This window comes from Oreochromis niloticus, linkage group LG1, assembly GCF_001858045.2.
Source record: "Oreochromis niloticus isolate F11D_XX linkage group LG1, O_niloticus_UMD_NMBU, whole genome shotgun sequence".
NCBI classification, from domain to species: Eukaryota; Metazoa; Chordata; class Actinopteri; order Cichliformes; family Cichlidae; genus Oreochromis; species Oreochromis niloticus.
Genome location: NC_031965.2, coordinates 29,334,301 through 29,478,479, shown reverse-complemented (window position 1 = coordinate 29,478,479; position 144,179 = coordinate 29,334,301). Strand labels below are relative to the sequence as shown.

The following is a 144,179-nucleotide window of genomic DNA, read 5'->3' as shown; positions in this document are numbered from 1 at the left end:
CACCCGTGGGTCCACCTCCCCTGCAGCGGCACTGCAGACCACGCCCCGACACACACATCAAACACATAAAATAAATATTTATGCACTTTCGCATTCACTTTTTGTTTTTTGTTATTTTTACACAGTGTTCTGAATGATGAACAATGGTCTACAGCCAATCTTGTGTATTATTATACAAACTTTGGTTGTAAGATTTAGATAACTATTTAATAAAAGCTAAATATTTTATATGAGAGTAAGAAAGAAAAGTATATCTTTATGTCCACCTTTCTCTGTTAATGCCCTACCTGGCCCCCTGGCAAAAGCTTTGCTAGATCCGCCCCTGCACAGTTACCAGCTGTCAGCTACACAAAAAAGGAGCTTGGTGTTTACAGGGAGTGCAGAATTATTAGGCAAATGAGTATTTTGTCCACATCATCCTCTTCATGCATGTTGTCTTACTCCAAGCTGTATAGGCTCGAAAGCCTACTACCAATTAAGCATATTAGGTGATGTGCATCTCTGTAATGAGAAGGGGTGTGGTCTAATGACATCAACACCCTATATCAGGTGTGCATAATTATTAGGCAACTTCCTTTCCTTTGGCAAAATGGGTCAAAAGAAGGACTTGACAGGCTCAGAAAAGTCAAAAATAGTGAGATATCTTGCAGAGGGATGCAGCAGTCTTAAAATTGCAAAGCTTCTGAAGCGTGATCATCGAACAATCAAGCGTTTCATTCAAAATAGTCAACAGGGTCGCAAGAAGCGTGTGGAAAAACCAAGGCGCAAAATAACTGCCCATGAACTGAGAAAAGTCAAGCGTGCAGCTGCCAAGATGCCACTTGCCACCAGTTTGGCCATATTTCAGAGCTGCAACATCACTGGAGTGCCCAAAAGCACAAGGTGTGCAATACTCAGAGACATGGCCAAGGTAAGAAAGGCTGAAAGACGACCACCACTGAACAAGACACACAAGCTGAAACGTCAAGACTGGGCCAAGAAATATCTCAAGACTGATTTTTCTAAGGTTTTATGGACTGATGAAATGAGAGTGAGTCTTGATGGGCCAGATGGATGGGCCCGTGGCTGGATTGGTAAAGGGCAGAGAGCTCCAGTCCCACTCAGATGCCAGCAAGGTGGAGGTGGAGTACTGGTTTGGGCTGGTATCATCAAAGATGAGCTTGTGGGGCCTTTTCGGGTTGAGGATGGAGTCAAGCTCAACTCACAGTGCTACTGCCAGTTTCTGGAAGACACCTTCTTCAAGCAGTGGTACAGGAAGAAGTCTGCATCCTTCAAGAAAAACATGATTTTCATGCAGGACAATGCTCCATCACACGCGTCCAAGTACTCCACAGCGTGGCTGGCAAGAAAGGGTATAAAAGAAGAAAAACTAATGACATGGCCTCCTTGTTCACCTGATCTGAACCCATTGAGAACCTGTGGTCCATCATCAAATGTGAGATTTACAAGGAGGGAAAACAGTACACCTCTCTGAACAGTGTCTGGGAGGCTGTGGTTGCTGCTGCACGCAATGTTGATGGTGAACAGATCAAAACACTGACAGAATCCATGGATGGCAGGCTTTTGAGTGTCCTTGCAAAGAAAGGTGGCTATATTGGTCGCTGATTTGTTTTGGTTTTGTTTTGAATGTCAGAAATGTATATTTGTGAATGTGGAGATGTTATATTGGTTTCACTGGTAAAAATAAATAATTGAAATGGGTATATATTTGTTTTTGTTAAGTTGCCTAATAATTATGCACAGTAATAGTCACCTGCACACACAGATATCCCCCTAAAATAGCTAAAACTAAAAACTACTTCCAAAAACTTTCAGCTTTGATATTAATGAGTTTTTTGGGTTCATTAGAACATGGTTGTTGTTCAATAATAAAATTATTCCTCAAAAATACAACTTGCCTAATAATTCTGCACTCCCTGTATTTGTCTGTCAAAAATAGTTCATAACTTCCCTTCAACTTATTCATGTCACCTAAAGAGTAAACCTGTTTCTCCATCACCAGTTCAGCTCTGATGATTCAGTAAGGACATCTGCCGTTTTTACAGCTGTAGCTCCAGCAAACATCAGCTGATACCAGAAATTAAAAGCAAATGAATTCTAACAACAGCTGATCAAGCTTAAACGTGCTGCTGTTGTTTTGCGCAATAAACAAACAAGAGAGAAACGCCGATCATTGATCAGTTTCATGACTGAAGTTTCAACAGGCGAGAGAATGACAGGGGAGGCTGTCATAAAGTTCAACATGCGCACACAGCTGTATAGAAACTCCGTCGTGCTAGCTAGAACGCAGTACGAGTTATTGTAAGTGATTGAAAAAGTCAGCACAACGAAAATAAACTACACCTAAACTCGGTTTATATCTGACCGAAATAGAGTGCAGTTCATAACTTCTTACCTGAAATTCAGTTCACCTCACGCTCCTGCCTTCGCTTTCCCTGATCCATGATTGACCACCGCGTTAGCAATCGCCTGCCCGGCCTCGTATGTCTCGTTGGCGGCATGTCCTTTCTGTCACACACCGGTGGATAGCTGCCCTCTGTTGTAGCTCCACCACCAAACAACTCAGTTATTTTTTCCACATCGACCAGCATCATCGGCCCATATAAACGAAAAATAAGTCCAGCTAAGACACAGACCCTTGCCGAGCGATCGGGCGATTAAACAAATTTTAGCCACCTCACTATCAGCCAAGCCTGGGTGGTTTTTCACGAAGGGTCGCTAGCCGCGCTAGCTAGCTAAGCTAGCGGCGCTAGCTAGCTAGCCAGCCGGCTATCAGCAACACGTAAGAGAACTGTTGCTAAATAAACTACACCTAAACTCGGTTTATATCTGACCCAAATAGAGTGCAGGTCATAACTCTTACCTGAAATTCAGTTCACCTCACGCTCCTGCCTTCGCTTTCCCTGATCCACGATTGACCTCCGCGTTAGCAAACACCGGACGATCGGCGGTAGCCTCACCGCCTTGTATGTCTCGTTCGCGGCATGTCCTTTCTGTCACACACCGGTGGATAGCTGCCCTCTGTTGTAGCTCCACCACCAAACAACTCAGTTATTTTTTCCACATCGACCAGCATCATCGGCCCATATAAACGAAAAATAAGTCCAGCTAAGACACAGACCCTTGCCGAGCGATCAGGCGATTAAAAAATTTTAGCCACCTCACTATCAGCCAAGCCTGGGTGGTTTTTCACGAAGGGGCGCTAGCTAGCTAAGCTAGCGGCTAGCTAGCTAGCCGGCTATCAGCAACACTTAGAGAATTGTCGCTAATATGGGATGTCTTGATAAAACGAGCAGATATTTGAAGTTTACACACCTACATTCTCGCCTGAAAATATCTTAAAAGTGTATTTTGTGACCTAGAAACACGAATAAAAGACATATAAAACGAAGTGGTGTCCGCCATTGTTTAACTCGGCAGAGGGGTGCTATGAATTATGGGATATGGAGTTTTGTAACAAGCATACAGATTTTCAGCCGTACTACTCCCGGTATACCACTAGAGAGAGCCAACCCACCACAAATGAAGTCTGTTTCTATGGAAATTGGCCTAAATTTGCACTAAAATCTAATATTTCAAAAACTATAAAAGTCATAAACACCAAAAGTGTATACCATACTAGTCCAGCTCCAGCCGCACAAAATGATCTAACATATGTAACCCTATTGTCAAAACTGTTTGGCAGAGAAGCGCGGGAAAATTTTCACTAAAATATTAATATTTAAAAAACTATAATAGTTATAAACACCAAAAGTCATAGCACACCATTCCTGATCCAGCCGCACAAAATGAGGTAACATATATGAAGCTTGTCTCAAAACTGCGGGCGAGTTTCGCTGCAAAATTTCAGGCGGAAACTGAAGAATAATAATAATAACTAGAAAGCGAAAATTTCAGAAGAAATTTTATGTGTGCCTATGCCGCTGCTAATCACTGTAGTTTGCCATTCATACGGCTACAGAGAGCAAAATCAGAAGAGCAGCCATTCTCCACCATGAACTATGGTAAAAACAAACACCGCTCACGCTTCACAGATGACAGCTTACAGTTTTGTGTAAAGATGAAGTTACTTCGTACAGCGCCGATTTGCAGACGCTGTGCACACAGGTTCATGAGCAGAAGTCCCATTGTACCACGGCAGACCCGACAATGTTTGCATGAACACACTTTGAAGCATTACATTATAGACCACTTTTCACACATGCATTCACTTTTTGTTTTTTGTTATTTTTACACAGTGTTCTGAATTATGAACAATGGTCTACAGCCAATCCTGTGTATTATTACACAAACTTTGGTTGTGAGATTCAGATAACTATTTAATAAAAGCTAAATATTTTATATGAGAGTAAGAAAGAAAAGTATATCTTTGTGTCCACCTTTCTCTGTTAATGCCCTAGCTCCCCCCCCCCCCCTAAAAGCTTTGCTAGATCCGCCCCTGCACAGTTACCAGCTGTCAGCTACACAAAGAAGGAGCTTGGTCTTTGTCTCTCAGAAACAACTCATAACTTCCCTTCAACTCATTCATGTCACCTAAAGTGTAAACCTGTTTCTCCATCACCAGTTCAGCTCTGATGATTCAGTAAGGACATCTCCTGATTTCATCTTCATGCTCCAGCAAACATCAGCTGATACTAGAAATTAAAATCAAAAGAATTCTAACAACAGCTGATCAAGCTTAAACGTGCTGCTGTTGTTTAGCGCGATAAATAAGAGCGAACAGCCGATCATTGATCAGTTTCATGATTGGTTTCAACACTCGAGAGAATGACAGGGGAGGCTTCGTAACGACAGAATAAATCATAATGTTTTCTCTGAATGTGGGACGATTCCGTTTGTACGGCATGGCAACTCTATGAACTAACCCTAATGAATAAAATAAAGTCCAACGTCAGTAACTTAGTGCGCACACAGCTGTATATAAACTCCCGTGGCATTACGATTGTAAAAGGTCAACGAAAATAAATTACACCTAAACTCGGTTTATATCTGACCCAAATAGAGTGCAGTTCATAACTTGTTACCTGAATTCAGTTCACCTCACGCTCCTGCCTTCGGTTTCCACCATCACGGCCCATATAAACATGAAAATAAGTCCAGCTAAAACATACTGTCGGCGAGCGACGGGTGCTGACACGACTTTCACCCGGCTCAATATAAGCCAAGCCTGGGTGCTTTTTCACGAAGGGTCGCTATCGGCGCGAGCTAACTATGCTACGGCGCTAGCTAGCTAGCCAGCTATCAGCAACACATAAGAGAACTGCTGCTAAATAAACTACACCTAAACTCGGTTTATATCTGACCCAAATAGAGTGCGCGACCGGGTGCTGACACGACTTTCACCCGGCTCAATATAAGCCAAGCCTGGGTGCTTTTTCACGAAGGGTCGCTAGCAGCGCGAGCTAACTATGCTACCGGCGCTAGCTAGCTAGCCAGCTATCAGCAACACATAAGAGAACTGCTGCTAAATAAACTACACCTAAACTCGGTTTATATCTGAACCAAATAGACTGCAGTTCATAACTTCTTACCTGAAATTCAGTTCACCTCACGCTCCTGCCTTCGCTTTCCCTGATCCACGATTGACCTCCGCGTTAGCAAACACCGGTCGATCTGCGGTCATGGCATGTCCTTTCTGTCATACACCGGTGGATAGCTGCCCACTGTTGTAGCTCCGCATTATAGCACCACCAAACAACTCAGTTATTTTTTCCACATCCAGCTGTAACTCCGATTCTGTGCGAGCATTTGTGAGAGACCGGGGAGGTGAAAGGAGAGAGAGAGTCCCCTCGCTGTCCATTTGCAGCAGGGTGCTGCAGCTAGGTAGCCGGCTAGCTGTCAGGCAGGACCGAGGTCGTCAGAGCATTGTCGCTAATATGGGATGTCTTGATCAAACAAGCAGATATTTGAAGTTTACACACCTACATTCTCGCCTGAAAATATCTTAAAAGTTTATTTTGTGACCTAGAAACAGTAATAAAAGACATATAAAACGAAGTGGTGGCCGCCATTGTTTAACTCGGCAGAGGTGTGCTATGAATTGTGGGATATTGAGTTTTCCACCAAGCATTACCGTAACTTTTGAATGATTTGCGCAACCTTAAAAATTCCAATGGCTCCTGAAAGCAGCGACGCTGTGCACACCGTTGAAATTGTCATCATTACGGTAATCCAAATAAGGGTAGACAGGCTGTACCACTCCCGGCATACCACTAGAGAGCGCCAACACACCACAAATGAAGTCTGTTTATTTGGCGCCAAAAGATGAATTGGCCTAAATTTGCACTAAAATATTAATATTTAAAAAACTATAAAAGTCATGAACACCAAAAGTCAGGACATAATAGTCCAGCTCCAGCCGCGCAAAATGATGTAACATATGTACCCCTATTGTCTAAACTGTTTGGCAGAGGAGCGCGGGAAAATTTTCAGAAAATATTAATATTTAAAAAACTATAATACTCATAAACACCAAAAGTCATAGCACACCATTCCAGATCCAGCCGCACAAAATGAGGTAACATATATGAAGCTTGTCTCAAAACTGCGGGTCGAGATACGCTGCAAAATTTCAGGCGGAAAAAGGAAAATAATAATAAGAACTAGAAAGCGAAAATTTCAGAAGAAATTTTATGTGTGCCTATGCCGCTGCTAATCTGTGTAGTTTTCCATTCATACGGCTACAGACAGCAAAACTCAGAAGAGCAGCCATTCTCCACCATGAATTATGGTAAAAACAAACACCGCTCACGCCTCACAGATGACAGCTTACAGTTTTGGGTAAAGATGAGGTCACTTTGTACAGCCCCGATTTGCAGACGCTGTGCACACAGGTTCATAAGCAGAAGTCCCTCTGTACCACGGCAGACCCCGACAATGTTTGCACGAACACACTTTGAACCAGTACGTTATGGACCACTTTTCACACATGGTTGGTGTACCCTCCCAGCCAGCTGTAGCTTTTCAACTCACAGCCCGACACACACCCAAAAAACAGCCGAGAGAGCACAGACTACGCCCGAGAGGTGTGACTGCAGATGCCCCTCAGGTGGGTCCACCTCCCCTGCAGCGGCACTGCAGACCACGCCCCGCCACACATATCAAACACGTAAAATAAATATTTATGCACTTTTGCATTCACTTTTTGTTTTTTGTTATTTTTACACAGTGTTCTGAATGATGAACAATGGTCTACAGCCAATCTTGTGTATTATTATACAAACTTTGGTTGTAAGATTCAGATAACTATTTAATAAAAGCTAAATATTTTATACAGGGAGTGCAGAATTATTAGGCAAATGAGTATTTTGTCCACATCATCCTCTTCATGCATGTTGTCTTACTCCAAGCTGTATAGGCTCGAAAGCCTACTACCAATTAAGCATATTAGGTGATGTGCATCTCTGTAATGAGAAGGGGTATGGTCTAATGACATCAACACCCTATATCAGGTGTGCATAATTATTAGGCAACTTCCTTTCCTTTGGCAAAATGGGTCAAAAGAAGGACTTGACAGGCTCAGAAAAGTCAAAAATAGTGAGATATCTTGCAGAGGCATGCAGCAGTCTTAAAATTGCAAAGCTTCTGAAGCGTGATCATCGAACAATCAAGCGTTTCATTCAAAATAGTCAACAGGGTCGCAAGAAGCGTGTGGAAAAACCAAGGCGCAAAATAACTGCCCATGAACTGAGAAAAGTCAAGCGTGCAGCTGCCAAGATGCCACTTGCCACCAGTTTGGCCATATTTCAGAGCTGCAACATCACTGGAGTGCCCAAAAGCACAAGGTGTGCAATACTCAGAGACATGGCCAAGGTAAGAAAGGCTGAAAGACGACCACCACTGAACAAGACACACAAGCTGAAACGTCAAGACTGGGCCAAGAAATATCTCAAGACTGATTTTTCTAAGGTTTTATGGACTGATGAAATGAGAGTGAGTCTTGATGGGCCAGATGGATGGGCCCGTGGCTGGATTGGTAAAGGGCAGAGAGCTCCAGTCCCACTCAGACGCCAGCAAGGTGGAGGTGGAGTACTGGTTTGGGCTGGTATCATCAAAGGTGAGCTTGTGGGGCCTTTTCGGGTTGAGGATGGCGTCAAGCTCAACTCCCAGTCCTACTGCAAGTTTCTGGAAGACACCTTCTTCAAGCAGTGGTACAGGAAGAAGTCTGCATCCTTCAAGAAAAACATGATTTTCATGCAGGACAATGCTCCATCACACGCGTCCAAGTACTCCACAGCGTGGCTGGCAAGAAAGGGTATAAAAGAAGAAAAACTAATGACATGGCCTCCTTGTTCACCTGATCTGAACCCCATTGAGAACCTGTGGTCCATCATCAAATGTGAGATTTACAAGGAGGGAAAACAGTACACCTCTCTGAACAGTGTCTGGGAGGCTGTGGTTGCTGCTGCACGCAATGTTGATGGTGAACAGATCAAAACACTGACAGAATCCATGGATGGCAGGCTTTTGAGTGTCCTTGCAAAGAAAGGTGGCTATATTGGTCGCTGATTTGTTTTTGTTTTGTTTTTGAATGTCAGAAATGTATATTTGTGAATGTGGAGATGTTATATTGGTTTCACTGGTAAAAATAAATAATTGAAATGGGTATATATTTGTTTTTTGTTAAGTTGCCTAATAATTATGCACAGTAATAGTCACCTGCACACACAGATATCCCCCTAAAATAGCTAAAACTAAACACAAACTAAAAACTACTTCCGAAAACATTCAGCTTTGATATTAATGTGTTTTTTGGGTTCATTGAGAACATGGTTGTTGTTCAATAATAAAATTATTCCTCAAAAATACAACTTGCCTAATAATTCTGCACTCCCTGTATGAGAGTAAGAAAGAAAAGTATATCTTTGTGTCCACCTTTCTCTGTTAATGCCCTACCTGGCCCCTGGCAAAAGCTTTGCTAGATCCGCCCCTGCACAGTTACCAGCTGTCAGCTAAATAAAAAAGGAGCTTGGTGTTTATTTCTCTCAGAAACAGTTCATAACTTCCCTTCAACTCATTCATGTCACCTAAAAAAAAGGTAAACCTGTTTCTCCATCACCAGTTCAGCTCTGATGATTCAGTAAGGTCATCTCCTGGTTTCGACCAGCCGCTTCTACAGCTGTGGCTCCAGCAAACATCAGCTGATACTAGAAATTAAAATCAAATGAATTCTAACAACAGCTGATCAAGCTTAAACGTGCTGCTGTTGTTTAGCGCGATAAACAAACAAGAGAGAAAAGCCGATCATTGATCAGTTTCATGACTGAAGTTTGAACAGGCGAGAGAATGACAGGGGAGGCTGTCATAAAGTTCAACATCAGTAACTTAGCGCGCACACAGCTGTATAGAAACTCCATCGTGCTAGCTACCACGCAGTACGAGTTATTATAACTGATTGTAAAAAGTCAGCACAACGAAAATAAACTACACCTAAACTCGGTTTATATCTGACCCAAATAGAGTGCAGGTCATAACTTCTTACCTGAAATTCAGTTCACCTCACGCTCCGACCGGCAGCCGCCTGCTTCTCCTGCCTTCGGTTTCCCTGATCCACGATCTACCACCGGTCGATTGGCGGTCGCCTCGCCGCCTCGTTCCCCGCATGTTCTTTCTGACACACACCGGTGGATAGCTGCCCTCGGTTGTAGCTCCGCGTCAGCGACTACCAAACAACTCAGTTATTTTTTCCACATCGACCAGCATCTGGACAATCCACCGCCTTTCACTGTTTGTACCGTTACTAAAAAAAAACCCTCATCGGCTCATAAAAACGAAAAATAAGTCCAGCTATGACCCTGAGTCAAAAAGACAGCCAGCTCGGGTTAGCTAGCTACCTGTCTAGCTCTTTGCAGGCACCGAAAACATCAGAGCTAATATGGGATGTCTTGGTAACACGAGCAGATATTTGAAGTTTACATCTGGCCAATCCACCACCTTTCACTGTTTATACCGTTACTAAAATGAATAAATAAATAAGTCACACACATACTGTCGGCGAGCGACCGGGTGCTGACACGAGTTTCACCCGCCTCAATATAAGCCAAGCCTGGGTGCTTTTTCACGAAGGGTCGCTAGCGGTGCTAGCTAACTATGCTAGCGGCGCTAGCTAGCTAACTATGCTAGCGGCGCTAGCTAGCTAGCCGGCTATCATCAACACATAAGAGAACTGCTGCTAAATAAACTACACCTAAACTCGGTTTATATCTGACCCAAATAGAGTGCAGGTCATAACTTCTTACCTGAAATTCAGTTCACCTCACGCTCCTGCCTTCGCTTTCCCTGATCCACGATTGACCTCCGCGTTAGCAAACACCGGTCGATCGGCGGTCGCGGCATGTCCTTTCTGTCATACACCGGTGGATAGCTGCCCACTGTTGTAGCTCCGCGTTATAGCACCACCAAACAACTCAGTTATTTTTTCCACATCCAGCTGTAACTCCGATTCTGTGCGAGCATTTGCGAGAGACCGGGGAGGTGAAACGACAGAGAGAGTCCCCTCGCTATCCATTTGCAGCCAAGTGCGGCAGCTAGCTAGGTAGCCGGCTAGCTGTCAGGCAGGACCGACGTCGTCAGAGCACTGTCGCTAAATATGGGATGTCTTGATAAAACAAGCAGATATTTGAAGTTTACACACCTACATTCTCGCCTGAAAATATCTTAAAAGTTTATTTTGTGACCTAGAAACACGAATAAAAGACATATAAAACGAAGTGGTGGCCGCCATTGTTCACTCTGTAGAGGCGTGCTATGAATTGTGGGATATTGAGTTTTCCACCAAGCATTACCGTAACTTTTGAATGATTTGCGCAACCTTAAAAATTCCAATGGCTCCTGAAAGCAGCGACGCTGTGCGCACCGTTGAAATTGTCATCATTACGGTAATCCAAATAAGGGTACACAGGCTGTACCACTCCCGGCATACCACTAGAGAGAGCCAACACACCACAAATGAAGTCTGTTTATTTGGCGCCAAAAGATGAATTGGCCTAAATTTGCACTAAAATATTAATATTTAAAAAACTATAAAAGTCATGAACACCAAAAGTCATGACATAATAGTCCAGCTCCAGCCGCACAAAATGATCTAACATATGTAACCCTAATGTCAAAACTGTTCGGCAGAGGAGCGCGGGAAAATTTTCACTAAAATATTAATATTTAAAAAACTATAAAATTCACAAAGACCAAAAGTCATAGCACACCATTCCAGATCCGGCCGCACAAAATGAGGTAACATATATGAAGCTTGTCTCAAAACTGCGGGGCGAGATTCGCTGCAAAATTTCAGGCGGAAACTGGAGAATAATAATAATAATAATAATAATAAATCCGACGAATAGTAATATGTGTGCCTCTTGTCATAGGCACACATAACTAGAAAGCGAAAATTTCAGAAGAAATTTTATGTGTGCCTATGCCGCTGCTAATCACTGTAGTTTGCCATTCATACGGCTACAGAGAGCAAAACTCAGAAGAGCAGCCATTCTCCACCATGAACTATGGTAAAAACAAACACCGCTCACGCTTCACAGATGACAGCTTACAGTTTTGTGTAAAGATGAAGTTACTTTGTACAGCGCCGATTTGCAGACGCTGTGCACACAGGTTCATGAGCAGAAGTCCCATTGTACCACGGCAGACCCGACAATGTTTGCATGAACACACTTTGAAGCATTACATTATAGACCACTTTTCACACATGCATTCACTTTTTGTTTTTTGTTATTTTTACACAGTGTTCTGAATTATGAACAATGGTCTACAGCAGGGGTGGGCAATTCCAGGCCCCGAGGGCCGGTGTCCTGCAGGTTTTAGATCTCACCTTGGGTCAACACACCTGAATCACATGATTAGTTCGTTATCAGGCCTTTGGAGAACAGGACATGTTGAGGAGCTAATTTAGCCATTTAAATCAGCTGTGTTGGTTCAAGGACACATCTAAAACCTGCAGGGACACCGGCCCTCGGGGCCTGGAATTGCCCACCCCTGGTCTACAGCCAATCCTGTGTATTATTATACAAACTTTGGTTGTGAGATTCAGATAACTATTTAATAAAAGCTAAATATTTTATATGAGAGTAAGAAAGAAAAGTATATCTTTGTGTCCACCTTTCTCTGTTAATGCCCCCCCCTAAAAGCTTTGCTAGATCCGCCCCTGCACAGTTACCAGCTGTCAGCTACACAAAAAAGGAGCTTGGTCTTTGTCTCTCAGAAACAACTCATAACTTCCCTTCAACTCATTCATGTCACCTAAAGTGTAAACCTGTTTCTCCATCACCAGTTCAGCTCTGATGATTCAGTAAGGACATCTCCTGATTTCATCTTCATGCTCCAGCAAACATCAGCTGATACTAGAAATTAAAATCAAAAGAATTCTAACAACAGCTGATCAAGCTTAAACGTGCTGCTGTTGTTTAGCGCGATAAATAAGAGCGAACAGCCGATCATTGATCAGTTTCATGATTGACGTTTCAACACGCGAGAGAATGACAGGGGAGGCTTCGTAACGACAGAATAAATCATAATGTTTTCTCTGAATGTGGGACGATTCCGTTTGTACAGCACGGCAACTCTATGAACTAACCCTAATGAATAAAATAAAGTCCAACGTCAGTAACTTAGTGCGCACACAGCTGTATATAAACTCCCGTGGCATTACGATTGTAAAAGGTCAACGAAAATAAATTACACCTAAACTCGGTTTATATCTGACCCAAATAGAGAGCGACCGGGTGCTGACACGAGTTTCACCCGCCTCAATATACGCCAAGCCTGGGTGCTTTTTCACGAAGGGTTGCTAGCGGCGCGAGCTAACTATGCTAGCGGCGCTAGCTAGCTAGCCGGCTATCAGCAACACATAAGAGAACTGCTGCTAAATAAACTACACCTAAACTCGGTTTATATCTGACCCAAATAGAGAGCGACCGGGTGCTGACACGAGTTTCACCCGCCTCAATATAAGCCAAGCCTGGGTGCTTTTTCACCAAGGGTTGCTAGCGGCGCTAGCTAACTATGCTAGCGGCGCTAGCTAGCTAGCCGGCTATCAGCAACACATAAGAGAACTGCTGCTAAATAAACTACACCTAAACTCGGTTTATATCTGACCCAAATAGAGTGCAGGTCATAACTTCTTACCTGAAATTCAGTTCACCTCACGCTCCTGCCTTCGCTTTCCCTGATCCACGATTGACCTCCGCGTTAGCAAACACCGGTCGATCGGCGGTAGCCTCACCGCCTTTTATGTCTCGTTCGCGGCATGTCCTTTCTGTCACACACCGGTGGATAGCTGCCCTCTGTTGTAGCTCCACCACCAAACAACTCAGTTATTTTTTCCACATCGACATCAGCTGATACTAGAAATTAGAAGCAAATGAATTCTAACAACAGCTGATCAAGCTTAAACGTGCAGCTGTTGTTTAGGCGATAAACAAACAAGAGCGAAAAGCCGATCATTGATCAGTTTCATGATTGAAGTTGCAACAGGCAGAGAATGACAGGGGAGGCTTCGTAACGACAGAATAAATCGTAATATTTTCTGTGAATGTGGCACGATTCCGTTTGTACGGCAACTCTACGAACTAACCATTATGAATAAAATAAAGTCCAACGTCAGTAACTTAGCGCGCACACAGCTGTATATAAACTCCCGTCGTGCTAGCTAGCGAGAGAGAGAGAGTCCCCTCGCTATCCATTTGCAGCCAAGTGCGGCAGCTAGCTAGGTAGCCGGCTAGCTGTCAGGCAGGACCGACGTCGTCAGAGCACTGTCGCTAAATATGGGATGTCTTGATAAAACAAGCAGATATTTGAAGTTTACACACCTACATTCTCGCCTGAAAATATCTTAAAAGCTTATTTTGGGACCTAGAAACACGAATAAAAGACATATAAAACGAAGTGGTGGCCGCCATTGTTCACTCTGTAGAGGCGTGCTATGAATTGTGGGATATTGAGTTTTCCACCAAGCATTACCGTAACTTTTGAATGATTTGCGCAACCTTAAAAATTCCAATGGCTCCTGAAAGCAGCGACGCTGTGCGCACCGTTGAAATTGTCATCATTACGGTAATCCAAATAAGGGTAGACAGGCTGTACCACTCCCGGCATACCACTAGAGAGAGCCAACACACCACAAATGAAGTCTGTTTATTTGGCGCCAAAAGATGAATTGGCCCAAATTTGCACTAAAATCTAAATATTTCAAAAACTATAAAAGTTATAAACACCAAAAGTCAGACCATACTAGTCCAGCTTCAGCCGCACAAAATGATGTAACATATGTAACCCTATTGTCAAAGCTGTTTGGCAGAGGAGCGCGGGAAAATTTTCACTAAAATATTAATATTTAAAAAACTATAAAATTCATAAACACCAAAAGTCATAGCACACCATTCCAGATCCAGCCGCACAAAATGAGGTAACATATATGAAGCTTGTCTCAAAACTGCGGGTCGAGATACACTGCAAAATTTCAGGCGGAAAAAGGAAAATAATAATAATAATAAGAATAATAAATCCGAGGAATAGTAATATGTGTGCCTCTTGGCATAGGCACACATAATAATAAATCCGAGGAATAGTAATATGTGTGCCTCCTGGCATAGGCACACATAACTAGAAAGGGAAAATTTCAGAAGAAATTTTATGTGTGCCTATGCCGCTGGTAATCAGTGTAGTTTGCCATTCATACAGCTACAGAGAGCAAAACTCAGCAGAGCAGCCATTCTCCACCATGAATTATGATAAAAACAAACACCGCTCGCGCCTCACAGATGACAGCTTACAGTTTTGGGTAAAGATGAAGTGACTTTGTACAGCCCCGATTTGCAGACGCTGTGCACACAGGTTCATGAGCAGAAGTCCCATTGTACCACGGCAGACCCAACAATGTTTGCATGAACACGCTTTGAAGCATTATGTTATGGACCACTTTTCACACATGGTTGGTGTACCCACACAGGCAGCTGTAGCTTTTCAACTCATAGCCCAACACACACCCAAAAAACAGCCAAGAGAGCACAGACTTTACACCCGTGGGTCCACCTCCCCTGCAGCGGCACTGCAGACCACGCCCCGACACACACATCAAACACATAAAATAAATATATATGCACTTTTGCATTCACTTTTTGTTTTTTGTTATTTTTACACAGTGTTCTGAATGATGAACAATGGTCTACAGCCAACCTTGTGTATTATTATACAAACTTTGGTTGTAAGATTCGGATAAGCATTTAATAAAAGCTAAATATTTTATATGAGAGTAAGAAAGAAAAGTATATCTTTATGTCCACCTTTCTCTGTTAATGCCCTAGCTCCCCCCCCCCTAAAAGCTTTGCTAGATCCGCCCCTGCACAGTTACCAGCTGTCAGCTACACAAAAAAGGAGCTTGGTCTTTGTCTCTCAGAAACAACTCATAACTTCCCTTCAACTCATTCATGTCACCTAAAGTGTAAACCTGTTTCTCCATCACCAGTTCAGCTCTGATGATTCAGTAAGGACATCTCCTGATTTCATCTTCATGCTCCAGCAAACATCAGCTGATACTAGAAATTAAAATCAAAAGAATTCTAACAACAGCTGATCAAGCTTAAACGTGCTGCTGTTGTTTAGCGCGATAAATAAGAGCGAACAGCCGATCATTGATCAGTTTCATGATTGACGTTTCAACACGCGAGAGAATGACAGGGGAGGCTTCGTAACGACAGAATAAATCATAATGTTTTCTCTGAATGTGGGACGATTCCGTTTGTACGGCACGGCAACTCTATGAACTAACCCTAATGAATAAAATAAAGTCCAACGTCAGTAACTTAGTACGCACACAGCTGTATATAAACTCCCGTGGCATTACGATTGTAAAAGGTCAACGAAAATAAATTACACCTAAACTCGGTTTATATCTGACCCAAATAAAGAGCGACCGGGTGCTGACACGAGTTTCACCCGCCTCAATATAAGCCAAGCCTGGGTGCTTTTTCACGAAGGGTTGCTAGCGGCGCGAGCTAACTATGCTAGCGGCGCTAGCTAGCTAGCCGGCTATCAGCAACACATAAGAGAACTGCTGCTAAATAAACTACACCTAAACTCGGTTTATATCTGACCCAAATAGAGAGCGACCGGGTGCTGACACGAGTTTCACCCGCCTCAATATAAGCCAAGCCTGGGTGCTTTTTCACGAAGGGTTGCTAGCGGCGCGAGCTAACTATGCTAGCGGCGCTAGCTAGCTAGCCGGCTATCAGCAACACATAAGAGAACTGCTGCTAAATAAACTACACCTAAACTCGGTTTATATCTGACCCAAATAGAGTGCAGTTCATAACTTCTTACCTGAAATTCAGTTCACCTCACGCTCCTGCCTTCGCTTTCCCTGATCCATGATTGACCACCGCGTTAGCAATCGCCTGCCCGGCCTCATATGTCTCGTTGGCGGCATGTCCTTTCTGTCACACACCGGTGGGTAGCTGCCCTCTGTTGTAGCTCCACCACCAAACAACTCAGTTATTTTTTCCACATCCAGCTGTAACTCCGATTCTATGCGAGCATTTGCGAGAGACCAGGGAGGTGAAACGACAGAGAGAGTCCCCTCGCTATCCATTTGCAGCCAAGTGCGGCAGCTAGCTAGGTAGCCAGCTAGGTAGCCGGCTAGCTGTCAGGCAGGACCGACGTAGTCAGAGCACTGTCGCTAAATATGGGATGTCTTGATAAAACAAGCAGATATTTGAAGTTTACACACCTACATTCTCGCCTGAAAATATCTTAAAAGCTTATTTTGTGACCTAGAAACACGAATAAAAGACATATAAAACGAAGTGGTGGCCGCCATTGTTCACTCTGTAGAGGCGTGCTATGAATTGTGGGATATTGAGTTTTCCACCAAGCATTACCGTAACTTTTGAATGATTTGCGCAACCTTAAAAATTCCAAGGGCTCCTGAAAGCAGCGACGCTGTGCGCACCGTTGAAATTGTCATCATTACGGTAATCCAAATAAGGGTACACAGGCTGTACCACTCCCGGCATACCACTAGAGAGAGCCAACACACCACAAATGAAGTCTGTTTATTTGGCGCCAAAAGATGAATTGGCCTAAATTTGCACTAAAATATTAATATTTAAAAAACTATAAAAGTTATAAACACCAAAAGTCATAAAATAATAGTCCAGCTCCAGCCGCACAAAATGATCTAACATATGTAACCCTAATGTCAAAACTGTTTGGCAGAGGAGCGCGGGAAAATTTTCACTAAAATATTAATATTTAAAAAACTATAAAATTCATAAACACCAAAAGTCATAGCACACCATTCCAGATCCGGCCGCACAAAATGAGGTAACATATATGAAGCTTGTCTCAAAACTGCGAGGCGAGATTCGCTGCAAAATTTCAGGCGGAAACTGGAGAATAATAATAACTAGAAAGCGAAAATTTCTGAAGAAATTTTATGTGTGCCTATGCCGCTGCTAATCTGTGTAGTTTGCCATTCTTACGGCTGCTTAGGGCAAAACTCAGAAGAGCAGCCATTCTCCACCATGAACTATGGTAAAAACAACACCGCTCACACTTCACAGATGACAGCTTACAGTTTTGTGTAAAGATGAAGTTGCTTTGTACAGCCCCGATTTGCAGACGCTGTGCACAGAGGTTCATGAGCAGAAGTCCCCATTGTAGCACGGCAGACCCGACAATGTTTGCATGAACACGTTTTGAAGCATTACGTTATGGACCACTTTTCACACATGGTTGGTGTACCCACACAACCGGCTGTAGCTTTTCAACTTACACACACCCAAAAAACAGCCGAGAGAGCACAGACAACGCCCGAGAGGCGTGATTGCAGATGCCGCTCAGGTGGGTCCACCTCCCCTGCAGCGGCACTGCAGACCACGCCCCGCCACACACATCAAACACATAAAATAAATATTTATGCACTTTCGCATTCACTTTTTGTCTTTTATTATTTTTACACAGTGTTCTGAATGATGAGCAATGGTCTACAGCCAATCTTGTGTATTATTATACAAACTTTGGTTGTAAGATTCAGATAACTATTTAATAAAAGCTAAATATTTTATATGAGAGTAAGAAAGAAAAGTATATCTTTGTGTCCACCTTTCTCTGTTAATGGCCTACCTGGCCCCTGGCAAAAGCTTTGCTAGATCCGCCCCTGCACAGTTACCAGCTGTCAGCTACACAAAAAAAGGAGCTTGCTGTTTACAGGGAGTGCAGAATTATTAGGCAAATGAGTATTTTGTCCACATCATCCTCTTCATGCATGTTGTCTTACTCCAAGCTGTATAGGCTCAAAAGCCTACTACCAATTAAGCATATTAGGTGATGTGCATCTCTGTAATGAGAAGGGGTGTGGTCTAATGACATCAACACCCTATATCAGGTGTGCATAACTATTAGGCAACTTCCTTTCCTTTGGCAAAATGGGTCAAAAGAAGGACTTGACAGGCTCAGAAAAGTCAAAAATAGTGAGATATCTTGCAGAGGGATGCAGCAGTCTTAAAATTGCAAAGCTTCTGAAGCGTGATCATCGAACAATCAAGCGTTTCATTCAAAATAGTCAACAGGGTCGCAAGAAGCGTGTGGAAAAACCAAGGCGCAAAATAACTGCCCATGAACTGAGAAAAGTCAAGCGTGCAGCTGCCAAGATGCCACTTGCCACCAGTTTGGCCATATTTCAGAGCTGCAACATCACTGGAGTGCCCAAAAGCACAAGGTGTGCAATACTCAGAGACACGGCCAAGGTAAGAAAGGCTGAAAGACGACCACCACTGAACAAGACACACAAGCTGAAACGTCAAGACTGGGCCAAGAAATATCTCAAGACTGATTTTTCTAAGGTTTTATGGACTGATGAAATGAGAGTGAGTCTTGATGGGCCAGATGGATGGGCCCGTGGCTGGATTGGTAAAAGGCAGAGAGCTCCAGTCCCACTCAGACGCCAGCAAGGTGGAGGTGGAGTACTGGTTTGGGCTGGTATCATCAAAGATGAGCTTGTGGGGCCTTTTCGGGTTGAGGACGGAGTCAAGCTCAACTCCCAGTCCTACTGCCAGTTTCTGGAAGACACCTTCTTCAAGCAGTGGTACAGGAAGAAGTCTGCATCCTTCAAGAAAAACATGATTTTCATGCAGGACAATGCTCCATCACACGCATCCAAGTACTCCACAGCGTGGCTGGCAAGAAAGGGTATAAAAGAAGAAAAACTAATGACATGGCCTCCTTGTGCACCTGATCTGAACCCCATTGAGAACCTGTGGTCCATCATCAAATGTGAGATTTACAAGGAGGGAAAACAGTACACCTCTCTGAACAGTGTCTGGGAGGCTGTGGTTGCTGCTGCACGCAATGTTGATGGTGAACAGATCAAAACACTGACAGAATCCATGGATGGCAGGCTTTTGAGTGTCCTTGCAAAGAAAGGTGGCTATATTGGTCGCTGATTTGTTTTTGTTTTGTTTTTGAATGTCAGAAATGTATATTTGTGAATGTGGAGATGTTATATTGGTTTCACTGGTAAAAATAAATAATTGAAATGGGTATATATTTGTTTTTTGTTAAGTTGCCTAATAATTATGCACAGTAATAGTCACCTGCACACACAGATATCCCCCTAAAATAGCTCAAACTAAAAACTACTTCCAAAAACATTCAGCTTTGATATTAATGAGTTTTTTGGGTTCATTGAGAACATGGTTGTTGTTCAATAATAAAATTATTCCTCAAAAATACAACTTGCCTAATAATTCTGCACTCCCTGTATGAGAGTAAGAAAGAAAAGTATATCTTTGTGTCCACCTTTCTCTGTTAATGCCCTACCTGGCCCCCTGGCAAAAGCTTTGCTAGATCCGCCCCTGCACAGTTACCAGCTGTCAGCTACACAAAAAAATGAGCTTGGTGTTTGTCTCAGAAACAGTTCATAACTTCCCTTCAACTCATTCATGTCACCTAAGGGTAAACCTGTTTCTCCATCACCTGTTCAGCTCTGATGATTCAGTAAGGATATCTGGTTTGGAACAGCCGTTTTTACAGCTGTGGCTGCAGCAAACATCAGCTGATACTAGAAATTAAAAGCAAATGAATTCTAACAACAGCTGATCAAGCTTAAACGTGCTGCTGTTGTTTAGCGCGATAAACAAACAAGAGAGAAAAGCCGATCATTGATCAGTTTCATGACTGAAGTTTCAACAGGCGAGAGAATGACAGGGGAGGCTTCGTAACGACAGAATAAATCGTAATATTTTCTCTGAATGTGGCACGATTCCGTTTGTACGGCAACTCTACGAACTAACCATTATGAATAAAATAAAGTCCAACGTCAGTAACTTAGCGCGCACACAGCTGTATATAAACTCCCGTCGCGCTAGCTAGCACGCAGTACGATTGTAAAAAGTCAGCACAACGAAAATAAACTACACCTAAACTCTGTTTATATCTGACCCAAATAGAGTGCAGTTCATAACTTCTTACCTGAAATTCAGTTCACCTCACGCTCCTGCCTTCGCTTTCCCTGATCCATGATTGACCACCGCGTTAGCAATCGCCTGCCCGGCCTCATATGTCTCGTTGGCGGCATGTCCTTTCTGTCACACACCGGTGGATAGCTGCCCTCTGTTGTAGCTCCACCACCAAACAACTCAGTTATTTTTTCCACATCGACCAGCATCATCGGCCCATATAAACGAAAAATAAGTCCAGCTAAGACACAGACCCTTGCCGAGCGATCGGGCGATTAAACAAATTTTAGCCACCTCACTATCAGCCAAGCCTGGGTGGTTTTTCACGAAGGGTCGCTAGCCGCGCTAGCTAGCTAAGCTAGCGGCGCTAGCTAGCTAGCCAGCCGGCTATCAGCAACACGTAAGAGAACTGTTGCTAAATAAACTACACCTAAACTCGGTTTATATCTGACCCAAATAGAGTGCAGGTCATAACTTCTTACCTGAAATTCAGTTCACCTCACGCTCCTGCCTTCGCTTTCCTTGATCCACGATTGACCTCCGCGTTAGCAAACACCGGACGATCGGCGGTAGCCTCACCGCCTTGTATGTCTCGTTCGCGGCATGTCCTTTCTGTCACACACCGGTGGATAGCTGCCCTCTGTTGTAGCTCCACCACCAAACAACTCAGTTATTTTTTCCACATCGACCAGCATCATCGGCCCATATAAACGAAAAATAAGTCCAGCTAAGACACAGACCCTTGCCGAGCGATCAGGCGATTAAAGAAATTTTAGCCACCTCACTGTCAGCCAAGCCTGGGTGGTTTTTCACGAAGGGGCGCTAGCTAGCTAAGCTAGCGGCGCTAGCTAGCTAGCCGGCTATCAGCAACACTTAAGAGAATTGTCGCTAATATGGGATGTCTTGATAAAACGAGCAGATATTTGAAGTTTACACACCTACATTCTCGCCTGAAAATATCTTAAAAGTGTATTTTGTGACCTAGAAACACGAATAAAAGACATATAAAACGAAGTGGTGTCCGCCATTGTTTAACTCGGCAGAGGGGTGCTATGAATTATGGGATATGGAGTTTTGTAACAAGCATACAGATTTTCAGCCGTACTACTCCCGGTATACCACTAGAGAGAGCCAACCCACCACAAATAAAGTCTGTTTCTATGGAAATTGGCCTAAATTTGCACTAAAATCTAAATATTTCAAAAACTATAAAAGTCATAAACACCAAAAGTGTGTACCATACTAGTCCAGCTCCAGCCGCACAAAATGATCTAACATATGTAACCCTATTTTCAAAACTGTTTGGCAGAGAAGCGCGGGAAAATTTTCACTAAAATATTAATATTTAAAAAACTATAATAGTTATAAACACCAAAAGTCATAGCACACCATTCCTGATCCAGCCGCACAAAATGAGGTAACATATATGAAGCTTGTCTCAAAACTGCGGGGCGAGTTTCGCTGCAAAATTTCAGGCGGAAACTGAAGAATAATAATAATAATAATAAATCCGACGAATAGTAATATGTGTGCCTCTTGTCATAGGCACACATAACTAGAAAGCGAAAATTTCAGAAGAAATTTTATGTGTGCCTATGCCGCTGCTAATCACTGTAGTTTGCCATTCATACGGCTACAGAGAGCAAAATTCAGAAGAGCAGCCATTCTCCACCATGAACTATGGTAAAAACAAACACCGCTCACGCTTCACAGATGACAGCTTACAGTTTTGTGTAAAGATGAAGTTACTTCGTACAGCGCCGATTTGCAGACGCTGTGCACACAGGTTCATTAGCAGAAGTCCCATTGCACCACGGCAGACCCGACAATGTTTTTCATGAACACACTTTGAAGCATTACATTATAGACCACTTTTCACACATGCATTCACTTTTTGTTTTTTGTTATTTTTACACAGTGTTCTGAATTATGAACAATGGTCTACAGCCAATCCTGTGTATTATTATACAAACTTTGGTTGTGAGATTCAGATAACTATTTAATAAAAGCTAAATATTTTATATGAGAGTAAGAAAGAAAAGTATATCTTTGTGTCCACCTTTCTCTGTTAATGCCCTAGCTCCCCCTAAAAGCTTTGCTAGATCCGCCCCTGCACAGTTACCAGCTGTCAGCTACACAAAGAAGGAGCTTGGTCTTTGTCTCTCAGAAACAACTCATAACTTCCCTTCAACTCATTCATGTCACCTAAAGTGTAAACCTGTTTCTCCATCACCAGTTCAGCTCTGATGATTCAGTAAGGACATCTCCTGATTTCATCTTCATGCTCCAGCAAACATCAGCTGATACTAGAAATTAAAATCAAAAGAATTCTAACAACAGCTGATCAAGCTTAAACGTGCTGCTGTTGTTTAGCGCGATAAATAAGAGCGAACAGCCGATCGTTGATCAGTTTCATGATTGACGTTTCAACACTCGAGAGAATGACAGGGGAGGCTTCGTAACGACAGAATAAATCATAATGTTTTCTCTGAATGTGGGACGATTCCGTTTGTACTGCATGGCAACTCTATGAACTAACCCTAATGAATAAAATAAAGTCCAACGTCAGTAACTTAGTGCGCACACAGCTGTATATAAACTCCTGTGGCATTACGATTGTAAAAGGTCAACGAAAATAAATTACACCTAAACTCGGTTTATATCTGACCCAAATAGAGTGCAGTTCATAACTTGTTACCTGAAATTCAGTTCACCTCACGCTCCTGCCTTCGGTTTCCACCATCAACGGCCCATATAAACATGAAAAATAAGTCCAGCTAAAACACATACTGTCGGCGAGCGACCGGGTGCTGACACGACTTTCACCCGGCTCAATATAAGCCAAGCCTGGGTGCTTTTTCACGAAGGGTCGCTATCGGCGCGAGCTAACTATGCTACCGGCGCTAGCTAGCTAGCCAGCTATCAGCAACACATAAGAGAACTGCTGCTAAATAAACTACACCTAAACTCGGTTTATATCTGACCCAAATAGAGTGCGCGACCGGGTGCTGACACGACTTTCACCCGGCTCAATATAAGCCAAGCCTGGGTGCTTTTTCACGAAGGGTCGCTAGCAGCGCGAGCTAACTATGCTACCGGCGCTAGCTAGCTAGCCAGCTATCAGCAACACATAAGAGAACTGCTGCTAAATAAACTACACCTAAACTCGGTTTATATCTGAACCAAATAGACTGCAGTTCATAACTTCTTACCTGAAATTCAGTTCACCTCACGCTCCTGCCTTCGCTTTCCCTGATCCACGATTGACCTCCGCGTTAGCAAACACCGGTCGATCTGCGGTCATGGCATGTCCTTTCTGTCATACACCGGTGGATAGCTGCCCACTGTTGTAGCTCCGCATTATAGCACCACCAAACAACTCAGTTATTTTTTCCACATCCAGCTGTAACTCCGATTCTGTGCGAGCATTTGCGAGAGACCGGGGAGGTGAAAGGAGAGAGAGAGTCCCCTCGCTGTCCATTTGCAGCAGGGTGCGGCAGCTAGGTAGCCGGCTAGCTGTCAGGCAGGACCGAGGTCGTCAGAGCATTGTCGCTAATATGGGATGTCTTGATAAAACAAGCAGATATTTGAAGTTTACACACCTACATTCTCGCCTGAAAATATCTTAAAAGTTGATTTTGTGACCTAGAAACAGTAATAAAAGACATATAAAACGAAGTGGTGGCCGCCATTGTTTAACTCGGCAGAGGTGTGCTATGAATTGTGGGATATTGAGTTTTCCACCAAGCATTACCGTAACTTTTGAATGATTTGCGCAACCTTAAAAATTCCAATGGCTCCTGAAAGCAGCGACGCTGTGCGCACCGTTGAAATTGTCATCATTATGGTAATCCAAATAAGGGTAGACAGGCTGTACCACTCCCGGCATACCACTAGAGAGCGCCAACACACCACAAATGAAGTCTGTTTATTTGGCGCCAAAAGATGAATTGGCCTAAATTTGCACTAAAATATTAATATTTAAAAAACTATAAAAGTCATGAACACCAAAAGTCAGGACATAATAGTCCAGCTCCAGCCGCGCAAAATGATGTAACATATGTACCCCTATTGTCTAAACTGTTTGGCAGAGGAGCGCGGGAAAATTTTCAGAAAAATATTAATATTTAAAAAACTATAATACTCATAAACACCAAAAGTCATAGCACACCATTCCAGATCCAGCCGCACAAAATGAGGTAACATATATGAAGCTTGTCTCAAAACTGCGGGTCGAGATACGCTGCAAAATTTCAGGCGGAAAAAGGAAAATAATAATAATAAGAATAATAAATCCGAGGAATAGTAATATGTGTGCCTCCTGGCATAGGCACACATAATAACTAGAAAGCGAAAATTTCAGAAGAAATTTTATGTGTGCCTATGCCGCTGCTAATCACTGTAGTTGCCATTCATACGGCTACAGACAGCAAAACTCAGAAGAGCAGCCATTCTCCACCATGAACTATGGTAAAAACAAACACCGCTCACGCTTCACAGATGACAGCTTACAGTTTTGTGTAAAGATGAAGTTACTTCGTACAGCGCCGATTTGCAGACGCTGTGCACACAGGTTCATGAGCAGAAGTCCCATTGTACCACGGCAGACCCGACAATGTTTGCATGAACACGCTTTGAAGCATTACATTATAGACCACTTTTCACACATGCATTCACTTTTTGTTTTTTGTTATTTCTACACAGTGTTCTGAATTATGAACAATGGTCTACAGCCAATCTTGTGTATTATTATACAAACTTTGGTTGTGAGATTCAGATAACTATTTAATAAAAGCTAAATATTTTATATGAGAGTAAGAAAGAAAAGTATATCTTTATGTCCACCTTTCTCTGTTAATGCCCTACCTGGCCCCCTGGCAAAAGCTTTGCTAGATCCGCCCCTGCACAGTTACCAGCTGTCAGCTACACAAAAAAAGGAGCTTGGTGTTTACAGGGAGTGCAGAATTATTAGGCAAATGAGTATTTTGTCCACATCATCCTCTTCATGCATGTTGTCTTACTCCAAGCTGTATAGGCTCGAAAGCCTACTACCAATTAAGCATATTAGGTGATGTGCATCTCTGTAATGAGAAGGGGTGTGGTCTAATGACATCAACACCCTATATCAGGTGTGCATAATTATTAGGCAACCTCCTTTCCTTTGGCAAAATGGGTCAAAAGAAGGACTTGACAGGCTCAGAAAAGTCAAAAATAGTGAGATATCTTGCAGAGGGATGCAGCAGTCTTAAAATTGCAAAGCTTCTGAAGCGTGATCATCGAACAATCAAGCGTTTCATTCAAAATAGTCAACAGGGTCGCAAGAAGCGTGTGGAAAAACCAAGGCGCAAAATAACTGCCCATGAACTGAGAAAAGTCAAGCGTGCAGCTGCCAAGATGCCACTTGCCACCAGTTTGGCCATATTTCAGAGCTGCAACATCACTGGAGTGCCCAAAAGCACAAGGTGTGCAATACTCAGAGACACGGCCAAGGTAAGAAAGGCTGAAAGACGACCACCACTGAACAAGACACACAAGCTGAAACGTCAAGACTGGGCCAAGAAATATCTCAAGACTGATTTTTCTAAGGTTTTATGGACTGATGAAATGAGAGTGAGTCTTGATGGGCCAGATGGATGGGCCCGTGGCTGGATTGGTAAAGGGCAGAGAGCTCCAGTCCCACTCAGACGCCAGCAAGGTGGAGGTGGAGTACTGGTTTGGGCTGGTATCATCAAAGATGAGCTTGTGGGGCCTTTTCGGGTTGAGGATGGAGTCAAGCTCAACTCCCAGTCCTACTGCCAGTTTCTGGAAGACACCTTCTTCAAGCAGTGGTACAGGAAGAAGTCTGCATCCTTCAAGAAAAACATGATTTTCATGCAGGACAATGCTCCATCACACGCGTCCAAGTACTCCACAGCGTGGCTGGCAAGAAAGGGTATAAAAGAAGGAAAACTAATGACATGGCCTCCTTGTTCACCTGATCTGAACCCCATTGAGAACCTGTGGTCCATCATCAAATGTGAGATTTACAAGGAGGGAAAACAGTACACCTCTCTGAACAGTGTCTGGGAGGCTGTGGTTGCTGCTGCACGCAATGTTGATGGTGAACAGATCAAAACACTGACAGAATCCATGGATGGCAGGCTTTTGAGCGTCCTTGCAAAGAAAGGTGGCTATATTGGTCGCTGATTTGTTTTTGTTTTGTTTTTGAATGTCAGAAATGTATATTTGTGAATGTGGAGATGTTATATTGGTTTCACTGGTAAAAATAAATAATTGAAATGGGTATATATTTGTTTTTGTTAAGTTGCCTAATAATTATGCACAGTAATAGTCACCTGCACACACAGATATCCCCTAAAATAGCTAAAACTAAACACAAACTAAAAACTACTTCCAAAAACATTCAGCTTTGATATTAATGTGTTTTTTGGGTTCATTGAGAACATGGTTGTTGTTCAATAATAAAATTATTCCTCAAAAATACAACTTGCCTAATAATTCTGCACTCCCTGTATGAGAGTAAGAAATAAAAGTATATCTTTGTGTCCACCTTTCTCTGTTAATGCCCTACCTGGCCCCCTGGCAAAAGCTTTGCTAGATCCGCCCCTGCACAGTTACCAGCTGTCAGCTAAATAAAAAAAGGAGCTTGGTGTTTATTTCTCTCAGAAACAGTTCATAACTTCCCTTCAACTCATTCATGTCACCTAAAAAAAGGTAAACCTGTTTCTCCATCACCAGTTCAGCTCTGATGATTCAGTAAGGTCATCTCCTGGTTTCGACCAGCCGCTTCTACAGCTGTGGCTCCAGCAAACATCAGCTGATACTAGAAATTAAAATCAAATGAATTCTAACAACAGCTGATCAAGCTTAAACGTGCTGCTGTTGTTTAGCGCGATAAACAAACAAGAGAGAAAAGCCGATCATTGATCAGTTTCATGACTGAAGTTTGAACAGGCGAGAGAATGACAGGGGAGGCTGTCATAAACTCCATCGTGCTAGCTACCACGCAGTACGAGTTATTATAACTGATTGTAAAAAGTCAGCACAACAAAAATAAACTACACCTAAACTCGGTTTATATCTGACCCAAATAGAGTGCAGGTCATAACTTCTTACCTGAAATTCAGTTCACCTCACGCTCCGACCGGCAGCCGCCTGCTTCTCCTGCCTTCGGTTTCCCTGATCCACGATCTACCACCGGTCGATCGGCGGTCGCCTCGCCGCCTCGTTCCCCGCATGTTCTTTCTGACACACACCGGTGGATAGCTGCCCTCGGTCGTAGCTCCGCGTCAGCGACTACCAAACAACTCAGTTATTTTTTCCACATCGACCAGCATCTGGACAATCCACCGCCTTTCACTGTTTGTACCGTTACTAAAAAAAACCCCTCATCGGCTCATAAAAACGAAAAATAAGTCCAGCTATGACCCTGAGTCAAAAGACAGCCAGCTCGGGTTAGCTAGCTACCTGTCTAGCTCTTTGCAGGCACCGAAAACATCAGAGCTAATATGGGATGTCTTGGTAACACGAGCAGATATTTGAAGTTTACATCTGGCCAATCCACCACCTTTCACTGTTTATACCGTTACTAAAATGAATAAATAAATAAATCATCGGTCCATATAAACGAAAAATAAGTCCAGCTAAAACACATACTGTCGGCGAGCGACCGGGTGCTGACACGAGTTTCACCCGCCTCAATATAAGCCAAGCCTGGGTGCTTTTCACGAAGGGTCGCTAGCGGTGCTAGCTAACTATGCTAGCGGCACTAGCTAGCTAGCCGGCTATCAGCAACACATAAGAGAACTGCTGCTAAATAAACTACACCTAAACTCTGTTTATATCTGACCCAAATAGAGTGCAGTCATAACTTCTTACCTGAAATTCAGTTCACCTCACGCTCCTGCCTTCGCTTTCCCTGATCCACGATTGACCTCCGCGTTAGCAATCGCCTGCCCGGCCTCATATGTCTCGTTGGCGGCATGTCCTTTCTGTCACACACCGGTGGGTAGCTGCCCTCTGTTGTAGCTCCACCACCAAACAACTCAGTTATTTTTTCCACATCCAGCTGTAACTCCGATTCTATGCGAGCATTTGCGAGAGACCAGGGAGGTGAAACGACAGAGAGAGTCCCCTCGCTATCCATTTGCAGCCAAGTGCGGCAGCTAGCTAGGTAGCCAGCTAGGTAGCCGGCTAGCTGTCAGGCAGGACCGACGTAGTCAGAGCACTGTCGCTAAATATGGGATGTCTTGATAAAACAAGCAGATATTTGAAGTTTACACACCTACATTCTCGCCTGAAAATATCTTAAAAGCTTATTTTGTGACCTAGAAACACGAATAAAAGACATATAAAACGAAGTGGTGGCCGCCATTGTTCACTCTGTAGAGGTGTGCTATGAATTGTGGGATATTGAGTTTTCCACCAAGCATTACCGTAACTTTTGAATGATTTGCGCAACCTTAAAAATTCCAATGGCTCCTGAAAGCAGCGACGCTGTGCGCACCGTTGAAATTGTCATCATTACGGTAATCCAAATAAGGGTACACAGGCTGTACCACTCCCGGCATACCACTAGAGAGAGCCAACACACCACAAATGAAGTCTGTTTATTTGGCGCCAAAAGATGAATTGGCCTAAATTTGCACTAAAATATTAATATTAAAAAACTATAAAAGTCATGAACACCAAAAGTCATGACATAATAGTCCAGCTCCAGCCGCACAAAATGATCTAACATATGTAACCCTAATGTCAAAACTGTTCGGCAGAGGAGCGCGGGAAAATTTTCACTAAAATATTAATATTTAAAAAACTATAACATTCACAAAGACCAAAAGTCATAGCACACCATTCCAGATCCGGCCGCACAAAATGAGGTAACATATATGAAGCTTGTCTCAAAACTGCGGGGCGAGATTCGCTGCAAAATTTCAGGCGGAAACTGGAGAATAATAATAATAACTAGAAAGCGAAAATTTCAGAAGAAATTTTATGTGTGCCTATGCCGCTGCTAATCACTGTAGTTGCCATTCATACGGCTACAGAGAGCAAAACTCAGAAGAGCAGCCATTCTCCACCATGAACTATGGTAAAAACAAACACCGCTCACGCTTCACAGATGACAGCTTACAGTTTTGTGTAAAGATGAAGTTACTTCGTACAGCGCCGATTTGCAGACGCTGTGCACACAGGTTCATGAGCAGAAGTCCCATTGTACCACGGCAGATCCGACAATGTTTGCATGAACACGCTTTGAAGCATTACATTATGGACCACTTTTCACACATGCATTCACTTTTTGTTTTTGTTATTTTACACAGTGTTCTGAATGATGAACAATGGTCTACAGCCAATCTTGTGTATTATTATACAAACTTTGGTTGTAAGATTCAGATAAGTATTTAATAAAAGCTAAATATTTATATGAGAGTAAGAAAGGAAAGTATATCTTTGTGTCCACCTTTCTCTGTTAATGCCCTACCTGGCCCCTGGCAAAAGCTTTGCTAGATCCGCCCCTGCACAGTTACCAGCTGTCAGCTACACAAAAAAAGGAGCTTGGTGTTTACAGGGAGTGCAGAATTATTAGGCAAATGAGTATTTTGTCCACATCATCCTCTTCATGCATGTTGTCTTACTCCAAGCTGTATAGGCTCGAAAGCCTACTACCAATTAAGCATATTAGGTGATGTGCATCTCTGTAATGAGAAGGGGTGTGGTCTAATGACATCAACACCCTATATCAGGTGTGCATAATTATTAGGCAACCTCCTTTCCTTTGGCAAAATGGGTCAAAAGAAGGACTTGACAGGCTCAGAAAAGTCAAAAATAGTGAGATATCTTGCAGAGGGATGCAGCAGTCTTAAAATTGCAAAGCTTCTGAAGCGTGATCATCGAACAATCAAGCGTTTCATTCAAAATAGTCAACAGGGTCGCAAGAAGCGTGTGGAAAACCAAGGCGCAAAATAACTGCCCATGAACTGAGAAAAGTCAAGCGTGCAGCTGCCAAGATGCCACTTGCCACCAGTTTGGCCATATTTCAGAGCTGCAGCATCACTGGAGTGCCCAAAAGCACAAGGTGTGCAATACTCAGAGACATGGCCAAGGTAAGAAAGGCTGAAAGACGACCACCACTGAACAAGACACACAAGCTGAAACGTCAAGACTGGGCCAAGAAATATCTCAAGACTGATTTTTCTAAGGTTTTATGGACTGATGAAATGAGAGTGAGTCTTGATGGGCCAGATGGATGGGCCCGTGGCTGGATTGGTAAAGGGCAGAGAGCTCCAGTCCGACTCAGACGCCAGCAAGGTGGAGGTGGAGTACTGGTTTGGGCCGGTATCATCAAAGATGAGCTTGTGGGGCCTTTTCGGGTTGAGGATGGAGTCAAGCTCAACTCCCAGTCCTACTGCCAGTTTCTGGAAGACACCTTCTTCAAGCAGTGGTACAGGAAGAAGTCTGCATCCTTCAAGAAAAACATGATTTTCATGCAGGACAATGCTCCATCACACGCGTCCAAGTACTCCACAGCGTGGCTGGCAAGAAAGGGTATAAAAGAAGAAAAACTAATGACATGGCCTCCTTGTTCACCTGATCTGAACCCCATTGAGAACCTGTGGTCCATCATCAAATGTGAGATTTACAAGGAGGGAAAACAGTACACCTCTCTGAACAGTGTCTGGGAGGCTGTGGTTGCTGCTGCACGCAATGTTGATGGTGAACAGATCAAAACACTGACAGAATCCATGGATGGCAGGCTTTTGAGTGTCCTTGCAAAGAAAGGTGGCTATATTGGTCGCTGATTTGTTTTGGTTTTGTTTTGAATGTCAGAAATGTATATTTGTGAATGTGGAGATGTTATATTGGTTTCGCTGGTAAAAATAAATAATTGAAATGGGTATATATTTGTTTTTTGTTAAGTTGCCTAATAATTATGCACAGTAATAGTCACCTGCACACACAGATATCCCCTAAAATAGCTAAAACTAAAACTACTTCCAAAAACTTTCAGCTTTGATATTAATGAGTTTTTTGGGTTCATTGAGAACATGGTTGTTGTTCAATAATAAAATTATTCCTCAAAAATACAACTTGCCTAATAATTCTGCACTCCCTGTATGAGAGTAAGAAAGAAAAGTATATCTTTGTGTCCACCTTTCTCTGTTAATGCCCTACCTGGCCCCCTGGCAAAAGCTTTGCTAGATCCGCCCCTGCACAGTTACCAGCTGTCAGCTACACAAAAAAATGAGCTTGGTGTTTGTCTCTCAGAAACAGTTCATAACTTCCCTTCAACTCATTCATGTCACCTAAGGGTAAACCTGTTTCTCCATCACCTGTTCAGCTCTGATGATTCAGTAAGGATATCTGGTTTGGAACAGCCGTTTTTACAGCTGTGGCTGCAAACACCAGCTGATACTAGAAATTAAAAGCAAATGAATTCTAACAACAGCTGATCAAGCTTAAACGTGCTGCTGTTGTTTAGCGCGATAAACAAACAAGAGAGAAAAGCCGATCATTGATCAGTTTCATGACTGAAGTTTCAACAGGCGAGAGAATGACAGGGGAGGCTTCGTAACGACAGAATAAATCGTAATATTTTCTCTGAATGTGGCACGATTCCGTTTGTACGGCAACTCTACGAACTAACCATTATGAATAAAATAAAGTCCAACGTCAGTAACTTAGCGCGCACACAGCTGTATATAAACTCCCGTCGTGCTAGCTAGCACGCAGTACGATTGTAAAAAGTCAGCACAACGAAAATAAACTACACCTAAACTCTGTTTATATCTGACCCAAATAGAGTGCAGTTCATAACTTCTTACCTGAAATTCAGTTCACCTCACGCTCCTGCCTTCGCTTTCCCTGATCCATGATTGACCACCGCGTTAGCAATCGCCTGCCCGGCCTCATATGTCTCGTTGGCGGCATGTCCTTTCTGTCACACCGGTGGATAGCTGCCCTCTGTTGTAGCTCCACCACCAAACAACTCAGTTATTTTTTCCACATCGACCAGCATCATCAGCCCATATAAACGAAAAATAAGTCCAGCTAAGACACAGACCCTTGCCGAGCGATCGGGCGATTAAACAAATTTTAGCCACCTCACTATCAGCCAAGCCTGGGTGGTTTTTCACGAAGGGTCGCTAGCCGCGTAGCTAGCTAAGCTAGCGGCGCTAGCTAGCTAGCCAGCCGGCTATCAGCAACACGTAAGAGAACTGTTGCTAAATAAACTACACCTAAACTCGGTTTATATCTGACCCAAATAGAGTGCAGGTCATAACTTCTTACCTGAAATTCAGTTCACCTCACGCTCCTGCCTTCGCTTTCCCTGATCCATGATTGACCACCGCGTTAGCAATCGCCTGCCCGGCCTCATATGTCTCGTTGGCGGCATGTCCTTTCTGTCACACACCGGTGGATAGCTGCCCTCTGTTGTAGCTCCACCACCAAACAACTCAGTTATTTTTTCCACATCGACCAGCATCATCGGCCCATATAAACGAAAAATAAGTCCAGCTAAGACACAGACCCTTGCCGAGCGATCGGGCGATTAAACAAATTTTAGCCACCTCACTATCAGCCAAGCCTGGGTGGTTTTTCACGAAGGGTCGCTAGCCGCGCTAGCTAGCTAAGCTAGCGGCGCTAGCTAACTAGCCAGCCGGCTATCAGCAACACGTAAGAGAACTGTTGCTAAATAAACTACACCTAAACTCGGTTTATATCTGACCCAAATAGAGTGCAGGTCATAACTTCTTACCTGAAATTCAGTTCACCTCACGCTCCTGCCTTCGCTTTCCCTGATCCACGATTGACCTCCGCGTTAGCAAACACGGACGATCGGCGGTAGCCTCACCGCCTTGTATGTCTCGTTCGCGGCATGTCCTTTCTGTCACACACCGGTGGATAGCTGCCCTCTGTTGTAGCTCCACCACCAAACAACTCAGTTATTTTTTCCACATCGACCAGCATCATCGGCCCATATAAACGAAAAATAAGTCCAGCTAAGACACAGACCCTTGCCGAGTGATCAGGCGATTAAATAAATTTAGCCACCTCACTATCAGCCAAGCCTGGGTGGTTTTTCACGAAGGGGCGCTAGCTAGCTAAGCTAGCGGCGCTAGCTAGCTAGCCGGCTATCAGCAACACTTAGGAGAATTGTCGCTAATATGGGATGTCTTGATAAAACGAGCAGATATTTGAAGTTTACACACCTACATTCTCGCCTGAAAATATCTTAAAAGTGTATTTTGTGACCTAGAAACACGAATAAAAGACATATAAACGAAGTGGTGTCCGCCATTGTTTAACTCGGAAGAGGGGTGCTATGAATTATGGGATATGGAGTTTTGTAACAAGCATACAGATTTTCAGCCGTACTACTCCCGGTATACCACTAGAGAGAGCCAACCCACCACAAATAAAGTCTGTTTCTATGGAAATTGGCCTAAATTTGCACTAAAATCTAAATATTTCAAAAAGTATAAAAGTCATAAACACCAAAAGTGTATACCATACTAGTCCAGCTCCAGCCGCACAAAATGATCTAACATATGTAACCCTATTTCAAAACTGTTTGGCAGAGAAGCGCGGGAAATTTTCACTAAAATATTAATATTTAAAAAACTATAATAGTTATAACACCAAAAGTCATAGCACACCATTCCTGATCCAGCCGCACAAATGAGTAACATATATGAAGCTTGTCTCAAAACTGCGGGGCGAGTTTCGCTGCAAAATTTCAGGCGGAAACTGAAGAATAATAATAATAATAATAAATCCGACGAATAGTAATATGTGTGCCTCTTGTCATAGGCACACATAATAATAATAAATCCGACGAATAGTAATATGTGTGCCTCTTGGCATAGGCACACATAATAATAAATCCGACGAATAGTAATATGTGTGCCTCTTGTCATAGGCACACATAATAATTGGGTTTTTTTCTTAGATTTTTTGTGTCAGAGCATAATAAAAATAATCTGGTTTTGTCTTGTAAAAATCTGAATTTTGTTTTGAGCTTTTTCTGTCTTCTCTGTCTCCAGGAGTAGCCAGGGCTTCATGCACATGAAGCTGTCACGGACCAAGGAGAACAAGTACATCCTGGGCCAGAACAGCTGCCCTTTCGACAGCGTGCCTGAGATCATCCATTTCTACTCCAGCCGCAAGCTGCCCATCAAGGGTGCTGAACATATGTCCCTGCTCTACCCTGTAGCCATCAGGACACTATAGTGCTCCAGGTCTCCTGCAGGCATCTGCTTTGCAGTACTTTGGGCCAACCTGTGGCTCGCTGTTTCCTGTCCCTCTGGAAAGAGTCCACTAGGCTCAGGGGAAGATGAACAGTGGCATCCTAAACTGCTGATCTTGACTCACCTCACTGGCCAACAGATTCCAGACCTGTTTGAAGGCCCTCTGCTTACTATCTCATACATACAGACTCAGATTTGCAGAAGTTTATTATTTTATTTTATGTTATTTTATTTTATTTATGATAGACATCTGCTTAGTAGATCAGACTGACTATCTACAGAACATCATTTCACTGACTGTTGAGCTGATTACCCATAGCACTTAAGACGTAAATAAAAAGAAAGGTACAACTTAACGTTTGTCACTGGGATTTACCTTTCAGCATAAACTGTTGTACCCTGTGTCCTGTGAGTGCACAAAATGACGATTATGTATGAAATGTTTGTTTGAGTATCTCATTCGGTTAGGCTCTGTTGCTACTGTAATCATATTGCAAAGGGGATTTGAAGATTATAAGACCTCTGTAAGGGAAGCAACATTTATGATGCATGTCGAGTGATATTGTCCACGTGTGCCTCATACAGTGGCCGGGATATTAAATAAACTGGCTGTGTGTGAATGGAGCGTCCCCAGCTGCGTGGAACAACAAGCCTGTGAGCTGTGCAGACTGATCTCTCTATCTTGTCATAGTGCATGTTGTCTGCTATCCATCATTGAGTGGGTGTATCACACCAGTGACAGTGTAAGTACCGTGGTGTTGAGACAGGCAGGAGAGCATGATGGATGGGTCAACCCATCTGACACAGTACATTTGGCTGAGGCTAAGACCAGAGCCTGTCCAAATGGACCAAATTATCCCCACTACCCCTGCTTAGAATGGCTTTGCATCGGGAGAATGAAATATGCTTGTATTGTCTACCTCAGAAAATCAATTTCATTCGCCCATGTGCAGATCAATAGGTACAATGGGATTGCAGACATCGATCTGCTCTCTCTTCGACATTCCCAATTCCCTTAAAGAATGCATCATTAGTTTTAGGAATATGCTTTTTTTGTATACAATTAATCTGAGATTTTTTTATGAAACACAAGCAGTTTTTGGTTTTTTGTTTTTTCAGATCAGCAACTGTATGTATAGTCACTATATAATACTGTGCAACGTCAGTAAGAAATGTTTGGTTAATGCCTTATAAAATGCATGGGTCAAATCAGTCCGCTAGATCAGTTGATTTCTAATTCTGCTTTTAACAATTGTTCTGTGACTGTAATTTATTCTGGGGTGATTATTACTGATGTGTTACTCCTTTGTGATTGGCCCGTTGCCCCCAACCCCCACCCTCATCGTTCTGTGCCAACGTGATCGTGTTTTATGGGACTACTCCAGCCTCTTTTGCTGTGGTGCTTTAGCATTTTTGTTGTTTCCAGTTCTGCTAAATGCAAGTTTGCCTCGGTGGCCTCACTCTGGGACACGAGTCACTGCGTCTCCTGACCAACAGGATTGTCAAACCTCGTGTGAGAGACGATAGCATACCCGTCTGCACACACATCGATCAGTCCAGCGTGTCCAAACCAGATAATCACCTACCTTCAACCTGTCATGCTTCCACTTTTCATTAAAATCTCCAGATGTCTGTACTATGTGTAAGCTTGAGTATGCATGTGTCAAACAGGTCTGTGTGTGCAGTATTTGTATGCACATGAGAATGTGTGCACACACTCAGAATTGCAGTTGTTTTCTTCTTCTTCTTCTTCTTTTTTTTTTTCTTTTAACCCTGCTGGCCCTGGTGACAGGTACAGCTCAAACCTCTTAGGTTGTCACCTCTTTTTTTTTTTTTTTTTTTTTTTTTTTTTTTTTTTACCCCCAATGGCTTACTGTTATTTTTTTTTTATTATTTGTTTGTTGTTGTTTTTTTACCCCCTTCTTCCTTTATTCTTTCATTAAGCAGATTGGATTTTAACAACTCAAAGTAATGACATGCTTGCTTCTAATGTTACTGACAAATTACAAGCCTAAGGAGCCGATTTTCCAACAGTAGTTGCATCGAGAAGTGATTTTAATAAGGCTGCCTGATGCATGTGTGACCAAACTTCTTCTTCATTGGTAAACTTTAACACTTTTTATGAGCTGAAAAAGTCATTGGTTTAATGAGCAATTTAAAAAAAAGTTGGGGGGGGGAGGCTTTAGTCCTACCTAAAAGTTACAGACACTAAGAGTTAGAAACTGGCTTATGTGAGCATGACCACTCTGTATAAAGCCAAATTAAGTTTTGGCTTTGACACTATCTCTGCTGTGTCCTATGCAACTATAAACTACAGTCATTGAAGGGAAAATGTCAGGTGTGTGCCTCCTACAAATGTTAATGACAAATGTGATGGTACAAGATGTCTGCCAGGAAGAAATTTAATCACTAGAGTGGCATTAGTAAAAAATAAACTGCAGAATGTGGTATGTATTTAGAGGTATATTTTGCTGGTGCATTAAGTGAAGAGACAGGTGTCGTTATGGCATGAGGGTGTCTCATCATGGCACTGCAGCTTTATCGAGGAATAGTGCATTGTTGAAGTGGACCTATGTGCTTCTCGAGAGAAGATATCCAAATAGGAAATGCAAATTTAAAATTAACTGTGTGTGTGTTGAATTCTTTATGTTGCGAATGTTCACTACTTAAGAGATCAAATGTTGAAAGTAGCTCTTTATTTAGTTACTGCTGCTGATGAGTGTTACCCTACTATAGGAAAGATCCTGCGTATGATGGCAGCACTGTCTAGAGAGAGGCCTTAGCTTTGGAGAGTAAGAAGATGGAAAGATGTAGAAGAAGAATAAAGGAGACAGAGGAGAGGGCGTTCTCGAAAAAAGGGGTGATGCAGTCAGCAGACGCTCTCTTTACGTTTGTGTATCTATTTATGAGAACCAGAAAGAACCCTTTCTCTTCCCTCGGAAGTGTCTTAAAGCTTGTGTGTGTTGGTGTACGTACACACACAATGTGCATGCTTGAAGCAGTGTTTGTTGAATGAGTGAGTGTGTGTGCGCGCATGTGTGTGCACTGGTGTAAGCAGCCATCAGCCACAGACTTGCCCTGAGACTTTACTGTGGTAAAGTGGAAACTTTGAGTTTTCTTTGTGTACATTTTCGTGCCATGTATGTATGCACTACTTCAACATATCTCTGTACAGTCCCTCATGGCCAAATGTATATATTGAATGTATTGTATGGGGACATAGAGGCATCAAGGTTCAAAATAAATACAAAATAAATACATTTCAAAAATAAAGTTGGGTGTGATTTGACATTCCCTGTTTTACACTGACTCAGTGCAATAAAGCAAACGCATAATTATTTGGTAAAAGGAGGGAGGAAAAAAAACCCTTTTCAGAATCTCAGCCATGACCAGTTACCATGGTGAGGCCCTTCAATAAACAGTGAAGAGCGACCATTGTTTGAGTCAAGGACAGAATGCTGAAGCTATTATCAAGCCAGTACTGCAAACCCTTGTTGTTCTTTATTGATCCACTTTGTTGCACAGTCCCGTAATATATTTTTCACTCTGTTCTTCATTCCAGTACGATTATCTTGACTTGTCTTTGAAGTTTAATTGGCAGCGTTTCCTACATTTAGTTTCCCTGTTCCCTTTAATCACATCTTTCGGCCTTTATTGTATATCAGAATTATATGTAAGGTTTAGTCATCCTTCCTAGATTTAACAGAGTGTGAATAATACATAATTTTTTAGCATTTGAAAAAAAGGCTCAAGTGACAGATTGAGCAGCTATTTCTTGGCCAACTGTTAATTTTCCCTGGTGATGGTTTTATTCATAGGTCTGTAAAATTTCCTAAAACAACTGCTGGGAAGAAAAAAAATCAATGCCATTAATTTGTTTAGTGTGACAACAAAGGATTAAGTTGGGTTTTTTTGTTTGTTTGTTTGTTTGTTTTTTACTTTTCTAAAAATTGTACTTCCTGTAAATGGATAACAGCTGCACTGTTTTCTGTTCGTTCTTCACTTTTCAACCAGACAGTTCACCATGGCACTATCATATGCCGAGTCCAGCTGTTGAAGGTAATTGGAACAGTGAAATTCAAAATCCCTTACCATAAAATCACTTCAAGGACTGCATTGTGACAGCATAAATGGTTTTCTTTTTTCAGAGAACATTTTGGCCATAATACAACTTGCAGGCATTTAGGAAACGCACAGACACTGGGTTGATGTATGAAAACGCTGAACTTTCACAGCCATTTGATAGTATCTGTAATGCGTACACTCAAAGCTTGGTTTTTCAGTCACTTACAGAAAGACATTTGCAGCTACTGCCTCGCCTATCTATTCAAAAGCCATAACTTTAGGTTGGTTTAAATCAAATTGTTCTGTGTATTTTTTTTTTTTTCAACAATTTCTCAGCAGAACTATAAAATGAAAAACGACCGTGAACATTGTCAGTTTACATTTCGTTGATTTTCTCGTACCTAACACAAATTAATCCGACTCACAACTTCAGTCAAAATAAGACAAGGAAAACTGAACTTGTTTTTAACCACTTACCCAGCTTAGGTTCAAGAAGGGAACTGGAGCTTATCCCAGCTGCCACAGAGAGAGAGATGGGGAAAACCCTCAACAGGTTGCCAGTCCATCACAGAGCTAACACAGAGAGACAGACAATCTCACACTCTCACATCCACGCCTAAAGCCAATTTAGAATCACCAGTAAAACTGAAATGCACGTCTTTGGATTGTTGGAGCAAGCTTTGTACCCTTAGACACTCCCCTCAGTAGTTTTTCTAGGATATTTGCCCTTTTCTTTGCTTCAGCTCTGCTCTCCTTAAGAGAAGCTCCGTGAAGGGTTAAAGCACCCTGGATGAAATGCATCAAAGAACCTTTTGTGGGCAAAAAAGTGTGCCGCAAAAGAAGGCTAACGAATAAAAGCATGGCTTGAAAGCAATGAATGGGCCACAAGGGGATAAAATGGCCTCGTGTCCATCAGAAGCTCATTTCATATTCTGCTCAGTCACGATGGGCAGAAAGCAATCTCAGGTAACAGACCTTATGTTAATAACATGTGAGTTGCCTCCTTTCAGAAAAACAAAAGTGCATGGAAGCCATTATACCAGCCCTATCCTATCCTCCTGCAACAGCATGTCAGAGGATTTCATCAAGAGAATAGTGTTGGTGATGTTCTGCTTGTCTGTGAAGCTGCTTGATTAGACAAGCTTCTACACCATTTCAAAAGGCCTGGCATTAATGATTTCTATTGGCCTAATATATTGCCCTTAATGACACGCTCCAGAACCTTGCTCATTACCTGAATCCCAGGTCATTGTGGAAATAATTGGGCAGATTTGTGCCAGCTTCAAAGCTCAGGGCCTGATTCATTAAAAAGGACCCTTTTCCAACTGTTTAAGGCAGACATTCAGTAATACTCATTGGATAGTTTTAATAGATATCTTTCACTAAATATGAAAGTTTTCTACATGTCCTAGTTTACGTGATTAAAAGAAGTTATTATGCGTGAGAATCTCTCAAATGTCAAATACTTTTCCACTAAACAGTTGTCTTCTACATTGGTTAGGGTTTTTTTTAAAACAAACATTTATTAGAACTTATATTTTGCTTTTGTTTTATTTTTTACTGCAGTTCTTGTAGAGTAGCTTTTATAGTGATAATTCAGCACATGCCACAAAATAAAAGCCTTTCCTCTACACTTGGTTTGTGGGCATTTTATTTTGAAATGTATCTTACTTCAAAGGACAGAATGTGATGTCAAGTCAAGTCAAGTCAAGTCAAGTTGGCTTTATTGTCACTTCAACCATATACAGTTTGTACACAGTGAAGCGAAACAACGTTCCTCCAGGGCCAAGGTGCTACATGCAACATAAATTTACAACATAAATTAACAGAAAAACACTAAACTAGCTAACTAGAGACAGGACAGACTGACCTAACATAAATTACAACATAAATTAACAAAAAAACTATCTAACTAAAACTAACTATCTAACTAGGCAGGTAGTGCAGGAACAGTAAACATAAAAATATTGTGCAAAAAGAGCATTTACAGGTTGATGTGTAAGTCCAGTCTCAATGCTTTGAGGTAGTTGAGTTGAGCTGAGTGATAGTGTGTGTGTGTGTGTGTGTGTGTGTGTGTGTGTGTGTGTGTGTGTGTGTGTGTTTGTGTGTGTGTGTTTGTGTTTGTGTTTATCAGTCCAGTCCCTTTTTGTTGAGGAGACGGATGGCTTGTGGAAAGAAGCTGTTGCACAGTCTGGATGTGTGTGCCCGAATGCTTCGGTACCTTTTTCCAGATGGCAGGAGTGTGAAGAGTGTGTGAGAGGGGTGTGTCCAATCAGCCACAATGCTGGTGGCTTTGTGAATGCAGCGTGTGTTGTAGATGTCCTTAATAGAGGGGAGAGAGACCCCGATGATCTTCTCTGCTGTTCCCACTATCCGCTGTAGGGTCTTGCGGTCTGATATGGCACAGTTCCCAAACCAGGCAGTGATACAGCCGCTCAGGATGCTCTCGATAGTTCCTCTATAGAAGGTGGTCAGGATCGGTGGTGGAAGCTGGGCCTTTCTCAGTCTTCTCAGAAAGAAGAGACGCTGTTGGGCTTTCTTGTGCAGGAAGCTGGTGTTAAGGGACCAGCCGAGGTCCTTCTCGAGGTGGACGCCCAGGAATTTGGTGCTGTCGACGATCTCCACAAAGGAGCCGTTGATGCTCAGCGGTGAATGGTCGCCTCGTGTCCTCCTAAAGTCAACAACCATCTCTTTTGTCTTGTCAACATTCAGAGACAGGTTGTTGTCTTTACACCAGTCCGTTAGCCTCTGCACTTCCTCTCTGTACGCTGACTCGTCGTTCTTGCTAATGAGACCCACCACGGTCGTGTCATCAGCGAACTTAATGATGTGATTTGAACTGTGTGTTGCTACACAGTCATGAGTCAGCAGTGTGAACAGCAGAGGACTGAGCACACAGCCTTGTGGGGCCCCAGTGCTCAATGTGGTGGTGCTGGAGGTGCAGTTCCCGATCTGTACTGACTGAGGCCTTCCGGTCAGAAAGTCCAGGATCCAGTTGCAGAGGGAGGTGTTCAGGCCCAACAGGCTCAGCTTTCCGATCAGTTGTTGGGGGATGATCGTGTTGAATGCTGAGCTGAAATCTATGTACAGCATTCGAACGTGTGTGTCCTTCTTGTCCAAGTGTGTGAGGGCAAGATAGAGTGCAGTGGAGATGGCGTCGTCCGTTGAGCGGTTATGGCGGTACACAAATTGCAGTGGGTCCAGTGAGGGGGGCAGCAGAGTCTTGATGTGTCTCATGACGAGCCGCTCGAAGCACTTCATGATGGTGGGTGTAAGTGCAACAGGACGGTAGTCGTTGAGACAGGACACAGAAGACTTCTTGGGCACGGGGACGATGGTGGTGGCCTTGAAGCACGTGGGAACGACGGCACTGCTCAGAGAGATGTTGAAGATGTCGGTGAGAACATCTGCCAGCTGTTCAGCACATTCTCTGAGCACTCTGCCTGGGATGTTGTCTGGTCCAGCAGCTTTACATGGGTTGACTCTGCATAGAGTTTTCCTCACCTCAGCTGTAGTGAGACACAGCACCTGGTCGTTCGGAGGAGGGGTGGACTTCCTCGCCGCCACGTCGTTCTGCCTGTCGAACCGAGCGTAGAAGTTGTTCAGTGCATCTGGGAGGGAGCCGTCACCATCACAGGCAGGTGATGTCGTCCTGTAGTTAGTGATGGCTTGTAAGCCCTGCCACATGCGCCGTGTGTCGCCGCTGTCCTTGAAGTGGTAGTGGATTCTATGGGTGTGTGCACGCTTCGCCTCTCTGATGGCCCGAGAAAGTTCGGCCCTAGCTCTACTAAGCGCCACCTTATCTCCCGCTTTGAAGGCAGAGTCTCGGGTCCTCAGAAGTGCACGCACTTCCGCAGTAATCCACGGTTTCTGGTTGGGTCGTGAGATGATGGTCTTGGAGACAGTGACGTCATCGGTGCACTTGTTGATGTAGCTGGACACTGATGACGTGTACTCCTCCAAGTCAGTGAAGTCGCCGTAAGTTGCAGCCTCCCTGAACATGTTCCAGTCAGTGCTCTCAAAACAGTCCTGAAGAGCAGAGGTGGCTCCTGCTGGCCAGGTTTTCACCTGCTTCAGAACCGGTTTTGATCGCCTGACGAGTGGTCTGTATGCTGGAATTAGCATAACAGAGATGTGATCTGAGTAGCCAAGGTGGGGGCGGGGCTCTGCCCGATATGCGCCGGGGATGTTTGTGTAAACAAGATCCAGCGTGTTTTCCCCTCTCGTCAGTGTGATGTCATACATTCTGCCAGAGCAAGTCATAAATAGGGGAGAAATTCAGCCAACTTTAGTGAGTTCTGCAAGAAGCACAACACAATGACTGAAGCACAAAAGGAAATTGATGTGAAACCCAAGGTAAAAGAGGGGCAAACACAGAAAAGAGTGCTTGAGGAGCCAAGAAGAGCATATACTCGGGCAAGTGCTCGTATTAAAGAGATAATTAAAGACATCACGGAGCAGCTGAAGGAGGACTCTAATAATAACCCAAATAACAATCAAGCACTCGTCAAACTGGATAAGCTGATCTTTACCATGCAGCAACAAATCATCCACACTACCACAGATCAGTGTGTGGAGTCTGCCACTGAAACCACAGAGGCATCACACACAGAGTCTGTAGGCCTAAAGTCTTCTAGGGAGGCTGAATTGGAGGTCCAGTGTAGGAATCAAAATGAGCAGATAGAGGTGCTCCAGAAACAGCTCCTGGCATGTCAAAATCAACTCCAAGAACAGGTAGTTAAACATAGCCAGGACCAGGAGACACTCAAAATGGAAATCAGACACCTGAAATCCCAGCTCTGCTCCAACAATGCCATTCTTCAGGAGCCTCTGGAAGAAAAAGAGACCGGAGAACAAGAACGGGAAGATAAAGAGGACTCCCTGCCACAGACCTCAATGTCTGCAGGAGAAAACGACACCATTAGCATTTTAACCTAATTGGTTAAAATGCTAATGCTTGGTTACCGGTCAAGGGACTCTTGACCGGTAAGAGGTGAGTAGTCACATCTCAAACAGTTCTTTGCACCACATTTCCCTCTACACCTTGCACACATTTGCGTTAGTTCTCCTTAATTGCAGACCTTATTTGTTCGCAATAACAACTCTTTTCTCTACACATACCACCACATTTCTAGGTGTGGAGCAGATGTGCAGGACCTGGAACAATGGTAAGTTATAGTTATAAAAGAAATAATACTAGGTAGGGGAGTCCTCTTCCTTACAATACAACTAAATTGTCAGTGAACATTTAAACGCCACCTGGTCGCGACAGATGGCCACCCCTTCCTGCGCCCGGTTCAGGTTTCCTCCCATTAAAGGGGGGTTTTTCCTCCCCGCTGTCGCCAAGTGCTTGCTCATAGGGGATTTGGGGGCTTTTAAAAAAAAGTTCACTCGCATCAAATTTAGGACTCAACAAATATGTTTTAAATGGATGATTCCTCATCAAATGAGGAATCATCTATTTAAAACATATTTGCGAGTCACATTTAGTTGTATATAATTATGATTTCTTAAGATTTCAATTAATAAATTTTTTTTTAAAAAGAATATTGGAAAAAACAGATGTCTCATTGTTTCATATAGATTTCAAATAACATACCATTTGATGTCAACATATATTTGTTACATTTGCAGTGCTCGTGGTCTTATGTTCTTATGATTCTGCTCATTTTATGAGTATATCCTTCTGCCTTGCTTCACATATTTACTGCTGCTTGGCTAGCTTTAGTCATGCCAGCATCAGCACAGGTAGAAACAGGTATCCATCAGAGATATCACATGTAGCTTGTGTTTATGTTCAGAGTATTACAGTCCTGGGCAGGTGGCCCAGTGTCTTGATTTTGTATTGTTGTTTGTTAGTCTGTTTTTTCTTTTGGTTCATGGTTTATGACTACTGGTGTCACGGACCCAGCTCTGGAGGACTCGGGATCCGTGAGCAGTGTGGACTGTTATTATTATTATTATTATTATTATTATTATTATCATTTGGTGTATGTGTGTGCACTGTTCCGCTGTCTGGGGGGTTTGTTCCATGTGTCTATGTATAGGGAGGTGTGTGTGTGTGTGTGTGCGTGCGTGCGTGGTTGTGGCTGTGGCCAGGAGGCCGGGCTACAGGCACCGTCAGGCCTGTGGATGACTGGCCACGCCCAAGGAGGATTCCACACACCTGCAGCGGATCAGCGTCGGCGGAGGGAGTTACTTGGTGTGGTGAAGCGTGCATCGACGCGGGATCATTGCATGAGACTCCACGTTAGTCTTCCGCTTAGTAAAGTCAGTGTGTGTATGCCCGCAGTTGTAAAGTGTCCTGACGGCTGCTTCTGTTGTTTCCCCAGGAGAAGTGTGGAGCCCCAGACAGCAGCCAGCACGAGGAGTGCTGAGACACGGGAGCGGAGAGCACAAAGCCACTGACTTTTTAGGGAAAGACACGACAGGGGAGTGAAGGGAGAGCACGGGGATTTATTGTTATTTTCCACTTTAGTATTTCGAAGAAAACATTATGGACGTGTAATTTTATTAATAATTTCTAGACAAAAACAATGAAAACGCTGTAAAGAAAATAACGCTTGAAGACAGAGTGTATTCTTTATGCTGGGCATACACTGTGCGTTTTTTTTCAGTCGCGTTATTCAGCTTCTGCTCAAACTGTACGATTGACTCGCAGGGGTTATAAGTTCGCAGGTCACGATGCAGGGTCTCACACTATACGCCCCGATGCTCTGATGCGACCTGAGTGCTCACACTGTGCGTCCATAAAATGAAGGTTATAACCAATGTTCCCTCTAAGCTGCGCAATTGCGCACTGTTGGCACGGTCTCTGCGCAGAGAAAATCTGCGTTGCGCACACAAAAAAAATTCTAACCTGAATTGAAATTAAAGTAAATATGTGCCGACACCGGTGTTTTAGCTAGCAAAGCGTGGCTGATGTGGAGTTAAGCCACGTTAATGACAACGTGTACAACCATTGGAGATGTGAGCAGGACAGACGGAACAATTGACGGAAAAAGTGTGGACTTTATACCAGTTTTTAAATTGTGTTGATAGGCCACGTAAAACCAGAGTTATGATAAAAAAAAATATGTAATGTTTGGTTTTCTTCCTGAATACTATCGTTGTTTATATTTACTGCGGGAAGAAAGGGTAAAAACGGCGTTTTATACGGAAAACGCTCGAAAGCACTCTCCGCCTGTGAGCAAAGACGAAACCAAAACACCCCACACCCTTTCCCATTGGTCGCAAAATGTACCATGTCGACCAATCAAAACATGGCATTTAGTTGTTAAGAAACGGGGGGAAGTTTTAGGAGTGACGGCGGTGTTTTGAGATGTGAGAGATTTGCGACGTTTAGCGCAAATCTTGTGTAGTTAGTGTGTGGTGTAGTCAATAGTTTTGTTGTGTGTGTCAGAACAATGAGGCGGCTGCTGAATGTTACAGGTGTTACAGCAGTGATACATCTCCTGTTGTCAGGCCTGCAGGTATCAGGCTGTTGTTCTCCTTTATCTGATAGTGGACAGAAATTAATTTTTGGAGTGGCACAAATAATTTGTGTGGCATCAGATTTGATGCAGAACAGCTGATTGTTCTGTAAGTATTTTGAAATGTTTGTTTAAAAAACCGCCTTGGCAGCATTTTTAGGTAAACAGCTGCAAAAAAACTTGTTTGCAAAACTCAGTTACTTTTTTGAAGAAGTAACTATATAATTAATTGCCCAACATTGGTCATTATATACTGTATTTTGCAGACAGAGAGTTACAGGACTCTCTCACAGACCACAGACTCATAATACAAGTCAGAGTTTTATTTTAAAAAAGAAAAAAAAAGAAAGAAAGTTGTTTTCAAAATTGGAGTTCAAGTAATTTTTACTTCCAATAGTGTTAACATACTACACAGGTCATGAACAAGATTTTTTTTTTTTTAAACTTTCATTGTAACTGGGCTAAAGCAGTTAATTAAAAGTAGTCTAATAGAAATGTAAATGCTGTAATTTTATTTTATTTTTTTAATTTTAATTTTAATAAACCATGTAACTTGGATGGATTCAATGCTGGCGTGACCACAGTGCACATGTCTAATGTCGCTCACAGTGATCCAAGGGATCGCTCAGGGAGTTTGTGTGTTCGCTCAGACACATGAAAAATTAGAGGGAACATTGGTTATAACAGAAAATCTGTCGCTCGCTCTCCCTCTCTGTCTTTCACTCACACTGACACGCACACCACCACCATCAACTTTGCTAAATTGCTAATGAAAAACATTGATCAGGCAGCTGTGATTGAGCAGCAGTGTAAATCCAACTATTTTCACGGTTATTGTGGTCGTGATAATTTTGTGAGGCCACATCGAAAAGGCTCGGATGAGCTTTCCAAAGTTCTACAAGTGCCTCCATCGCTTGTGTCCAGATCACACGCTGCACTGCTATGCTACTCCGTCTTTTTCACCGACATTTATGTGTTTGCGCGTGCGCAGTGTGAGCGGCTGCGGTGACACCCTCACGACGGTCGGGAGGATTTCAAGCGATTGATGATCGGGAGCTGGTCGTGAGGTGTTAATTGCTTCTCGTTACCCCATGTATACTACACGATGCACGACGCACGATGAAGGCCAAACTCGGGCCGATCACCAAAACGGTCGCACGACTCAAAAATCGGCTCAAAATGGGCCAAAAATCGCACAGTGTAAGCCCAGCATTAGTTAGAAATGAAAAACACACTGTGTATAGCAGCTGACCTATCGGATGTGATACTAACACATTATTTATCGTCAGATGATCCTGGCAACTCAACCGTTGTTCCCTCGATTCATTACGCATTTCTGCATTATCGCATTTCTGGACTGAATGCCATACTGCAGGCATTCCTTAAACTTTAAGAATCTATTTTCCACACACGTTTGGGACGCTGCATTTAGATAAGTAAATAAAACCATTGAGATAAATTCACCTGGAAATAAAAACAAAAAAATATATTATTTATAATCAGTTTCTTAAGGAGTTTTCATTTAAATTATGTTATCCCCTTAGCAAGTGTGGGGTGTGCGCATGTGCGAATGTGAACCTTTGACGCATCAAAGAGAACTCTCTTTGATGCGTCACAGATAAGATAATTCGCAGAGGGCATATAGGGACCCTAAACTCACTAGGATTGTGGGTGAACTTTCGGCGACTTTTGAGATTAGTTGGAGAACAAGAAAACCAAGAAACCCTTTATATTTAAATTATGAAACCATCGGCAAGAGATATATTTGACCGATCACAGCCAGCTGATGAAACAACAGCCAAGGAAGAGCGGCACCGGCTGTTTGCTTGCATTATATTGGTCAGAGTCTTGAGGAAATGTAAAGCTCTCCACAGCTCCACTAAAGACGAGCATGCCACCCACACTAAAGTGCTGCTAGACCAGACAATGGAGGGCCTCAGCATCCCAAAGAGCGCAGATGTATCAAAAAAGCTCGTCAAACAGATCAGCAGGGCTGTCCTCAGTGACCTTCAAAAGGCACTGACTGCTGAGAAGCTGAAAAACATACTTACTACACCAGATCCAGCTGTGGATATAATAATTGTCAAGGCTTTGCAGTTCTGTATGAAGGAAATCCTCGAGCGGGTTGCAAGGAAGCCAAGGAGTTTTTGGCGTGACGATACCATCAAATTCCTAATATTTGCTGCTGGAATTGCATGTGCCTTTGTTTTGCTGGCAATCTTCCTCTGACAACAGAGCGTCACAGCTGCAGATGGAAGTTTGCAACAGGTGACTTTGGTTTTTTTCCTTTTCTTCTCGTCTACCTTCTCCTTAATGGTAGAGCTTATTTGCTCGCAATAACAACTCTTTTCTCTACACATACCACCACATTTCTATGTGTGGAGCAGATGTGCAGGACCTGGAACAACGGTAAGTTGTAGTTATAAAAGAAAATACTAGGTAGGGGAGTCCTCTTCCTTACAATACAACTAAATTGTCAGTGAACATTTAAACGCCACCTGGTCGCGACAGATGGCCACCCCTTCCTGGGCCCGGTTCTGTCGGAGGTTTCCTCCCATTAAAGGGGGGTTTTTCCTCCCCGCTGTCGCCAAGTGCTTGCTCATAGGGGATTTGGTGGCTTTTTAAAAAAAAGTTCACTGGCATCAAATTTAGGACTCAGCAAATATGTAAATATTTGAGGAATCATCCATTTACATATTTGCGAGTCACATTTAGTTGTATATAATTATGATTTCTGGGACACAAAGTCAGACTAATTTGGACAATTAATAAAAGAAGATTTAATAAAGAATATTTGAAAAAAATAGATGTCTCATTGTTTCATAATTTCTAATAACATACCATTTGATGTCAACATTGTTACATTTGCAGTGCTCGTGGTCTTATAGTCTTATGATTCTGTTCATTTTATGAGTATATCCTTCTGCCTTGCTTCACATATTTACTGCTGCTTGGCTAGCTTTAGTCATGCCAGCATCAGCACAGGTAGAAACAGGTACCCATCAGAGATATCACATGTAGCTTGTGTTTATGTTCAGAGTGACATCTGATTTAAAAGCAGGGAGCAAAGGACACTGAGATGTTTAGATGTTTTCTGACTGAATGTCAGCTTTCAAAAGTTCTGCACTTTTGTTTTCAAGTGAAAAATTCTCATTTTCAGCTCATTCAACCTTTTTAACTTAACCTTCAGCATTTTTTTGAGGCAACAATTTTGCATAGTCTTTTAAGTTCTGTACACTTAAAAAACCGAATTAGATCTTACAACGCAACAGCTACAGTCGCCCTGGGGAACTCGAGCAAAGGCAACCATCAGGGGCTAGCTGGGTCTGCACTGATTGGTCCAGTGGTTTGTAGAAACTTCCTCCCTTTTTTTCATCACAGCCGTCCTGTGCTGGATGAGGCAGACATCATGTCAGAAAAATCAGGAAGACTGAAGTTCATTGTAGGAATCAAACAGGACCTAGCAGCTCTCTCAGAGGGAAGACTTTGTTTTTCTCTCTTATGAGTTAAACATAAAAACTGACAAAGAAAGAACAATACAGTATCCACATCTGCACCAAAGACTAACACAGACTTTTATCTGATTTAGTGCTCAGCTCAGATAAAATAATTATTGTGGATGATTTTAACATTCGTGTAGATGCTAAAAATGACACCCTCGACACAGCATTGCATCTGTTATTAGACTCAATTGGCTTCTCTCAAAATGTAAAAGAACCCACCCACCGCTTTATTCACACTCTAGATCTTGTGGTATATGTATATATACATATATACATATGGTATAGAAACTGAACATTTAACCCTTTCACGCATAGTGGTCACTACAGTGGACAGCTATTCAAAGGCTGTTTTCTTGTGTTTGTGTCAGTGTTGATGGGTATATTTGCACATAAACCACTACATTCGACTCTAATGTGTCACTCCATACACATCAGTTGTCCACCTCGGTGGATATGTGAAAAGTTTTTTGAAAAGTACGTTTAAAAAAAATGAAGAGTTCAAAAATCTTTTTTCATGCCTAAAGATGAATGAAAATACTTAAGAAAAAAATCCTGATTGAGGTTGTCATAATTCATGCATGAAACAGTGTTTCCTGAAAACCCTCTCCTGTCTGATCATTTCCTGATAACATTTTAATTATCAATAATTGATTACACAGCAGTAAGGAGTTGATTTCATCAAAGTAGATGTCTTTCTGAAAGTGCTGTAACTAAGTTTAAGAATATAATCCAGTCACTGTTATCATCGTCAATGCCCTGTACCAACACAGAGCAGAGCAGCTACCTGAACACTACTCCCACAGAAGTCGATTATCTTGTTAATAATTTTGCCTCCTCACTACAGGGAGTGCAGAATTATTAGGCAAGTTGTATTTTTGAGGAATAATTTTATTATTGAACAACAACCATGTTCTCAATGAACCCAAAAACTCATTAATGTCAAAGCTGAATGTTTTTGGAAGTAGTTTTTAGTTTTAGCTATTTTAGGGGGATATCTGTGTGTGCAGGTGACTATTACTGTGCATAATTATTAGGCAACTTAACAAAAAACAAATATATACCCATTTCAATTATTTATTTTTACCAGTGAAACCAATATAACATCTCCACATTCACAAATATACATTTCTGACATTCAAAAACAAAACAAAAACAAATCAGCGACCAATATAGCCACCTTTCTTTGCAAGGACACTCAAAAGCCTGCCATCCATGGATTCTGTCAGTGTTTTGATCTGTTCACCATCAACATTGCGTGCAGCAGCAACCACAGCCTCCCAGACACTGTTCAGAGAGGTGTACTGTTTTCCCTCCTTGTAAAGCTCACATTTGATGATGGACCACAGGTTCTCAATGGGGTTCAGATCAGGTGAACAAGGAGGCCATGTCATTAGTTTTTCTTCTTCTATACCCTTTCTTGCCAGCCACGCTGTGGAGTACTTGGACGCGTGTGATGGAGCATTGTCCTGCATGAAAATCATGTTTTTCTTGAAGGATGCAGACTTCTTCCTGTACCACTGCTTGAAGAAGGTGTCTTCCAGAAACTGGCAGTAGGACTGGGAGTTGAGCTTGACTCCATCCTCAACCCGAAAAGGCCCCACAAGCTCATCTTTGATGATACCAGCTCAAACCAGTACTCCACCTCCACCTTGCTGGCGTCTGAGTCGGACTGGAGCTCTCTGCCCTTTACCAATCCAGCCACGGGCCCATCCATCTGGTCCATCAAGACTCACTCTCATTTCATCAGTCCATAAAACCTTAGAAAAATCAGTCTTGAGATATTTCTTGGCCCAGTCTTGACGTTTCAGCTTGTGTGTCTTGTTCAGTAGTGGTCGTCTTTCAGCCTTTCTTACCTTGGCCATGTCTCTGAGTATTGCACACCTTGTGCTTTTGGGCACTCCAGTGATGTTGCAGCTCTGAAATATGGCCAAACTGGTGGCAAGTGGCATCTTGGCAGCTGCACGCTTGACTTTTCTCAGTTCATGGGCAGTTATTTTGCGCCTTGGTTTTTCCACACGCTTCTTGCGACCCTGTTGACTATTTTGAATGAAACGCTTGATTGTTCGATGATCACGCTTCAGAAGCTTTGCAATTTTAAGACTGCTGCATCCCTCTGCAAGATATCTCACTATTTTTGACTTTTCTGAGCCTGTCAAGTCCTTCTTTTGACCCATTTTGCCAAAGGAAAGGAAGTTGCCTAATAATTATGCACACCTGATATAGGGTGTTGATGTCATTAGACCACACCCCTTCTCATTACAGACATGCACATCACCTAATATGCTTAATTGGTAGTAGGCTTTCGAACCTATACAGCTTGGAGTAAGACAACATGCATGAAGAGGATGATGTGGACAAAATACTCATTTGCCTAATAATTCTGCACTCCCTGTACGTACGACACTGGATGCTGTAGCTCCTGGGAAAAATAGAGCCTGAAATCAGAAGTACTTGACTCCCTGGTATAATTCTCAGACACGCAGCCATTGCATAGTGTTGGACTGATGCCAACACAAACCAGGTCCCTGACAACAAGAAAACAGCAGTTGTTGTGCACGGTATGTTGGGGTCAACATATAACATGTGAGTCAAGCGCTTCACACATGAACTCAATAACTCTTTGATTAAATATGACTTAAAAAAAATACTGTCAGGGAGGCATAGAGGACGCTGGTGTTTAATGAAAAAAATTGGGTTTTATCGACCCCAAAATATGAAAGAAACGGAAAATTCAGTTTATTCACAGTATATTTTCTGTATCATTAACTAATATTTTCAGGTAATAGAAAAATGGAAAGTTCTGTTTATATTACCATTTCCAAGCACTTCTTTTTACTGTAACTCGTTAAATGTACTTCTTTATATCCGCCATTTCCTGTCCTTGCTCAGAAGTCTTAAAAATATCTGATTTATCAAAGCTATTCAAAAGCTCTATCATCTAGGGTTGTAGTGCACTGAAGGCAAAGCCCAGTAAATAGGGCTATATTGAACTACAAAAACACAGGTAAACAGTCCAAAAAATGACAGTGTGTCTGTTCCTCACACTTGCTGGTTTCATGTGAAAATGCTTTAATACCATATCAAAATGTAATTTTTGTACAATTTAACAAGAATGAATTTGTTTAACTTTTGGGGGGAATAGTCAGATCTTATATATTTATTATACTCATAAAACACAGTCGACAGGTGCCAACAGTCTCTATAGTGTTTTATAATTTCAGGCAGGGTGCTAAGGGATTACACATAGTCAATACTACTCTCACAGCTGCCAACAAAAGGGACTTAAATATGGTGTGTAATAACATGTTTTCCATACCGTATGTGTGGCAGCATTTCGCACACCATCGAGCATCTCCATGACAACTTCTCATAGTGCCATTTGCCACAGTAAACTGTTCAGAATAGTATGGAAGCTGTGCTTTAGATACAGTAGTATGCACTCAAAACACCACTATATATAATATGAACTGAATTTATTCTGCAGCTCAAGCACCAAAAAGCCACATCTACTCTGCTGGCTTCAAATTAAACAATTCTTTCTGAAAGACTGAAACTGTCTCCTTTTTAATATGCAAGAAAGGCAATGGCACTTTTATTCACCATTGTTCTTTTGAACCTGTGACACTGTTTCCTTCAGCACAATAGAAATGCTTTATTTTTAAAATACCCTTGGAGGCAGTTGGAGGTGGAAATTGCCCGCAGGTGTGCATGCATATAAAATGGTAATGGGGACAGACAGACACAAAGCGCTGTTTGGGTGCTGTGCTCATGAAAGGCCAATCCACTGATTGAGCTGTCACATTCACAGATGCCGTAATAAAACTAAGCAGGGCAATTACTGTAGATGGAGAACGGTAGGTAGCAGAAGAAGAGGGGGTGGAAGGGTGTATGTGTGTGCGTGTTTAGGGGGGGTTAACAATATGTCCTCCCCTTAAATACCCCAACGGGAGACAACAAAACAAAGCAAATGTATCCGTCTGTAATAATGCTGGGGGGGGGACTCAACTAATGTAACAATTCTCCAACAAGCACAGGAACATCAGAGAATGCTAATAAAGCTTTCACCTTATCTGTGCAACTTTCTCTTTTATGCTGATGTCTGTCTAGGCGCATTGTGCTCCTTTGAAAGAAATGAAGGCACACAACTTCAAACACAAACCATTTACCAAGAAATGTTCAGCAAAAAACTGATCAAACCCAAGACTTTAAATTAACAGGGGGGGAAAGGGCAGCAAGTGTGCTAAGATGATAATCAGGCAACTCTCCACAGATCTAAACTACTGCACTGCCATCTAGTGTACACAAAGGGGAATTGCATATGCAGGGAGGATAATGTAAATGTAGAATAAGTGTTATGTGTATTATATGGAACTTCTGGAGCTGAAATAAAAAAAGATTTTATTTAACACATTTATGTCAAACAACAACTTGAAAATGGGTCTTTTATAAAGGTTGTGTGGGAAATGTTAAAAATCTACATTGGGCCATATGCTCAAGTTATTAGGCAGAAAAGAAACTTATGGGAAGTTAAACCAAATAAAAAATTGTTAATTTTAGCCGTCATTAAATTAAATCAACACTTAAACCCAACGAGAACTCTATTAATGATGGTATATATGGCAGTAAAGAAAATATAGCCAATACCTTTTTAAATAAACTTTGAGTTGTTTTTATCTTTAAGGTTTTAATACAACAAACAACAAACTATAAATCTGGCATGGACAATGCTTAAATGGTAATTATGAACAGGTTTATTAGAAGACTCATCAATAAGAAACAAAATGGCCTGTGGAGATGAGCTGAATCGCTTCTGTTCTGTATTGGGAAACGTTAAGAAATCCTTACACTGTCACTCATAATTTGCTCCATTGTTTCTGGGCAGCAGGGTGACCAGCTTTTTTAAGCTCTCTTATCTATAAAAGGCTGTCCGTGGGGCATGGGCTCAGAGTCCTTGGCCTCCGGCAAATATGAGCTCGAGGGCAGCCTGGATGTCACCATCTGTGGCCTGTAGCGCCCTCAGCATCAGCTCCTCATCCTGGATCCCCATATCTCTGAGCTGCTGCATCTGGGACTGCCAGCGGCCCTAGCAAAACAAAAACATGTTCAAGGCCTAATCTTTTATCCACACATAGCCCTGTCTAAACAAGCCTGCAGCTGGACTACATACCTAAGCCAATACCCAATGAGGACAATGGCAGTTATATTATTATTTTCTCCATAAACTGAACACATGTGGGATTTATTCAGTTAGTTCACCTGCAGAGCAGACATGTTGGTGGCTTGCAGAGCTTGCTGTAGTGCTTGGCTGAAAAGATCGTTACTGACTGGTGTCCCTGCTGGCATGGGGGCTATGCCACTGGAGGGGTCCGACTTAATCAAAGACAGGATGAGGAAAAAAAAAAAACAAGCAATGATGTAGGGAGTGTTAGGAATAATGCTTTTGCATTTTTTTTTAATGTGTAACATTATAATCTCAAGTAAATTCTGCATAAATTTACTGTTTTAAAGATTTATGCATGTTTTTGAATATCTATCTCAAAATGGAAATAACCCTCACTTGGCTTGACGTTGTCGGGGTGACAGCGCTGCTATCAGGAGTGCTAGCAAGGGCCAGTGCAGTTGCCAGCTCACTCTGTGTAATAGGTCTCGGTCCTGTTGCTCCACTATGGCTCAGGGACACTGGACGCATTCCCGCCGAGACTCCGCCTCTGTTAGAAGGGCCTGCTGGGCTACTCTGTCACACATATTTAGGCACACCAAGTGATGTTATGGCTATTAACAACATTAAACATCACACGGCATCAGTGTTTCTATACATGATCTTTGCAGTTTGGTATTGACTTACAGACTGGAATTCATCCTCATCATCTGACATGCCCTCAAACATGAAGCCTCCTTCCAAGAAACACAAAAAGATTTGTCTGATAAATAACCTGGACATTCACTTAAAAGAAACACGCACAATATTATTAAAAGGAAGAAAAAGCACAATGAATTTTAGAGGATTTCGCAGTTGGAACTACTTTATCAATATGCTCCTCCTTCAGTTCAGTTTTATTGCTTACCCGGCATATCACTGTATGAACTGGCTGATACATTGCGAGAAGAGCTGGCACTGGACTGAGCGGGCATACTGCCTGCCACAGAATGCAGGACCAGGATAATGGCGTTGACAAGGGCCGGATGTGAACTGATTAACCTATGAGAGACAGACAACCATCCAACGCACTGTACATGAATATTACGCGTCATAACAGAGCTGAAATCAGAGGAAAGCCATACTCACCCATCCAGCATGTTGGGGTCTGTAAACTGTACAAAGAGATCTTTATCCTGGAGCACTCCTGAGTGTGGATTTAAGGAAATTGTTACTATTTGCATGGTACAACAAAACCAACTTAAAGATGTTCAAGAAACTCAGAATGACCTTACCTAGAGCAACTGGATCTGACCTGAGTCCAGGTGTGGCTACAATAATCTGATCCAGAGACTCTTTATTTGTCAGCATTTTATAGACCTATGAGAGGGGAAAAGACAATGAATATAGTTGCAAAAGAAGAAGTGGCAATGTAGCAGCAGTTACAGTAAGAGCTGTAGTAGTTACTAGTGTTTTCTTACGATAACAAATGCAACTTCTGCCTCTCTGTTAGGGTTAGCTTTGTTTCTTTGATCGCAAACTCCTCGGAGACCATCAAGAGTTAAGTAACCAAACTTGGCACAAGGCTACATCTTAGGACCCTCGAGTTTATAATCTATATCAGATATGATAAGATCATCCTGTTGCCTAGCAACCAACTAGCAAGCTAAAATGACTAATTTGTAGTATTATTCATGATATATTATGATGCCATCAAGTGTTTTGGCAGGCACCAAGCAATGAGCTAAAATAACCTGTTTTTAGCCACATGAAAGCATCTTATTGTTTTAATTTCATGCCAGTAACATCTCATTTATAGCCTCAAAAGTTGAATTATACATGTCTAGCAACCACTTAGCAATTGGCTAAAATGACCCATTTTTAGCATATAAACAACATCTATTAACCTGATTTTTTTTGTTTCACTTTTCTCGTGGCAATGCAGTATATCAGTCTGCCAAAAGTACAAAGAGGCCAAGCACTACTGTAGCATGGGCAAGTACTAGTTGTTCAAATACATTATATATAATGTAAATGACAAGTTGAGGATGATAGCAATGATGTTTGAGGGCCATAACACAGCACCCAAAGCATGTGAACTAACAAGTACCTCTGATTATATACATCTACAGGACCTGCTGTATCATCTGACCTGACTTTTATGAGCTACACTATACGGACCAAAGAACTGGGGCACACACTTCATAACTCTTTACCCCCTGAAAGGTTACTAGAAGTAACCCTTAAACTTGTTTTTCTGAAGTGAATGGTTTCTGCCATATGTCAGGCCTGCTTAAAGAACAAGATTACTGGGTTTGGTCTCTGCCTGTGCAGCCTGGAAAAACCCAGAAACAATTCCAATGGATGTCAAACAACATCTCTCTTTTTTTTAAAGATTTATTCTGGGGTGTCAAAACTCATCATTAAGGGGGTACAGGGAGGTCATCAAATGTTGTCTTTATGGGGGAAAGATTTAATAATTGAATAAGGTGCACCTGGAGCTCCAGTAGACCAGGGCCAAGCAGCTCCTGTAATGCATATGTGGCACACTTGTTTTGTTCATATAGTGCACTATGAATAGTAGTGACTTATTTATACCAGTTTATGTAGAATCCACATAGTCCAATCGTTTTTTAAGCCAACATGCTGTAATGTTGCTGAGGTTGAATGCTGCAAAAGCTGCAACAGTTAAACTCATTTATGTTTAAAGCAGCTCCTAGTGGCCTGGGGTCTGTTTATTCATAGCTCTGACATGCAACTAGGGTGATGCAATCAGAGGTAAACACCACTGAACAAAGATGTGACATCATCCAAAGGACAGTGGAGAAGATTCCAGCTGCTTGCGCCAAACTATCTCATGGTCAAGGACAAACGCTTATTTGTTTACTTATTTATGTATTTATTTTAGTTTAAGGCATGACCAAAATAAAATTGAGTGCCTGTGTCAAATAACTTTATGCAAGCTGTGAAGCCACATGGTCTAAAAAAAAAAAAAAAGAGCTAAGGCATATGGCCAATGAATTATGAATGATTTTTTTTCCATTCTTACAGCTGATTCATGTTTTCACTTGATAACTATTCCCTTATCTCAACACAAAACAACATTTCTTAACTGGAACTACACTGCTGTCTGTTCAAGGCATGTAATCACTGTAAAAAAGAAGCAGCTGTGAAACCACCAGCTGAGTGGTTCATATTTAGGGCCAACTGTTTTACGCACACTTGTCATTAATGAAAGAGTACCATGTCTTTCAAAAACAGAAAATGTCAACACTTGTGTACTTTTCTCTGAAAGATGAACTGCCTTGTCTAATGGCAGGGCTCTGGAAAGTAAAGCAGCTAATGATAGCTTCAGGACAATACATGAAACTCAAAGTGACCTTCAGTGGTCCCATTCTACTGCATGTGTCTGTTAGAGGTGCTGAAATGAGTTTCTTATTCCGGTACTTTACTTCAAATAGAGTTAACACATCATGGACTAACACTGGAAAACCAATGTTAATTTATAACTTCATTAACTAATCTAATATATTGTACATAACAGCACCCACCCCTAGCTGAAACAGCAGCTTGTTTACACATTTCCCTAACAAGCAAAAGACCTCTGGTTCTTCTTTTCTCAAACAAAATGTAGATATTAGCCAGTTTGGTATTAATAAAATTTGATATTAGCCAAAATGGTTGTTGTGGAGAGAGAGAAATCTCATAAGAAGTGAATGAAAGATCAAGTTCTTTTTAACACTCACTAAAATTAGCTGAATACCTAAGCAGCTCAGTTACCGTGAGTGTGTTTCCTCTACTCACTGAGTCCCTGTAGGCAGAGCTGAGAGAATGAAGAGCAGCATGAAACACCCTGAACTCCCTTGCTGCAGTTACCCTGTTTACAGGCTCTGGAAAATACAAACACACATTCAGATTCACAAGTTCAATGTCATTTACAGCTTAAACACAGTTTTAAGCTTAAATGATGCATACACACAGACCTGGACTACTCTCTGGCTCTGGCCATGTCTTTTTGAGGATGTGTAAGGTGGATCCTGGTTGAATCCCACAGGCATCCAGTGTAAGGTCATCTTTAAGTTTCCGGCCACAGTGGATGAACTCTGGTTAACACACAGAAGAGAGTGGTGAGATTTTCACACAGAGACATGCACAGATTTCACTGACAGCTAACGGATGATGGTGACGTACCTATTAGCTCAGGGTCTGGGATGGAGTCTGGGAACTGAGCTGCAACAAGCTGTTTCAGGGTGGCGACCCTGTATCCTCCAGGTGGAACATCACCTGGCATCATCTCCGGGAAGTGGAAGATGGATTTGGGCTGATCAACCAGCTTCAAAGACAGATTCCATTCTGACGAGGCCATCTCTTCCTGTTTATTAACCCTACACACCTGCAATTAGTCCACAGAACACAAGCTTAACACGGTGGGGTAGACCACAACATATACCCTGTTAGCTAACAGTATAATATTACAGCTTCACTCTGCTTCAGTGTGAAGATACGGCAGGTCTTTTTGACACAAAATAAACCTTAGACCCATGATCCACAGGAGGAACTCACGTCAAAATGCGCTATTACCTGACGATTACCTTTTCTACGAGGTTGTAATGAATCACGTTACCACTCAACCCGGTTAGCTGCCTAGCGTTTGCTCACGAAGCATGCCGATTTTCTAAATTAAACTTTTCATGCCGTTTAGTTTGGGTGATTTAAAAAAAATCTTTAAAAATAACTGAGTCTTACAGAACTAAGAATAAAACTAAAACTCTATATGAACAACTGCACACTCACCCTTTCTTTGTTGACACTGAATCCACTTCCTGGTTTTAGTCACGTGTCTAAGTTGCGTTTACGTCCACTGTCCAAACAAAGGAGCTTTCACTTTTCTGTAATATTCATAGATAGATATATTTTCGAAGATTTGTGATGACTCCTTAACACACACACACACACACACACACACACGCGCGCGCGTATAAATAAAATCATTATTGGAATGGGAAATAAATGGAAAATAAATGTTAATCCAACTTAGCTTTCGGTCAGACTGTTACATCAGCATCTCTATCCCATGGCATCTGAGGGAATACGCTAATTCTAATCTCACAATTAGCGTATTCCCACATAGAATGAGTTTCATATCCTACCTGTCCAAGATGGAATCAGTCCAAAATTTCCCAGCCCCCAACTGATAAACCTTTTGTAACCCACTTTTTTCAAACTACCTTGATCGCTGTAGTGGGGATTCACTTAATACCAAAATGGGCTTTCATGCTCTGAAATCAGTATTCAGAGAATTGGCATCACTTTACTGATATGGAGATTAATAATGATAGAGATTATTAATGAATTTGTGTTAATAGCTGTGGATAGATTATATTTTATATTATATTTTCTTTGTTTTCTGATGATGCTGACTTAACTATATTGGACTGACTATGTGTGTTAAAGTGCATACAGTATATACTGCACTGAATGGTTAATTAGTCCACTTTTACATGCAGAATTGAAAGAAGGTTTTACACAGAAACAAGTAAAAATCTGAATATTGTTTACAGATGTGAGGAAAGTGTTTTGAGAGCCTTGCTGAGGGAACTGGTAGTGTTACTAATTGGAATAAACAATCATGCAAATATTCTAATATAAGGAAGTATTAATATGTAAATTCATAGGTCACTATCTATGTCTGTTGCATAAAGCAGATTAATAATGACATTCTTTCATATCACAAAATCAACATCAACAAAGCAAATAAAACAACATCTCACAAAACAGGGATGGGCTATGGGCTATTATCACAAAGGTAAACAATACTATGAATAATAGATTACAATAAAGAGCCAATTATTTTCTATAAATCTTGATTTGATTGGTTAACATGTGCTACAATATGTAAAAGACTAGTCTGAATTACCAATAAACCGCTAGACAAGTGTAAGTGGCCACTTTGAATGAGCAATAAGTGCCCTTGGGTAGCTAATCAATTACTTTAGATGAGCAATTAACGAGTAAACATTTGTGAAAACCATAATTGACAGGAAATATGTCAGCCTGTTTCGCTGTAGCTGTACCTATCCATTACTAATCTGTCACTTAAGGAAAAGGAAGGGAGAAAGAAAATTTTAACATGCTTTTTAAAGTTCATAAAATCAGGATTGTATTATAATGCAAATCAAATTTTGGGGAATAACTGAAAAAAAAGTCCTACTGCTACTACTACCATTAAATTATACACTTCTGTAATCGCCTCGTTCTCACCAGTTCTGCAATCAATGATAGACTTTATCACAAAATTATACCCTTTATACAAAAAAAATCAACCTTTATGTATTATGTTGTGCATTGCTTGTATTTGCTGCTAATATCCTACCAAATGACAACGTGCACAACTATCGACACATTCTCAGCTTTCTTTCACTCCAGTTTCCCTCGTTGTTTAGCAGCTCTGTAGGTGTCTGTGTGGGTCTGGCCTCTATAGAAGTTTCTTTCTGTCTTATTTTGCTAGTTCTTTCTAGAGTTTTGTGTTTAGGTTTGCTTACACTCCTGTCTCATTGTCTTTATTTTTTATCATCTGTGTGTACTCTGCTTTGTCGACTTCTCTTGGTTACCCTTATGTATATTAAAGTCTACTGTCTTCTCCTCAGCCTTTATCACCATGCCTGTTCATCCTTCTAGTGTGTTTCCCAGTCTTATTCTTGCATGTTTGTGGACTTTTTCCATTTTTGAATTGGATCCAAACAACAAACAAAACATTATCTTTAGTAGCGAATGAGATCCATTCACTACTAAAGGTGTGTTTTGTGTGTGTTTACTTTGCCTGCCTTCTCAGTGTGCATCTAGGCCCTAATTTCAAGCTTTGTGACAAATAATTTTGTTTTCTCCTGAGGGGTATACTATAAATGTAGTTCAACACAACCAAGCTTTCTTTGCCTTAGCTGGCTCGACAAAATTTAAAACCCAGTTGGATACGATGGGTATCATGACAGCGGTTATCAACTTTCTCAGTTAAGCTAGGCTTTTTGCTTCAGGCTCTGTGCTTGCTCACAAGAAAAAGTGCCTTTAATGGGTTGTATAACTCTTCTTTCACACAAAATGATCATTATGAGTGCTGACTGCTCCAATAAGAGACATTAGCAGATGATGATGATAAAATTGTGATGAAAAATCAATAAAGAACATCTAAAATATAACAGTAAAATGCAACCCTGTTGCAAATGAGACAAAAGATTAATACTGAAGAAAATAGTTTATCTTGGGCTTTAACAATTTCACAATTTACATGAAGAGTGGTAAACATTTTAATCCCAGTTAAAAATATTTTTTATCACTGAGCGCACTCTCAGTACCACTATTTATTTTTAAGGTTACAGCTGCACATTAGTGCTCTGAAATGTCAAACTTTAATCAATTTAAAGGTTAATTTTTACCATCCCATAGCCCGCTAAAGAAGACGTGGAAATCACTTTAGTTTTGTCAGCAGATCAAAGTGAAATGAATTTGCCAAGCCATTAATATCACTTTGTAGCACACTCCTGTTATTGTTTTGTTTTCTATAGAATGTTGTGTTTTATGAAGTACAGCAATACTGTATGTGGAAAGAAAAGTCTATGACTGCATGTGGGGGAAAAAAGTGTGCCAAATAATGCTTAATTTATGGCACCATGATTGTGTCCATTTCCATATGTATTTGGCTATGGAGAAGGGTTTTCAATCAACCTAAAAGTGCTCCAGTGCAGTCCTCCAGAATCCCAACTGCAGATTGCTGGATGTGGGTAGTGCTGTGTATTGGTCGAATGCTGACCTGTTCCCAGAACTGGGAAAAGAAAAAGAAGAAAACAGCAGAATCCACCAAGAATGGAAGAAGCACAAAAAACCCATATAAGATATTACAAAAAATTGAACATTGTATGAACATTGCAGACAGTGGCTGCAGTGGACAGTTTCCATTATTTTTATTTAGTTTTTGTCTCTGTAAGAGTATCATACTTTTGACACAACCCCTATCTGACAACAGACACTGTTTGTAGCTCTTCACAGACTGCCACAGACGCCCAGCGCACTACCACTGCTGAACCATAATTTCCTACTTAGGCGGCACATGGATGGTGCCAGTGTGTGTGTGGCTTTTTTCAATGGCGTTGTTTTGAAATTACAACCAAATTGCAAGCATCCAAAAATGATTTACAATAATTTGTGTTATCTCCGGGTGAAAACAAAAACTTGCCAAGCACAACACAATTTATTCTTTCGTTATTTGTGTGTGTGTGTGTTTTATTCTATTAATTTATTAACCTATTAATTAAAAAATTGTAAATTTTTACCACATTAGGGCCACCATACCTTTTAGGACCATACGATAGCGATTGGCTAATAATATATAAATAAATACATACATAAAGAAAAAAAAAGTTGTTTAGGTTTTCTGAACACACTCGGACTTGGAAGTACTCAGTCAAACTATGTATTTATCCTGAAATACTGTAACGTGGCAAGAAAAGTCGATGAGTTCGCGGAAAAAAGGTACGACGACTAAATGGTTAACTGGGGGATGGGGGTCAGCATGACATCACTGCTGGACGAAGCAGCAAGGAGTGGTTTCTGTGAAGAGCTCCCCGTCCCAAATCAATGGAACATACCCAAACACTCAGGAAAAACGCCCTCTAGTTTTATCCAGCGTCAAAACAAAGTGTTATAGCCGTGCTTTGCTCTAAGAGGAATGAACTGCTCTGGAAAATCACACCGCCAGCGCTGAACAGAGAAAAGAGTCGCCTCCGCTGGAGGGTTGGTGGTTTTCAAGTTTCTCCCTCTTGTCATGGTAAGCATTTATACATAGTGTTTGGGGGCAAAAGCACCAGCTAACCGGGATGTTTTGTTTGTATCATAGTGAAAAAGCCAACGGTAAACTTGGGTTATTTTAAAAGAAGAGCAACAGCTGGGGAGAAGGGAAACTCCACGAAGTCGGGCCAGGGAGGCGCTATGGCTGAATTACACAGGCTTAGTCTGCTCTGTTCACCGGGTCTAGAGACACGTCTAGTACAGATGTTTGTAGCTTACCTTTTAAACAAGTCGTAGGCCTACTAAGCTAGATAGTATACTCTATCAAAAATGGAGCTAAAAAGCTAATATTTATGAATTAAACGGACTGCGCCCTCGTTTGATAGAAAGTGAGCATTGCATTTAACGGTAGTTCCATATAAAGTAACATTCATAAAGAAGCTGGTTACTACTGCAATATCTTCCCCCAGTTTCCTCATACTTTCTTTCTTTGTGTTTTTGATTGAGCTGTGGTGATGGAGGCCCGTGTTATATCAGTGTTACTAGATTCAAACAAACTGCATGTGGGGTAAATAATACCCTGGTAGTACTAAAAAGTTCTACCAGACTGATAATTTGATATATCTAACCCAAAAAAATCAAACAAACAAGCTATGCAGGCTAAAGGTTTGAATATTAAGAACACATATACTTTATTTACTTTGAATACAGTTTAACACCCCTGTTATAAATTTAAATAAAGGCTAAAGTTTTTTTGTGTGAGGTCTCTTTACAGTCATATATTTCCTCCATTAACTGTTAAAACTGTTAACTGCTGTTTCAGCTGCTGTTCTGCTTCAGTACAGATCTCTTATGTGTTTTTTATGAGACTTGTATGTGTTTACCTTTGTAAACTAGAACCAAATCAGACAAACCAAATCTCAATATGTGGGGGATAAAAATAAGATAAAAATGCTTGCATGCATAAAGTGGCAAACCAGGTTATCCTAGATTACATTGGTCGCCAATCTGTACTCTAAAACAGATTAGGGCTTCATATTTCTACCATAGAAAGACAAGACTTTCTCCTAATTTTTGCTTCTTAATGCAAAACTTGAAGGATAAGTTTTTCTCTAGAGTGAACTTCTTGGATGTCACAGCAGGACGACAGTCAGGAAAGTGAGGTTGCAAGTCGGCATTTTTGCTCTTTAGAGAAAACAAGCTAAGAAGGTTGGAAGCCACAGGAATGGTGCAAAGAGGATGTTGCCTGCCGTCATCCTGCAATTGTCACTTGATTGTGCAGCTGCGCTTAGCAGGCAGGTAGATCTACCCGTGGGATGCAGGAGGATGTAGAATTTATCATTCAGGATATTTCTCTATAAAAACTGATCACTGAAAAAAAAGCGAAGAGGTGGCTACGGGATGAGCTTATTTCATCTTTTTTACAGGTGCCCTACCTTTTTTTAGTTCTTGTTTTGTTTTGTGAGAAATTATGACACTTCAAAGGTTATACTGGTATTTCTTCCCCGTGCCAATCCACATGCAGCATATATCAAGAATGCCGTAAGATAAAAGTTACACTAAACTTTGCAGATTACCAAGAGCCAATTGTTGATTCATACAGATGTATACACTTTTTTTTTTAACTTATCAGGACACCCCTGCCTCATAGCAGTCACTAAATTACATGTTGAACACTAGTATGAGACTCAAGGTGGCGCTGTAGTGAAAACTGTAAATTCGGCATTTAGTAGTAAAAGTCAAACTTTTATACAGCTCCTTAGCCATTAGCCCTTTTTTTAAGTTTATGAAGATATGCTTTTCAGTTTGATGAGCGAATTATATATTATATTATACTTTTATTAAGTTATGGTGTTGATGATTTGACTAAAGGAATCCAGTAATTCCTAAGAGGACTCAGTAAAATCTAGCTACTGCCTCTATATAAATTTCAGGCCCTCACTTTTTGTCTTTAAGGTTAAAAAAATGTCAGTATTGTGAGTGAGGTGAATGATGGTCCAGATGATTTGAGGAGCTTGATAAAGATGCCTTATGCCAGAAAGGTGAGTCAAGATTTAATATCTTGGATTCAAGAGTATAGTAGTAGTAGGAGTAGTAGTAGTAGCAAAGAAAGAGGACCACTATAACTGAGATTACTTGAAAGAATAGAGTGATGGTACAATGAGCAGGGCAAAATTGTTCATCTTAATGTTCTGTGACATCTCAAGAATCATTTCCCTTTCCCCTGACCTCAATAAGAACTTTAATAGTCCTTAACATATAGTGTCAAAATGATATAAAAGGGCAATTATGACTCAAAAGCTTACAACTAATCACTAAGAGAAATTTGAGCCTTTTTTCACTGTCAAGCAAGCTTTTGAACCACTTTCTTTTTTTTCATTTATATAGTCTTATGACAGTGCTGTCAATTAACTACTATAATACCATGAAAATATTTAAATGTCAAAATCTGAATAAAAAGCTGGCAGTACTTTTTATATATTGATGTAAGATGGTGATGGATAATATTCAACTGCAACTTCCTACAGTTAAGCTTTATTATATTCTTATATATAGGTTGTGACAAGCAAGTTTAGTTAACTTAAATCTTAAATTGAAAAAGGAAAGAAACAAAAGCTGCTAAGGGGTCAGCAATGTGACTCATTCAGTAAATCTGTTTGATGGCTTCCTGATGTCTGGGCTGCACAGACTGAGTCAGACTGTGGTTTGGTGTGTTGGCAGACTACACTTCATGCTACCATTAGGAATATATTTAGGTAAATCTGGAAAAATGCTGGCTACAATACACATCTGCTCTTTTATTCAATGAATATTTGTTCTCATTGTTGAGTCTCGCTGCTGTGAAGAATTCAGTGCCTCTAAGGTTAGAGAAATTCACATTGTGATACAGAAAGTCTGAAGTGGAGAGCAGAGCTGTTGTGGAAAATGCAATGAAACAGCACTCCGGCCCACATCCTCTCTGCTGAAGCCATAAATGAAAACTCATGGAAAAAGCTTTGGCTAAGCCATGAGGTGGAGCTACATGATGAAATGATTCATAGCACTAAAACAAAACATTTGATCCATCAGCTGTTTTCCTATTTTGAGATGTGTTTGCACATGCAAACATAACACAAAGTTTCCAGAACTTGTAGATTTGTATGATCCACCAGAAACTTTTATCACTTGTGGTGAGTGGTAGGGCGTTGCCCAGCTTACAGTCATACCTGGATGTTCAGGGTTTTAATCAAAGCAGTGAATCACACTCAGTGATTGCTGTAAATCCTGGATAATCTTCATTCATGTGGTATAAAAGAAAAAAACAAAGCCCTGAGCTAATTTTCTGTATTTTCAAAGAAGTTGCATCAATGTAGGACTACCCGGATGTGGCAAAAACAATGATGATTATTTTGGTCAGTAATTATCTAGATTATTTAAATACACCAACATTAACTTTAAAAGGTGTCTTTTTACAAGTGATTTATTTGGTCTTTAAAAACTTTGGAGTGAACTTTTAATGAAAAAAGCAATGGATACTGTGGGAAACAGGGTCATTTGGCCCCTGCCAGCCCACAGTCTCTACTGGGATGTCAGCGGGTGCAGAAAGGGGCAACAAAAGGCAGATTCGCATTGCTCAGGAGAGCTACACGATAGTCAGAGAGAAAGAGATGGAGAGCTGAGGTCAACAACTGATGCCGTGGTCGTACGCCTCCAAAACCAGACCAAATGAGAGACCATGGGAGACGAAAGCAGCTGCAGGCAACCATTAAGGATCCCTCCACAGTTTCACCTACAGAGGCCTTTTAAAACTTTTGCTCCTTCTACCTAGATGTTTTTAACTTGAAGCACTGGGACTTATCTACAGAATGTACAGTTGTGGTTAGAAGTTTACGTATACTTATCATGGCCAGACATTTTTAACGATGTAAGTAATTAAAGATGCATGCTGTGCAATCATTTCACTCTGGAAAAAGAATTGGTTCAACAAAATCATTAAAAGCCCCAAATAACCCTTATATTCATGCCCATGATAAGCACATGTAAACTTCTGACCACAACTATATATGAAAAGTTCAGTTTTCCTTGTCCAATTAAGTTATTTTAAAAAAAAAAATAATTGACCATTTTTTGTTATTAACATTGTTAACATATGTCAGAATTACTTAATGCATGTAGTATTATAATCCACAAAATACCAGTTTTCTTTCTGCTTTAATAGCCAAAATATTGTTTGTTTATCTCAAGAAAACATTACCTAGAGATTGTGTGTACAATAGTTGCAAAATGTAACAAAAAATGTAACAAAGTGGTGCTTTCTAACATCTGTGTGTTTGTGTGTTTTTTACACTGTTAACCACTAATTCATATTCTGTGGTTGTATCACAGTGACTTTCTTTCTTTGGAAAAAACAATAGAGTTTTCAGTTTTATCCAAGATGCAGAATCAGGGTTTTGTCTCAGCAAATACAGATACAAATAACGACCTCTACCAATCTAGCTGAGATAAGTATCTTATAAATATTTCATGCATGGGAGAGTGGAGGTAGACAAGGAGGAGATAGTTTTGTCTGGCTGTACTTACTCCTCACGAAGTGTTTCCCTCTGGGGAGTGGAGAGAATGATTTGGCTGTTTCCTGTCAACTTTGAAAGTCCCCATTTGTCATCACAGCTTTACTCGCTGTGAAAAGAAAGAAGCTTTCAGCAGGCAAGAGAAAGGACTGTCGTAGTCACCTTCACATGTAAGTTAGTTTGTCAGTAAAGTTTGTACATGACAAAATTAATTTGAGACTTTCATATAGCATATATTGTCTTCTCATCTCAAATTCTCTTCACTTGGGGGAACAAGCTAAAACACATTAGTATAAGGCAACCCGTCTGGTTTCAGTAACCCTCCAATCAACTCATCACCTTATGTTGCTATATTGTTGTGTCCTTGTTATAAAAATCTCGGGGCTCCTCATATGTCTGTTTTCTTGTCCGCAGATCTGTGTCTGAAGAAGTTGACCTGCACTTTGAATCCATCCTGAAAGACCATGCTGTCCCTCCTGCTGTCCGCAGTGCTTGCTGTCCAAGCGATGGGTGGGTGTTGCTGCTCCCTCTGCCCTGCTATTAGATTCGAGTCACTGCGGTGGGAAATGCCACCGCTTGTTAAACAATACACCCTGCAGGGCCTATTAGTCTTTTTACTTCAAAATCTTCACTGGGAAAAAACAACCTTTCAAATGAGGCTACTCCCAAAAAATAATGTGCCAATAGTTTGAAAGTTATAAACTGTCCCTGTTTAAACCCACATCAACTGAAATGAGTTGTCAGAGAGCAAATTCCTATTTAAACAGATGTCTGGCTGAATGAGAAAAGAGATATTTTTCACAGTAATTTTTTTGAGTTTAGTTTTTAAAGGGTTACAACTTCATCATATGAGGGTGTTTTGTATTTTCTTTATAATTCAGCTTGTAAAAGAGAACAGCTTTGACCTTTTCCACGTATGTGAGGAGTGGTGAGATCTCTGGGCATAGGTAAGGTGCGCTGTGAAAAATGCTAGAAGTTGAGTTTTCCTGCCTTGACTCAAGAAGGGTGATGAGGAAGTCATCGTATTATATTTATAACACTGGGAAGCAGGGTGCTGGTGGTTGATGTTGCAACTGAGGATGCATGACTCGCATGCTCAAAAGTTTCACTTCAGTAGAAATTGCTCAAAGAAAACTTGTCATCATAAAAAAGAAACAAATAGCCTGGGCTGACGTGATGGCGTCTCATGACAGTAAATAAAAGAAGGGAACGGCATATGCCGAAAGAAGTATCAACAGTGCATATAGTTCAGCATCAGCCCTTTCTCAGTTGGTGTGTGGCTGATGCCATGTAAATTTAAATCTCATATTGAGTGCCATTATTCTATATTAATATATAGCCTGAAGAAGAAGGACAAAATCAGATTGCAAATCCTCAAAGTTCACAAAGAACTTTTATCATCCAAAATGCCATCATTTAAAGAGCTTTTTTTGCCTTTTCTGCTCTCTGGTTGAGCTGACACAACCTCCTATCGGCCATCAGTGGCACATTTCAATCTTGACTCAGTGGACCTAAGTGTCTTCAGTGGTTCATTAGGGACCTATTCTCTCCCAGCACAAATGGGCCTGCGGCCTGCTCATTACTGGCTATGTAGCATCCACTGCCTAACTCGCTTCCCTCAGTGGGAGGGAAGAGGAGGAGGAGGTGTCGGGGACTGATGGAGCTCTTTAACTCACGGGTAATGGGCTATATTGTAGCTCACACAATGATTCACTTTCTGCTAACTGGAGCACTAAGTGAATTAGTTGGAGTCTAGTTTGATACTATAGTCTGCCTATGTAACACCATATCATATTACAAAAGTCTCATATTTTGTGGACATTATTTAAATTATTATTAAAACCACTTCCTGTAGCTTTAGAGAGCTTCTGCTGGCACACACAGAAACCTAAAGATTTGTGCATTTGACTGAGCATCCATGTATTTATATGTGTGGACGGCTGTGCTGATATGATCCAGGGTCTCTGAGGTCTCTAACTCCCTCGCTGGGATTACTTGCTGTAATCTTTGTTGTACTCAGCCATGTCATTTCTTGATAATTCCTGCAAGTTCCCATATCAGCAGACGTGATTTTACTTTGTGGCCTTTGCCAAAACACTTTGTGAGAATGGTATGTTTGGGGGTAAAAAAAAGAAAAAAAAATGAGGCACATGACAGCACTGTCATCCCAGCATAGTAACATTGTCTCTGTAGCTCCCAGCTGTATCCTGACTCAGGAGTCAGATGATGGATTATTCTCAGTAAAATCTCTCCCTGATGTTACTCATACAGCACTGCACAGCTGTTGCCTCCAGAGCTAGGAAGAGCCTTGTCTGTAGGTGGATGTTGTTTTTCTCTATTTAGGAAGCAGGAGAGAGGAAAGATTGCCACCCTGCTCAGAAGTGGCTTTGACCCCTGACCTTACATGTTACTTAGCCCAGATGATTTTTTTTTTTATCACGCTCATTATAACGTATTGTGGTTACAGGTGTCTGCAAGATGCAAAAAAATTGCAGATCCGTGTACAGTAATGCCTGAGCCACAACAGTTAGCTGAGTACAGTAACAGTCTTGGCTTGCAGCACACAGCAGTGTCAGCCAGTTGCAGAGCTAACAGGAGGCTGTCTAGCTAATTGCTTGTTGTTGTCATACTCTGTGTTCAGTTAGCACAGCCACTAGGCTGCCAGAGCTCGCTGTGGGCAGCTCTTAGAAACCAAACAATGAAAGAGAATTGCATCCATGCAAATGTAGAATTGAAAACCAGACACGATTTTTACTCTCAGTGATGGGAGCTGTAAGGTAATTCAAATTAACTAGCATAATTGGATAGATTGCATCTAGTAAAGTAGTCGCCAGGCACAGATTATGGCAAGGCCCCAGAGCGTGAAAATAGCCCGCTCATGCCTTCATCTCTAGTGTACTTTTTAAAGGTCTGCTAACTATGAATACCCTCTTCCTTCCCTCCTTTTCTCTTCACAGCAATTGATTCTGCAGAGAGGGGACACTTTAGCCTGTGCACAAATTCAATTTAGGGTTATTACCCTGTATCAGTGATGTTTTTGCTAATTTGATTGTGTCCAGTAAAGTATCCTTTTAAAAACAATCGAGGACAGGCTCAACAAAGATTGGTTTCGCTGCAGTGCATACATAATGACGAGTCTCTGTTGGCTTGCCTCTGTCTCACTGTTTCCCAGCTCTTCTTTTCTTACAGTGCACTTATTGAAACAGAGTGCATTACCCAACAAGCACCTCATGATTATTTCAACAAGTCTTAAAAATGCTGGCTTGTGGATCGTTAAAAAATTGATACAGGTAATATGCAGAGATTGCAGTTCTGGAGGGGAAGAGAGGCCTGAAGCCATATGTGGGCCTGCTGTGTGTCTAGTAGGCTTTGATGAATGTGTTGAACGGATGCTGATCTGTGCTTGGGAAGTGTCACAGCTACTACTGGCTTGCTGCGAAAGCATCCCAGCAGCTAACAGAGGGAGACCCCTGCTTGCCTGGTGTTGTGTCTGACACACGGCAGTGGTGACGTCAGGTGCTGTGGGGATAAAACTCTGCCTCTCTGTCTTTTGTCGTGATGTGTCGGGTTGTTTCATGTTCAACTCCAACAACAAACACACATTAAACTGAATTTGCATACATGATCTGCATTGTTTAGTTAAATTTTTTGGTCTGAAAAAACCCAACCTCAATTGTGAGATATGTACAAGAAACTTCTTCAGTACCCCTTCTTTGGTAGATGTTGCACATTACTACGGCAAAATCTACTTCATAGTACATTTTGAGGTCTCATTGCAATTATTGTTTTGTTGTAGGAGCCAATTTTGAGTTTCAGGTTCTTGGCTGACTGCGTGACATTTGAATCCCTTTCAGATACCTCGGAGTCACAAATATTTGAAATCATAGCCTTCCGCTGTGTTGGATTAATTTTCAGCTTCTTCAGTCACTGTTGGCGTTACTAAAACATTTGAAGAGTATGAGAAATTATCAGCTCTAGATTCGTCATCAAATAACAGTTCTTACTAACAATTTGTGACCTAGTGGAGCATTAACAAGTAAATGAATTAATTTTTCAACTTTTGTAACTGGAAACAAACTGCAGCACTTATTTTTGTTAGGCTTTAAATATTAGAAATCATGTTCACTTTACTAATATCTGACCCCATGACCCTACTGCTACCTTCAGGCGCTCCCATGTACACCATCTCTTCAATTGTTTTTCTGTCTCCTGTTCATCAAAGGTTCTCTGTCCCTCCAGCTTGTAAGCCAGAGGCTTGCCTTTATCTGCCCACTGTTCTTTAGCCAACACCATCTGACTGCCGAAGTCTGTTAACGAGTTATTGACGGGATATGAGATGACATACTTCTATGAAGAAAGAAAGGCAGAAAAAACACAGGTAGAGAACAAGTAAGAGATGAATGAGAAAAGGGAAAATAAAGCAATGATAAGTCCTGTTGTGATTTATGACATTTTTGAGAATGAGCTCTCAGTCCTCGGTGATTCCTATCCATATCATATTTACTATGCACATGCTCCCATCACTCAGTTAATGTTTTCCAAATGCATTTTTTTCAAATAGGAGTGTTATGGGCATGCACATCTGCTCTGACACCATGAAATCAAAAGCTAGTGTTCCCCTCAGACTTATACAGGGATTGGTAATATCATAAGAGTAATCGGTATGAAAGGGCTCGCAGATCCTTTGAGCAAAATCCTTTGATGTTCAGGTAGAGCGTAATGTGTAGAATAGAAATGTGCTGAGCTGCAGTTACATTCATCAGCAGAGGGGGGCACTGTTGTAAAAGCATTTTTCTCCTGCGTCTCTCCCTGCCCAACCAAAACCCACTGTCGGTGCAGTCTGTTAGTATTGCACCTTACGTACCGGTTTGCTTTGCTGTGTCAATATTGCCCCAGCAATTTCCCCTCCAGTGCTTGTGCTTGATGTTCCTTATGTATTAAATCATATTAGCACTTGTTGTATCATGTTTCAGCAGGGCTGTACCTTTTAAACATGCACTTACTGTGTTAAACACTCATTGTACAAATAGCTCCATTCCCTGTTATTGAATTGATGCCATTATTAGCTTTATGAAGTGGGACCGAATGGAATGAAATTAACTCTAATTGGAGCAAAGACACAAATGATTGACAAAAATGATTATTGAACTGAGTGTTAAAATATTTTTTTTGTAGTGGATATTGATGATAAAGACTGGAGGTATCTTTGTAGATGACTGCAGAAACTCCTGATTTGAATAATGACGTGTACATGCCTGTGGTGTGTGCTTGTGTGTGTGTGTGTGTGTGTGTGTGTGTGTGTGTGCGTGTCAAGGACAGTGCAAGGGGCCCAGGTAGTGATGTAGCACTGTGTATACATGTGTGTGCGTGTTTGTGTCTGTGGCTGATGGAACCTCTCTGCTCCAGAGCAACTTTGTAACAGTGTCTCCATTGTAGTGTCAGGGTACCTCGTGTCCAAATCCTCTGACAGTGTGATGCTGTGGAGCTGTCAGCAGTCATACAGGTGTGGAATATCAATGTGCTGTCTGGCCTTTGGGTGTCTGTTTCTGCATGAAGTTGTGTCTCTGTCTGTATATGTGTATATGTCAGTAGGATTGTGTTTATAGACCTGGATTTTGTTTAAAATTGCATTCATACAGATAACACTGAGGCATTTCATCAATACTAACACTTTATGTAGCCTTTCCCTTTTCCAACAAAGCATAGTAGTGATCTACTGCAATATACACATTTGTACAGCACTTGTTACTGCTACTGCACAATACTGTTTGTGCAAAACCTTTCAGCTCTTGTTGTTGAATCACTGCAAGACAGCAGGAATGACATAACCATCATTTTTTTTAAATCTTGTAGTAACATCCATGCAGAACTGAGCTTTTTTGGCATCAGCACAGTTTGTTTTTCCAAGCATCTTTTTCCAGAAGGGATCAGATTTTGCAACGATCAACAGTTTGATTAAACTTAGGACCACTGGAACACGCTGTGACTCCGAGAAGGCTAGAGATTAAAGCTAGGTGGCATGGAGGCTGAGCAGGTGGCTCATATGCCGTAAGGCTGTTGCAGATGCCTGGGTTTGAATCTGCCAAGAGCCATTTTCTGCGTGTCTTTCCTCTGTTCTCTCTCTAAGCTTTCTGGTCATAATAAAAGCTAAAACACCCCAAAAATACTTAAAGCTGATCAAAAGAGTGAATGCAACCTTTGAGATAAAGTGTATTATTGCTATTGGAAACTTTTCTCAAATTTTCACTAATAAATTAGTTTAATTTAAGTGTCAAACATTCTTCCATTTGTAGATTTGAAATATAGTTGTAAAGAGATAGATTTCATGTCAGTTAGATTACAGTTGTGATGTGATTTACAGCAGGTAATAACAATCAACAACAATGCAAGATGAGAATGTGTTATTGTCCAGGTCTTCATCTGTACTTTAGTATGTTCCAGAAAGAACATATGGTAGTATCTTGTCCCTTGCACTCTTGCTCTACTTAAATTTTTGTTTACCTCTGTTTGTTGGAAAAGGCTTGGTTTTTATTTTAATTCTGCAGTACTATGATCTAGCAGCAGAAAACTAATGGATGCTTCGCTTTAGACCAATAACCACTACCTAACTTCCCTCTTCTTCCTTCTCCCTGGTTGTATTCTATATTGGTGCATGCTTGTCTGCAGCAGGATATTCTTCTCATTTTTGCACCTTTTTAAACTGTCCTTGTCCCACACACATGTCCAAGCTCATTTGTAAGTCTGTCTTATCCTTTTCTCTCCTGCTGTATAGTGTATATGCATGGTCCTGTTTGCAGCTGAATGTGCTTGCACATTTTAGCCATTTGTTGACTCACTTTTGGAGCTGTGGGATAAAAAACTTGATGTTGAAATGAGTAAATTGCATGACGCATGTGAGTGAGTGACAGGAGGAAAGTGATGATAGGACATCTTTCCAGTTTATTTAATATATTTGGTTTTGAAAGTTTTACTTAAAATATTGTAAATTGTCTCTAATACAACTTATTTTGTCTGCTGTTTGGGCTGGACAGCTTGTCAGAGTACAAAGCTGCCAAAAGTATAAAGCTAACTCAAGCTCAATGGCACTATACTTTCCCTTCTTTCATATATGATATATAAAACTGGTAGTATAAATTGCACATAGTCAGTTTTTTATTCACTCTATACAAGGAGTAAGGAGTATTTTCTGGTTTCACCAATGTCACAGCAGACTCTGTTACTATATCAGTGCCCTGGAAACATGGCTTTCCAATACTAGTTACTGATTCCACCATTTAAGTATAGTTGGTTAAGAGGCTCTGATTTGTTTCTTCTTGTCTAATCTTCATATAGCTGTTTATTTCTAACATGAATCATTTAATCCAGATGTTGTTTGTACAGTTACATATACAGAAATACTTAAGTACATCAAGGTTAAAAATAATTTGTTGAAAATTACACAAACTCCGCGATTGATTTTGTTTAACTGTAAATCCAGCGCATAACATAACACAATAATTGAGGTGTGCACATCGGACTTGCTGAAATGAAAGCCTATCGTAATAACTAGATTGACTGTTGAAGGCCTACAGTCACAGCTCGGTAATCCAATGCGAACACATACTGCATCTGTAAATGCATGTGGGTGAACACATGCACACTCACCTGTCGGTATCTGTCAGTTTGATGCGAGGCATCTGTGGGTTTTATTTACCAACAGCCTCTTGCTTTACCCTGTGAGCAGCCCCAGTCTAACAGTTCAGATTCACCTTTGCTGTCTTCTTGCATATCACACTGTCTCTCAGTCTCACAGTCAGCCTCCAAGCTCATCTCATGTGCCTAGTGAGCATGCTGTTCACTATATGAAAAACTCTGGGTAGAAGAAAACCCAGTAGCACCCATACCTTGCATGTCTCAGGAAAGCAGGATGGAAGGAGGTGTTGATAGTGACAAGGTAGTCGGTAGTCTTGAAAGTAGAGTGGAGAGCAGTGTGAAGATCACTTGCAGCCTTTTCTAGCCAACCCTGTGCCTTGCTGCTAAGCGGGGCCCGTTGCCAGTGCTCGCAAAGGCTGTAATGAGTTTATTTCATGTCGGCTGTGAAAGTGCCCGTCTCTGTCTCGCAGGCACTCAAACAGAGCTGAGACCCATAAACACAAAGTGCAGTGTGTAAATCCCCACAGCCTGACATCTCCCAGCCTGCCCTCTATGGCTTCTGAGCATCTCTTTATCGAGAGAGAGAAGGGAGAGGTGAGATCCTCACTTACCCTCTGAGAAGACATGAATAGCCTGGAGACAATGTGCAGGGCAGCTTCCTCATGGAAGACCACAAGCACTGCAGTCTTTATCTTCTCCTGCTTATGCTTGTCTCTGCTCAGAAAGCGTGTTTTTTCGTGTCGGTAGCAGACCTCTGCGGAAACATATCAAAAAGTCAACTGTTGTACAGAAGTTGATGTTTGTTGTGCAGCAGTGTTCCAAAAAGGTACAGCATGCTAGTGTAAAGTTGCATTCTCTTGGGGATGTTGTCTTTATGCTATATGAGTTGATTTCATTTAATGCATACAGCTTTATAAACCAAAGATTATGTAGGCACAGGTGAATAAAAAAACAAAACAAAACAACAATTCTGTGCTTTTGTATATGTTTTACATGCATTGCTGCCATTATATTCTAAATGATTTTTTTAGAGGGCAATCCAATATCTCTTTTTTCGTATTTAAATACATGTTGCCGTTCTGCTGTTTGCACTTAAACATATAAATGATTTTGGTTGTAAACAGTAGCAGATCAAAAACCGCGTGTGCTCATTCGCTTTGGCTTGTGGTGCTTCACCTCTGACGAATAGGACATCAGATGTGCGTTTTCCATGACGTCAGCCGGCCTAGCTTGCCCTCCTCTCCTGTCCAATCCCCTCCCCTTGATGCAATGCAAAATGCCCCCCTTGTGTTCTCTTTCCAAATCCAAGTCGGTGTCTCTACACAAGGTCCCTGTGTAGAGCTGTGTCCTCGCAGGGCCTTGGAGTGAGTGGTAGGTCACTGCTTAAAGAAGCAGTGAATGAAAGAGGTGGGAAGAGGTGGAGATGTAGAATGAGAGAGGGGAGTTTCTATCTCTCTCTCTTCTCTGACATGGCTCTGGTCCGGGTTGAGGGATTAGTGTGTGAGGCTCCACCACAGCCTCTTCCTTGGCTTGTTTCCAGATATTATCTTTAAGCGTGAGCTCAACGCCAGCCTCTCTTTCTTATTCCCCTCTTCCCTTCCCCCTTCGTGTACGAACTCAGTGGTGTGAGTCATCCCAGGCTGCTTGGGGAGTGATTTAATTGCTCTCTCTCCTCCTCCTTCAACATGCATGTCTCGTAGAGGCCGTCACTGACCCTCTACTTATACAAAAAATACCATCAACCTGTTCATCGCCACAAAGGTTGGACTGTCTTCTAAGACAGTGCCGATACACACTCTAGAAATTTGCTCAGTTATCCCCATTGGTGGTGACAGAATGCCGCCTGTTTCTGCCATGCTTTGGTGTGATAACTCTTCTGTATTGTGTAGCCCTGCCGAGTGAATGTGTGCACAGCATAGGGAGATAGAAAACACCCACAACAACAGTAGAGCTTTTGTAATCACAGAAAAAAAGCTTTCTGCCATTTTCACCTTGAGGATAAGAGAATTGTTGTGACTGGCACTTTGTTGGTGCAGACACTCTGAGGTGATACCAACTCATTAACCTATGACACAGATATGATGGTCTTCTGTAAGAGAAACAGTTTTGTGCTTTTGTTTTTATGTCTACAGTTACTGTTTTTGCTTCATGCAGCGTGTCCTTCACTATAACTTTTATACTTAGGTAAAAACAATGAATACTGCATTGTGTTTTCATTCTTAGCCATTTATATGCCATTGTATTCTGCATACAAGAGATTCTACTGGCATAAATCGCGGCTTTTTTCCTGTCCTCATCTGCACTTCAGAGGTAATCCAGTAGGTGGCACTGTTCCTGCAGAGGAGCAGGGTATTGGGGGGTGTAATGTGGAGGCCACCTTGCTGGGATTGGCTGAATGTGATTGAAAATAGGTCTGCCTTGACTTAGCAATATCCATCCATATATGAACCCTCTCAGATGAAAGACTTGTTTGTTGTTAATAGGCAAAGTAATTACTGCACCTCTGCAGCAGTCAAATATCCTTCATAGCAAAGTGATTCAACATTGACATTGGCTGTGAGATAGACAGAGCTCAAAACGGGGTGCCGAGGCTAAAATGACGCTGTGATTATAACAATTAGAGAGCCTGAGCATAGAGTGTATTGCTCCAGGGGCCGACTGGCTTTTTTCTCTCCTGTGATGCTGATGAGTGTCTCAGAGTTGTATAACAGCAGACAGGGATCAATGGAGAATGCTGACTCTTGAGAATACCATGGATGTACTTTAGACTGCCTGCAATGGCTACTAATCCACAATGATTATGCAGTGTACTCTTTGCGCTTGGCCTAGTCTAGACAGACAAAATGCATACGCACAGATGCACAGTCACTTTTTAGTCTCCGAAAACACACGTGCAATAGTTTTTCTGCATTTATCTTCCACCGCTATCACCACCAAAGTCTTTTTAGATTTAACTAACGATGAACCTAAAGCTATACAGATGTTGTTGCTTCCGTTGCCTGAGTTTCAGCACACTGAGCCATCGCCAGGAGGCAAGGCCTATAGGAACACAAAGTCCTAATGCTTACCTCCAGATCTCCACTCTTCATCCCCCTCTTCCCTTCATCCCGTCTCGCCTTTTCTATGCTACTGTGCTGCACAAAGTGGATGTTTCAGTCACAGCATACATTTCAAAATGCAGCATTGATTTCATTTTCAAAGACATTCACATTTGAGTAGGTGTCAGTCTTTCACATTTGAACACTGAATTAATACTGTGATTCAGTGAATACTTTATGTTTATACTACACATGAGCCAAATAGTCATTAATAATACTATTTATTGTTTATTTTAGGCTAGCCAAGGGACAAAGAGATGATGCTTGGCATGCATGATTGGCATAGTAAAGCCTTCTGACTACAGATGTCTGCTGGAAAAATGTCTAAAAGTATATTTAATAAATTAATTATTTTCTGTTGCTGACAGAATACAACATTTCTTTACAATACTGCTATTTTTTCCCAGTGTTTTCTTGTTATTTATACTCATGTAATACTTGTTCTTTCTTATAGCTGTGTTGGAACTGAATGTCCCAGAGCAGCCAGTTGTGGCGTTGCACTCCAGTGATGTGGTACTCAACTGCTCCTTTAACCACACCAACCCCTTCAACCTGTCCGATCTGAGTGTCTTCTGGCAGTTGACAGACACACAACGCAGTGTGCATAGGTACTTGGAGGGACACGACCAGCTGGCAGACCAGGCAGAGAGATTCGCCAACCGTACCAGACTGTTTCCCAACCAGCTGGGCCTGGGCAATGCTTCACTCCTACTAAGCAGGGTGGTGGTGGCTGATGAAGGCAGCTATACCTGCTTTGTGAGGGTGAAGGACTTTGGCAGCGCTGCTTTGCTGCTGCAGGTGGCTGGTAAGTCAAGCTGTGATGTCTGTGACACATTAAAATGCAAAAAATGTGAAAAGTGTTTTTCAAGATCGATAAATGCTATATTGTACATTCGTGGGGTAATGGAATCATAATTTCCGTAGGGATTAATGAAGTATTCTCATTCTGATTCTCGAATTAGGCTAAAGAAATAGAGTTGCACATTTTTATGAATTCACCTTGATCTAGTATCACTAATAATAATAATAATAGTGAGTGTAACTTTTGTACAATTAACTTCTTTGGGATAAATTCCTTTCTCAAGATGTAAACAGTTTCCTCTGGGCTGTTAAGCAGTGATTTTGGTCAAGCATTGATTCTGCTCTCTTTCATGGTCATTATCTGATGACATTGATTATTGGCCGTTGTTATGGTCAATCAGCCATCGCTAACATCTTCTCTTCTGGGTAACTACACATCCCACTTTCACAGCAGGGATTCTTCTTTTTATTTGTAGTGGTACTTTGTGCCTTTCATCCCTTCTCACATTTCTGTATCTGTTGTGAGTTTGTTTCTGTTTTAAGCATCAGGCAGTGCTAATGAATATGTTTCATATGTATTCATTTTTCTTTTTTTCCCTCTGCCGGGGAAAGGGACAGCACTGCCTCCAACGGTGACAAATTGGTTTCATTTTATGCATTAGAATGATAGGTATTCTATTTTTAGCCAGCATTTAAAGTAACACTGCAGATTTCCTTCAGCTGTGCCGAAAGAAAATGAATGGAACTCTCAACGGAAATCTGTCAGTCAAATGGACAGCTGGGGAAGTTAGTGTGTGCCACACTATATCCGTCTTTGTATTGAGTCCACTTTTCAAAAAGCAGCACAAACTTATTTCATCTCGCCCTCAGCTCCACCCCATTGTTTGTTGTGCAATGATTGGTTCTGGGAATACAGCAGCCTCTTTCTTCGCCACCTCTGTACTCATGCTTCAGCTCAAGGGATTGGAAAAGCGTGATTCTAGCCGAGGCTGACGAGTCACCCCTCACCTCCACCCCTCTACACTCTTTTCTGTGCCATAGGCTGAGTCGTCCCAAATCTCTCAGCATGGCAGTTTTCTCCCAGGCCTCCTCCTCACTGCTTGCACTATATTTTTCTTTCTGGGAGTGGCTCAGTGCTTTGGGTCTCCAGAGAGAGTGGCGTTAGAGTGTAGAGATGCAGCATCAGGATGTGCCGCAGATGCTGTCTGTGGGATCTTAAGCACTGTGTTATGCTAAGCTCCCTTAATATAATTAAGAATTTAATGGGAATCATGTCAAACAGTTCCCAGGGTGACACTCACTGCAGAGAATCTAAAACTAGTGAATTCAGTATGACTCTGCTGCTCTCTTATCCCTATTCTCACCTGTCTTTACTCACCCTATTCCTCTTTTTTTCTTCACTCCCTCCTTCAGTCCTAACCCATCTCTTATCTTTCTTTGTGTGCACTTTTTTTTTTTCCAGCACCCTATTCCAAGCCCGTGGTAACTTTAGAGCCTCAATCCAACTTGCGGCCAGGTGATGAGGTTGCCCTGACTTGTGTGTCCTATGGTGGTTATCCTGAGGGCGATGTCATATGGCAGGACGCGGGCGGGCGCAACCTGACAGAGAATATCACCACTTCAGTTGTGGCCAATGAAGAAGGGCTGTTTACTGTGACCAGTGTAATAACAGTGGTGCTGGAGCCCAACAGTACCTACAGCTGCCGACTGATCAACCCAATACTTGGAGAGGAGGGCTACATCTCCGTTACAGTCACAGGTGGGATTTATAAAAGTTTTCTAATTCATGTGGAGAGCGAACAAGCATATTCTCGTTGGTTTCCAACGTTTTTTAACGTTACCAGCTTACACTGCATTTTTTTGTTCATTCATAAATATGTAGCATTTCTTATTAAAGTCTTGTAAGCTTTTGTTAATCAGTCAATGAGTTGAATTTTCTGCTGTGGATGCGTAACTTTTTTTCTTCCTTTCTAAGTCACAGTAATGATATAAAGAAATGAATGAGAAATAATGAAATGTCCAATTATGGTCCAATAAGCATAACCTATCAGTTCTTGTGCATTGTTAAATTAGATCAGTGAGTTATTATTTCCCTAAGCATAGTCAAATAGCTATTCAGCAGATAATGAAAGAATGTGCAGTAAGAAGCAATTGGCCTCCCAGCAGCTGTCTGCAGGAAGCATTTGCTAACCAGGGATCAGGGTGATGTGCTGTCCTCTCTTTCATTGTTTTATGTAATCTTTAGCAATATGTGTGACAGTACCTGTATGACAGGTCTAACAGTCTCCTACACCCACCCACCACCACCTACCATCCATGTCCCCCCTGCGCTGCTGGTGTATTCTGTGTGTTAAGTGCAAGGAGAGTACCGTGTAAGGTGGGCCAAGGCTGGGTCTCTAATGGGAGCAGCACTGTGTGAAATGGCTCATAAATAAGTAGAGGTGGCCTGAGCCTGCTCTCTGGGCTGAAGCTGGTGCTGGAGCTTGGGTTGTTGAGGCGGAGGTCGAGGCAGAGGTCAGGGAGTGCTGCTCCACTGGGCTGGGAAATGACTGTGCTGTCTGGAAACAGGATGGCCGATTGGCAGGACTGGATGGCTGAGGGAAGGTGGCCTTTCTAACAATTTGGTTGGCCTCTTTTAAAACAGCACAGATAACCAGTCAGAAGTACCATTGGGGGAGTAGAAAGGTATTAAAAACACGGTGTGAATGAAATACGACTGAAGTGAAATAAAGTAATTGTTAAAATAGTCTGTGGTGGCTATTACCCTTCTCCATTTGCTGGATTGATGGACTATTTCTGGTTTTGCTGAGATAGATATAATAGTGTTATTTTCTTTCACGTCAATTTTTTCGCTCTTCTGTTTCCTCTCTACAAACAAAACTCTCCCATTTTGAAAAATGTTGATGAAGCCTTCTGGGCTAGTGATTTAAAAGGTCATGCAGTTGTTTTTTGTTTTTTTTCTAGGAGAGGCAAGTCAATACCACAACAATATTTATCTTATTTGTTTGCATAGCTTTTATTAGTAATGCAGCCTGTACATGGTAATCCAGACATTTAAACGTTACAGATTTGTTCCCTGATGATAAAGCTATTCTTATATATTATTCCACGGTCTTGGTTTTTTCCCAAACTAAACATCAAAGAAAACCCGTGTCAAGAAACCCAATCAAAGAAGACAACCAAAACCAAAATAGTCCAAAAACGTGTCTGGCGTTGAAACTTGTTGAAAGGGAGACAACAAAAGAAGCAAATCCACAAATAAACTAGGGGAACCCTTAATTAAAGCAGTGGTGATTGCAATTTTCAGCAACTGGGTGCACATGAATAAGAGTAATTTCTCAGTAGGAGCGGCAGCACAGCTTGATGATGGCCCAAGTTGTAAGTAAACACACAGAAGATTTATAGTATTTTGTGTGTCACGATACAAGGGGGCTTGTTTGAAATGAAAATGTATTTGCATTTGTTTACAACAGCTGGTGTGTACTTAACAGTTTGTGTAATTAATTCTGACCTAGCAGAACTCTTCTGCTGGAGTAGCAGAGTGTGCCGAGCTTGAGTTGATATTGCGAACGCGCTTGCTGTATACACTCAGGAACAGCACACCACACTTAGGCAGGGATGAATCCTATTATAAGAATAGGTGAAATCTGCTTAAAATTCTAAATGGACTATGAATGTGAAAAAAAGGAGTAAGAATTGAGAAAGTAAAGAGGGAGCGTGAGAGAGAGATGAGAAGAGGTAAAGTGTGAACAAGCATGTTCAAATTTCACACTCTCCCCAATCTTTGATTGAAAAATTACAATAGTAATACAAATCTCCCCCAGGCAGAACACAAGTTTGACAAGGTTAATTTTGAGAAAATGAACCCTTTACCCAAACTGAGCCAAGCACTATGTAGTCTGGCATGAGCTACATGTTGAGAGTCTGTGTAAAGTGTTCCTTAACACATACTCATATGTCTTTTCCTGTTAGTACTATTTAAACTTCTGTACCATAAACATACTAACTTCCAACAAAGCATTCACAGCATATGCAGATATTATCAGACATCTCTGAGACAGGTGTTTTAGCAATGCCCTGCAGAGTGTTGGTCAGCTTTTAATCTGAGGTCCTGGAGTAGAGGATGTTTTTTGTGTTGCTGGGATATTGATAAATTTGCAGAGTGAAGCACAGATTAGGTGTGGGGAGACCCACAGGAATAGTTGCTATTAATGAACAGTTGAATGATGGAAAGGCGCCGCCTCTGTCCTCAAATGAACCATTGCCTATTTGTTTGCCTGGACTGTGCGCCTGGGCACAAACCTCTCTCCCTTCCCCCTTCTCTTTTCTTGATGCCGTTCACTGTCTCACACTTGCAACCTATTCTGACCACTTTGTTCTTGTCAAAAACAATAATGTTTTGGGGATCAGCAGTTTGTGTCCTATCATTTTTTTCTGATTTCCAGATCCTTTTCTGAATGTAGAGCTTTAGCAGTGTATCCCATCTTCTGGAGCTGTGTGATTGCTGCAGTGTGTTGTCTGATGGCGGGGTTTCAGGACTGTCACTGAACACCCCCTCCAGCACCACCCCCACTCCGTCTGCTTGCTCTCTCAATGTGAAAGGCACCATTTCCCCGGCATTGCTCTGCTGGCACAGCATTTACAGTGAAAAGTGTGCCGATGGAGATCGAGTGAGGAAAGGAAGGAGATAGAGAGATGATGTAGGGAGATAGAGGGAGCAAGGGAGGCAGAGTTAGGAGGGGTATGAAGTAGATGACAGAAAGTAAGATGGAAACAACAATGTTTGCTGAGCCCAGAGCTGTGGCATTTATGACCTGACGCGCTGGAGATTCGCAGCGAGACTCACAGATGGAATGTGAGGCCATCCCACCTAGCACGGAAAATCTCCTGCTGGATTTTAGTATCTTTACACAATTTTCTAGGTTTCATTGGGTAGCAGAGTTAGTTAAAGGTTAGCACTGTTGTTTTGTACACTGCCTGAACAATCATTGAGAAATTGACTATTTTTAACCTCATCATTTCTTTAAAATATATATTTTCCAACTCTTAATATTTTAGTCATGATTGGGTCTTTTTCAGATTTAATTCAGTAAGTACCCTTATTTGTGTAAAGAGGAATGGAGCAGCCTCTAAGGTGATTACCACCTTATGTTAAGACTTCCATGATCATTAGGCAGCTTCACCGGTTCAACTAAAATTGCCTCAAAACCAGCACCCTACTACATTATTGTGAAAATGTTGGTGTGACCCTAAAAAAATCAAAAGTTTTGCTGTGGAGCAAAAGTCTTAAAGAAAAACCCTTTTCTAGAATGTCCTCTGTCGAGTGGTCAGAGACACTGTGAAGTGCTTTGTAGAACCTAGCTAAGGAAGTTAGGTAAAAGGGCAATTTACAGTATCTTATAGTTATCTTATACTGATCCGTGTAGGGTAATTCTTTATTGGTATTTAAATAATCCTTAATATTAGGAGCAGTTAGTCCCTGGGGTTCACAGCTTGGTACTTGATCACTTTGATGAAAGACCTAGTGTGGCTTTGATGGTAGGAGAAACTCAATTCCTCTGTGGTTCCTTCAGAGCTCAAGAGAAAACCTACACAAGCACAGCGAACATTTTAACTTCTCTGCCCTGACAGGGGTGGAAACCCAGAATCTTCTTGGTGTGAGACAATGTGCTGATGGCACAAATGGTTGGGATTGGCTTTGTTTGTGTGTGTTTTGCTTGCTTTGCATCTATCACACTATCTTCTTGCTTGTAAGCAGTACATGACATTTTTTACCATGCATGACCCCTAACTCTAACTAATACTAACCGTCCTTAAATCTCTTTCAGCTCATAATATCTAAAGGATTGCTCAACTCATTTGGCTTTATGAAAGACTCTTATGCAAATACATGCCTGATGGTGAGCATTAATGTTTATACCTTAACAGTTTCTTTCTGAGAGTCTTTTCTGAGCAGCCCATTCTAAATGTACACCACAAACTTTTGCCTGCGGTGTATCCCCAAGGATATTGTTTGTTACTGTATAATTGTGAAACAAATGCATTCATATTCAACCTTCGCTGGGTAAATCAAGGTTAAAAAATATTTTTAATTGCTATACAAACATTGACCTTTGTCAGGCAGACAGATTCTAACACAGGTGCTAATGGTAAGTGGGGTTTGTGAAAATATTCTGTATTCACTCCAGTTAGAAGTATTATTTTACATCATTAGATGTGTGCCAGCTTGCTTCTTACAACTTTTTTCAGACTGTGTCATTATGTTTTCAAAGCTTAATCTTGACATCATATTGCCATCTAAATAGCCACCTGCCAGACTCATTCAACCCATAAAACACCCAGCTCTCTGCTGTTTCTAAGACTTTCAATGACTGTTTTCTCAGAATGTTGTCATATACGTTATTTTTTTTCCTCCTAGAATCACTGAAGAAAAAATTGTGCAGCAGTTTGAAACATTAATGTATCGTAAATTGAAGTAAAAGCATTGCTGTACTCCAGTTGCCAAAGGGCTAAACAGAAAGATGCAGTATCTGCTGCTTTAAAGTTTCTCTCATTAGAGTAACTGTTGTGGTGAAATGTAGTAATTGCAATTATTCATGACATATTTTACAAGCATGTTTGCGTCTTACTTCAGTAGGATCTCTTATCAAAAGCTCTGTCCGTCAACATTGGGGGAATATTTCGCCCCAAATCAAGGTTTTGCTTCTAGATTCCACAACAAACCACTGTGCTGGCCCTTGTTCTCTGTTGAACAAAGTCTAATTTAAATGCAATTAACAGAGCCGTCAGAGAAACAGAAAAAAACCAGTATAAATGAATCTGTTGTCAGCAGAGCAGCAAGCAAGCAAGTTTCTCGACTGTATTAATTAGTGTCCAGTGCACAAACAGGCCTTCTTCCTCTTGCTGAATGTATGCTCTGTCTTATCTGCAGCCCAGCTAGGGAAAACAACCCAATAGACAGATGAAGTAATGTAGGCAATCTAAAATAAATTCAGGTAGGCAGCAATGCACCATTGTAAGCACATTAATTCCTATCAGGATTATTAACTCCAGGCCACTTGCTGCTGTCAGTGCTCTAAGACGTCCTCTTCTGGGCCTTCAGTATAGGAAATTTTATCCCTGTATTATGGCCCAGGCAATGTTATTTGTCATGGTCCCAGTACTGTTAGCAGCTCTGAGGGATTGTTGGGTTATATTCCGTTGTGGGCAGTTGCTGGTCTGTGTGGTTTTGCAAAGCTTTTGGCATTGTCAGGTTGTCAGAATGTTTTTCTTTGCTACAATTAAAAGCAACACTGAAATACAGTCAAGTTTCTGAGCTTTTGGACAATGACACATTTGTTGTAATTGTGACTCTGGTCATCACCACAACTGATGTGAAATGAAGCAGTCGAGATGATATTACAGTCACCCATTTTTACATTTTTCATAGGCTGAAAAATAATTGGAAACTTGACTGATATGCAGTACCATGGCCATGTGTGACCTAACTTTTTGTTATTTAATGACAAATTAAGGAAATAAACTGGTGTGAAATTAATTCCAATTGTTCAATTTACCTTTGATAGGGCTTTCTAGAAACTCTCAGTATGTTGACCAGAGAGGTGCTACAAAAAAAACCTGTCATTATGGTGAAAAGAAAACAGACCAATTTAGAGAGATGGCAAAAACTTTAGGAGAGGCCAAATCAACAATTTGGCACAGTCTTAAAAAAGAAGAAATACTCTTTTCTATTTGATCAAGAAATACCCCTTTACAGACAAGCAAGGACGCTTGTTTAGGCATATCATTGTCAAGTCCACAAACAGTGCATTCATGAATGTAATGAGGGTTTACCTATCAGTGGTAGCACTCAAGAACAGAAAGTAGACTTTTCTAGTAAACATCCAAAAGGATTCTTTAGACAGATGAAGCCAAGATGAACTTGTACCACCGTGCTCACATGAGAATATCATGGGGATGGGAAGGAAGCATTCATAATTCAGAACATATCAAATCACCTATCAAACATGGTAAAGGCAGACTTGGCTTTGTATGTCAGTAAATGTAAACGGCTCAGCTGTGTTAACTGTTGATAGAAGCTGAAGGATTTTTGCTTCTTTGGTTAAATGCTACAAAGCTAATAGAACAGCACTTCATTATGTATATTACTTCACTTTTTATAGTGGTGATATAGAAAGGCAAAATTCTGAAAATTGTAAGCTGTCCAAAAAACTTAGGACCCTGGCTAGAGCATTTCTTACTACATAGGGAGTTTTTCCTCTCTTTTATGTTCAGTATTTTATCTTCTAAGAACAGTTTCTGTCTATGTGCATTTACACACAGACTACATTAGTGAATGAATGTGTCTAGTTTCTACAAGAGTACACTTCTCAGTTTTTATTTTGGTCTTCTGTATTTAATCAAAACGGGGCCCAGCTTTGGCATAGTACCAACACAGTATGATGTTAGCCTCTGCTGCCTTCCCACAAAGAGGAGGTTGACGTCTTTATGTCTGTTCCCAGCCTGGTGGAAACCTGTCTCTCTGTGTCTACCCTCACTTTTCTTTTCAGGACACTGTATTTATGATGGTAGTAAACACACAAAAGTCCTCTTTTGTTATTGATCGATTTCATTGTGATTCGGACTCATAGCATGGACTATCATTGGGACCAGTCGGGCCCTGCAGTGTACATTTCACACAGCTCCCTGTAAATCCTGTAAGAGGGATTGGTTTCGGGAGGTCTGGCATCTGTCTTGGCTTCACGATATGAAATCATATTAGTTTCAGCTTTTTAGAGTTGCTAGGAGAATAACCACCAACGAATGACTGGGCACACCTTCAAAGTTTGGTTATTTAATTATTCAGCCCATTTATTTGATGTTTAAACTCTGCACCTGATAACACTATGAATTATTGTCCTGGAAAGGATGTTTGCAACCTCAGTAAATTGCTTTGTTCTGCGCATGCAAGCAGTCCAAATTAGTGCCTGGCAACACACAAAAACCATTGTCTAGCGCTATAATGTGTTTTCAATTAGGAGTCGTTGAGAGATTTAGCTTATTCTCGGGATAGGTGACTCTTTTCTTCAATAGCTCTAGAGAGCAGTAATTGATTGCCAAGTGTGAAATGGAAGTTAAGAATGGACTGAGTGTGGCTGTGTCCCAAAGGAGAGTGGTTTTGAGCAAGCATAGTGCTGGACTCGCTCACCTCTCTTTGTACTGACAGCTCGACTTGAAAATACGTAAGCGCCCGCTGACTCACTGCATGAAAAGAAACGCACCTATTACAGAGCCCTTTATTTCAACCCCTAGTGTCAAATATCACAGTAATAACTGTGATTAAGCCATGCTGTGGCCGTGCTCCTTATGATACCAGTTTGAATGGACAGTAGTTCAGCATGACTTACATCCCCTTCACGTTGCATTAATATCTTCCTGCTGGCTTGGAGTTTGTAGCCACGCCTGTCTCCCTATTGCCTGACAACTTGCAGCTCATTACAGACAAACTGTCCACAAGGAAGCAAACTCGCTCCACTTACCTTATTAATATTGTCAACTGTGTTTAATTTCATCACTTGGCCTTCTCATGTGTGATGCCGCAGTAAGTGCAACTCTTTGTCAGTGGCAGAGACAGCTCAGTGACCCACACCACAAGAGTCTGTCATATCTATAATGTATCTGTCTCCACACTTTCAGTCAGTGACTCTCCCGGAATAAGAGTGATGCTATTTGTTGGGTTATTTTCCAGATGTGGCTGTTAGAAGGGTTAAGTGAATCCAAACAGGGTTTGGATCGTTCACTGTACTACGAGTGTGTTGTGGAACCAGGAACTTCCAAGCCATGTCCAAAGGTAGCAAAATCCACTTACAACTAAAATATTATTTGATAGTTATTTAACTTTAAAAGTGATTTTCTGATTGGACAGAGCTAGGATAAGGCTTTGTACAAAGATAATGAGAATGGCCAAAACTGCAGCCATATCTGATTTTTATTTTACAGTTCAGATATGAGAGTGGTGTCTAGGCAAGATTAATTTGATACATCTAAGCTATCTGTATCATAACAATAGTAATATACATTACTGTAAAAATTTGGAATGCCAAAGTTTTCAAGTTTTTCATTTGATTTAATTTGGCTTGTGAAATGAAAAAACAAAAACAAAATAAAGAAGCACTGCATACGTTTTCAGTGTACTATGTTTATAAAAAATAATTAAACAAAACTCTAGCACCCTGTTTTGCTTACTACTGGTACAGCTAATTCATCATGTTCCAGTCCATCCAACTGTGGGCAACTTCTCATTTTCTCATATACAGTTAGAGGCTTAAGCTTTTGGACAGTTACATTTTCTTTTTCTCTGTCCACCACCACATGTCAAAAACATGGTTTTTGATGGTAGCCCTTAGAGGTAAAATGCATTGCAAATTGAGGAAAAACCAGCAAATGCAAAAAGTGCTGCAAAAAACACAGTGAGAGTTGAATAAAACACAACTGAAATAGAAAAATGCACAGCACAAGCTAAAAAAAAGACAATTACAAAAGAAATTGGAAGTGCTGCTGGGGACACGATAAAATCACAGAATAGCTGCGAAAGTGACAAGCTAACAGTAAACAGCTAATTCAAATGTGTATCTACAGTATAGTATAAATCATATGATCAAAACACAGCACTGATGAAACCTCTGCTTCTTTTAAGCGTGTCTCAGTTAAATCCATGCATGTTTTGGTTTCTTTCACAAATGCACCCGGTCCATCACGTTATTGTGTCCCTAGAAACATTTCCAATTTGTTTTGTGATTATTATTATTATCATTATTATCTTTTGTGTCTTTTATCTATTTATGTTGTGTTTTATGTGTTTTTGTAGCATTTTTCTCATTGCTGGCACTTTCTTAAGTTGCAGTTAATTTGGCCTCTCAGGGCCACTGTAGATTTAATAGAGTTACAGCCATTTACTTTATTTCAAGCAGTTCAAAGAATACTAATGCATTAACTGTTTGTTAATTATAACCATTTTTATATATTTCATATTTATATATTGCAGCTCAAAAGTAATTTTGACAAATTAACATCATTTTGTATACAAGGATTTACCACTAAATAAAAAGTTTCTGTCAGTCAGTGACTGCCTGAAACCTGCAACCCATGGCCGTCACCAAATGCTGCAACACTTAAATAAAATTAACTCCAGATCTTTTATGTGCCTCATTTGTGATGAAAAAACAGGTCTTACCTGGCCATGATGTGATTTTCCAATTATTTTTGAGCCTTTTGTATATTTATAAAACATACAGACCTTGCAACATGTATGTTGGAACAACTGAGTTGTTTCCTAAGTGTGTATTTAGTTTGTGATTATTTTGCCCATAAATCTGATGAAGGTCAAATGGACAGAAACACAATTTAATAAATATATAAATATATACACCAGCAGTAACTGAGACATTTTTTTATGACGTTTTCTTTCATTAACTCACCTGTATCACATTCAGTTGTGCAGAGATTTTGTATCAGTGATATTACATTTCATATTATAGGATGTTGTTTATATACCTGCTAAAATACATTACAAGCAGGCTGATGACTGATGTCCTTGGAATTCTTTATTCCGCCAATTCTGTGTAAAGTTATTTGACATAAAGTGATGACACTGTTGACCAGATAATGTAAATGTTTATAGGTATGAAATATGTGCTGCTTCACCAACTATGACTTACTTCCAGAGATGAAAGTAAGTGTGTCCTGTTTTGTATTGTGAACCATGAGAAGAATTAGTGCCGGTACTCCAAAGCAGGAAAAGAAGCTGTCAAGGTTACAGAGTAAAATAGGATTCAAGTTGTAATCCCGAACATTGTAAACCTGCCACTGATTCTTCAACAGTGTCTTAAAATGTTTTCCCTGTATTTGCTTGTTATTTATCATGTGCTTCAAAGCAAGGGACAGACAACCTCAAAGACGACAGCAGTGTGCTTTGTAATGGATTCAAATATGATTTTTTAAAAAGGGGAAAACAAAGGACAAACTCATTTTAACATTTGCTTCAAGGTCTTTCTGTCGTTTAGGTGCAGTGATGGTGGGAGCCTTGTTCACTGAGTTCACTGATGGTTACATCCATTTGGTTTGCAGATATAATCTGTCAAGTAGCACGACTAATAGATAAGAAACTAATGTGTTCCTGTTGCGATTGTGCTTCTGAATAACATGATGCAATTTTTTTTTAAATTAATTTTTTATTTTGTTTTGTTTTGTTTTGGGTTTTTTTTTGCATAAATTGTCTGTGTGTAGACCGTCAATGATGATTGTATTTGCTGCTGGCTGTTCAACAAATTGCCTAAAGAGGGTTAAAAAGATTATCTTGACCTTGACCTATAAAGATGTATTCTGTAACTGAAAAAAGAAGAATACAATCAAAAACTAAGTCCTGGTAGAAGTAATCATCATCCATTCTGTAGTACATGTGCCATCAAACCAGGTATACAGAATACATTGGATGCACTGACACATTACCAACCTCATATAGTAGTTGTGACTCAATCCTTTCTCAAGGTTTTTGCACATCCCTGGGCAATTTATATATGAAGGTTCACCTGTAATTATAATTAAGCCCTAGTGTAAGTGAATCTTGTCAGACTGTTTGAAAACTTGCACCTATGGTTCTCAAGACATTCATTGTTCTACAGAAAGAACATTGTCTCAAAGTCATGCCCCAACTGAGTTTGTTTTTATTTATTAAGAAAATGCTTGCTTAGCATAGCTGCTGTTTATAGCAGTGACCTGGTTCACATAGTCACACCTGGGAATGACCAGTGTTCTCATATGCCAGTAACTGAGCTGGGATGAGCTTTAGGAGATAATACAGTGCTCAAGGACAGTTAAACATACTTCTGTGTTTTCTAACTTTTAAAAAATGATCAAAACTTATTTATTCATTATTTATTCACAAAACTGTTTATTCATTTTCATTTTTTCTTTCATCATTGTCACCCTTTTCCTTGTCTTCTTTTCTATCTGTTGATAGAAAAAAGGGATTCATTGACATGTTAATTATGATCCGTCAGTGTCAGATTTAATCTGGTTTGACTCTGACTTTTTCAGAACTTACTTCAGTTGTTCTGTGCCCCCAGTGTAGATATTCTAAGGTGAATGAGAGAATAATTGTCCTCATTTGTGCATAAGAAGGCATTGTTTAGTTATAATATATTCGTTTTGTGGAAAGGCCACCCTTGTGGGACATTAGTATGAACATATTGTCCCTGACTCGTTTCTCAGCCAGAGGCTGAGCATTTTCTCAGGCTAAATAACTTAGCTACACACAAGTTGTGAGACTGTGATTAGCTAAATTCCACTGAGAGAGACAGATTTACAGAGCCATTTTTTCAGTCTGTCCAAGATACCGTATTTTAAAAGTGCTGGAAAGAGACAAAGTATATTTAAGCAATAAGCCATGAGAAGCTGAACTTGACAGTGATTTTGGAACAGCTTAAAGGCATTGTTAGAGACTCTTCTAAAAGAACTGTCAAAGCAAAGCCTGGAGTAGCTTTTTGCTTTTGTCAAATGACTGCAGTAAAGAAAGAATGTAAGTGTGCCAAAATGTTATATTTTAATGTAATTTTAGTCATAAATAATGACACTCTTACCAATGTGAGTGCCGACTTTTGGCTACAAAGTATTTTACAAGAACTTCAAACACAGTCAATAAAAAGCAAATGAAGGGACTGTTTTATGATTTAGACTCAATAAATGGCTAGATTTTCTAAGACGAACTATATTGATTTAGAAGAGCCCTTAATGGACATGGTGAAGCTGTTTTACTGTTTAACAGCCTAAAATATTTGAATTGTTTTCTTTTAATCATTTCCTGCCAGCTTCCACACTGCTATTATTATTTATTATTTAAGCTATTTATTGCTGAGTTATTGCATAAATGCCAGTGTGAAGCAAATGTATGTTTATAATGCAAGGTAAGTTAAAGGAAAGAACTACGCACTAAATAATATGGACCTATTCGTGTTTGGCTTGAGACCAGGTGTCCTTTTTAACCCTCAGACATAAACGGCTGGCGAGGTATTATCATCACCCTGGTGGTATGGCGGGCGAGTGTCATGAACATCCAAGACTGTGAATGCGATAACTCGCAAACAAAGCGACACAGGATTTTGAAAGCTACTAAAACTCTTGGACAATCTCAGTGACCTTGAACCTCTGACCTTGACCAAGGTCGGGTTTTCTGAAAATCTTGTGAATGTGATAACTCATGAAACAAGTTGCCATAGGTCATAGGTGCATGTGTAATAATCTCAAACAAGTTTAAATCCCAGTGACGTCAAGGTCAAAGGTCGAGTTTGACAAAAATCACAGAGGAAATTTTAAATTTATAGGTGATTATTATGAAGCTGAATGTGCAACTGAGCAACGGGAAGATGCGCAGCAAAGGACCTGGGCTGCATTCAAACTCTCTGTAATAGCATTACACAGAGGCCACGTGCTCCCTCCAAGACTGGGTGTCCTCTTTGCTGTCTGCTTTAACTAGTGGATGTTGAATAAATAAATATGTTGTTGTTCCTTTGGGGACACATGGGTTTAAAAAAAATGTTAATGTTTAAAATGTGCCTTGATAGAATTCCTGAAATATGACAAAGTATCCCTCATAGCACCAGTGGTGTCATATATGTAGTACTCAGTAGCTAAATCTGACCTTTGACTTGCCTAAAAGCAACAACATTTGTTATATTTTTTCTAAACTAGGTAAAATGTAGTTTAATCACTGAAGGAATTTTGGTTGTTTTCATGAGATAAATGAATAACACAAATAAGCTGACCTGCATCAGCATCCGAGTCCAGCCTAGCTCGAGTGCTTTGAGAATATTCATCTGTCTCTTCAGTAACCACCAAAGACTGCAGCAGAGGAAAATGAGAAATGCTGTTTTATAATGAGAGCCCTAGGCAGAGACATACAGAGACATGTCTTTAAAAAAATCTATCATTATATATTCTCCTAGTAATACTGCAGTGGGAGAAGCATACTAAGAAGTTGTGCTCTTTGAAGAGGTCCAGGCAGTGCTTTAATGTTTTGGATAGAGCTTACGTTGCTTTGTGATACAGGGTTAAGCTTACATCCTGTCATTTTTTATTCAGAGATGTTGTCATGTAAGCAGAAACCGTTCCTGTTGGTTTGAACTATGGCTTTGTTTCATCATAAACAAACATTGATACTTTAAAATCTCTGCCTTACTTTTTCAAAGTCTAACCAGAGGATGCTAGACAGAATCAATGATGACTGAGTGAAAGTTTTCCAAGTGATAAAGCATTTTTTTTTCTTTCTTTTTTAGAACTTGAGCACACTAGATACAGGATGTAGTGTTCTACAGCTTCTTAACAGTCTAAAGAGACGAAAATCAAATGTGAAAAACTATTACAAAACTAGTGCAGCTACTGGGTATGTTTCTGGCATGAACACTTCGAATGGATGGTTCAATAAGTGTCATGTTGAAGTTCATATACTGAATTATATTTCTCTCCCACTTTGCACTATACTGATGCAACACAGGAGTTGTTTCAGCAATAGGTGTGCACTTTACAGAGTGTCTGCAGAGGGTTTCAGGCTGCAGCTTGTTCTCGGAGCAGTGAGCCGCAGGAATGAGCATCAGGAATCTGGAAATATGGCTCATCCACCGTGGAACTTTGACATTTCAGTATTTTGAAATGGAATATTTAATTTTTGTCTATGTGTCACGTATTATGCGCGCAGACGTTCTTGTTATGGTTCCATCTGTTCACTTAATCATCGCTTTAAGTGTTTTGTTTTTTTTTCCAGTGTATATAAATATACAGAGAAAAACATTTCAAGCAAGTTATGTATGCTTAAAGCTGCAGTAAAACATGTTTTCATAGTTACAGTGGATTAAATTTAATTATTGGAAAAGGTACTGTTACGGCCGGTCTAGGAAACCCGACCGCAACAGGAAGAGTGATCCATCCCCTGCTCGACCCCAAGCAGCACATCACACCATAATTAAAACATGAAATAGTTTATTTACAAACACGAAACGAAAAATGGGTTCAAAGGAGTCACTCGGGCTTCGGGGTGGACCCACGCCAAAATAACAAACAAAAGGGGAAACTAACTCAGAGGAGCGATTGCTTACCTAGCCCCAAAGAAACATCACTTACCTCCCTGACTAACTAAACATGAGAAAACTGTGCCCGACTGAAAAGGCGATCCACCCCTACTTCCTCCTGGACCAGCAAAGCAACACAGGGCATGTCGCAGCCCCAGCCGGTTGGGGTAAAACCGAGGATGGATAATTGCCGTCCTCAACCGCGCCGTCTTATACTCCGCCTCCAGAGCAGCATCCAGTCCTGGTGTACCATCTTCGGGATCCACCACTCCTGGAGGTGCACCTGCACACTCACATTTGCATGTCATAAACCCAACCCACAACGGCAGCCGTAACAGGTACCATGTGATAAGAAGGCATGTTTGATTTGGTTTTATGGTCTGTTTTAGCTTAACGTCATAACTGCCATTAAAATTTTAGCTGGTGTTTTTAAAAAAAGAAAAAAAGTAGCTCATTCTGATGTGTCCTAAAACGCCATTTACAAAACATAAAATATTCATAAAATATCCCTAAAAATGTAATGTAATTTTTTTTTAACTTTTTCAATTCCTTATTCATATAATTAAAAATCGTACAAAGAAAACATGTTGATTTTTATCACTTTTCAAACTACGTATAGTCATTTGGATTTCATTTTAAACAGAGTTTATTATAATCTTAATTGTAGTCATAATTCTTCTTGTATATCAGGCACACAAGCATAAAAAAAGAGAGGCTTATACATTTTCAGAGGCTTGAAAGTAATCGGACAAGCTAACATAATTTTAAATATGATTGTTTTTAATACTTGGATGAAAATCCTCTACAGTTAGTGACTGCCTGTAGTATATAAACATAAACACAAACAAATGCTGCGTTTCCTCCCTTGGGATACTCTGCCAGGTCTTTTCTGCAGATGCCTTCAGTTTCTGTTTGTTTGCCAGTCTCTCTGGCTTCATCTTATCTTCAGTAACTAAAGCGTACCCTTTGTTGGGTTGAGATCAGGTGACTTGGCTGATGAAGAATGTGGCATTTCTTTGCTTTGAGAAACTCTTGAGTTGTTTTTGCAGTATGCTTTGGGTTGTTATCTATTTGTGCTGTGAAACACTGTGCAGAGAGAATATGTTCATCCTCCTACTTCTATCAGCATTCACATCATCATCAAACGCTACCGATTTGGTTTCACTGGTGGCCATGTATGCCCATGCCTTAGATTTGCTTCCACTATGTTTGATAGTTCTATTAAACATGCTGGTAGCTTTTCCTTTCCTCCTTCATACTTTCTGCTTCCCATTGTTTTGGTATAACCCTACTTTGTTGTAGACCCTCTGCATATCAGTTCAAAAATACATACCTCCAACAAAGTGCTCTTGACTTGGCTAGATGTTTTGAATGGATTTTTCTAAACAAAAGAAAGAATCTGCAGTCATACTCTATAGTTGTCTTTTGTGGCCTTTTTGTATCAGTGAGCTGGCCGGTGCATTCATTGTTTTTAAGAATGTACCAAAGTGACGATTCGGCCAGTCACTTTTTGTTCTCTCTCAGATTTATTTTCATTTTTCAGCCTAATGATGACATCCTTCACTTGCATTAACATCTCTTTGTGCTTCATATTAAGAAAGCCAGTTAACAGCTACCAAATGCAAGTTCAGCACTTGGACTCAACCTCAAAACCTTTATTTGCTTGATTTGTCATGAAATAAGGAGGGAATTGGTCTCACGTGTCAGTTAACTGCCCAAATAATTTTTGTTAAATCCCTTGAAGTAAAGCTCAATGCCTGAACCTCAAACACATCTTGATCGTTTGATTTAAATGTACTGTTGTGGGTGTACAGAGGCAAAATTTAATAAACCTTTCCACTGACCAATGATTAATGGACCTAACTGTATAATGTAAGTGGCTACAGCTTGTTGACCTGCCACTATATGGCTAAAAGAATAATATTGCTACCAAAGGAACAAGATTCAGCTCTGGTTTCTCTTAGTGTTTCAAACATGTTTGTGCTTGTTTTTTTGTATTTTTGTAAACGTAGCTTTTCTAATATTCCATTATCAACCAACCAGATACGCTGCTTTGGTGCCGATAGTTGTCACTAGTGATTATCTCCTACACATCCTCACCATCTTCAGAGACAGTGATTGTTTTATAGCTAATTAAAAATTTAGACAAGACAACATTGTAACCTGATTATTGCACTGCCACTCAGGGGCTGAATCGTGAAGATGGCCTTGTGAAGAAATGAACCCCCCCCCCCCAAAAAAAAAGAAAAAAAAAAAGAAATCAATAGTCCACTCTGCCTCCAACATCTTAATGCCACTCTCAGAGGAGAGGGATGTGCGGAAGTGATGGACTCTCTGTCAGTTACTAGACATCAGAGGAGTTTTTAATTGAGGCCCCAGTGGGGCAGAGAGGGAGACAGGAAAAGCCGAGAAGAGCGTTAGCCTGGCCCGTGTTAGATGACGTGGGAAGGCCGTTTGTGAGACAGTGTTCACACGCTTTTGTTCCTCTCCCATGCTAAGGCTGCACAGTATATTACAGTTTTATTATAGTACAGCACTGTGCAAAAGTCTTGACCCCCCTCTCATTTCTTTGCTCTCAAGGGCATTGGCTGCTTTTTCACTGATTTTTAGTCCAGTCCTTGAACTTGACCATTTTCAAAGGAATTTGTTTTTGTTTGTTCGTTAAAGGACTTAATGATCCATAGGGTAATTGTTCAAGCATACAAAATGCACCTAACTTAACACTGTTATGTTTACACACAACGGATAACAAAAACTTATTTTAAATTATATTTCTAGGAACTTTGTTACTAAGAGCATGTCGAAAAAACACATCATTTGTTCCCATTTTCAAAGTTAAATCTACCAAAATGCCAAAGATAACTCAGTTTGATAGACATAAAGTAGTATTAATGAGGTAATCCCTTAAGAACTGTTAGCTGCAAACTAGGTAAATCTAGCCACTTTTCACTTGATCCATCTACTTTATGCTGAAGCATCATCCGAAATGGTCTCGGTGGAAAGATTGCTGTCAAGAATCGGTCAGGAGAGAGGCAAAACAATGAGTGCCTACAGCCATTTGTATGACATGGTGCAGGGGCTGTGACAGTTCAGGGCTGATTTTTGTGTTTGGGATTTTATTAAAATTGATAAAAACTGCCATTAAATTTTTGTTCAACTTTGCAATAGCATGTGGAAAACATCTAATTGGCGACGACATCATGTTTCAGTGTGACAGTGATCTCAAACATTCAAACTGCAGTAAAAGCATATCTGGACAGAAAAACACACAATGGAGCGCTGTCATAGATTGGCCTCCCCAGAACCTGAACCTCAACATATTGAAGCAGCTGTGGTCTCTGTGCAAACATAAGATGTTTGCACAGAACTGTATACCTTTTTAATAGTTCATATTTTTAATTGAATAGGTTTCAAATGCAGTGTAGACAATGTGCACAGAATTGATTGTATCAATTTATTAGCTAAAGTTTAACTTATCATCACATTAAACGTTGTTCTAGTTTACAGTAGTTGTGGAGGTTAGCTCCATGCTGGTTAAAAGCTCATCGCATCCTGTAGCCAACAGTGTGTGTGTGTGTGTGTGTGTATATCCATGCAGTGTGCTTCACAAAACCTCTGGTTTGGGATTTCATTTTGGGCAAAAGGCTTGCAAGTGTGTTTCATGTACCATGAATCCTGTTTTTTCACCATGTCCTTCCATGGCTGACTTGTCTTATCATTAGGACAGGGACTCGGCCAGCAGTGTCTTGTGCCTTGTGGTTTTTCTTTTTACACCAGTGCAAGGGTTGTTCATGTCACAGCTGGGTCACATTCTCAAACATCCCTCACACTTGCTGACATGCTACCTCATGGTTTGCGTCTCTCTATTAAGCCGTCTGAATCCGTTTCTTCACCCACCATTTTCTTTGCATACAAATGTTCATTTGTTTTAGTGTAAAATGGAAGTGTATGCTTACTGGTTAACATCCAGTAAGCCATTTAAGATGCTCACTGTGCTCTTTGATGTGACATTTAAATTCCATTCTGTACCAGAACAAATAAGTGTATCCAAATCCACATCAGATTGTATCTTTACCGGTCTGAAGTTTATTCTGGTTATACTGCGCACCTCTACCCCAGGCCATTGTTTATATATGCCAGCACAGAGCTATTACACATACTCGCACCTCTCTGTCTGTAACGTACCCTCTGCCTTACTAACACGACAGCCGTGCAGTTGGCTCTGAGCTGTATATTCAGTTAATTAGCCACTCTACTGGGTATGGGATTACCTTCAGCTGTAAAGATGAGAAAATTCACGCTAACCTTGCCCCTGGCATATCTGAGCAAGACTTGAAATCATTTCTTTGTAAATACCTGTGACTTAGTTTCCCCATGCTTTTCCCATCAGACAGTTCAGTAACATTCATTGTACTTTTGGTTATGTGTACTGTGGTAAAACTCAAAAAAATTCTAACAGTTATGAATCTACCTTTTTCCCCTTTTGTTTATATGTTATTGCCATTTTTTAAAATCCATGTCACATTGCTCTGTGCTTAGAGTTGTTTGTTATGGGGTTTTTTACTTAAAAAAACAATACAGCAAATACAATGTTGCCAAGATGTTGACCAAGTTCATTTTGATTCTTTGGCTAACCTTGTTTCCCACACAACCCACAGATGGTATAAAACATGGATATCGCTTCTGGGTCAGAAAAATGAAGCCAGTTCAGCCAAAAGATTTTCATTCTGTCTGAAGGCCACCAGATGGCAATAGCTATGGTTGCAAAGAGACTTTTTGCATTATAGAAGTCTTTCAGAAAACAGCTTTCTGCAAACACTTTGGTCCTGAGTTTATGGGTTACTCACTCTTTCTCGGTCACAATGAATAAAAATGTTAAGCATTTTTAATAAGTCTGTCTCACACTATGCTTCAAATTGAATGGTTTTATGTGCACTGGCTAATAAGTTGTCTGCCAAAACCTATTAGCCAATCAGCATGCAGATTTACAGTCAGAGCCCCCTCTTCGTTACCAGGTCCACCTTTTTGCAACCGAGATGTTGATACAGAATTGTTTGAGGCTTCAAAACATGACTTCAGAAACCAATGGGTCATGTTACAGTTGCTATATCCATCTTTTATACTCTGCATTCAGTTCAGTTTTATTTATATAGCACCAAATCACAGCAAGTTGCTGCAAGGCACCTTATATTGTAAGGTAAAAACGCCACCTATATTAATACAGAGAAAACCCCAACAATCAGACAACCCCCCATGAGCAAGCACTTGGTGACAGTAGGAAGGAAAAATTCCCTTTTAACAGGAAGAAATCTCTGGCAGAACCAGGCTGAGGGAGGGGCAGCCATCTGCTGTGGCAAGTAGGGGGCGAGGGGAGGGAGATGAGACAAAAGACACACTGTGGAAATGCAGAGTGGTGTATAAACACAAAGAGAGGGGAAAAAGGTGAATTCATACTATTAATTTAGTTTTTCATTCATACTGCTACACTGACTTGTTTCATATGCAAAAGCTGCGATCATCCAAATCCATCTCTGGCTCTGACCTGCCAAATGAAACTCAAGTGCACTCCATCTCCATGTCTCATTGTAACCTCTCTGTGCTGTGCGACTGTTGAGTGGCAGGGAATATTCACCTGTGGATCAATCAGATTAAAGTCTGACTCATTTTATGAGGGAGGTAACCTTAGCACACCATCTCATCATTCTAAATCCATAGCACTGCATTATAGGCAGACTACCTCCGCACTTTGAGCCAACCTTCCACTGGAGAAAGGTCAGAAGCAGCCTGACATGTCTGAGAGATAGCTTACGAGTTGAGAGTAGACTAATACCACAGAGTTCATTGTGATTCAAGCCCAGTCCAGCATTCACGCAGTCACAGCCTCAGTCTCTGCTTGCTTATGAAGCAAAAACTAATTCATCCAATTGTTTTTTCACCTACTCAGGTCACTTGGTCACTCCCCCGCTTACCCCCATCGCTTCAACCTTCACTGACTCACTAACTCATCCACCTTGCTCTCCTGCATACTTTCCACTACTTTCTGCACCACCACCAGATGGCTTTTATAGTTCTCCTGCTGAGAAAAAAAAGAGGGCTGTTAGAATCTTTATTCCTATAAATGCAGAGCCATTATTTTGTTTTAATGTGCACGTCTGCACATCATACACTCCTGCTTGCCTCAAACCCATAGCGTCAGGGGAAGGGCAATAATGTCAGACAAATTGTGTAAGTAAATGGGCGCTAGGTCGTCCTAGAGATGAGCACATTGCCTCTCTGCATGCCAATATGACAGTGAGGTAGCATCTCACTGAAAAGCTATTTATTGAAATGCAAAAAAGAGCAAAGGCTCCGAGCGAAGATGCTGACAGGACAAAAACCTGTCGCCATCCATCTCAGTTTGCCAAGTTTTCCCTCTACAAGTCAGCTCCTTGTCCTCTCTTGGTGAGGAGAGGTGTTCCTAGAAATATTGCAAGAACAGCTGGTGTGCCTGTGCGGTCACAAGATTTTCAAGCTGGGGCTGAATGGGGAGGGTTCTGGGGTTTTGATGGACACCTTCGAGGTTGATAATAAAGGCTCATAATTGAAACTGAAGCTGAAACAAATTCAAAGTCATTCGTTCAATGTAATCCTAATATTCATGCTCATGTTTTTCATTCTGGTTAATCCGTGTCCTCTGACACTGAGGCCATCTTTCCATTAGCACAGTTGTTATTGTTTCTGCCAATCTTTTCTTCCGTGGTCAGGTTGTGTTACGCAGAAAGTGCATGAAAAAAGTTGAAATCATCAATGCCTGTGCATCTATTTGCACTTTCTGAGGTAGTGTATGTATATTAATCACTTCACTAGTTTACGGTGAGCATGATTTAATTCTGAGCTCCTGTTTTGTCTCATTGAGTTTTATATCTCATTCACTTTACTTTGTCTTCCCTCTCTTACTGTATTGTCAGAATAAATGTCTTTATCTCTACCTTATGACTCATTGTTAGAAAGCTATATAAGCCTGTTTCTAGTACTGGGCTTAGCTGTGCCTCTGTGGTCTCCAGGGCTGTATAGGCCCTCTAGCAGGGCTGGGCTCTGCTGCTGCTCAACCCTTGGGCTAGCCCCTAGTCCAGCTTGCTTTTCTGTGATCAACTCTCCTCTGTAACAGGTGCCCTTTCTCTCTACCTCCATCTTCACAACCAGCCAGGAAAAGGCCAAGTTGTTCATCCTGACAATGAAAGAAAAACCTAATTGACTCTTCCTCTCCTCTTCCTCATCCGTCCAGCTTGTCTACAATGAGCCTTGAGGCTCTTTTTAGCCTGAAGCCATCCTTCCGTCAAGAGACATTATTCTCCTTTGGTCACAGCTTAAGAGGCAAGGTGTCTTCTAGGAAGGTAAAACTGGGGTGACAGTTGGAGAGAAAGCAGCTTTGATCTCGACCGCCTTCACGTTGCAGAACCAAGATGACAGGCAAGGGAGTCTTAGGAGCACTTTATTCCACCAGAGGTGCTGGAGAGAAAACACTCAGGCTTGTAAAAATGCCTGCAAATCTTGGCTCTCACATTTACTGAAGCCCAAACAATACCTAAGCTGGGCCCTTGCGAGTCCTCTATAGTGTCTTCTAGAGACTAAGGGAGCCTCTTTTCTCCCTGGCGTTGCGCCCTATGTTAGAGGCTCCATATGGAGGTGGTATTTTATCATTCTCTTACCTGCCCCCATTAAATATCTATTTTTATCTTAGTAGGCTCCTGTGGTCTTCTACAGTCCACAAAACACCTACGGTGATGCACCCCCTTGTATAATAAGTATTACTTCAGGATAAGCCCTGGGTTAGGTGTGGTTGTTATAACATATAAAAATACTGCAAAAATTGATTGATGGTATAATTGTAGCAGCCTTCCATTATGGGGCTTTTTTTGAGAAATTTGATTGTGCTCATAAAAAATCTGCAAGGAAACAACATAGTGTGTTATATCCATGTGCAGCGTAATAGAAAATGACCACTTTATAGCTTCTGCACCTGCCTTATATTTTACATATATATAGCTTCACACCAACACTTTGAGTAAAGTCACAACATAATCAGTAAGCTATGATATTGCACTGGTGTCACTACTACCATGTCCTCACAATCTGTTTATCAGTAATGTACACAAAATATGTGATCTCTACATGAGCTGTGGATTATGTCCCTTCCTAGTGGCCACATCACAAGACCGAAATATCTAATAAACGAGTAACCAGAGGCTGCTGGTTTGGAATCACATCCCGCAAGCAAGGAAAATTCCTCAGAATTCAAACTGAGATTTCTGTTGATCTTCTTTCATATATGAGGTATGCTCAATGTCATTTTTGGAAGACTAAATATTATTTCAGGATAAAATGTATTACTGTTACGCAAGACCAAATTCATAAATGCTGTAAAGTTTAAATACGCTAAAAGTATCTAGATTGTTACTATGCTTCCAGTCCTTTATGTGCCAATATGACAACAAAAAAAGATCTACTCTGTAGATAACATGATTTTATGTGTGCTCACAGTGCACATGATATTCATTTCATGTTTACTTACAACACTTTGTGTTGGCATCAGCAAACGTGGAAGGATAATAAATACAGACAAGGAACCCTGATGAGAGTTTGGCATTTAGGTCTGTTATTATCATTGTCTGTCTCTATCAAATCAAATCAGCTTAATGTTAGGCACACATTACACTTCCAACAGTGTTGAGTACAAAGTTGGCTTGAAATTTATAATTGATTCTTCTAACAGACAACTTTTGAAGTGTGTATTCTGATTAGTGCTACACATTAACAGCATTGAGAAAATGCCAAGTGTATCCGTTAAGTTTGTCCTCTGTCTGCAGGCTCCAGGTAATGTGACAGTGCAGCCCAGAGCACTCCATCCTTACCCTTGCACAGAGGGAGTAGGGAAAAAGGGGAAAGAGAGGATAGGTAAACAGAGCCATTAGAGACAAATCTATTTCTGAAGAAAACAAAATCACATCATCAAACAAGAGAAAAAGAAAAATATGATCCTGCAGCCCTTTGGGCCCCAGCGTTGCAATGATAGCCGACTATGGCATTTGTCTTTATCAGCCTGCCTTGAGGGAGGAAAAGCATGGTGGGGAAGGTATGAGAATAAAAAGAGAATGAGAGACCATGGAAACAAAGAGCACTGCACTTTCTTTACTCACCACAAAAAGCTAGACACATTTGTTACCTTTTTTTGCAATCACAACACGTGAACAGCTCTTGTACGATTAGTTCTTTCATACATGTGTTCGTTCCTGGTACGAAGTGGCTTTTGGATGGTCATTCTTTAAATATAGCAGAGCGAAGGGCTCAGTGGACAGCGGTCCACAGCATCATCACTCATGGCTAGCCTGGGGAGGCTTACACAGCTTCATCATAATGACAAGATTGACTTTCCAGATTTTATCCTTTCTCTGACATTTCGCTCTTTATTCTGCTCTGCAGTTGCAGCACCAAGGAGTCTTTATAATGCCTTTTGTATTGAGAGACACTCTCGAAATGGATATAAACAGCTAAACAGGCCATGGCAACCTTAAAATTACAGTATAATCTTAACATATGTTTTTGTATGCAATTCTGCTCCCTTAATTTAGAAATATATCAAAGCGTGAATCTTTTTAAATTTTTTTTAACATCGAGCAGAAATAACAAGGCCAGGCTTATGGATCTGTGAGGTTGTAAGTGCAGCAGTGCACTGTGTTAGCATGCTAATATGTTTACAGTGAAGATGAATAGTCATTTTGCAGGGGGGTTTTGTCAATAAAACAAAATTTTGTACAAAGTGAGAATTTGATGTGATTGTGGCATTCAGGGAAGAGTTCAAGGATGAATAGGTATACAGACTTTTAAAGAGATCCCTCCAGTTATTGTTGTAAAACGTCAACTGGCCTCCTTCCTGAAGTCATTAGGAGTAATTTTTGTGCAATAAATGCTACACCAATCCATCTAATAATATGGTAAGCCAGCAAACTGGCCAAATAATGTTGCCATATCAAATAAATGTATTTTTTAATATCAAGTACACTTGTTTTACAGGATCATGTTTTTTTTGTTTTGTTTTGTTTTGGTGTTTACTTTTTTTAATGGATTTCCTTCGGAGATTAAATGCTGGTATTAGCCTTCCATTTTGGCTGGTTTATATTTTAGCTTGGCTGTCTTCATTCTGATGCCAAGTCTTTACAGATGCTTCATCATTGCGTTTGTCCAATGCCAGTCATTTTTCAGCATTTGTTTTCTTTCTTTCTTTTTTTTAGCCCAGAGTGGGCATTCTCTGAAGGAGGCTTGTTTGTGCTACAGCCAGGCTCGCAGCTATTTAGTGGCTCTGCTGTTTCCTTCTCCCTCTGTTCAGTTTGAATACCCCAGGGAAATTTGGCTGTGTCTGATATCTTTTTTTTGTCCCGTTGACCAGTTTTTTATTTGTCCTCATCAGTTTCCAGTTAGCCAGGATACTGTCACCAATTTTGATGGATAATTTCTGCAAAGTGAGGTGAAGTGAAAGCATTTTATGGTTAGAAACCTGTATTTAACATATGGGCATATGTATAGCAAAAAAACAAACATGAACTAAATTTTGACAACTACAATTGAGAATCTTCTGGCTTGTTGTACATCTCAAAACTCAGAACTAGTCATTGACTGGGTACATCAGGAAGTTATAGAGTATTAAAATCATCAAAACTTGTCACATCTGACCAATGTGTAGCAGAAGGTAGGGAGTGGGATAGTTAGTGCCAGCAACCTCTGAAAGCTGTTTGAAACGACAACACAGTCTTGTGTGACTGGTAAACTATGTGCCATCTGGACTCAATTGAAAGGCTCAAGTGTCTTAATTGGACAGTAGTAAAGAAGCTCTTACTGTTCACATCAAGCAAATTTTCCCACTAATATCTATTTTCTCTGACAGTCCCAGTGTTTCTGAAAGTCAAACCTAATATGGAGTCAAAGTGACAGTGTTGATGATGTTGGCAATAATCATCATCTGTGTCATCATGTTTTGCTTTAGTACTTCTGCAGGCTTGGTAATTCAGATTCTTTATGGCAAGAAACTCTAACAGCAAAATTGTCAAATAGCACGATAATGGTGATGGATACAGCAGTGACAGTTGCACTCTTATTTTAGCACTGCAAGAGTGAATAATGAGGCTCTTTCTCCCACTGCCCTTTCTGCTTCAGGTCAGAACATTGCGTTCCCTCCGGTGGCTCTGTGGGTAACTGTTGGCCTGGCTGTATGTCTGCTGGTGCTGCTCATTGCCCTGGCTGCTGTCTGCCGCAGGAAGATCAAGGAGAGCTGCGAGGAGGCCAAGAGAGAAGGTGGGGGAAATGGAGAGGTGGCTGTGCACATGCAACACCAGTGTATATTCTCACATTTCATGGGTGATGACCTCTTGAAATTCTGTGTTGAGTCCTCAAGGTTGGATAAAAGAATGTTTTAGGGCTGCCTTGCTTTCATTAGGAAATATGAAATATTAATCTTAGAGCAGTGGCAGCTTTTATCCCCCACAAAAAATAAAATAAAGTCATGATATTATGTCCTCTATTTTGATATTTTAGTTTTTGGACCATGTTTGCCTACTACATACATAATCCAAGGGCTTACTGAATAATGGATGTTAACCAGTGGTGCTCTCAAGCATTTTCAAGCCTTCTCAGGGCCTTCATTAAAATGTTGGATGATTCATTAAACTCTTCACATATTGGCCCAGTGGATGATGCAGTACTCCAATGTGTCGCCTAGATCACGTGGGAGGCACAATGAGAGTGAGGGAGATAGAGGAGAAAGCAGAGATGAGATGTTAACTGCTCAAGGAACTGTGAGAATCCAGAGGGAGTTCTGGTTAATGCATATAGGCAGGATCTCGGATGGTGGGACACATATCTTCAGCTGAGAGGAACATCATTACTAGGCTCTGGTAATTAGCGTTGCGGAATAGCCAAGGATCGCCGCAAGTGCACAGAGAAAAAGTTTTGAAATGAGATAGATAGTGCAAAGCCACCAGCTCTGCTGTAATGAGATCTGCTCAGAGTGGAGGAGACATTTAAATAAAGGTCAGCCAGTGTCTGCACCAAGGCCCAGAGGTTTAAAAATAAATATGGAAGTGACACAGACTCAGAGGAAAGAGTAAATAGCTCCATGGAACATATGAAATCAAATGAAATGGAAAGAGAAAAATATAATGCAGTTCCTCCCACGGGCAAAGGCCTCCTAGGGGTTGTGGGACCCTTTTCTTCAGTGGGCTGGAAGATGATCTGCTTGTCTCGCCTGCAGCCCTACCACTGAAGGCGGGATTGATTATGTGGTCATCCACTGCCCACCTTATTAAAATGTATTTTTCCAAGCACCGATCTGAAAAGTGGGAATGCTGACTTATTCACATATCATGCAAAGTTTTATACTCCTGATAAAGTGATACTCTGTGAATACAGATGTTGAGTGGCTTAAAATAGGATTGGTATGCATATATCCAGAGCTGTGGGGAGAATAGGAAGCAGGGATGTGCAACTTAATTGTGGTTGTCTTATCTTTTAATGGTATTCCCGGATATGGTCAGATTGAAGTTGACACTCCTTTTCACTGTGTCTGGGTATCGAGGGTGGAAGGGTCAGTAAAAGTGGAGAAGTGAGCAAGTCATTTTTCTTCCCTGTCATAATGTATGTGGGGCACTAGAATATGTATCATAACAGAGCTGAGCTGCTTGTGGTATTGCAGCTGGAAGTGAAAGCTCCCTTCCAGAGGCAGAGTTGCCTCAATGCCAGCACGGCTCGGTCCTCTCCCATATTGTATTTTTCATTCATGCTTCTCTTTGGCCTTCTTTACATAATTACAATGACTATGTGTCTGAGATATGCTAGCAGGGGCCACTGATCCATTTCTCTAAAGCTTAGTTTACATTCACATAAGCGTGTGATTTAATCAAGCCTACACTTGGGATCATCTGTAAGGGACACGGGACAGAGCTCCCCCGTGTGAGAGATGAAAGTCAGAAGGGAGTCAGTGTTTTCCCTGTGGGGCTGTAGCACAGTGGTGCACATGTTTTACTGGGGTTAACGGTTAGGCACAAAAAACAGGAATACCCCATGCCAAAAAGCTTTCAAGCTTTTGAAATAACAAAATTATTTTGTTCCAGTTCTATGTAAAAAGCACATTAAAACGGGCGTTCATCTCTTACCAAAATACTAGCAAAATGGTTATTTTTTTAAATGGGGGAAATAGCTTGATTTTTGTCATCCAGCACTCATTTTCAAAGGGAGATTTAAAACCTTACCAGCACAAAACGCAGCTGCCATTAAGTCTTGTGTGTTTTAATATGCACAAAGGGTTTATAAGAATAAGCCTCTGCTGCTTCTAGGGTCCAAGAATGAATTAATTAAGCCACTAATGAGTGTATTTATAGTACTATAGGTTTCTAACTGTGGCCTTTCTCTTTTGCTTACATGTGAATCATTCATGATGGCACAGCAGTATTTAAAGAAATTCAGAAGCACAGGGACAGATGGCAGGTTGAAGAGGAACATTAACATTCTACTAGCTTCAATGAACAGCAATCTCTGTCCCCTGACTCTTTCTACTTTTATGTGTTTTCGGCCAGCTTTTGCACTTAAGCCATAACCGCCCTCTTTGTTACCCCCACGCATTTGGAATACAGCCAGTAGGGGTATAAAATTGTAACATTCAGTGTCCAAGGGAGACAGTTTTCACCCCTTCTCTGTGGTTGGCCTCGTCTTCACCTTGACGTTAAGGTGGCTTTTAAACGGACCTTACCCTCCTATCAAAGTCTTGTCCCTCAAGGTATTTCCACTGCTTCCATTTTTTAGGACTGGTCAAACTTGGAGGTGCTGAATAAAGACATGAATTTAAACAGGCTCATGTGGTAACATTATGGATTATATTGCTTTTTCAGTTTAAAGTTGCTAAAACATGTCTGCTGATGGCACTAAACCCTTCCCAAAATCTTCAACTCAACTTTAAGCCAAAACCTGGTCCGACTAACGAAAATATGTGATAATATATGACACACGTGTCAATGAGTGTTATACGTTTCCAAATACATCATAACGCAGTGGAGGATAAACTGAGGAATATGGTGTGGGAAGACTTAGATACAGGCTGTTTGAATCTGGAAACTCAACACGTTCTGCTGCTGTAATAATACGGATTTTGCTTAATTTCCCTAGAGGATTATAGTCCCTGCTGTCAGAGTCCAGGAAAATCAGGCAAATGTGCTGGAATATAAACATCTGAATTGTGTTTCCTTGACATTTAGTTTTGTTCAACCAGCAGTTTAATCTCATGTATCACACGCTAAAGAGTGGATCTTGAGTCTGATTGCAGCGAGAATGGTGTCACAGAATGCATATCTGGTGCTCGGATGCTCTGTCCCAGGCTATTTTTAGCCTGTGTGTGTGTGTGTGTGTGTGTGTGTGTGTGTGTGTGTGTGTGTGTGTGTGTGTGTGTGTGTACACGTATGCCACATGTGTATAAAGTGTGACAGTCATCACTGGGCTCCCTAACTCCGTTGACAGTGGTTTTCAGAGAGCCCACAGCTAAAGCCTAATGTGATTACTGTCTTTGTGAGAGAGCTGGATAGGAGGTTAAGGGGTAGATATGACTCTTTGTGTGTGTGTCTGTGTGTGTGCGTGCGCGCGCGTGCGTGTGATGTAGTGGGGGTACTATTGTTTGGAGCGTCATCGTCATATAGCTCTGTCATCACAGCGTGTCCTTTGAGCTGGGAAGGATCAGCTCACCACAGGCTTATGATGAAGTGACTACATTGTGTGCCTGCCTTTGTACTGTTGCTTCCACTGATAATGGCTCCTCTGTCTTCCCACAGCTGAAGAAGCCAAGGTGCTGGAAGAAGAAGAGGAGTCAAAGACAGGTCAGCCAAATACACACCTGGTCAAGTTTCAGCTTTTCAAATGGTCAGAGAAGAGATGTGGTTGAAAATAGGTTTTTTTTAAGCTTGACATCTTTTAGCTTGTATCACAATGTTAAATATGTTTAAATACTTTAAATGTAATCATGCATGCATACAGGAAAACACTGTCAGTACCAGGCAAGGTAACGAATTAGTTCTGTATTAATTGGATTAGTCAACCCAGCCAAGCTGGTAAACAAGGCAATCAATTCTTTACAAATGCAACACTTTGGATAGCTGGTTTGATCTAGAAGTGTATGTTTTTCTGACATATGGGTTTCTTTACTTACAGTGCAGAGCTTTCAAGTTGCAAAAATATTAAATAATGCAAAAATCCCCCACAGTTTAGTCTAGCTTCTTTAACAAGAAGTGCAGGTGTCAGGTTTGTAGGGACTCAACAGAACAAGTAACTGAATGTTAAGTTTGTTTACTGAAGTGTGAGTGAGCGCTGATGAAGCATGAGTGCGTGTGAGAAACGAGACCGGCTCCAAGCATCAGATCCATTCAACACAGCAACCCGGTGGCATAACTCTTCCACTATGTGTGTACGTCTGTGTGTGTGTGTGTGTGTGTGTGTAAGTGTTTGAGGCAGGGAGAGGGAGACGGGCACACTAATTTAGTGATGCCAACAAGCTGTTTTACATTATACATTCCCCCCAAAGCTACAGCTATAAAAGTAAAATTTATCTTGTCTGTAAATTTAATGGTAACAAGTTCCACAAGTTTCAAGTTTCTCAAAATGCCAACAATAGTGCTGCCGTGTCCTGCATTTAAATTATCCTTTTTATCAAGGCAAATTGATTTTGCAATTGAATCCTGGCTGAAATGTGTTGGGCATATTGTTGTCACTTGAAGTAAGTTGCCTTGAATTTTATGATGTCTAGCAAAATAAATACACACTTCTAGCACTCTCCACGCCACTATTTCTTTAAATGTATCCAATGGGCCAATAGCCTAAAGACGTTTACTTATTATTTAGAATTTTTCATGGAATAGAAGCTGGTCAGAGTTGTACCATCTACACACACACTAGCAGTTCTTTTGGGTAGTACTACGGCAGAGAAAGATGCATGCTAATATGATAATAACATGCTTGCAATTGAAATGCTAATCAGCTTGCAAGCGGACGTGTCAAAAGAATAAAAAACATAAACTTCTTGCACTTGTTTAAATAAGCTGCTCTGAGGTCTTCTTTTCCAGTTGAACATTATCTTACGCTGCCATTTACCAAATACAAACAGTTACTGTTTACCACTATAGAATCACACACACACCTTGCTTTCACAAGTCTAGAGAAAACATGCATTTGTGTGTTTTACGACTTTACCACATTGCGTCATAAAGCAAAAGATTACAAATGTAAAACAGCTGTATAGAAATTTGTTTGGTTGTTGGCTCATTTTCATTGGTAATTATTTCCTGTTGTCATTAGTCACCCAAGACAGGCTCATCAGTGTTGTTTCAAAGTGATTGCCAGATTAGCTGATGATCTGACTGAAATGTGAGAGTTTTCAGTCAGAATTTCTGCCCTCAAATCTTCACATAGATTGGCCTCAGCACTACTGCTGGTAGATATGTTGTTGGAGCTGAAGCCAGAAGTAGTCATGCATTTCTCTATTATTGTTTACAGTCCATCACAGGTGGCGCAGGCACTTCAGAGCACCCGTGTACTCTGAAACTCATGTCACATTCTTTAGCTGCGAACACCATCGACTCAGTTCACCTTTTACTGAAAATGTGAATAGTGTGTTCTTGCACAGCACTGACGCTAATATACTAAAAATGTCACAATGTAGCTGTGTGGATTGTAGTGTGGAGGTGGAGGACTCAAATGCAGAACAAGGCAGAATAGGAAGGTCAAGCTTTATCGAGGTTTATCAAAATTAGAAACATGACACAGAAAATCAAAACAAAGCCAAAAACTGAAGAGCTGGGAGGTACCAGGAAATACAAGGGATAAACGGCAGGACAACGCACACTAACGCAGGAATGATTTTACAAACTGGGTCGACACATACCACGAAGGCTGCGGTGTTGCGATAAAAGGAGTTTCCAGATACTACATAAATTAGCACAGATTTCCGGCAGAAGCCTAAATTAAGCTTACGGGTTACACAGAAGGATTAAACAGATGCTATGACATAGGACACGGGGAGGACTGAGTCCCTGTACTATAACGCAAGGTCAACAAATTCAGGGTATCTTTACATTATCCAAATGTACTTATGCTAACGGGGTGCAGTCGGGGTAAGCGGTCACGCGAAGCTAGCTATTAACTTGATTGACTCGATAATTCAACTTAATTATTTTATTGCTGAGTGGGCTCTCTATGTTACTGTTTATTTCTAAGATGACATCTGCACATTAGAGCGTTCAAACTTTAAACGGGATACATTTAAACATTAAAGATTACTATCCCTAAGTAAGGAAATGTGGAAATCACTTTAATTTAAATACAGATCAAAATAAAATGAATTTCAAACGGGGATTCTTGGTGTGTGTTCTGTGTTCTAGTAGGTGCAACTCCAGCAGTTTAAAAGAGATTTAGCAGCAGATTAACATAAAGTAGAACAGAATTTATACATTTTCTAAATCTTCAAATTGTATAAACTATTCCTGATATTCACAAATGATGCTCATGAGGGAAATGCAAAAACATTAGATGCTTTTAAAAAAAAACTTTAGAAGTTTCTCCTTCTGCTCACCCCGCAGAGGTCCAAGGGATCTTCCAGGAATGGTGACGCTATTTTCTGGAGAACTGATAGGTCAGTAGGCGGTTACCATGGCAACATACCATGGTAACTAAAGGTCAGCATACTGGAATACCAATGAAAATAGGATTCAAAACGCAGGATCACAAAAAATAAAATCATTAACTATTAAGTAAAAACCTAAAACTTATAAAAAGATCAAATTAGAAATTCAAAACTTCAGACAATAGAAATTCTTATGAAAACTCAAATATATTAACTAACAATGCAGGACAGTAAGCACCAATCAAAACCAGAAACAGTGACAAAAATTAGACAATTAAAAAAAAGACGTGCATATTTGCAATGTAACACTGTGTGTCCACAGAATTTTTTCTTTTTTCTTTTTTTGCACTCACTGCTTTCCATACAAATCATGTAAAGTTCAGCACTGACAGCAGTGAACATCCAGAGCGGCACAAGAGTCATTTTCTACTATTTCTAGAGACCACTGTGACATGGTTGTTGCTGGGAAGACACTTTTTTTTCTTTCCTCCTTGTGTTGAGGATCTTCACTGTCTTAGTTTAGCATATTAGCATGTTATGTTAATATTTGCTCATTAGCAGTAAATGTAAAGTACAGTTGAAGTTAGAGTCTCAGAAGTGGGAAGAAGTAGTGGCACAAACACTGTAAAACTTCAGACTTGTTTACATGTCGTGTTAATTAGTAAACTTTCGAGATGTACCATCACATTGAACCAGAGCTGCAGGTTTCTTCAGTATTTGTACTTGCCTTTTCTAGTGTGCAAGTGAACGGAAAAAAAATACTGTCATGTTTGCCTTTTTTTCCCTTGATTAGAGTGGTGTGATATTTTGCTTAGTATTAATATGACCTTCTGAGTTCAGAATTAATTTTGCCATTAGCAAGCAGAGCAAGTTTCTTCTGGCTGCCTAGCCTCAGTAACTACCCCTCACAGCCCTGAGCAGTTCTCCCTCAAGCGTTAATGTCATTAGAGTTATTCATTTGACTCCTTCTTTATTCTGATTGAATTATTTAGCCTTTCTGTGAACACCCAAGTCTAATACCATGTGATTTTAATAAGCTGAGAGGTGAAGGAGAGTCTTTGAGTGAAGAGGGACAATGGCTTTTATTCTCTACTGCCTCTCTCATGAATGTTTCAGAGATCTGTGCAGCCAGGAGCAGGGTCAGCCATCCCGCAACTAGCGAGACTTAATAGCTCAGCTTTAGCTAAAGGGCCTGAGTAAAGGATAGCAGAGCTGAGAGACTGTAGTATGCATGCATGTATTGCAGTGACAAGAGCACAACTTGAGGCCACCCTTGGTCTTACTCCTTCTCGTCATCGTCTGCACACCTGGTTGATCCAGGTGGACATTGTGGGCGGTGAGCTTGTGAAGTCAAGCTAATGGCTCTGTCTTCAGAGATAGCTCTCTAAGCAATCCAGACAGCCAGCTTTGTTTTGCCATCTGGCTCCAATTGCGCTGACAAAGGCAGAGGTTCTTGCATGAGACAAAGGAGCTGAAATGAGGCCCACTTTAATAAACCCAGGATGATGGGGAGCCACGTTTGTGTGTTATCTTAATGAGCTGTCCAAAGGAAAGCGCGCCTCCCCTTTCAAAGCCAGCCTGATTGGAACAATAACCAGCGATAACTAGAGACCTGGACTCATTCATTTGCAGTGGGATAGAATCCCTTTGTTGCCTTTACAGCAGAGGCAAATAATGTTTAACAAACAGTGGAGCTCAAATTCTGGATGTATTTCTAGGGGCTAAAGCCAGCAGCAACCTTTTCACACACAAACACACAGTCAGAAGCAAAGGAACACACCCACAGCACACAGATAGAAGCAGTGGTTTACACCAGTGCCCATTCACATGCAGATACGTGCAGTCCATACAGTTCTTGCTGCCTTCATCCCTTACCTCCGCTCTGAAATGTGTTCAGTAATCTGAGCATGATGTGCTATTTAGAGAAGGCCGCAGTCATGCAAGTGCAACTCCTCCTGTCAGAAGCTGACTTCAGTTTGTGTGCACTACCCTGTCTCCATAAGCCTGGACTCTAAGGAGTCAGGCCTTAGCAACAAGGCCCTGAAAGAAAGTGGCAGTCAGTGACCCAGTTCTTTCACGGACAAAGAATCATTGGAAAATAACAATTTGACATACTCCTTTAAAAGGAAACAGAATTTGAAAAACGGTTTTATTGACCCCTTTTAACTGAGGCAAGGTTCTGTGAAGGTGTAAGGTTAGGGAATAGCAAGCCCTGTAAAGGTGATGACAGAGGGAAGTCCCACCATCTTTTCTCACTCACTCTTCTCTTAGCAACTTTTTAAGACCACCACTGAAAGAAGAATGACAGTTACTGAACTCATGTTAAAGATTCAATCCCAGCACTTTGTCACCTTAGATATTGTGATAATTTGAAACAGCTGACTAAGGCTACAAGATGGTGACTCCAAACAGAAACAAGGACAGCCATGCTTTATGGATTACCTTAACGTCTTGTCTATTGAGTAAGCAAGTAGTTTTTAATCAATCTTAATTTGCAATGTAAAAAATTAGATAACCGCAACCAGTAATAGTTTTTTGATTGGTTGTTTTTTGGGGCGGATAAAAAAAAAAATTAGGTGTTCTTATTTGTGTGGATTTTCTTACCCACATGGTTTGATGCTGTTCTGTTGAGCTGCTCTCTGTGATATTAACCGACCAGCAAAATTAGCAAGACACCAACAAGAGGTTTAGTGGAAGGCTAGTTGCAAGAAAATATTGATGTAAACAAAAATAAATATTTTAGGTGTTTTCTGAGATATGGGCTTTTCAGTGTTTTATGTGGAAGTAAGAGATCTGCTGGGCCTCACTAGTTTTGCCAGTTTGTGTATTGTGACACAATAATTGTGATGGTCTAAATTAATAAGCCCAAACCAGAACTGCATATTGCGGTGGGGTGGGGGGGGGCTTTGGAATTGACTTCTTGGACCACATGGCATTACAAGTCGAAGCCTTATTTAAAAGTTGCACACAGTTTCCTTATAACATAACCCACTTTGACAGACCTGCAGGCCGCTAACATACCATTTCACATTGCTGCAGTTCAGATTGAGAAGGCCTTGGAAGGTAGCCTCAGGCAGCTCTGCTTGACATGCCCTCCCTTTTCATTGGCACCAGAATCTCCACCACTGAGCTCTCCCAACGGTCACACATTACTGAGTAAAGATATGTAAATAGAACATTCATGTTGCCTTCATTATTAGATGTGGGTCACTGAATGTCTTCAAGAGCGCTAATTAAAAGAGCTCCCTGCACACCACTGCTTAGTAGTTGCGCACAATTATACAAGTACGGCATTCATGTTCTTTGCTGTTTCAGCAACATACAGTAACCTACATGTTTACAGTTGTGTTTTCAGCAAGGGTAAACCCTGAGGCAGCTTTTCAGGGTTAAAGGCCAAGTAACACTGATTTGATGATAATGGGATTATAAACCTCACACCACATGAATCATGTAGTCATCATATCACATATAATCTTCTAATTATATACAAATGGTTGCTTTATTTCCTGTATGCTTCCTCATTATTTTATATATTCAGTACACGTAAGTTGAAAAAATCAGCATTTACAGAAGTGAATTGCAGGTTGTTTGACTTTAGAAATTCATCAAGAATGCGTTGCACAACAAACAACTTCTGCAGTGTCTTAGAGGTTATCTGTTGGTCTGTAAGGAAAAGGCCACCTGAACATTGTCAGAAGAGTAAGAGAGAACAGCTCCTAAATCATTCGGAATAATGAGCGTTGTCACAGTTAATAAAAGCAGCCAAACTGCTCACTGTTGTGCATCACAAAAACAGATCCTTAGTTCCACGGCTTAGATAAATGTAACAGTACATGTAAGTAAGAGTTTATGTTTTTGGTTTTTGTGAAAGAAAAAAACTGCTTTAGGAGTGACAGCAATCTTCTTCTTTTTTTTCTGGGATGAATCCCCCTGTACAAGTGTCATTTACATCCTCCTGCCATACCCACCCACCTTATACCAATCCCTCTTCTGTCATGTAATCTGCGTTCTTCTGACAGCACAGCCAAGACCCAGTGGGAGAGTGCCTATCCATCTCACTACCCCAATCTGCCTCCCCTGTTTGGTTCCACATGAGCACTCAGCTGCTGTGACTAATTAAATAAAGCGCTGTGCCCTCTGCTTCCTGTTAGCCATGGCAAGGTTGGTGCACAAAGATGGAGCAGGGGGGTGCTACCAAAGAAGGGAACAGGATAACAACTACTAAGCCTATGATAATGCTTTGTTCTATAAGACAGTGGACAAGAAAGTAACTAAAGTGACCACTGTACAGTTGTCATACAGTTGTTTCATATTTTGAGCAGAATTGTTAACTGTTTCCTTCTCTTACCTTCAGGAATGATATCACTGAAAAGCTAAGGTCGAGCGAATAAAGGTGAGTATATGTGTCTTTAAGTAGATCTGCTTTTTTATGTGTTGCTCAGTTGTCGCACATTTTTTTTCTGTCCTTATCACAATTGTCTGGTAGTCTTACTCAGTAGTAATGCTCTGGAGGATACGGGTAAATGCAGCTGTAATGAGGCTAGGATGCATTAATTCAGCAGAAAGTCTGAAATATGAGAAGTCTTGACATTTTGATTTTTGGAGTCACAGGGTCACTGATTGATGTGATGAATTTATTTAATTTCATCTGCCATGCAGGCAGATTTCCGGGATTCCTTAAAACCACAGTGAAAGTCTTAATAATGGTAAACAATTAAGCTGTGAGCTATGCAGGGTCTCTTCCTTTTTGATGTCGTCTGAAACATGTACTCAGTGTCATCCTTATAAAGCATTTAAACTGCTAGCTACACCCTGAACATAGCTATAACAGACTGCACTGATGTTTTTTTTGAATCAGAACCTTGTGGTTAATAAGGCAATTTGAAAATGTTGATGCTTTCTTTATAGATATTTGGATAATCTAGAATGTAATGTGTTTAGAAGAGTGCACCCAGTGTTGCAGGATAAAAGAAGCTTCTTTTCTTACAAACCCAAACTAACCACATTTACTTTAATCAGCCTACAGTGGAAACTATGGTACCATCATGCTGGCTTTCTGGACATCCTTGTCACCATTAAAGATAGACTTGATTACTAGTCACTTTCTCTGTTTTTCAAGTGTTGGCACTTTGGCTGACACTTGTTGTCTTTTAAATGTGCTATACAAATAAAGCTGACTTGACTTGATTTGGGATTGGTAGATCTGACAGCATTAGTGTATTTACAAAAAATGAAGAATCAGTAAAAAGGCACAGGATTCATGATATACTAAGTACAGCAGGGCTCGTGAGAATATCATTCTTCACATTAGAAAATAGATTTCATCCATAATATGAAAATTAAAAGTCTAAAAATAAAGTGCAACAATTTATCCCCAGGTAGGAATATAAAAGAAAACATTTATAGCATAGAATAATAGACAATTGTCTTTCAATTTCTTAAAGCTTATATAAAAGAAATAAACTAGAAGTTTAATAAGTGATGCATAACCAAAGGCCACTATTTATGCAAGGAAGAGGAGAAAAGGCTTTCAGCACCATGGACAGCGACACTTTTACCCCCAAATGAATTCGGGGCAGATGGCTGAAGAACTGCATATCTTGGTATTGCTTTTTGAATGGGATTGCTTCCTTAATAGTGGTGATGTACCTGGCCAGTCTGAACTGTGGTCTGTTGTGAATTAGTGAAAGACTCAGATATACCCCTCTGGAAAAGGCAAGAGAGTTGGTACACATAAAAACAGTGTAGTGAACTAGATTATTGAGGGGATTCTCCCTGGAGAGCATGTGGAGAATTGTTACATAACTGTCAAGGGAATATTGTGACCATACTGAGAGGAACCTCATCAGTACAGACTCATTATACAGAGTCACAAAGAAGTGGCCCAACAAGTAAACAGATAACACACAGAGTTCTCTGGCTGTCTGTATGATATCCATATTGTCTGGAATGCAGGAAACTGCCTTTTCTTCTGTATTGTTGCCTCCTAGCTGGGCTGTCCTCCCTGTTTTAGCTGCCATTCTCCAACCCAAAAGATGTTCTCTGGATATTTATACTTTTGGACTGAATCCATTCATGTTCTCTTTCTACCCTGAGGGACTTTGGCAGTTGTTTGTCATCTGGGTATTATCACAAGGGCATTGTTCTTGTGTATCTTTTTCCTTAGTACTTGAATGCATTGCAGTGTTTAAATTGCTGGGATAATATAAGCCTTCTCCCCCCGAACCCAGCACATGGCCAGGAAAGCCCAGAACCTTAGAGCTATTTTGGGAAAGCTGCAGTACTGTAACCAACAAAGGACAGAAGTTGTTATGAGGAAAAAAGATATTTTTGTCTTCAAAGCTTTCTTTTGTAAGCGAAAAGATATCTTTTCCCCTTTGGTTTGACATAGATCTTTTGATATTAGGTGCTGATATGTTGGGAGACATTTTAGAAGGTAGTCCATTAATTTTGATTTGACAAATACTGAAGTATTTTGTCACTGAGGTGCTGGAGAGATAAGAGTCTGTCTTTTGCCAGAAAATGAAACACAGCTTGTTTTATTTAGCCTTTCTGATACTTTTGCTGTTGTTGTTTTTTAAGAGTATTCCACAGTAAGTTTGCTATTATCTACGATTTAAGTTCTAATGCATTTAATTGTTATCCAGGTCTGTATGTGTGTACAGATTTGCATACATACAGACCTGGAGGTCCCTGTACAGATACAGTATGCACATAGACCTCGAGCAGTTGTATTAGCAATAAAGAGATCAGTATGAAAGGTTAACAACCCTGTCCTGAATTAAGTGTATATAATTGTTCAGTACAGACACACTGAAGTATGGGGTGAAAAACCAGCAGGCGTAGGTACAGGATGCAATATAATTTAAAGATGCGGATAATGGCTAATTTTCAAACCATCTCCACAAGATGACATTCACAGTGTTGTACTCTATTGTACTCATAAAAGTGTGACAAACAGTTGGCGGGATGTTTTCTAAGCTATCCCACCATCTGACAAGCGGTTCCAGTGGAGTTTGTTGGCTCGTTTACTTACTACTATCGCACATTAGCAAAGTATAGATCACAATGTTCTTCGCTGGGCCTCTAACTCTTACTTTAATAACCAGCAGTTTGGTGTCGATTGTGTGAATACTTTTATTATAAAGCCGGACAGTTACAGCTTGTTTTTATTATACCCTGATTGGTCATTGCCATAAAGCAGCAGCAGCATGCAGAGTGAGTAGAAGATGATGGAAGGTGCAGAAAGTAATTTCCTGTAACTAGCCAAAATAAAGTCTGGCCAGAAGGAGTCAAAGAGAGGACATTTGTCATTACTGTAGCATCTACTGACTTTCATCAAGACTGTTATTGCAAGGTAATATCCTGCAAACCTCTAGACCTCCCCACTGCTGAATCATCCTGGATCAATTATTCTAATATTTGTGTGGCAGTTTTGCTATCGATTAATGCATTTATGCAGAGTGCAGCATATTCTATTTAATAAAGCGAGGCTCTGGATTTAATTAAGTTGTTTTCGAGTCAGGGGGCACTTTGTTTTCATATACCTTTGCCTTACATGTGTTCATTTGTGACTTTTATTTATCAACTCAAACTTTTATTGTTTTATTTCTAGCAGCAATACACACAAACTGTGGAGATAACTACTATCTGTAGAACACTCAATATTTTGTAGATTGTAAACACTGTAAATATAAGGTGCTGATCATTATGGAAAATTACAGTAGATGTGTTCTGTTAATAAAAGTTCAATTCTATATGTAGGATATTTTCAGCAATGAAAGGTGTCAGATACAATTGACGGGGAACAACAGTTCTTTCTTTAAAGTGAGAATTAAAAGAGAGGTTTTTTCATTTATTCCCCCAACAAGGAGCTCCTTAAAGTTATTAAATGTTTAACAAAATCTCCTTGTTGTCCACAGAACACCGTGAGTCCAATTTTTCATAATTGTCATTTTAGTTTAAAATCCCCCTTTTGTATTTCTGCCTATGGAAAGATACTCGCTGAATAATGCTGCTCCCAGCAAAGCTTCGAGGAAAAAGTTGAACATCGATGCATTGTTCTTAGAGAGTTGGAGTTAATGTATCACATCGTACAATGGACTCGTCTGACATAAAAGAGCGAATATCTTAGAAGTAACGTTATCTAGAGAAACCTTAGAGCTTCCCAGGTGAAATTCTGCATTTCATTGCTTGCTCTCTCTGTTCATAATTTGAAATGATATTTAAAGTCTTTTATTCTTTGTGCATGTTAAGGGGGGATGAGCACTGGTACTGTGCAGAACCTTGGCCTAGCCAGAGATAGCTGCAAATGAGATGAGAATAAATATTCAAAGGGAGACATGAAGGGAATAAAGAAAACTCAGTGAAATAAGGAGCAGCACGGACGATCCCGGTCATCTACCTGAGGACTTTCGATGAATTCCAATGAGAGTGCAGATTACATTTTTTAAAGATAGGCCCTATAGGTGCAATTAGTGCTACATAATGGCCCTTTTGCAGCTCCTTCGGCAGAGTTGTGAAATATTGATTTAATTCACCCCTATATATTCACTTAAACTCTGCACTGTCATGCGAATAATACATCTCATTGTTGTATTTCTATGCTGTAGTAGCTCCGGCTTGGCTCTATCATGGATTTTTAACTACATACTGTGCTGCAAATAGGGAGTTCTTTTTCAAAGATATGAAAAGATGAAAAGGGGTGAGATGTGGTGAAATTTGAAAACAGAAAACTAGCCTGAGTGTATTTTAAAAGCTAGCTGCAGCCAGGTGTACTCTAGAAGATGGGATGTGAGTTCTCTGATGTTGTGTTTTTTGGAGCAAGGAGTAGTAAAGGGCAAGGGGAGCCAGAGAGGAGGTTCTTGAATTCCATGTTGTACGTGGCAGGTGAAGCCCAGCAGACACTGATCATGTCAGACAGGACACTTACATTGGACTCACTCCAGGGAGGTGTGGGGTATCTTGAAGTAGAGTTTGACTCACTATTCCAGTATCTCTGATCTCTGCATTATTTATGCTTTTGTCTCAGCCATTTATCAGCATTTTTATACCTCGCAGCCTCATTCTACAGTACATCTCCTGTGATGGAGTAGGTTGCAGCGATGATAGCCTCTGAGGGAAGCCAATAACTGAATATAGTAGCTCATATTGATATCAGAAAACTGTGGAATGGACAAGTGTGCTGCGTAGCAATCTCTGCATGCTGTTGAAAACCTTGGCAAACATCCATCCACATCAAAATAGTGCTGTAAAAAATAAGAAAAAATAAAAGACAAGAAGGAAAATGCTGTGCTGGCTTCGCTCTCTTACCTTTATATTAATTTTTAGGAGATGAAACTGGTAATGTGTGAGCTATGGTAGGAGTTGCACAGCAACTGAATCACTGATCAATGACAGCTAATGAACACGGCAGGAGTTCTGCTCTGTTTGCCACTCGACAGAGAGCTGCCTTCTCCAGAGAGTTACTTCTCTACTGTTTTTGCCAGGAAAGCACAGGAGCCTTCATTGAAACCAACTGCCTCTGGGCTCAATTAACTACCATAGATTACTCATAATGCAGATGAAAGACTGCGTACGGCAGCGTGTTGATGTTGGAAAAGTGTGCAAACACAAAGTGGATGCATTCGTGGATACAGACAAAATGGACACTGATTGTGAGATATGGGATCAATGCATGGATTATAAAAAAAAGCCTCCACACAAATAGCAGCAACAATAACAACAAAGGTATTATGCTGTTAATGATAATAGACACTGTTGTGTGCACATGTTTGTATCTTGTGAGATTATTTTATCAGGCTCTGTGCACGTGCACATGTAAGGACAGAATGACTAAAACTGAATTATAATAAGCTATAGCATCGGTTAATATTCCTCAACTGTCTTTTCACATTGAAAATGTTCAGTTCATATCAAGCAACAGTGGCCGGCACCTATTTTTTATACATAAATTAATCATCACATGTAAAAACTGGTATTTTTAATGGATCCCAGCGTATTGTTTATGATGCTGCTGGTTATCAAAGTGAATATGCTAAGCGCTAGAGAATTTACAGATGGCATAAACCTAAACACTGAACAAACCCCCCACTGTGAAGGGAATATGTTAACCATATTGCTCGGAGAGATGGCGAGATGACTTTCATGGATAGCTTTGAGAAGTGTGCACATTATTGTGAAACTACAGGAGAAATTGCATGATTAGACAGCGGAAGCTTAAACATGCACGTCGCGGCACGCTAACTGCTTCAGTAATGCAGAAGAGTAGTTAATGAGATAAGAAGGACCATGATCAAATGCGAAGAGCAAGCTATTCAGAATCAAGTGCACAGAAGAGATGTTGTTGAAATGCACTTGTTAACACGGTTGTAAGAATGTTCTAGATTTTCTTTTCTTCTAATGGAACCATTAATTCTTTTACTATCGCATCCAGCATAGTAGTGCACGAGTAAATATTCAATCTGTCAGTCAGTTAGAAGTGATCATTTTGCTCTTATCCTCAGAAATGACCTGTGTGTTCAGACCATTGTTTATCACGTACAGGCTTTTTTATTGCTTGTTTTTTTAAGCAATTACCCGATTACCCGTGTCATTTCCATCCTTCCACTTAACAGTCTGTGACACCGCCAGCAAAACAGTGCAGGAACGCACTGGCGTATAAGTAATTGTGCATCAGGCAGCAATGGATTGTTGCTATAAAATGAATACCAAACTATTTTTACACATCACAAAGCACTTTTATTCTACATTAATAAAAGTCATTAAAAGAGCCAAAAAGATACCCGGAAACCTACTGAAATGTGAAATATGAATCTTCCATGAAAACATTTGGAATTGACCTTTATGCACAACTGTAATGGACTAAAGTGTGCAATGAAATGGGGCTGAATCTAAAATCTTTGACGTAAACATGTCACAGCCCTTTAGCTGTCTCTCAGCTCGCCTCAGTTCAGCTTGTAAGGTGACAGTCACCTTCATGCTGCATCAGGGAACAGATGAATCACAACACAGGTAAGTGATTCTTGGCATGTCATCCTGTATGACACTGAATACTCCTCCAAGTTAACATACTGAGAATACAAGTGGTTAGGGTAAATGATCGACTTGCCTGTTGAGGTAGCCAGCGTCCCAGTGTGCACCCAGAATAAACTAGGGCAGTTTCTTTTCCCCTTTTTGTACCTTTCTCCTGGTACTGAGTCACCTCACCTTTCGGGCTTACCACAGGAGTCTCTTCAAATGATCCTTTAGACTGAAGTGAAGAATCAAGATTAATGCACTTCCACGTCTTGCCTAGGCTCTGGGGGGAAAAGTCTTATAATTAACACCAGGGGGGCTGCAGACTGCTTTTGGAAAGAGGTTAAGGGGTGGGGTACCGCGACCATAGGAAAAAGAGCTGATAAAGGTGTAAGATTTTTAGAGTGTGATATATGTTGCTGCTTTGGAACAACAGTGTGGTAACAGAATGACCTGTCAGACACCTCACTCTGGCTTATTGTTATTGGGATAAAGTGGAAAAGCCCATAGCAAGAGCTGCTGCGTTACTCCATCATTCATAGTGATCATTGTTATATGTTCTGATCTATTGAATTATCACTGCACGGGACCAGGACCCCCCTCCCCCTTAAATCCCAGCACAGGCCTGTGCCCGCAACTCTTTTTAATACAGTTTCCAGTTAAGTAACTGTCTGCGCCGGTTTCCAGAGAATATGACACGTATGTAATCCTTTATCGCTTATTGTTTGCTTGACAAGAACCAGAGGAGAAGATTGATAGCATTCTTCCATTTGTAAGTATGAAGATATGGCAAGCTTGCTTCCCAGTTCTTCTAGAGCTCACTTTACAGCACTTATATTTAAAGTATGGGTTTTGTGCAGGTCTACCAAAGACAACATAAGGTGTTAATAGATGCTAGTAGGCAGATTCTGTTACTGCCACTTTTTCTTTCCGACCCTTTTTTTTTCTTATTTTCTTGTCCTATAAGGTGTTCTAATGTGGGACTTGCAGTATTTAGTAATTATTTTTAAATTAAGAATAGAAATTTTTATTGTTAATGGTGCTTCTTTTTAGTTCAGAAAGGGCCATGTAGCTTGCTTTATGTTGTGTGATGAGGTGAGCATGGAGCAGGAGGAATAAAGGACTTCTTTATTCCTCCTGCTCCGTGCTCACCTCATCACACAACATTGCCCAGATACACTACTGCAACTCATCTCCTTCCTCCTCATTGTACATATTGTATTTCTTTCATTCAAATGGTTTAAATCTCAGTCTCTGGGATGTGATCTCAGGGACAGTCAATGACAATGTATGTCATTCTAAAATAAATGGTGAAATCTGACTTAAGAGTTCTGCCTCAAGTAATGCTCATGTCACTGACTCTACGACTTATTTTTAACAGAAGGTGCTGCAACAAAAAAGAGAGGTAATAAAACACTTAACTTTTTTAGTACCTTATTTAGAGTCACATTCCTCATACTTTACTTGAAGGCAGTGCATTTACATGCATGGTTAAGCCTAATAATAACAGCCTTTTGTGGGTCTTCCCACACTGATGATAGTAACTGCTATTTAAATATATTTCACAGCATCCAATTTTTGTCCTGCCGTACCCCTGGCATCATCTTTGCATTATAAGCTTCTGGGGTATCTACTTAAAAAAAATGTAAATGTATTATTAAAGGCAGAGATGTCTAACCTAGCATAATTATTCATTCTTGAGCAAAGAAAGCGTCGTGATGTGTTTATCATCTGGTAACATCTTTTAAGTATCACCAAGGTTTAGCTGCTTCCTCATTATTCCAAATTCGTCTCCAAGGTTATTCTCAGTCGTTTCCTTCCACAGCGCTATGCCTGATCTTTGTCTTTGATAGATATTCCGATTGTTGTTGTGTTGCTTGTTATTGACTTGAAGTTTCATGTTATTCTTTTAGGGAGAAGTTACCAATGACAAAAATGAAATGGAGCTTATTTTACTGTAAATGAGGAAAGAAATGGACACAGTGTGGATTTAATCAATCATTAGATTGAACCCACTGTGCAGCTGTATCATTCAAGTGAATATCCTCCTGTAGCCCCAGTAAATCTGTGGTTCCTGTTGTAAATGAATCTGTCCATCGCCTTGTGTCACAGATTTTGGGTTGCAGGAGTGGTTTTGCCTTGCCAGGGCCCCTCTGGATTCTCAGACAGAAGCTGTTAATTAAACATTTAAAGTGGATCTTACTTTCTGATTACCGGTGGACAGCTTGTTATTTTGTAAGATTCTACATTAATGTGGTGTAGATGTTTATTCACTGAACGAAGGGTGCTTTTATTTCACCTCTGAGCTCTGGGCTCAACAGCTTTGATGACTTTGAAAAACACATCTTCAGAGAATGTGTATGTCAGACTCCAAGGGCAGATTTGAATCAGATGAAAAATTATCTGTTAAAAATCTGTTGTTCATTTGGTTGATGGATATGTTAGCAAGTCAGATTAAACTCTGACGGGGAGCAAATAAAACGGATCTTCTTGTGGCAAGTGTTGCAATTTGCAAAGATTCCTATCATTCATAATGACAGTCTCTATAACTGTATCAGTTTTTGCTCTGACATTTTGGAGCTGTTAGCAATACCCTTAGGGCTTTCATTTAGGATTTATCCACATCACACCAGCTGTCATGTGTAAAATATAATAAAAGGATGATAATAAGCATTAATTAGGAGGTAGGAGCAGCTTGCTAACAGGACTATGTTTGTACTTCCTGTGATGAAATTTATAGTGAGGGCTTCAAACACCACAATACATCTGCTTATTGAGTGCACAGAGTCAAAGCTTTTCAAGTTATATTATATCTGAAACAAAAGTAGATTCATGACGGGTTTAGACAGCCAAAGTATTAGAGGTACAGAGAGCACACAAGTCAGATTATTAGACCCTTTCAGAGTACATTCATCTTAGCAGGAACCATAAATGAAAATATCTGTCTTCAGTATGTTTATTTAGGAGTCCAGCAGATGTGGTTAAATTGACTATTGGATCTAAAAACTGAACCTCTAAGCGTGTAGGCAACTATACTGCCTTTAAAAGCTTCAAGTAGAAGAGCGTCATGTGTGACATAATTAAATTCCTTCCAAGTTAATTCATACTGTTTAATGATGCAGGGAGAACAATTTATTTCGCTGCGCTAGCAGTGGGATGGTCCACAGGGGCCACGAGTAAGGGGAAGTTCAGGAAGACACAGAGAGGAGGATTGAGAGAGACTTGTCGGTTGTAACAGTGTTGAAAAGACTAATTCTTACTGGTGTAACTGTTTATTTAATAATGTGAAATCCACTTGGGTTCTTTTGACTCTTTCTTTGCAATTTTTAAGTTATTACTACCACTAATAATAATAATGACAATAGTGCTTTGAAAATTGTTATTTACTTGGTGTGAAGCTGACTCATCACTGTTTGCATTAGTTTTTTAGTTTCTGTGTTCTGCTGTGATCGTCACCTTTTCCACACTGAGCAGGCGGATGCTGATTTTCTTTTTGTGCCTTTTTTCAGGAGTCAGGGCCAGATGGGGGGGAGGAGATGAGTCTGGCGGGTGATCCCACTCCACCTATCCATCAACCTGGAGACTATTTCCAGCATCCCCTACAGAATGTCAAAGCCTCGCTGAGCAGAAGACGAGTCCATCATCTTCTTTCGAAGACTTTCCCTCGAGTTTCCATCAAAACACATAAACACATCATGTGCCATTATTTTCTATTGCCCGTCCTCCCTTTCTGTCGACGGAGGGCCACGTGAGTGAGTGAATGCAGTTGAGTGGGTTGTGTTCTATGCAAAAGAGAAGCTCTATTTGAAAACTACAGGATGTGACAGGATCCTTTCTCTGTCGCTGAGATCACTCTGTATGGGTAGTGATGGGGCATGTGCCAGAGATCTCCTGTCTAATAGGAAGTGAGACACTTAAAGAGATGACCCTGCCTCAGTTGCTATCACTGTCTCTTGGCCAGGGAGAGAGCTTGGCTCTCCCATTACTCCTGCACTTGCTAATTAGCGTCTGTCACTGGAGTAACTTGTACCTGTCAGTGTGTGCCGCTCTCCTATGTTCAGTAAGTTGAGGGAATTGAAATTGAATGCCAGCTAAGCTCCAACAAACTGCAAATGGTGCATGGGATACACCCTGATTTCCTCACTGACCTGACTGCCTTGTATGTAAGAAATTGTTTTTAATGAAGTCAGACTATCACAGCTAGCTTCTACAGCTGGTGTTGAAAGTTTTATCTCGCCCAGGCCAGGGGTTGTGCAGGTTGTTTTTATTGCAGTTTTTTTTTTAAGTACTTAAGTAGATTCCTGTGCAGTACAGGTATGTCCATGTATGAATGTCAAAGTCATTTGTGTTTGATAACCGAATGCCTATTTACATTAAAGAGACAAGGTGAAACTGGCTGGTCATTGGTAATTATTGGTCCAGTTCCCAGGGCCACTGTGTGTTCGTTCAGGCAGAACCAGGTTGCGTTTTTTACAGACATTTCTTCTCTTCACCCACAGGATTAGCCACGCTGTTCAAATTCGTCCTTCCACTTTTCTATTAGTTGATATATCTGCCGACCTCCCTATTCTACATAATGAGTAAAACATGAATTATGGTCAAAGTAACACAAATATTTCATTTACATGCAGATCAACACTGACATGTTGAATTGTTCCCAGTTAGACGCAGTCCTATTTTGGGCCTAATCCCTCTCTGTTTGCAGATGCTCAGTCATCCCAAACATTTTACTTGTTTTGAATAATGGATTTTCTCTGTGATTGTTTGTTGCTGTCATATATAAAATAGCTACCTTGTATCAAGTCTGACTTGTAGAAGTGTTGCAGAAATACCTTCCCAGCACACCTAACCATACTGATACCCATACGGCATTCACAGGAACATGCGCACACACACTGTGTCCTTTGCTTAAGCTGGCTGAGACTGTTGACCAAACCCCAGGTTGTGCCCAAATGCGCAGATCTCTCTGTACAGTAGCCCTTGACCTTGCTGTGTGTCCTCATGGCCCAGACACCCGCCTGAAATTAAATTACAGATTAGTGGCTCCAGGCCCAAAGAGGGGTTTATTTGGTTGGCCCTTCAGTGAAGCGCTCATTTTCTCATTCACAAACTGGAAAAGATGTCGTGGGGTTTAAGGGAGAAAATTCCAGTCTTGAAGATATTTTCTTTTTTGTGACAGCGAGTGCTGCAGCCAGTGGTCACATAAAATTGAATTGTCTGCAAAGATTTCCAAATCTTACATTATAGGAGGAAGTGACAGAAGCTCAGCTGAACTCTGATGAAGCGTCGTGTCAGTAGGTTATAGTTACTTTTTGACCGTCCTGAAGAGGATTTTAAAAATATAATAGTTCTTTTAGGGAAAACAAGAATGTATGAATGTATTTATTTTATTAGAAAACCACCTCATCTGGCTAAATTAGATGACCGAGGCTCTTTATTAGCTTTACTTACACAAAACTGATTTTTGTTGCCCATCTTCTACTACTTCTAGTACTGTTGCAGTAGTGCTAATTCTTATTACAAAAAGATGATAAACCAATGATGCATCACATAAAAATTTAGACCTGTTTGAACTCTTTTTCAATCTAAAGCCAAACTGTGAGACCCAAATCTCTTCTGGTGCATAGACTCATGAATATGACCAATAATAATAATATGGAACCTTTGTATAGTAAGTAGTATCTGTGATTTCAAGCAAAACATCCCTGCTGGTGCCAGCTTCTCATTTGGCAGTGCAATCCAGTTGGCATACTCAGTCATTTAAAAATTCTTTGTACTTGTTTTTTCCTTTGAAATATAATCTTTTTTTAAGAGTTGAACGCTCCCTTTCATCTGTGGTGATGATTACATGTTACAGTTACCATGCTTGGAATACATCAGAGGTGACACGAGTGTTTATAAAGTCACTCAAACACGAAATGAGGCACACTGATTTGAGACAAATTCAGCATACTTTTAGATGACCTAACAATTGCAGGTATTCCACGTTTCTACTTTGTCAATCTGCAAAGGTATAGGAGAAACAGCTGAAGTTCTAGTACATAAGGTTTAAATAGTTGTGACACAGGCGCACTTCACACTCTGTATATACTTATATGTTGGCTGTTTTTCAAGTCAAAAAGGAAAAAAAAAACTTCACAATGAAAATTCAGTGAAAAATGTAAAACTGTTGCTGTCAGTGCAGACAAGATGAAACAGTAACTTATTTAAAATAGTATCTATTTTTCAAAAAACTTTCCCTCTTTTACTTTCCAGAGCACAGCGTGCCTCAGATTGTGGTCCAACCCCACAATATATTTATGTAAGCACTTCTGCTACTCAGCATTTAACTTAATTTGAACATGAGGTTCTAGGAAAGTAGTCATTTAAATGGGGACAGCTGTGCTCTTTAAATTTTAGTACATGGCAAATGCTCTTTAGGAAATGTACTTTCTATCCCTTTTGTTTAACAGATTCTTCTGTGTAAGCATCCTTTCATTACAACATGAATAATTTCTGTCACATCTATTAAAAGTAATGAGTCTAATAGGAAGAGGCAAATGGCAAATTCACCCTTTCATACTTATTGGTGATTTGTATTCTGTTTGTGATGAAACACCTGAGGCCAGTGACTCCTAGTCCAAGTACTCTGGATCTAGAGTTCGGCTGGTTTCAGTCTAATCATGGACTGATTCACACCAGGGACTGCAAGTGACTGCAATTAAGTTGGCTGTAGTAAAGAAAACCAGCTCCGCAACCAGGATTGAAGACCGCTGTTTAATTGGTTTATTCATGGAACCATGGGACAGGCCACTTCATCACAAGTTATCAAGATGCATGTAAATAATTTGTGCTCTAGCCATCGGTTAGCTACCCAGAATTTAAGCATAGCGTGTAAACGCCTACTAAGAATTCAGCTCACTGCGAGCGTCCTTGCATCATTTTTACGATCTGCTTGGTTTGTTCACCACTTAAGAAGAAAACACTGCCAGCATTTTACACTGTGTTTTATTTCTCCTGAGGAGGTTCAGCAGTGCATTCTGTATGCAGAGGTTGGAGCAAAACATTAAACAGGCAACTGCTGTGGTGTTTTACCAATATGCACTCTTGCAAGCTAAGACCAGCACTTCAGGAACAAAGCTGCTAATGGCTGTGATGTTTGATGAATTTTTGAGACGGCATTCAAACCATCAGCCTCCATCAAAAGCCACAAAAGCAGGCTTAGTATTGTGTCAACTTCTATTAAAAGACGCTTTGTTTTCATGTTAAATAGTAATCGAAATCCAATACATTGCACAACCAGACCAGACCTAGAAAGTACTTGAAATTAACCTGAGCATAATGCATAATATATGTGTAGTGTAAGTGTAATGTTCTGTCAAAAGGCTTAACATGTTACTGCAGCTTTAAAAACTGGTACAACAGATAGGTTATTTAATTAATAACATCAATGGATTTTAGAGAATTTGAATGTAAAATACTGACATTTTTATTATATTAGTCAGTATCCTGTGTACACAAACCCAGCTGAACCATCTTGTTAGATATTTGTTAAAAAAAAAACCCTCTTCAGGTCATGGTTTGTGTTGTGAATTTTCAGGGATGCATACCCATGCAAGCTGCATCCTCAAGGACAAAAGAGTTTTGAGTTGAGGTTTTGAGGTTAGATCAAAATTCCTTGAAAGGATCATGACGTGAAAGTGGAAGATGAAACAAACAAACAAACAAAAATTACTTGAAAGTACCTGAATTCATAACACTCCTCCATGAATGACAAGCAACCTTACTGGGCATGAAATGCCGGTGCAAGGATTTAATAGAGTCAGAAAATCAAGGTTTTCTATTGGGGGGGGGGCAGACAAGCCAAGCTACAATGAAGGAGAAAAAAAAGACAGCTTAGAAGTAAAGCCTTATTCCGAATTTTTCAAGAATACCAGCTGTGAATATGTACTGTAAAATCTTTGAAGGGATTTTTACACAGCTTTTCATAGTTTTCATAGCTTTACTGTTCAAAATATGACTAATATTTACAGAAAGGAATAAAATCGGGAATTTATACAGCACTTATTGTGTTCATTGTACCAGGCATCTGTGGTAAGATTGAAATGAGCCTGAAGGCAAAGCTCTTGATTTAACTTGGATAGAAAATAAATTTTAAGATTCAAGACCAAAAGAAAGAAAAGGTATAAGGGGGATAGGCTGAGGATATCGGATTTGAGTTGCACCACTGGGCTTTTGTTTTAAAATGAGCCAATTGAGGCCTCCAGTCAGAGGCCTCTACTGAATTCTTCCCTGTGGAGTCATCCTCAGGATATCCAGCTGGGAGGAAACCCACCTGGGCAGACCAAGAGCATGTTAACCTGGGATTGTCTTTGGATCTCCCTAGGTTCTGGGGTACGTGGCTGAGGATAAACACCACTTTACTACTAGAAGTAGATAAGCAGTAAAAATGGATGAATCGATGAAGCCACACTCTCAAGCCTTTGTGTTATCCTCTGTTGTCAGAATTGTGTTATTGGCTGTGGATGTACACTGCTCAAAAATAAATAAATAAAGGAATACTTTTGGCGTTAATAAAATTAACAACATGTGCACTAGAGGGGCAACAACGAGAAAACCCCCAAAACAGAAATGGTTTTACAGGTGAAGGCCACTGGCAGTTTTTCCCTACTTATCTTCTCTGACTGACCTCCAGGATGGCACATTAATATGTGCTGGTGCCAGAAGGTTTGCTGTGTCTCCCAGCAAAGTCACAAGATCATGGAGAAGATTCCAAAAGACTGGCAGTTACTCTTGGAGAGCTGGATAGCTGGCCATAAAAGGTCCCTAACCGTCAGTTGGACCAGTATCTGCTCCTTTGTGCAAGGAGAACCAGGACGAGCACTGCAAGGATCCTACAAATGGCCTCCAGCATGTCACTGGCATATCTCTGACCAAATAATCAGAAACCTCATTAGGGTGGCCTCATTATGGCCAGTTGCCCAGCACTGTGGAGCCTAACTGGCTTTTGACATAGAATACCAGAATTGGCAGGTCCACCACTGGAGACCTGTGCTTTTCAAAGATGAGAGCAGGTTCACCCTGAGCCTTTGTGACAGACGTGAAAGGGTCTGGAGAAGCTGTGGAGAATGCATGAACAGGTTAGTGGTGGATCAGCGATGATGTGGGAGGCATACCCACACCATTGCTGATTCACATGCAAAGACATCTACAAGCTAGCCAATTCAATCCTGACTTTCATTAGGTATCAGGATGAAATCACTGGACCCACTGTCAGACCCTATACTGGAGCAGTGGGTCCTGTGTTCCCCCTGGTGCACAATATGCAGGCAGTTCCTAGAGCAGGGGTCCCCAACTCCAGGCCTTGAGGGCCGGTGTCCTGCAGGTTTTAGATCTCACCCTGGGTCCACACACCTGAATCAAATGATTAGTTCATTACCAGGCCTCTGGAGAACTGCAAGACATGTTAAGGAGGTAATTTAGCCATTTGAATCAGCTGTGTTGGATCAAGGACACATCTAAAAACTGCAGGACACCGGCCCTCAAGGCCTGGAGTTGGGGACCCCTGTCCTAGAGGATGAAGGAAGTGATCTTGTTGACCGGTCCCCAGACTTGCCTGACCTAAATCCAGTAGAACACCTCTAAGACATTATGTTCATCTGACACCATCAGGTTGCACCTGAGACTGTGCAGGAGCATAGTCATGCCCTGTTCCAGATCTGGGAGGAGATCCCCAGGACACTATCCATCGTCTCATTAGGAGCATGCTCCAATGCTGTCAAGCACGCATGCAAGCAAGTGGGTGTTATAGAAACTGAGCACTATTTTGCCTAGCCTGACATATCTTTTTTTTCCACTTGGATTTTACAGTTGCTTTTGAATTCAGCCCTGTGTAGGTTGGTAATTTTCATTTCCATGGTTCCTAAAACAAACAAAAGTGTTTTTTGAATTTGAATTTTGAATTGAACATTACCCAGTCCATATCAGTATATATCCAGTATGGTCCCCCACCCGCACTGACATCTCAAAGTGTCTAAAGAGTTCCTTTTATTTATTTATTTTGAGCAGTGTATTTTTCCCTGCTGTGATGTAGTGTATGTTAATCTTTTGCTCAGTTATTTCCATAACATGGCTCTTGACAAGTTAATTGTCTTTATCAATGACATGACAGATATTTTTGTAAGGAGTTTTGCAGTATCAAACATGAGATTACTTTGAACAAGCAAACATACAAAGTTGCAAACGTGACAGCAGAGATCATTTTTGTGATTTTTATTTTTTCACGTAATCAACAACAGTGAAAAGTCTAATACCGGACATGATGGTGAGTTTTGATGTTTTTGCTCTTCCAAGAAGCATTGTGTACCCCATTTTCTGCATGCAATTAATAGTATTTGACTGAACCTCTACTTCCCTGAAACACACTTTCACATCCAAGTTATTTTTTGTTGAGGTAAATACTTAGACAGGTCAGCGTACAGACCCATTTAACAGGTGCAAACTGCACCTGACCATATTTCATGTTTGGTACTTGTTTGGTTGAAATCTTGGCCACTGAATCTGGAAGCCAGCCAACCCTTGGATCCTCCAAAACAGAATGAAATGGCTAAATCCCCCCTGCTAACTGAACTCGACATGCCAGTTCATCAAAATGCTGTCATTTGCCAAACGAATGTGTGAGTCAGGGAAACATGCTGTCTACACCAACATGAATGTGCCTTTTTTCCCCACTCACTGTGATTTCAGCAAGCTGCTGATCAGTGAAAATGTGCTGTGGTTTAAGCAATGCAGCCTGGGTCTCTGAAGTAACCAATAAAAAGAAAAGGTGAGTTTTGTTATTGTTTGTTTGTTTTATTTTGGTTTTCAGTCCTTTATACATTACATAATATACTACACATTAAAAATATGCTAATAATCAGTTAGTAAAGGCGGTAATACAGTGACCACAGAGAGATAGAACATACATTTTATACATAATCACACAACAACAGACATTTTACAATACCAATGACTGACTCTGACACGTAAGTAGGATGACCTCTGACTCAAACTGTTCTGTGTATTTGGTCGAGTGGTTTTAGATAAAATAGACTGCTGAATACAAATCAATAAAGATCCAACATGAGGTGCCAGAAAACACTGAGTTTTCTGGCACCTCACAGCACTCAGCGTGGTCAGAACTGCGTTGGTTCAATTAACGCCCTTTATCCAGTTCTCCCTGTATTGGTTCCAGTGAAATAAACAGGTCTTCTTGTAACATCATTAAACATTTAATCACACTTCTCTGTATCACATCATGCTAGAACACGAGATTAAATTAGTTTAGTTTGATATCTGTCTGGTTTATTTTTAACTTTACCACTGTGTATAAGAAGGAGGACACATTTTATGAGGTATACCTTTCTAGTACTCGAGTGGATTCCCTTTTCGCTCAAAACTACCTCAATTCTTTGTGGCATAGATTCAACAAGGTCCTAAAAACATTCCTCAGAGATGTTGGTCCATAATGAATAGCATGAACAGAATGGATAGTATCACACAGTTACTGCAGATTTATCAGCTTTGTCACAATGCTAATTTCACTTTCCACCACATCCTGAACCAAAGATGCTCTACTGGATTCAGATCTGGGGATCATTTGAGTACACTGAACTTAATATTATATTAAAACAGGTTCAAATGTCGCAAATAGAGTCTGTCAAATCAGAGTCTGTTTTACATATGGTATTTGTGTCATTGCAAAAGCCTCTTCAAATTTGTCAATGGTAACTTTATTGTCCCTAACGGGAAATTGATTTGCAGTATGTCCATACAAACAAACAAACAGACAACCAACACATCACATACACTCACCAAAATAATATAATATAAGCCTGATAAAACAACCTAGATTTTTCATCAAAATAAGTGCAATGTGCAATGGCACATTGTCTAACCTCTCTCTTGTGAATACTGGCATTCCGATTTTTTTTCACGAGGGTCTGCAAATGTGGCTCTAAAGAGTGTCCCCACTAACTTCAATAACCTACTAATTAACATAAATGGAGATGCTTTCCCCAATAACCTTACTCAGTATTGTACAATAAATGCACTCAGTCAGTGTTTCCTTTTCTCTACTGTGTGCAGAATTGAATATAAACAATTTAGATTCAGTTGTATTTCAGTTGTACTCTACTGTGTCTCCTCTGGGTAAAAGTATTTGATAAATAATGATCAATCATCAAGTGTGCTGAACAGCAAATAAGTAATGACACCCTTGTGGTCGGCCTATTGAAACTGCAGCTTTGACTGACTCCATATTGCATATTTGATTTCCCTCCTAAATTCTATTTAGAATTTCATTACCTTTAATAAGAATGAAGTGATATCATGCTAGATTCTATTCCCTTTCTAAAACAACTTCTTCAAATGTGCTGAAGTAAATCACTTGCCCAAACTTGGGAAAACAAAAGACACTGCATAGGCAGAGGCTTATTTTAGTAACTGGAACGTGTGCTTTGTCAGACTCATTCTGTTGTGCTGGGCTAGGCCGTCCCTAATTAAAGTGTTCTGCTCTGTAGAGCCCCATACTGGTCCTGAGCATGCAGAAGCTGTCTTATTCTTTCCATCCATCACATCTACAGTAATTACTTTTGTTTACAGTGGAGGAAACGGCAGCTGTCTGATTAGAAGTTATTGGGGAGATAACTCATAGGTAATTTAGAAAGAGCGCTTAGCTTCTCTTCTGGATGCAGATGAATCATCATATGAAGTGTGGGGACGATGTTGAGACGATCTTGGAGAATGACCCTGACAAACTACCACAGTGCTGTCAAATCTCCAAACCATTTTCCTCTGGAGTTGTACCTTGTTGTGTTCTTCCAGTAGTAGTCATGATGGCTTCTCTTTTCCTGAGGCAGGAATAAAATCTTTGCAAAGTGCAATTAGTTGTGCTCATTCATGGGGTTTTTTTCCCTAAGAGAGTGAAAGGATGTTTTTTTATATTGTTTTGAGGGGCAATCTTAGTTCTAAGAATTTTATGATTTTACTGAGATAGAAATGATGATGGAGGATAACAATAATCAGTTTAAACTGTGAATTGAATGCATATCAACAAACAAAACACCCAGCACGGTGCAGCACTTGTTTTTAGTATGGAATGCCACTTGCTCTTTTTGAAATATGCACTGCATGGGTATGTATTACAACAGATTTATCAGGAAAACATACCTTTGGGTCAACAGACACTGAGATTTCCATTACTGATATCGAAAATCAATGTGCAGTATCAAAATGGAAAATGTAATATCTACTTCCAATATGGGAAAAACGATACTGCAACGGCATTATCTTACTGGATTTGTTTTTAGATCCTGCTGCAAGTTTAGAAAATGCCAAATACCTCCAATATATATTTTTCATCTTTCACTCGTGCATTACATATATCAGATAGATGATGATGATTAAAAAAACAAAACATGAAGTGCTGATGATCTGGCACGAATTATCAGTGATGTAACCTGGAGTCAGCAAATGTTTTTTCAGCATCATACATTCTCTCCCAGGTAACCCAGACGAGAATCATCCTACCCCAGCTTACATCCCAGTAACAGTTGTTCACAGATTTGCCCTCTTGATCCATAGCCATCTAGTAGCTTTCTCTGCAGCTTCAGTACATGATTTAATGACCCTCCTTTTATCTTGACCACTGATGCCTATAGAATCACCTTGCAGAGCAAATGTGCAAATGCTTGACAGCCCATTGCCACATTCTTGCAGGGGTTCACCACCCTTTCTTTAACAATGCAGTTCCTGACACTTTTTCTGGGGTACTGTTAATTCCATTCTTTGGTGGATTCAGATACAATGATCATGACTGGATTAACTTCAGCTGCTTCCCTAGGGTCACTGCACTGAGGACCTAATCTTGACACAAATGATGACAACTGTCTCTAAGGTCTTCTGGGCAGCTGCTCAGAAGGGGCTCTGAGGAGCTCTTTCCAGAGCCGATGGGAGGAAGGTGTCTCACTCCTGCACCAGACTGATTGGTCTGGAGGATTTGATAGTGCATCGTATACATGCTGGATCAGGAAACTTATACAGCAGTAGTCAGATGTTAGAACATGAGATTTTCTGCTGCACCTTTCCATCATGTCCAAGCTCATTGTTGTCCCACCCCGATCATCTTGTTTGTTTGACCTTTATCTATGCTGAGTCACTCTTTGCCCTGAAAAAGTTGTTACTGGTTTTTGCCCATAAGCACTTCTGGTTTTAGTGAAGTAGCACATTACAATGGACCCCACCTAAGCCTTCTGTCTCAGCCATGACTCTGCCACCTCCAGAGATTTGCTTGTGTTCCACTTCCTGCCTGTTTATATGTGGATACCTGTGGTTGCCATTTTTAGGTTTCTGGGTTCCCTGCACTATAAGGCTTCCTACATCTGTGACACCATTAACTATGTGGTAAAGCCACTGAAACCTTCAAGATGTAGATGCTGATCTTGCTCTCCACAGAAACTGTGGTAATGGGCGCCTCAAACACTTACGGGGGCCACAAGATCTAGGGTAGTATGAAGTGCTGGTAAATTCAGGTCTTGAATCTCCTGGGAAGGTCTGATTTGTCCGTCTTGGTGAACCAGGCCCCAAGTTATTCTTCAACTTAACTTAAACTTACCCTAGCCCAGGTTACGAGCTTCACTAGTCCTTGAAGGATCCATCTGACTGATCTGATGACCATAAGATAGGCCATGAAGGCTGCCATGGCCTACCTTGAGAGAGAGAGTTGCAGTGCGTATTGACGCCTTTTTCGAGCTGATGGTAGTCTGATGTTCCTGACCCAGCAGTGACTGTTAGTCTGAAGTTGTTATAATAATCAAAGATGAGGTTTTTGATTTCACTGGGAATATGGTGTCATTGTGGGGCTAGCTCAAGACGTTTGCAGGGTATGGATCTGTACGGGTTTGCCAGATCCAGCCACAATACAGTTAAGTCCCCTTTTCTTTTTCATGCCACCTGACAACCCCTGTACTATTTCTAACAGAGAAGAGACTGAGCCTCAGTCTGTTGTGATAGGATACTTTCGAGTGAACGTCCTTGATGAACCATGGGTACTGTATGACCAACAATATCAGGTACAACCAAAAACATTTTTCCTCTGTGGCAAATATACTATAACTATTCATTTTCAGCCTCTAATAACTAATGATTAAGAAATATGGATGGTTAGTCATACTGCATCTTGGACTTGACTGTACACCTTCTTATCAATGGTATTTTTTTTTTCTTTTCTAGAAGCAGTGTGCTGCTACAGCTTCTAAATTTGACAAAAGTGGACTCTCAGGAGTCCCCTGTTGTCCTTGAGAACTGTCTGGGTTCACCCAGTTAATGGCTATAACTGGACATCATCACAGCTAACATTGCTTTCACAGTGATTTAATCTGATATGCTAATCTGGCATCAATATAGCTAGGGCAGACACTTATATGTTAACAAGGGATATAACATTAATACTAAAAGCAGGCAAATGTACATTACACGAGGTATTATATATGATCATAACATACTTGCACTTTGTTTATTGCTTTTTTTATCTGTTGTGCCAGGAGTGCTCTGGTGACCAATGGGACCAGAAAATAAAAAGAACTGTCAGAAGAAGGCTTCTGATAAACTATTGTGTTTTATACATCACATGAGTATTTTCACTTCTTTGTACTGCCTCAGTTTAGTCCTTGCTTGGACCATTAATTTGTTGTTCACTGCCTCTTCATGTGTAAATATTATAGCTCAAAACTAGTTTCAATGAACTTGCTGTTTGTACAGCAGATCCCCTCCCTTGCCAAAGTGTTAGATTAATTACTTTGCTTTAATGGGCCCCACTACTGGGTACTAGTAATTAAAAGATAATGATTGGTCCCTTTGAATGTTACAAATAAAGATGCACGAACTCATTTGTGTTATTCAGGTTGTTCAATAAAAGATTAAGCTCAGTGTGGGGGGAGTGGAAGCTGTGGTGGGGGTGTTGGAGCTACTTGCTATTTCAGCCAAATTATCCAAGCCTTCCTCTGTTGTCTTTGCTCTCAGGAATCCATATCTGATAAACTTTGGATTGTCACACTTGATAAGAATAATGAATGAACACTGCTGTTCATTGGCATTCATTTTCATGACCCGCTATGCTTTAAATAGCTGGAGGAAAATAAAAGTGAGGTCATTTAACTTTTATATTGGGCACTGTATCTCTTTCCCCTACTTCTTTTTATTGGAAGTTGACAGCTGTGTTTGGTCATGAAAATTAGTCCAGTTTCCCTCAGGAGGATTGTTAAAACTCCCCATGACCCTGTTTTAAATATTAAAGTGTGGCATATCACAGTGAAGCCACTACTTGTTTGTTTGATTCATGTTTTATTCGCTTACAAATGAAAGCTGGCAGTTTGAGCTACACAACAACAATTGGCAGACTAAACACAAGGATCATATGGAGCATGTTTCTATACATAAAAAGGTATGACATACTCTACTTCTTAAAGAAGTAACCAGAAACTATTTAAGGTGTTTTGATAGATGTTTTAATGCCATCACTTTATTCTTCTGTTATAATCTCTTATATACCCAGATGTTTTTTCTTTGAATTGAAAAGATGACTCTTGTGTGAGGTTAAATTTAGGGTTGTTTTTTACATCAATACTGCAGAGTCAAAAATCCACCAATCCTGTGACAGCTCTTTGCAAGGTTAACATTTTGTAAGCATGGTCTAAACCAGGGGTGCCCAATCCCAGTCCTCAAGAGCTACTGTCCTGCAGCTTTTAGATGCATCCCTACTCCAACACAGCTGAATCAAATGGTTTGATTACCTCTTCTGTATGCCACCAAGTTTGGCAAAGGCCTGATAACAAGCCATTCATTTGATTCAGGTGTGTCTGACCAAGGATGCATCTAAAAGCTGTAGGACGGTAGCTCTCGAGGACTGGGATTGGGCACCCCTGGTCTAAACTGATATACCATAGTTTTGATGTGTAATGTTTTTTATAGACTTATAGACCCTGCTTTGAAAGCATCATTTAGCTCAGTTCTCAGATTCTGCTCAGCTGCTCAGGGGAACCCTAGATGTTGAGCATCCATCCATCCATCCATCCATCCATCCATCCATTAATCCATCCTTCCTTCCTTCCTTCCTTCCTTCCTTCCCTCCCTCCCTCCCCTGCTAATCAGGTTGCAGGAGGGCTGGAGCCTATCCCAGCTACCATAGGGTGAGAGGCAGGATACACTCTGGACAGGGTACTATTCTGATGGAGGGCTAAGAGAGATGGACAACCATTTACACTCACTTTCACACTCATGGGCAATTTAGAATCACCGGTTAACCTAACCCCACTTATTGTATGCCTCTGGATATTGGGAGGAAGTAGGAGTACTCGGTGTGGAGTTGGCATAAACCAACAAAATATATAAAAATATATAAATTTCCCACTGATGCCCAAACTTCAAGACAGCCTCTTTGCAAAAGTTATGAAATTCCCCAAAGTCAAAGGCAACTGGGAGATCTTCAGAAAGCATACATTTAATTTGTGATCAGTCAACATGGCTCTCAACGTGTCTCAGGGGCTCATTTTATTTTGAATCAAACATCCCTGTTATTGTCTTGATTAACTAGAGGAGAAACTGTCAAGTAGCTGCTTTATGGGAAAAAAAGAAAATAAAAAAGAATGCTTAAGAATGTAACTTTTTATCACAGTTTCATGGCCTTTGTTGCATTTACAAACCAGTTAGTATGATTGTTAGGTCTAATTGTTGAATGTTGCCATTGTGTTTCTTAAATTTGTACAGTCTTAGTTCAAGCAGTATTATCAAAGCCATTCCTTTGATCCTGACCACCTCTAACCACTCTGTGTTGGGGGAGGGTTTATTGTAGATACATCCTATCTGAAAGATCTGTTTCTTGTGTTGTAAGCTTCCTGCTTTTACGATCCTTTGGTCAGCAGGAGGTCTCACACACACACACACACACACACACACACACACACACACACACACACACACACATTCCTACTTACATATAAAGGTTCACACATATACATACAATGCCTTAGAACCATGTGGGTGTTGCTTCGCTGTGTTTTGTGTGAACTGTCTCTCAATAAAAGGCAGCGAGAGGAGGCCAGATTTGGGGTCATTTTCGTGCTGGACACAGATGAGGCCTCCCTTGCGCAAGTAATCGATCGATCGCTGACTGTCTTGTTTTCATTCATGATGAATAAGTCTCTAGAATTAGCGGGGTTTGTGGGAACAGACCCAACAATGATGAACTGTTCTTTGGTTGATACAATGCATTTTCTTCCACTGCTCAGTCATGTATTGTCCAGCACAAAATATGGTGGCTAAATGAGACAGATTTAAGAGTACAGATGTAAAGGAAACATCAAAATGAGTTTTTACTCTATGTGGTCATATATTACTGTAGTATAAGAAATGCTTTCTGCAATCCTCATGGGAAGCTATAGGGTATGTATTTACTGGAAACAGCATATACACATGCCTGAGATTGGTACTGATTTAACTTTTGCACAAAACTAAACAAAACAACTTTCAAATAACTTTCCTGTGTGTGTGTGTGTGTGTGTGTGTGTGTGCTGGGGGGTGGAGGGGGGCTCATTTTTCCTTTGAGCAAGTCTAGCACATTAGCTAGACACTTTTTCCTTCAATTATATCTATATTAAGCCCGAATAAATCCAGATTTAATGCCAGAAGTCTTCTTTTGTCATCTAGAATGATAACTGAAGTTATATATCATGCATCAGCAGAACTGTGTGGATTTCATTTGCGAGTTTTCTTCAAGTCCTAAAAGCAGCATATTTTTATTTTATTTTATTTTTATCATAAATGATAAATAGGTTCAATGCATCAAATTTGACGTCAAGAAGTGCATCTGTTAAAGGAAATGACATTTGATTTTCATAATTCTTAATACAACACACATAATGCTCAGTATTTTAAACAGGAAATGTAATTTCTTGCCCACAGAGTTCATGTATTACTCCCACTAGCCAACTGCAACAAGCCACAGACAGATGGCTAGATTTGCCATTTGTGAGTAGTGTGCATCATGTGACTTTGAGTTTTTTGGTAATTGAACATCAGATTTTAAAAAAGAGACCAAAGGACTGCTCACGACTGATTGGGCAACGATCCACTGTCAGGTGCCACAAAAAATGAGACGCAATGGAAGGACTCACAAACAAAACAAGTAATTAATGCCTGCACCTGAAAGGCACCGTGTTATACGTAGACTAGCACACTTGTACTTGCATCTCAGCAGGAGAAGAGACATGAGGCAATGGAAAAGCACTGCTGTGTTCAGTCCTTCTTCCAACTGTTTGTCATCACCGGACACACTGGGAGCGTGAAAGAAATGCTTCCCAGCCATATGACAGCATGTACCTCTGTGATGTCGAAATATGCTCATTAATTTTTTCGCGCTGTCATATCTGGCCAAATAATTTTTTTTCCTTTTATCTAAACTTGCATGTTTACAGCCAAAGTTAGGATCCTATTTTTACATGTTATTTATATTATTAATTTGTAAGTTCCATATTTTTGTGATGAATACGAATGTGCAGTAACACTAATGGGTTTCTTGAGTGAGTACCACTCAAAGTCAACAAGTGTTCCTTGTTTGCCTTTA

General features: G+C 40.7%; 2 protein-coding genes across 7 annotated transcripts; one reads left to right on the top strand and one right to left on the bottom strand.

The window, feature by feature from the left end:
* Positions 1-54,135: 54,135 nt before the first annotated feature.
* ubl7b (ubiquitin-like 7b (bone marrow stromal cell-derived)) lies at positions 54,136-59,780 on the bottom strand. 4 transcript variants are annotated; one of them, XM_005447607.2, is made up of 11 exons: positions 59,686-59,780; positions 59,083-59,284; positions 58,875-58,994; positions 58,672-58,781; positions 56,187-56,271; positions 56,041-56,098; positions 55,820-55,953; positions 55,600-55,649; positions 55,312-55,488; positions 55,011-55,124; positions 54,136-54,837 (listed from the first exon to the last, which is right to left on the bottom strand). In XM_005447607.2, exons 2-11 carry the CDS (start codon positions 59,255-59,257, stop codon positions 54,697-54,699), a joined length of 1,164 nt encoding a protein of 387 aa, XP_005447664.1. In that variant the 5' UTR covers positions 59,258-59,284; positions 59,686-59,780; the 3' UTR covers positions 54,136-54,696. The 4 variants fall into 4 exon arrangements, with proteins under 4 accessions (XP_005447664.1, XP_005447667.1, XP_005447665.1 ...); XM_005447610.2 differs by having other exon boundaries at positions 58,696-58,781; XM_005447608.4 differs by lacking the exon at positions 59,686-59,780 and adding an exon at positions 59,473-59,665.
* A 3,563-nt stretch (positions 59,781-63,343) lies between these two features.
* cd276 (CD276 molecule) lies at positions 63,344-128,935 on the top strand. Of its 3 annotated transcripts, XM_019357953.2 has the most exons (9): positions 63,359-63,709; positions 68,317-68,386; positions 68,631-68,726; positions 79,401-79,751; positions 81,210-81,506; positions 107,032-107,169; positions 110,688-110,732; positions 117,882-117,920; positions 128,053-128,935. In XM_019357953.2, exons 3-8 carry the CDS (start codon positions 68,681-68,683, stop codon positions 117,902-117,904), a joined length of 900 nt encoding a protein of 299 aa, XP_019213498.1. In that variant the 5' UTR covers positions 63,359-63,709; positions 68,317-68,386; positions 68,631-68,680; the 3' UTR covers positions 117,905-117,920; positions 128,053-128,935. The 3 variants fall into 3 exon arrangements, with proteins under 3 accessions (XP_005447663.1, XP_019213498.1, XP_005447661.1); XM_005447604.4 differs by lacking the exon at positions 68,317-68,386 and having other exon boundaries at positions 63,361-63,709; XM_005447606.3 differs by lacking the exons at positions 68,317-68,386; positions 107,032-107,169 and having other exon boundaries at positions 63,344-63,709.
* Positions 128,936-144,179: the final 15,244 nt, after the last annotated feature.

What these genes read in the sequence shown, in the direction of transcription:
- ubl7b (XM_005447607.2), bottom strand. Translation starts at nt 59,257, where the DNA reads ATGGCCTCGTCAGAATGGAATCTGTCTTTGAAGCTGGTTGATCAGCCC. An exon ending in TTCATACAGTGATATGCCGG is followed by an intron (nt 55,650 to 55,819) that starts GTAAGCAATAAA and finishes GTTTCTTGGAAG; the next exon opens with GAGGCTTCATGTTTGAGGGC. An exon ending in ATGAGGATGAATTCCAGTCT is followed by an intron (nt 55,489 to 55,599) that starts GTAAGTCAATAC and finishes TATGTGTGACAG; the next exon opens with AGTAGCCCAGCAGGCCCTTC.
- cd276 (XM_019357953.2), top strand. Translation starts at nt 68,681, where the DNA reads ATGCTGTCCCTCCTGCTGTCCGCAGTGCTTGCTGTCCAAGCGATGG. An exon ending in CGAGGAGGCCAAGAGAGAAG is followed by an intron (nt 107,170 to 110,687) that starts GTGGGGGAAATG and finishes GTCTTCCCACAG; the next exon opens with CTGAAGAAGCCAAGGTGCTG. An exon ending in AGAAGAGGAGTCAAAGACAG is followed by an intron (nt 110,733 to 117,881) that starts GTCAGCCAAATA and finishes TCTTACCTTCAG; the next exon opens with GAATGATATCACTGAAAAGC.